This window comes from Pseudophryne corroboree, chromosome 1 (assembly GCF_028390025.1).
Source record: "Pseudophryne corroboree isolate aPseCor3 chromosome 1, aPseCor3.hap2, whole genome shotgun sequence".
NCBI lineage: Eukaryota > Metazoa > Chordata > Amphibia > Anura > Myobatrachidae > Pseudophryne > Pseudophryne corroboree.
The window spans coordinates 639,047,197-639,191,375 of NC_086444.1; the positions used below are offsets into that span (position 1 = coordinate 639,047,197).

A 144,179-nucleotide genomic window follows, 5' to 3' on the forward strand; every position below is an offset into this window, starting at 1 on the left:
TTCATTTGCTTCAACTGATGAGTCCTTTGGGATACAATGGAATCAAATTTTGGACGACTGCTCACGCAAATTGATGGAGCTTATTGTCAAAGATAGGCAAAGGAGCCTGAAGGTGATTGAGAAGGAAATTGGGGTAGTACAAGAAAAACTTTCCCCAATTCAACATCTAGAGGAATATAAAAAACTGGAGGATATAACACAACAACACCTCAATTCCGTAGAGGATGAAGTGATCAAAATTAAACAAAAAAAGTACAGAAGAGATCTTCAGGACTATAGGGAAGGCTATAGAAAGAAAACGATTAGGGGAGCCCAGGAAGTGAATCGCCCACAAACTAAACAAGGAGATAAAGAAACTAGGAATCAAAATGAGACCCGGTCGAGGGGGATGGGTAAAATGCAGTATCAACAGAGGAATTTCCGTCAAGATCAACAATATGGAAATAGAGGGAGACTATTTTCCTTCAAAAGAACGGACCATGAAAGATATGGTATTAAGCAGGATTACACCAGTCGGGAAAGACAACATACCTCTAGGGGACGAAACACAATACAATGAATGGAGGCATGGTGGAGAAGAAAGAAGGGGTTATTTTCTTAGAGACAGGACGACATCCAATCAAAGAACATATGAGGATAATCAGAAAAATATTTCCAACTATGGACAAAGGTACACAAGTTACATGGAAGGTACATGGAAGGGTATCAAAAGGGAATAAATGAAGCCAAGAGTGAAAGTATCAGAACAAAAAAAGAACTGCTCATGAACTTAGAAACCTATACCAAAGGAAGGGATGCCAAAGTAGGCAATAAAAGGAGAGATCAGGAACATGATGGCAGTGCCGATGAAAATATGGGTCGTTTTTTAGGACTGGCAGGGCTAAATACGCCCACAAAAAAAGCAGAGCGGAATTCAAACCAAAAAAGAAAATTAAGACCAAGCGAGGAAAGAGAGGAGGAGCACTTGAAAGGAGCAAGACCAAAAATAAGGAAGTAAAAACAGATGGGATTTTCAATATCAGTAGCACTACCTTAAGCAAACACCAGGAAAAAGTCTTAAGTAAAGGGCTAAAGTATGCACCTCAAAAGAATTTAAATAAATTCAATACATATATAAGTTTGCATCAATTTATACGAAAATTAACACTGAAAAAACACTTTATGAAAATGCCTATAGAAAAAATGGAAGATAACACAACCTCCATGTATGAGCATACCGCTCTTAAGAAACGATCAAAGTTCTTCCCAAGTCATCAAAAGGGTCCCTTTGTGGAGACATTCCAGCGCATGGTAGAGAAGGAGATAGAAGATCTCAGCACCAAGAATAGAAAATATAACTTGTCAAAACAGGAGAAGGAAGCACTAAAGGAATTGGAAGCTAATACCAAAATATGTATCAAACCGGCGGACAAAGGAGGCGGCCTGGTGATTATGGATAGGTCACAATATATAAAAGAAGCAAATAAAATCTTGGAAGATTCGTCCACTTATGAGATGCTATCCAAGGACCCCACAGGGGAATATAAAATAGAATTAGAACATTTGCTAAGGGAAGCACTCCATCTTGGAATCCTAAACAGAAAAGAATATGAATACATCAATCAGGAACACCCGATATTACCTGTATTTTATATCTTGCCGAAGATACATAAAGATAAGAAGAATCCGCCAGGAAGGCCAATAGTTGCCGGAATTGATTCCCTTACGAGTAATCTATCCGAGTACATTGATAAGTTTCTGCAGCCATTGGTTTCCAAACAAAAAAGCTATTTAAGGGATTCAATGGATATTCTGCAAAGTTTAGAGGACTTCGAATGGAAGGATAATTACATTTTAGTCACTTGCGACATTACTTCTTTATACAGTGTAATTGAACATGATGTAGGATGTAAATTTGTGGAAATTTTTTTATGTGAGGATAGCACCATTCATCATCGCCAGATCAACTTTATTATCGAGTCCATCAATTTCATTTTAGGCCATAATTATTTTTGGTTTGAAAACACGTACTACAGGCAAATTCTCGGAACCGCGATGGGCACGAAATTCGCGCCGGGATACGCAAATCTATTTGTAGCAGAATGGGAAAATCGGAACATCTGGAACAACAACCCCATGCGAAATAACATCAAGCTATGGAAGAGATTCATAGATGATGTTATATTAATTTGGTCAGGAACCCAAGAAGAACTGGACAATTTCATCAATTATATGAATCTTAATGAATTAAATCTCAATTTTACCGCCAACTGCAGTAAGGAAAAAGCAATCTTTTTAGATTTGGAAATCTATGTGGAAAAAAGCGCACTGAAAACTAGAACACATATTAAAGAAGTGGACAGTAACACCTACATTGAGAAAACCAGCGCTCATCATCCAAACTGGCTATGCAATATTCCGAAGGGCCAGTTCAAGAGACTTAAAAGGAATTGCTCCAAAAAAGAAGAATATAAAAAACAGGCTGACGAAATGACAAAGAGATTCATGGAAAAAGGATATGATGAAGTAGAAGTAAGATCCAATTATGAGGAAGTACTAAAAGTGGATAGAAAAACGTTATTGGCTCCGAAAAAGAAGAAGGATACAATGGAGAATGAAGTGGCGTTTATTACCCAATACAGTTCTCAATCACGTAATTTGGAAGGAATCCTGCATAAATACTGGCCAATCTTATTAAAAGATGAAAAATTAAGCAGAGTACTCCCTAAGAAACCACGGATGATATACCGCAGAGCCAAGAACATTAGATCCTCATTAGTAAAAAGCACTCTACCACCTGATGCAACAAAAGAGAAAACACAAACCTGGATGAGCGAGGGAAGAAAAAAGGGATTTCACCATTGTTTAAGATGCCAGAACTGTAAAAACTCAAAAAAGACAAGTACTAAGAGCATCCAAACCTTCTGCTCAAACGCCAATGGAAGGGAATTTAAAGTAGAAGATGAAATTACATGCGATACAAAGGGTGTTATCTACCTGCTAGAATGCCCCTGTGGGCAACAATATGTAGGCAGGACCATTAGACCTTTAAAGAGCCGAATTGCAGAACATATACGCAATATAAAAAATAATGTAGAAACACACAGTGTCCCAGTACATTTCAAGACTCATCACAATAGCAACCCTGCAGGACTGAATTTTATAGGGATAAAAAAGATTAGGAACAAGTGGAGGGGTGGTGACAAAATAACAGAAATATTTAAGGAGGAAGCAAAGTGGATCTATCAAATTGATACAATTACACCTAAGGGTCTTAATATAGATTTTGACTTGGCTGCCTTTTTATAATAAATCATAAAAAAAATAAGAAACAGCTACCAAGTTACATCCTTTTTTTTTTTTTTTCGTGTTTAGATATGTATATACACGTGTGTATATGTGCACACTTTTCCTTTTCATCCTTTTTTCTTCCTTTCTTCTTCTTCTATTTTTTCATGTCAGACTGAATGGTTTTTTTGTATAGCATTCTATATACGAGAGGTTTTTTTCTATGCCACACAAGGGTTAATAAGCAATCATGCAAATAGGATCAATTAAGGGCTCCATGTAACCTTTAAAAGATGATTGCACTTTGGAAGCAGCTATCCCTGACGAAGCCCCTAAGGGGGGAAACGCGTTGGAAGCTGCACCACTGCTCTACAGTACGGACGAGCCCAAATCTTGTACGGACCACACACGCCGGCTAGCGTCACCAGAAGCCGGAAACCGCGAAACTGGAAGCCAGAGTGGTGCGTTCCACAGCCTGCAAGCTGTGTCGAGCGACGGATCACCACGGCTCTGGGAGGCGGCGGACATCAGCGGAGGGGAACGAGGACGGCAGAGACGGGGATCCACCACACCGTGAGTGAGAGGTACATGAGCGCTGTAATCAGCTAACGTGTCACCAGGATTTATCCCTATAAAGATACTTTAAAGACTGCATGTTAAGGAAAGGTTCCCAGTGTGGATCAAGTCACTTGCACAGCAAAGTGTAAAAAGATAAGAGGCTATACCGTTAAAATATTGATATATACTGGTTTGATGAGATACAACATAAGCCTATTTGGCTAAGGATACCAGGTCCCAGGACATTTTTTGCCGTTGAGGCATTGACTTTTAATTAAATTGGTTTAACACAGAGTATTTTTATATTGGCTATATTCATTGAATGATCTAGTCATTTTTAACCATATGCTTATTAAACAATCTTTTAATTTGTGATTATTAAATGTCATATTCAGTCTGACATTAGTTTCTGTCTTCACTGTTGTCTTTCAAATGTTGCGCCAAGAATTCTGTATGTAATTAAGTAAATTGTGTTTATATGTTGATGAAGCTAAACTATTTATCTTATAACATTCACTATAAATGGGTAAGAGACTCAGTACGCAATTGGCGTGTGGGGTACCGTAAGGGTACGCACTTAGCGTAGCATACGCTCGGCCGTGATCGAGACGCACATGCGACACGCTCGCTCACAACTTGCTACGCTACTAGCGTAGCGTACGCTCGTGACCACGAGGAGAACACGAGCGGCGCAGACGCTCACGGGATGACACTCAGTAAACCTTGTATGCAACACAGTGAAAGACTGAGATTGTACTGTAAACCTGGGTTTTGTAATGTGAGCACAATGCAATGCTAATTAACCTCTATTGTATGAAAGCCTCTTGAGCGATCGAGACACTCTGAATACTCTCAGCAATGGAATAAACACACAATACCTTGCTAAGGTTCCAACACCTTTACTAACAATATATAGCTATGTAAAAGTTAAAACAGTTAACAGTTCATACACTACAGGCTAACATTAATATCTAAGCAGGCTAACTACACATAAATATACAATATCGTCACAATCTTATACAATAACAGAGAGAGAGAGAATATGGCAAATACAAACAGATTTAGAATGGTTACAGAGAATTACTTACACACACTAGGAACGAATCGCTGCGCTAGTCCTGGTTACCAGCTCCAAGTTAGTCAAGATGAAAACCGTTTGTGGAGATTGAGACTGAGCTGCTTCAGGCTGGCTTGTTCTTATATACACTACAAAGGGACCTATAATCTCATTGTTCATTGGACACAGGAATGTCTCCTCGCATCATAACAAAAGGTCATAGGTTAGTTTGAACAGGTGGGCTGTGACTATATCAAATTGCTCAGGTGGGAGGGAAACTCAGGATTTCCACCGCATGGATAATGAATCGCAAATATAGTAAATGTCCAGAAAATACTAATGGCCATAACTATACGCAGGAGCGATTAATCTTTACCTAACCAGCACCGGATTGTTCCTAATATAATGTTCTTTAGTTAGGTACCAAACACAACTGCTTAAACCCTGTCTGACCCTTCGTACCATGAAAAGAGGAATTTCTCTGTCCAGCGACCAGTTACATCAAACAAACCTACAATCATTATTAAGGGGAACATTATCTATAAAACATACTATTTGGTTTTATTATTTAACAATTGAGTCGCCCGCTAGACGCACACAAACTCTACCGTAATTGCACATACCACGCGCCAATGCGCACGGCCGTAGAAGCTCCATTACGCAGCTGCGAGTATCCGCACGCACGGGAGAGAATGTGCACGTGCAGCGGGCAAGCGCATGAGGTGAATATATGGCAACGTGCAGCATGATATTTTTCCGACTTTGACAGTCCACCCTTTGGCAGTCATCAATAACTGCCACTTCCTAAAACAGTTCAAAAGAAAAATATATGTCATAATGCAAATACAATTTTATGATTGGGTAAAGGGAGGAGAGGAGCAGGTGGGAAAAAGGTATGACCTAGTGAGATAGTAGAAGCATGTGTGTATGAATCCATGTTTGCGGGGTCATGTATCATCGTGCCGTACGTGTTTTAAATCAAGCTTCGAGGTATTGCGAAGTATACATTTGAATTCCTTCTTATCCCGTATTACGGGTCTGTGGATGGGCTGTCAAACTTTACCGAGCTCTTTTCGGCTTTTGGTTGTAACAAAATGGGGGAGCACATTTTAGTTGATGATACATGAATGGGGGGATATGTGAGTGCTGATATCTGTGCCTATATTCCCTATTGACTATGTGTGTCATTACCTGAAGGTTGTAGAAATGAAGATGATAAGCAATTATGGTAAATGCAGTCATAAACTATGTGAGTTTAATATACATTTGCAGATTGAGGTCTTGTCTGAAGTCTTGTCTCGATGTACATGTTGACTGTAGTCTCCTGATGCTTTTGCTATAAATGACGGCAAAAGTTTTTCCATTGTCCAGAAAGTTAGTCACTAAAATATTTGGGCTATCGTAAAATTTAAAGTCACTAGGGAAAATGGTGCTTGTAGCATAGTTCATCAATGGTCTGTATAAAAGAGGTTGTCAAATTCTTCTTCCAAGCGGATGTCTTTGTACCTTGGAGGAAAACAAAGGAGAAACGGGTGAAAGAAACGGACCGTGGAATCACATTTTCATCACAACATTGTCTCTATCGTTGGGTCATACATCAAATTAGTTGTTGTTAGTACAGTGTCTTCGCTCCTTTAGACTCATCACCCTGGTATTACTTTTACGCTTCGCTAAAACCCGAACGCATCTAAATATCAGGCCAACCAATATGACGACTCCCAGAATACACAAAAGAAATTTCCCTACATCCATAATAATACCTTGGGCCCATTCTCCTAAGCCCGAGAACCAATTTCGTGGGTTCAACCATGACACCCAACTGGTCAGCTCATTACCCACAGCAGCGAGTGTGAGATTGTGTTTCCTTCGAAACTCCCACTTTAATTGTAAAATGTCATCCATCTTTTGGTCTATGACCTCGGCTGGGTCCTCCGTGCTGTTTGTAATGTACGTGCAGCACTTTATTCCATATTGAGTTGCTAGGGTAACACAATACCCGCCTGTCACAGCTGTGAGGTAATTGAGAATCATCCTATGCTGAACCAGTTCTGTTTTGTAGGCTTGTAACTCTTTCCCAGTGTACCTGAATGTGTCGTCATACATTTCGGTGATATTGTCTAATAAATTTGCAAGCGCAGATATATATTTATAATTTATCACTCCTCTGGCGGTACGAGTGATATCTAACGCGAGTAGGAATTGAATCCCGGTGGATTCATGGATCAGATCAGAGGCTGAATGCTCTGTCCTCTCTATCAGGTGCCGTTTAACGACGTGCTCGTAATGAGTGTGAGTATAAGGAGCTTGGGCACTGCGGTGAATATCTTTCATTTTGTTATGGGTTACAGTCATTACTTCAGGCAGTACTTTTCCAATATAGCACAATCCCTCTGAGTTTGGGGCAAGCCACTTATACGCCTTCCTCCCGCATATGAAATATGCATCATCGGGGAGAACATATGGGACGGAGTATGACATTATCATGTTACAAATTTTCCATGTGAAATCTCCTAACCCTAATTCTCCCATCTGTTTAGTACACGTATCAGTTTGTACGATCTGTGCACAGTATCCTGGTGATACTTCTCCAACTCGCATGGTCCTACTTCCTAAGGTGTACCTATACCGGAAAAATTTCCTATGGTCGGCTACCTGGCGTATAAGTTCTGTGTCTATGGGCATTCTGTCGGGTCTGTATGAAAAGGTCATGGTTTGATTACTCCATGACACTTCCCAATTTCCCGGCTTTCGGGGATTGGAAATGTTAAAGCACACTAAGGACCTATCCAGATGATATTGGTGGAGCTTCAAACTAGGAGGACTAGAGATATTAAACCTCTTGTCCACCGGCCTCCCACCACTTAGCTCAAGTACCTCTCCTACAGTTAAAGGGAATGGTACTAGTCCTGATTTGCTATGGCCTTGAGGTACTTGAGAGCATACCCAACAATCTGTCTGATTTAACACTTTACCCACTAGGGAGTGATAGTCACTCAATGGATGCCGGTCCATGTGGACATTAAAACTGGACTGACATTTCTTGATGCACCCATCCTCAACTATACTGTCACAGTGCCTACAGATGCAGTTCTCTTTAGCTAACAATCCTTCACAATGTCTACAAATAACATGGCTGCTAGATCGTTTTCTGGTACTCGCCTTTGCTTGGTGATTGTGTTGCTATTGGAAATTTACGCCTCCGTCTCAGTCATCAGAAACCCCTTCCGGATCCTTCCTCGACCTCACTGGTACTCTCACCGAAACAGACTGCTCTGGTCAACATTATGGTCAACAGGAAAACACGGACTGCAGTCTCTTGGGGCGAGTCCATCTTACAGGAGGAGAAAGAGAAATTTGTAATGGGGGCACAAAAAAAATACTTTGAGGGAAATGAAAAAAAATGTTATGATGCTTTTGTCCTCTAGTCTTGTTGTTCTTCTTGCTCTGCTGTCATCTCAAAGGTGCTGTCTCTCAGTCCTCCAAACGAACACTCCGGTGATACAATATTCCTTCCAAATCTGCGATCTTTCTGTAAGGAGCAAAAATCTTGCATTACCATTTGTTCAACTGATGTGTGACATACCATCTTTAAAGCATGAGAACACGAGAGAGAGAAGGAGAAAAAAACAAACGAGAGAGAGAACAATTCATCACATTTTGCATTAACCAACAAAAAAAAAAACATTGTCAGATCTTCCGTTCACCATCAGGCTGTCACACCAACACATCCACTGGTGTCCTTGCGAAGTCCTCTCCCCACCAGTATTCCCACACTCCACCCTTTTGTGCCTGGCCAGGACACACCGATGTCGGTAGGTCACACTGGGGTTAGGTAGACTTCTGCAAGGACCAAATAGCTATGTGATGTTTGAGTTCTGCCAATGAACGTCAGAGATGGGGAAAAAGAAACATTTACAAATAAATTTTTACAACGTTTACCCGGCCGTTTTTGTGTTTACAAGGAACTGACCTCCCAATATCATTAACTGTAACCTCAGGCTTACTATCAGTCCTAATGATCACCTTTCCCGACTGCATATTACAGGTGCGGCCCAAACTCCTTCCTATGTGATCCCTGATTACAATTTTGTGTGTCATGACTCTGCTCATGTCTTTTGTCTAGGGGGTTTATATACCTTCTGTGGTTCTTTAAACCTACAATCTCGTGCATAATGACCTTCCTTCTGGCAATTATAACACCTTATCACCTTTGACTTACCCACAGGGATCTGAGGCCTCTTACCTCTCTGTGCATCCCTGTGCTTGCTGATGTTTTGCTCATGCCCAGCAGCGGACTTTCTTAATGCAGCCACCGAGATATTTCTCCAGTTTGGGTTGGTGGTCTGTACCCTTGTTCTCAACACTTCCTTTAAACCATTCATTAATACCTTAACCGCTACTTATCTATGCTTCACATTTGTTTTGATGTTTTCTATCCCTGTATACTTAGCCATGTCCTGCAATGCCCGATGGAAATAATTAGAAGTACTTTCCCCTTTGTTTTGTCTCATGGAGAAGATTTTGTTCCACTCGACAACGGCTGGGAAATATACTCCTAACTGTCGGTTGATCTGCTTAATACATTCCTGATTGTGTTCCTCCGTTTGAGGTACTTCTGTGTCTAATTTACAATCAGTAATGAATTTCGCAGGGTCAACACTGGAGGGCAAACATGCCCTCAGCACTGTCCGCCAACCTTTGTTGGTGGGTTCTGTGGAGTTTCCTAGTTCTTTAATGAACCTTTGACATGCAACTATATCTTTCCTAGGATCAGGAAATTCAGACATAATTGACCTCAATTCCATCCGGGACCAGGGACGGCGCATTGCACTGTCCCTGACGGGAATGGTTCCCTGAGCGTCAGTCTTCCCATTGGGGACTGTGATTACCCTGACAGGATTAAACTCAATTACATCATCTTGTTTTGGTTCTACAATATGAGGTACATTTGTTTGTGCGTGATATATAACACCGTACGTACCTGGGGACACGACCTCACCTGACCCTCCGTAAGGGGGTTTGATTACTGCCTTTACCGAATTGGTCGTGTCCACCTGGATGTCTTGTGTGATGGCTGCTGGAAAAGGTGCCGACATCGTGCTGGGCTCACTTTCTTGCTGGTAATCCTGAGGGAAGTTTAACATGGAGTGCAACTTGCACGGGTTAACAATTGTACATTTAACAGTTTTACTTTTATAATTGTTACATTTGTTACACTTATCCTTATCATCTATAATACAGTTGCTAAGTGCATTTTTATCATACACCAGTGTGCCATTCTCTGTAACCACCTTCTCTCCCGTTGCCATATTTTTCTTACCACAGTGAGAGTCAGCTGTGTAAGCTAATCCTCCTTGTATTTCACCTTCCCGTTGCCATAACTGTAAATAATCATAATGTTTGATCCGTCTCTTTGCAGATTTAATGAGACATATCCTTCTCCTTAGATTTTGCAACACCTCGGGACTAAAACTGCCTACCCGTGGGAACTTTTCCCCGTCATGCACAGTCATTCTTTCCCATTCATTGACCTTTGTGTGTGATCCATTTCGGACTTCCCGGTCTGTATCACACGTTATCCTTGCCGACTCTATTGGCCGGTTTACTAAGTCAACCCGAACCGAGGTTGATCGCCCCCTACCTGAACAACTGGCCCCCATCTTTGCAGGTGTTGCTTTCACTACCTCTGACCTTCAAATCAGGGTCTTCAGCGAACCCTTACAAAAACCAAGATGTCCGGGGTAGGCCGGCGGCGGAAGTTTACCGAGTACTCCACTCACTCGCCCACGTCGACCAATACACCCACACACTGCACTAGCGCTGGCGTACTCGACCTAGGGCCCCTGCGACCTGAACCTCTATTTACTGGAACATGTGGGTGTGATCCGAAGAGCACTTAACCCTTCCCAGTAACTATTGGTTGTTGGATAGTTCCCAAGTGACCAGCGAACCTCCCTTAAAATAAAAAATTACACAAATCACGTTAGAATGTACAAATAGCGTTTATGACCCCTCTAGCGTACGCAAATGGTACTGGGTCAAGTTACTAACTAATGCACACAATTACGTGCGGTACAATCGTTCTGCACATAAGCAACTAATCTTATGTGCGGAGCGACCAGTGGAATCGAAAATTGTGGCTGCGAATTCCTTCAGCCAGAGCTTAATGGCCTATATGGGTACCGCACCAACCCTTCCTGGTGTTGTGCTCCTTTACTCTTTATCTATAGCGGACCTCCTAGTCTGCTGTACCTAGACCTCCTGGTCTGTCTGGACCTCCTGGTCTGTGCTACAGTAGACCTCCTGGTCTGCTATACTCTAATGCTCTTTTTTTTTTAAATGTTTAACAAGGGATGCCTCCCAAGCCACCGTGCCGTCACTGACACGTATGTTCCTCACGAGAACTCGATGATTTCCTGTGGTTCAACCCCAAAAATTAGAAATTTATATATGTATACACATTCTTTCGCCTCATATACTCTTTACTTTCGTTTCTGCGCAGAAATCCCTTTCATTCAGTATCGCAGGCTAATCCCGAGGAGTTGCAACTAGAGAAGGATCTATTAGCTTAAAATTTTGGACACTGAGATTGGTTTGCGCTATTATCGCATTTGCCTCCTTATCGCCTAACTAAAACAATACTATCGTGTGATTTGTATTATGTGGGCGTACCCAGACGCTCCGTTGCGTAATATACGCTCCGTGCGTCGGCCCTTGCGTCGCGTACGCTAGTCCCGCCCTTTGTTAGAGACACGTGTACGCAAGCCAGGTATATCCACAGAAATACAATTAACACGTTTATATCAATGTAGATGATCTTTAACTGTAATCATCTACTGAACACCACACCGAACTTCCTTGTATCTTAGGCAAGCCGTGCGCGTGTTTTACAAATTACTCCTTAACGTATTAATATTACTTTTAACTACCAATAGCAACACATCTTTCTCAGCACGTTATCAATTGTGAAATGGCAAACAGGAAAGTGATATGTGAAAATACACAAATGAAAAGAAATACAGGTGTGTGCGTGCGTGCGTGCGTGTGTACGCAAAACAGAAATAAACAGTTTTAAAAGACAATAGCGTACTGTTCTTACCTTCCGGTTCCGGATTCCACCAGCACTCCTACAGCGTAGCGAAACAGACGCTTATCTAGCCAGCACTACTGTATCCCGATACGAAGGGATACTGCCTTCCCGCCCTTGCTGACAGATAAAGTCTGTGTTCGCTAGTGCGGATATGTGGAGGACGGATGAGCCGCCAATTGATGAAGCTAAACTATTTATCTTATAACATTCACTATAAATGGGTAAGAGACTCAGTACGCAATTGGCGTGTGGGGTACCGTAAGGGTACGCACTTAGCGTAGCATACGCTCGGCCGTGATCGAGACGCACATGCGACACGCTCGCTCACAACTTGCTACGCTACTAGCGTAGCGTACGCTCGTGACCACGAGGAGAACACGAGCGGCGCAGACGCTCACGGGATGACACTCAGTAAACCTTGTATGCAACACAGTGAAAGACTGAGATTGTACTGTAAACCTTGGTTTTGTAATGTGAGCACAATGCAATGCTAATTAACCTCTATTGTATGAAAGCCTCTTGAGCGATCGAGACACTCTGAATACTCTCAGCAATGGAATAAACACACAATACCTTGCTAAGGTTCCAACACCTTTACTAACAATATATAGCTATGTAAAAGTTAAAACAGTTAACAGTTCATACACTACAGGCTAACATCAATATCTAAGCAGGCTAACTACACATAAATATACAATATCGTCACAATCTTATACAATAACAGAGAGAGAGAGAATATGGCAAATACAAACAGAGATTTAGAATGGTTACAGAGAATTACTTACACACACTAGGAACGAATCGCTGCGCTAGTCCTGGTTACCAGCTCCAAGTTAGTCAAGATGAAAACCGTTTGTGGAGATTGAGACTGAGCTGCTTCAGGCTGGCTTGTTCTTATATACACTACAAAGGGACCTATAATCTCATTGTTCATTGGACACAGGAATGTCTCCTCGCATCACAACAAAAGGTCATAGGTTAGTTTGAACAGGTGGGCTGTGACTATATCAAATTGCTCAGGTGGGAGGGAAACTCAGGATTTCCACCGCATGGATAATGAATCGCAAATATAGTAAATGTCCAGAAAATACTAATGGCCATAACTATACGCAGGAGCGATTAATCTTTACCTAACCAGCACCGGATTGTTCCTAATAAAATGTTCTTTAGTTAGGTACCAAACACAACTGCTCAAACCCTGTCTGACCCTTCGTACCATGAAAAGAGGAATTTCTCTGTCCAGCGACCAGTTACATCAAACAAACCTACAATCATTATTAAGGGGAACATTATCTATAAAACATACTATTTGGTTTTATTATTTAACGATTGAGTCGCCCGCTAGACGCACACAAACTCTACCGTAATTGCACATACCACGCGCCAATGCGCACGGCCGTAGAAGCTCCATTACGCAGCTGCGAGTATCCGCACGCACGGGAGAGAATGTGCACGTGCAGCGGGCAAGCGCATGAGGTGAATATATGGCAACGTGCAGCATGATATTTTTCCGACTTTGACAATGTCATCCTTAGGTCCAATTGTGTGGTGAGGGAAAAGATTTGCTTCTGTTTGTCCATATATTTTATTATTGGCTGCCACCAAAACTGATTTTGCCTATTAGATTCAGGGGTGTCATAAGAGGGGGAGCGGCCCACACCCAGGTATCACCCGCTAAGGGGGGACAGCAAAATGCCGGTTCCTGCTCAGTGACAGGAGCTGGGTGCTGCACTGTAACAAAGTTGCCTACCCTCCCTCATTCTGCAGGAGACTCCCTGAAATAGCAGCAATCTCCCTGACTCCCTGAATAGACCAGCAATCTCCCTGATTTTACCTTACCCCCAATATATATATGTTACATTCTTGGGGAAAAGATAAATTAGAGATATATCCATTCAAATGGGATCATTACCACCAGTTCCCTGTATTGGTTATAAGGCACAATGATCCCTATGGCTACATTCATTTTAAATAAGGTTTCTCATGCCCACTTACAGTATATGTGTATACAGTATACTAACTTTGGGGCGCATTTACGTTGCGATGCAAGTCATTTTCATGGCACGCCTCTCAGATGCAGCAGTACACGTCCGCACTTATAGGTGTTAATTTCACAATCACCCTGAAATGCTTTTTCAAAAGTAGGCAAGTATGCTGTAACATTACATGCAGCACCCGGCTCCTGTCACCTTGTAGGAGCCGGCACTGCAGCCACAGAGCACCCCCTGGGGGGTAGCTGCATCCCCCGGATTGCTGAAAATGGGGATTCTAGGCCACACCCCCATCCACTAAGCCACACCCTCCAATGAGGCCACATCCCGTTTCATGTCTGCTTGCTCCAGATGTAATCAGGAGCAGTGACTCCCCTAATTACATTGACCATAAATACTGTAGTTTGAATTGGTCCTGGACCACCATTCCAAAGCACCCCTGCAAGTGTCTTGCAGCACCCCATGGTGCCACGGTACACAGTTTGAGAACCACTGTACCAAGACCTTAACGTTCCCACACCTGTACTCATTCTGCTCTCCTTCTGTAGTAACACTTCAGTATTCTCACCTTTAAAGGACCTACAATTCATTAATTCCTGCAATGCTAGAAATGGTGTCACCACTATCCAGGCTTCAACATTGTTTTAAGCATTCCTGGACCCCTAGCAACTTTTATATATCCAGTCTTTGGATTATAATTACCAATCAAAGTGGTAGTCAGCATGTACAGAAGTTTCCGAATATTTTATGCTGAGAGTTCACTTTCCTCCTATTAATGTACTAATATAATCGGCCAGGTATTCATGAAAACTCATAGGTATAAAAGATGCAGTCCATAGTACCAAATTGGAAATTGCCTTACGTTGTGTATCTGTGGTAGTAGGTAACCAGTCCTAATGTCATCTCTTATTACATGAGTTACAGTAAGAAATACATTCTTGTAACATAATCTAGCCTTAATTAATAGACTCCTGGAAATATGTACATTTTAAGTGCCTATAATGCAGTGGTTGCAGCAGGGGCCCAGTAATGGAGGGAACAGTCGCTCTGAGTTACCCCCTTTTGAAAGCAAAGCCTGGGTGGGATTGGGAGGAGACAGGGTCAAGGAAGCTAGAGTGCTGTGGGGCACAGTGATGCACTGTTCCACCCCCATTCACATATATTTGGTCTATAATATCATCTCTCTCCATGATTGTTATACCTACTTATTTCTCATGTATACAGTTGGAGGTAGTGCAGAGGAAATGTGTCATCCACATTGTATTGGCTCCACTCCCTCATATATATATATCATGCTGTTTGTTTCAAATAAACTACCTTTATTTTTCAAAATACTCTTTGATAACTAAATTATTTATTTGCACTCTCAATAAGGGAGTCCAGCTTATAACATATGGCTTATGTTTCTTTGACATTCTATTTAACATTCCATATTACCGTTAAGGGTAAAAGTAAAATACATATAGCTTTGAATTTAGTATCACCTTTTACTGACTGTTTAAAGATATATGCTAATGAGGTAGGTAATGAGTAGAAATTAATAGGGAGAACACACACTGCTAATAGTGATCTATTGTGACATCAGAGGTCTGGTCCAATGAGGTTGGCAGGCAGACATTGGAGCTATTCTAGAACACAGAGCAGACACTAGCACACACAGGTTCTGAGCACCAACGCCTGCAGTCTAATAGAAAAGAATGAAGCTGCCTCTCCCATCAGTTATGCTTCTCTGCATTGTAACAGCAGGTATTTATCTCTCCTAGGGAAGATAACGGGGTAGAGAGCATCTTAAAGGGATTGCGTGTTGAAGATTACATGTTTAACCCTATAAATTGTTACTGGTTCTGTTTTTTTTATATTTTTAACAATACAAATAGAACAACTCTGTTTCAATTTTGTCTGTTAATCTAAACTGTATAATGGGGGTAATTCCAAGTTGATCGCAGCAGGAAATTTTTTAGCAGTTGGGCAAAACCATGTGCACTGCAGGGGGGGCAGATATAACATTTGCAGAGATAGTTAGATTTGGGTGGGTTATTTTGTTTCTGTGCAGGGTAAATACTGGCTGCTTTACTTTTACACTGCAATTTAGATTGCAGATTTAACTCACCACACCCAAATCTATCTCTCTCTGCACATGTTATATCTGCCTCCCCTGCAGTGCACATGGTTTTGCCCAACTGCTAACAAAAATCCTGCTGCGATCAACTCTGAATTACCCCCAATATGTAATAACAGATAAAATGTTGTTCTTTGCCACTATAAGATCCTATCAATGATTGGTATTAGGGATTGTATTTTTGTAACTTCTGTTGCTTCAAATATATTTATGAAGGTTTTGTTTTATATGTCTAGTATCCACTATCCAGCATCACAAAATGAGGAAAAGAAAGGAAATAAATTGCTATAATATTTCTAAAGTATATACCTGTAAGATCTGGTAACAACTTGGCAGTATTAATAGAAGACATTGTATTTATACTGAATATTTAAAAGTAACCTGACTCTTGTTTACTGCTAGAACTCAAAATACAGTAATTCTCTTTTACCTTCTTACCAGTTTAAAAGGTGATAGCAAGGACTACGGGGACGGTATTTTGACCATGTCGGGATCATGACCGGATCCCATTTTTTTTTAGCTTTAATGCCATTTATAGAGCAGCATGCTAAATAATACAGTGGCTAAATACAGATTAATTAGCCACTGCATTACTACAACCATAAAAAAACAGACATGTAGCTCCAATATGAAATGGCATTTTGAAATATTCATAAATGTTTATCATTAAGTATTTTAAGTGTTTTTCTGGTTTGTGTACATATATATATATATATATATATATATATATTTGCTTACTTTCTTAACAATCAGTAAAAAGGGGGACTATTATTGCAAATGTATTTATACCGTACCTCTCATTGTTTAGAACAGTGGTTCTCCAACTCTGTCCTCAGGGGTGGTATTCATGTGACCGCCGGTCAGCTGACCGACAGTCACATGACCTCCTCCACCAGCTCGACGAGTCACTGTCCCGATGGTCGGCATGCCGACCAACCGGGGCTATTTCCACTCGTGGGTGTCCACGACACCCATAGAGTGGGAATAGAACCCGTGGCGACCGCAGGTCGCCACCGAGCCCGCAGCGTGGCGAGCGCAGCGAGCCCGCAAGGGGCTTGCTGCACTCGCCCCTCCCCGCCGTGATCCCGGCGTCGGTATGCTGCCGGGATCCCGGCGTCGGTAAGCTGACCGGCGGTCAGGAGACCGCCGGTCAGCCGTACTACACCCGTCCTCAGGACCCCACACAGTTTGCGTTTTGCGGGTCACCTAGCAGGTGCACAGGTGTATCTTACTCACTGATACATTTTAAAACATCCACAGGTGGAGCTAATTATTTCACTTCTGATTCTGTGAGGAAACCTGGGAAACATGAACTGTTTCGACCTCAAGACCAAGTTTGGGAACCTGGGGTTTAGATGGTTCTCCATGCGATATTGCCTATATGTTATTTGACTTTTCCAAGGAATTATGGTTATAGGTCTTGATAACCTATTTGTCAACAAAAAGTAGTCCCATTCATCACATCTTTGGAGAATCCAAAACATAGCAGTTGAGGCTGAGGGTTGCAGAGGGTTTAAATATATTACACCTGTATTTATAAACAATCACATTGTTTGTTTGATAGATGAGCTTTGTAATGACTTTTATAGACAGACCTCCAAATCGGGGAAAAATGCATGATTGCACTCTGCAGTAACAGAGTCTTTAAAGGGCGTAAAGAATGTTGGAGACAACATTTAAAAGTAAATGTTACATTCTTATCTACAGTATATGATGAACTTTTTTTTCTGTTGATGGTTAAATTGCTTTTGTTATTCCCCCATATCCTCTTGTTCCTCTAGGCAGGGCCGGATTAAGCCTGGGGGGGGGGGGCAGAGGCACTTAAGACGGGGGCCTGGGGGAAGGTCGCGTGTGTATATTAGTTTGTGCACACCTCCCATCTTGACCCATTCCAGGAGAGACAAAATGCTCTCTACCTGGACTTCCCTCTTAATATATGGCGTCACCTGTGTTGAACTATTTTGATCAGAAAGGTAACTCAACAGAGGTGATTGCAATCATAAATTAAGAGGGAAGTCCAGGTAGAGAGCATTTTTTCCCTCCTGTAATCCGTGGCGGATTTAGGCAACAAAGGCAGTCGCCTAGGGCCCAGCAGTTCCCAGGGGCCCTACCCAGTTCCGAAATGCCTAGTTATAAATCCGCTACTGCCTGAGCGGTAGTACCACCCACCAGCAGCGAGCGTCATCGAGCTCACCGCCACCCACCCGCCTCCGCTGGTTCTCACTGCTGAAGCACTGAATGATGCTGTGGCTGGTGTCTTCTCCTCAGTCACAACAGCCGTCGCCGCTGGTACCCCCTCCCCTCCCCCTCCCCCCCTGACGCCACACCCACGCATGATAGTATTCCAGGAAAGTGACAGGGAGTAACTCCTCGACTGCTGGAGGCTGTGGACGATCGCACCCTTCCCCCAGTGAAGGTTACATGCAGCAGGCTGGGAAAGTGGAGACGGGAGCAGCCGCAGTTCTGTCAGCACCTGGCAGCACGGTGCCTGCTAAAGAAGGACTAGATGGTAGGAGATCAGCTGCACACAGATGTCAGAAGTCGCCATGTACTCTGTGCTGCCCTAGCCTCACTTGACGGAGCCGCTGCACAGGCACTTTCAGTTTGTGAGTGCATCCTGGCTCCTCTACCCCGAATCCCCTTAAGCTGCCCTCCAGCACCCAGAGTGAATGTAATGGCAAAGACAGTTAATTATTTTCCACCATTATACAATTATGCTATACAGTACCTGGGGAGGCACTCGATATCCCGGCTGTCGGGATCCCGGCACTCTGCATACCAGCGCCGTGATACTGACAACTATTCTCCCTCTTGGGGTGTCCACGACATCCCTGGAGGGAGAATAAATAGGTTGGTGTGGGTAGTGCGCCACCGTGTCCGCAGCATGGCAAGTGCAGCGAGCACACAAGGGGCTATTTTGCGCTTGCCCCGCTGCCGGCATGCCGATGGTCGGGATCCCGGCACCCAGCCGGTATAACGTACTACACCCCAGTACCTGGCCAGTGTACCCTGCATTTATCAGTGTCATTGGTGGTACAGTTTGAAATTGCGTTCAATTGTGGGAGGGGAGCCCCAAACTGATATTTTGCTTAGGGCATCATGAGACTCTAAATCCACCTCTGCCTAGAATAGGTCATTTAGGGAGGTATGAATTGTGTATATTAACTTTAAACTAATGGTGTATATTACATTTAAACTAATAGTTTAATAATGCCTGAGTACTGCTTATAGTGCCACCTAACTGAGAGACAACTGTGTTATAACGTTTTCTTGTAGTGGAACAAAGACAACTTAAATAACCTTAAAATACACATATAAGATCTACAATTTATAATTTACACTCATTAGATAACAGGTTACACAGGACCCAAATAACCAGGTGGGGAGGAGAAGCTGTAATCCCTGGGTCACTTGCAGCTCTCTCCCCCCTCCTATCTTTTCTCTGGCCGGGAAGCTCCGCTGTAGCTCATGAAAACTGTCTGATACTCCTGTGTGTCTGCCTGCATACTGTCCTGCTCACATTCTGGCTTCCTGGTTCAGCTGCTGAACAAGAGTGAGAGCTAGTGATGTCAGTTTGGTGTGGGGGGTGGGGCTAAATCAAATTGCCTGAGGTACTAATTAAGTCACCTGTGCTCAAGCATGTATATCCTTAAAACCTAGCAGAGTTTGGGAAATTTGGCGATTAACACTTGTATTACATTTAATCAGGAAGTTTACATTGATGCTCTTTGCTCCCAGTGTTATAGATAAAATGAAAATTACGATCTGGAATTTGTATAAATTAAAAATAAATATAACCATTATACTGAAATAATACTATCTTAAACTCAAATTGAGGCAAAAATGACCAAATGTTTAAAATGTTTAAAATGTCTATTCAGTATAACCTACATTTTTTACTTTTACATACTGTATATTGTATTGTCAAGGTCATTGTTTTTTTCTTTCTTTCTCCAGCATTATGGCCAACACAACTCATTCATGGTGCAACTTTGGTGAGTATTATTTACTACTGTTTTGAGTTTAATTTACATTTTAAGCATAGGAAAACAATACTATCAGATCAACTTCACATATTTCTATATTTTCCTAATAAACCTCCTTGCCTCCTACTATCAGAGCCATGAGCCTTACATAACTAGGACACCTACCACATAGACAGCAAAGATAAAGCAGGCATTGTCTAGCTGTACATGGGGTGGGGTGTGGTATGATATGTTAAGGTCTAAACGTCGACACTGACAATGCTTTCAAAACTTTGACATTGTGAATGTGGACAGTCCCAATGTCGGCATGGCTTGGGTATGTTATCCTGGAGTCAGGATGCCGACACGGATGATCCCGACACCGGTTAAGTATTCTACCCCTCCCCGTTCCCTAACCCTCCTGGGGTAGTGGCTATGTTTAATTCCTTAAGGGGTGGCGACTATAGCTAGCCCTCGGGGGTGGGGGGTGGCTATAGTTAACCACCCATCTAGTGGCTAACCCTAACCCTGTCCCCCCCGGTGCCTAACCCTTACCCATATCACGATAATCACCTTCGGGGTGTCAGCTGTCAATGTTCCAGCGCCGGTCTCCTGAGTGGTGTCGGGATTCCGGCGTTAGTCAATGACCGCCGGTATCCTGACCACTGGGATGACGAACGCATCCGAACGGCACTGATATTTTAGCCTCAAGCTAAGCCTAACCCTAAGCCCTTACTGCATGCAGCCTAACCCTAATTGCATGTGTTGACATTCATAATGTCCACATTATGCCAGAGTGGACATTGTGTATATTGACATCCTCACTACATCACGTTTATAGAGCTGATTGCACATCAAGCCAAGTAACCCTTAAACTTTGATTAAATTGTTGCTGAATGAGTTTGTCATCAAAATGTAAAATTTTCCAATTTATTAGAACACCAGAATATACAGTTCCTATATGAAATGCTTGCCATTTATTTGAGAAACTTACTTTTAGTATACCAGTTTCATTTGTCTCTATTGCTGGCACAGTTACATCATAATAACCTTTGAAGATGCAGTGCCCAGTTAAGGTCCACATGGGAGCTAGAATTTAATAAAGGCCTACTGGGTGTGACTAGTGATGTTGAGGGTGTATATATTATATATTGCTATAAACTAGGTTATTGGGCTCGACATATGCCGGGTCACTTCAGTCCACCCCCCCCCCCCCTCCCTCATCTCTATGTCCTGCATTGTGGTTTGTGTACATGATCCGCAAACCCTGACTCATTGGCAATGCCAGTCCCTCCATAGTACCACCCATGACTCCCTGGCATTCCCAGTCCAAACACACTACCATCCCTGACTCCCTGACATTGCCAGTCCCTTCACACTATCATCCCTGACCCTACCAAGTACACAAGGATTGTAAAGAAGAGAGACAAATATTTGAAGTGATATTCATTTCGGGATTGCTGTTCCAAGAGTCTGGCAGTAGTAGTACCAGTGAGCTCAAGATTGTTATGAAGTAGAAGGGGCATTGACAGGGCACTGGTAATTATGTATGATGTGTGCCAGGGAGATAGGTATTGGTAGGTGACTGGATAACTCAGGAAATCTATAAAGGAGCTGGTGTGACTGGCAGTGAACAAGTGCTAGGGAACATTGTGTGCAGAGAATGTGCCAGGGAAGCCATGATGAAATATTACTTAGTGGCTGGTAGTGCCAGGGAAATAGATGGTTGGGATATGATACAGAACCAGGTGACTACAGGAAGTCTATATAAAATCAACATTCATTCAATGTAATACCAGAGGCCTTAATGATACATCACGTCTAGGTTTTGTCCTCTTCATCCCGAGGTTTGTATTGTCCTCTCCTGTGTATTGTCCTCTGTCCCTTCTTCCTGTTTTGAATTGCTGTTTTCCCCTGAGGCTTTGTATTATGCACCCCTTCCATGGATAGCTTACCTTCACATGCCCAAGCCCTCTAATGCTCCTCTGCTGCTCTAGGCTCTGCCACTGCAGAGTCTGTCCTAATGGCAATGTCCTCATATGATGTCCGTGCCATTACCTATGATCCGGGTGCCAGTAGCCAGGCCGCGCTACTTCAGGCACTTGGTACTACCTTACTTAAACCACTGTTATTATGTGGGCCTATTTTCAATGGGTGGTCTGGAGCTGCAACTCCACCGGCCCAATTGTTATTCCGGCACTGGTTAAGTGCATACTTTAGACACTAAGGGGGACATTTACTAAGCAGTGATAAGAGCGGAGAAGTGAGACAGTGGAGAAGTTGCCCCATAAACCAATCAGCAGCTTATAGTATGCAAATTACAGATGTTTCTACAGTGCTGATTGGTTGCCATGGGCAACTTCTCCACTGGCTCATTTCTCCGCTCTTATCACTGCTTAGTAAATGTCCCCTTAAGGGGTCTATTTACTAAGCCTTGGATGGAGATAAAGTCGCTGGAGATAAAGTACCAGCCAAACGGCTCCTAACTGCTATGCCACAGGCTGTGTTTGAAAACCGATTAGCTGGTACTTCATCTCCAGCAACTTTCTCTCCATCCAAGGCTTAGTAAATAGACCCCTAGGGCCTGATTATGAATTAGATACACAGCACTCCCAGTAAAAAAGGCCACAGCCAGAGCCGTAACTAGACTTTTTGGTGCCCTGTGCCAGAAAGAGAATTGTCCCCCTCCTCCAATAGGGACATAAGGCGCAAGCCCTTATTGGGAAGGGTATGATAAAACTGATCCCAGAGAAAGCCCATGCTATGATGCCCCTTTCCACATTATATATACAAAATTACTATGAGAATTCAAACTATATGAAACTACTTGTACTTTGTAAAACAATAATCAGCACTGCGATTAAGCTGATCTACAGTATGTAGTGTGCAGCCGCACATCCAATCCCTTGCAGCCACACACTACATGAATCTGCTCAGCTGCAATGCTGATCATTTTTTTCCCCACAAAGTACAAGGTGAGCTTCAAATAGTTAGAATTCTTTAGCTTTCTATGTAGGGGCAGATAGCACTATGAGTAGAGTGTCTGACTGCAATGCCACAGGCGATGGGTTTGAATCCCAGGTATGTCAGCATCTTGAAATGTAATAAAGGACAGTGTGACTGAATAACAAAGAGCTCTCAAGTTAAGTTCAAGAATGTTGTATATGAATTAGTGACAGAAGGAATGTGGAAAGTATACAAAGGCTGTCAGGAGATCCCGGGCTTCAAAGAGGAGGGAAGCTACAAGTGAAAGTAATTAAAACAGATAATTGACAAGTGCCGCCAACAGCGCCCCCTACTCTGCAGCGCTGTGTGCAGTGGCACACTCTGCAACACCCTAGTTGCGGCCCTGGCCACGGCAACCAGATTTACAACCTTCATGCTAATGGGAGTATCTGTATGGCTTCATGAGTACAGTAGCACAGCAGCAGCTGTAATTGTTATTATCAGCACTTACACGTGCCTCATGCTGGGCACAGACGTCGTGTCAGAAACAGGCATCCCTTCTCTGTTGGCATGTCTCAAGCTAGCATGGGGGAAGGAGGATGAGGGGGTGGTTAACATTTATTATTATTATTATTATTATTATTATTATTATTATTTGTTGATCCATTCCCTTGGAAGAAGGTAGAAGTCCACTGTCACTGTAATTACAAAAGTACATTTTATGTTTTTAAGTTAGGCTATTATCAGTTACCAATTTATCAATACATCTTTATGGTTTCATATGGGAAGGTAACACTACAACTTCCCCTTTAGCTATATTCTTTGTACGTTACTGGAAAGGTCATATGTTTAATAGTGCATATAAATTGAGAACAAATGTGACATTTGAATATAAATAGTCCATTCACTGTGTTAGTATTGTGTTCCCTGCTTCCCAATGCTGGATTTTGATTTCCTTTGTTAGACAGGGTGTACCACGTTCCCACACTGTGCTTACCCATTTCCTTATCTCTGTAGCTCTTTATATACTGCAGCTACCTGAGCGCACCAGCTGCTTTCACATCTATTGGGTTGCAAGTGTACAGTACATCCAATCTGTAATCCCAGCAGAGGTGGCATTCTTCTGGTTATGCCATCACAATCCTGCTTTCTTCTAACAGGACTTTATAAACTTTCATCTAACAAGACTTTATAAACCTGCTTGGATTGCTCTTGCTTTTGTTTTTTGTTTTTTTACAGTTACTGTAATACAATTACAACAAAGCTGTACACTAAATGAATAAGAATCTGTATAATAAGAACAACCACAGCCTAAATCTCCACAGATCGGAGATCACCTTTCCCTAAATGTTTTTCGTTAACTGTATACCATTATGGAAAATGAAACAAACTGCCATTGTATCACCTAGAAAATGCATCTGTTAGGCAAGATCTGTTTGACTTTTAGACCCACAATTGGGCTAGATGCCTCATCGCTTGGAGAGTGATAAAATGAGAGGAAAAGCTCCAGCCAATCAGCTCCTAACTGCCATGTTACAGGCCCTGTTTGAAAAAAATGACAGGAGCTTGTTAGCTGGTAGTTTATCACTTTCCATTTTATTACTCTCCACGTGATGATGCATCTAGACCTTAAGCCTTAAAAGTGATAAGGTGGGGATGAATAAAGAGTGATAAATGACCAGCCAATCATCTTCCTAACTGCCATGTTACAGGCTGTGTTTGAAAAATGACAGCAAGGGGATGGTTGGCTGGTATATCCGTCTCCACTTTATCACTTTATCACTTTATAAGGCTTTATAAGGCTTTATAAGGCTTAATACATTTGGACCTTAGGAGTAAGTGTATTATAGTGGCACGGATCTTGCAAAGAGGGAAAGGACATCAACAAGATGTCTAAACATCTTGTCTGCCGAAGCGGGTGAACGAAAGTCCCCCCCTCCGGCAATGCCCCCCTAAGCACACAGAGCATCAGCTTAGTGCTGTCGCCCTGCCCTGCTGGCTCCACTGCACATGCGTGGGATCTCACTACTCACGTGAGTCCAAGCTGTGGAGATAGGACATCGCCACCTGAAGCTGTCGAGCGAAATCGACAGCTGCAGGAGTCGAAATGGTCAGCATTGCCCCCTCATGTCAGCGTGCTATCTGGAGGATACCGAACCTTTCATACATGGGGGAGAAACAGTATCAGTGTACATAACGTATAACGTGTGCTGATACTGCTTCTCCCCCATAACGGAGGGTAATACATTTACCCCTTAATTTCTTCAGTGGGTTCAGTATGAATTACCGGCGAGCGGGATGCCAACCGTCAGTATACCGACATCGGCATCCCAGCCACCAGTATGCCGTCAGAGGGGCAAGGACTAGACAGCCCCTTGCGGGCTCACTGTGCTCGCCACGCTGCAGGCACAGTGGGTCGCTGTGCTCACCACAGGTTATATCCTCCCTCTATGGGTGTCGTGGACACTCACTGAGGGAGAATAGCCTGTGTCTCCGGTATTCCGGTGGAGGGGTTTCACCACTAGTCGGGATTCCGGCATCGGTATTGTGACCGCCGGGATCCCGACTAGTGGTATTTTAACCGCTCCCCCTTCAGTTCATTGTGAATGCTGCTGTAAGACTACACTTTACCTACAGCACATCCTCTGCTTTTCTGCCAGTGGTTGCACTGTTGCCTCTTCTACTACAGTACTCAGGATGAAATGATTAATGCTTTTAACCAGAGAATTTAGGAGTTAGGCCGTCCCGAGGCACAATGATATTGGCCGCTCCCTCCCCTTCCCAAGCACAATGATATCGGCCGTCTAACATCCAACCCTCCCCCTCCCTGTTAATAGTGCTTAATAACTTACCAGATGTACCTTTGCTCAGGTGCACGGTGCCTCTACAGCCATTCCTCCCAAGCCGCCTGTCCATCTGCCCTCCATCCGCTGCTGCTCTGATGCAGCCGCGGGAGGGGAGAATGTCCTGCTGCGCCGCTGCTCTGATGCAGTGGGGGGAATGGACGACACACTGCTGTATACACATTGCGCCAGGTGGAGCCTCTTATACACATTGCGCCAGGTAGAACTTCTTATACACATTGCGCCAGGTCACACCCATTATACACATTGCTCCAGGTCGAGCCCATTATACATATTGCGCCAGGTATCCCCTTATACACATTATATCAGGTAGCCCCTTATACACATTACACCAGGTAGCCCATTGGGGGCCTAATTCAGACCTGATTGCAGCAGCAAGATTGTTCTCTAATGGGCAAAACCATGTGCTCTGCGCAGAAGGAGTTAGATTTGGGTGGGTTATTTTGTTTCTGTGCAGGGTAAATACTGGCTGTTTTATTTTTACACTGCAATTTAGATTTCAGTTAGAACACACCCCACCCAAATCTAACTCTCTCTGCACGTTATATTTGCCCCAACTGCACTGTACATGGTTTTGCCCATTACAGAACCATCGGGTTCGGGTTTCCAGTTTGTTATTTTATTCAAGTCCGTGGATTACGTCGGATAAGAAGAGGACAGATCTACACAGGTTTGGTTGTAAGTATAATTTTTATTTGACAGGTACCTCGTGGATTCTACTTGAGAAGGGGGCCGAGGGGCTACGTGGGACAATAGGTAAGTATGTGAGTGTGTAAGTGTGCATGTATGTAAAATAAAGCTTTACTTTCACGGTGTGTGTGTTGTGTTTTTTTGGGAGTATTTTTTTGTTGTAGAACTACAAGTACCAGCGGGCCCGTTATTTCCCAACATGCTGGGACTTGTGATTCTCCAAGTACCAGCTTGCGGGGAGGCTTGCTGGGACTTGTAGTTCTACCACAAAAAAACAATACTCTTTTTTTTTTACACAAAGGCTATCAGCCCCCCATCCACCACCCAGAGATGGGGGGGGGGGGGGCCAGCCTCGGGCTTCACCCCTGGTCCTTGAGTGCCTGGAGGGGGGACCCCTTGATTTAAGGGGTACCCACTTCTCCTGAGAGCCCCGGCCAGGGGTGACTAGTTGGGGGGGTAATGCCACGACCGCAGGGACCTATATAAAAGTGTCCCCCGGCTGTGGAATTATCTCTCTGGCTAGTGGAGCCCGGTGCTGGTTTAAAAAATACGGGGGACCGATACATCTTTTGTCCCCCGTAACTTTTGAACCAGGACCGGACGCAGAGCCCGGTGCTGGTTGTATAAATATGGGGGGGACCCTACGCATTTTTCCCCCTGTATTTATACAACCAGGGCCGGCTCAAAGAGCCCGAGGCTGGTTATACATAGGAGGGGGGACCCCACACAATTTTTTTCTTTGATTTTTAACTATTTAAACACTTCTCATAATGTGCACAATGAAGCCCTGCACGGATCTCACTCCCGTAAAACACTGCCTGACAATACAAATCACATCGACATCGGAAAATACGAAAATAGAAAACTTGGCAGCTTAGTAAATTACCGAAAATGGATTCAAAAAGTTGCAGTAAAATACGTCCGATGAAAATCGAGATTAAACTCCCATCAAATCAGCCCAAACACTAATTTTAGTAAATATACTCTTATATGTGTAAGTAAACTTTAAACCAAAATTATTTGCATTTAAACTATCCAAAAAAAGTGATCAGTGTCTCCTCATCCCCACCCCAAATAAAGAACAGATCATCAATGAATCTACAGTAGAAGATGAGATCCGCACCGACTCCGTCCCCCAAGGTTCTTTCTTGGACGGCTCCTTTTTTTCTCTCTATACATCCTCTTAGGTAAGCTCATTACCTCTTTTGACTTCCAATATCATCTCCATGCTGATGATACTCAAATCTATCTTTCCGCCCCCTTCCCTCTCCCCTGCTATCCTCACTTGTGTATCCAACTGTTTCTCTGCTGTCTCTTTTTGGATGTCCCAGCGCTTTCTTAAACTTAACATGTCTAAGACTGAGCTGGTCATCATCCCTCATAGAAACATAGAATTTGAGGGCAGATAAGAACCACCTGGCCCTTCTAGTCTGCCCCTTTTTTTTATCCTTTAGGCAATTTCAACCCTGTTTGAACCTTAATTCTTTGTAAGGATATGCCTATCCCAAGCATGCTTAAATTGCTCTACAGTCTTAGCCTCTACCACTTCTGATGGGAGGCTATTCCACTTATCCACTACCCTTTCTGTGAAGTAATTTTTTTCCTCCCTCCCGCACAACCTCACCTCCCACAATTTCTTTATCTATTGATGGCACTACTACCTCCTCTAGCCCCCAAGTGCCCTCTCCTTCAAACCACACATTCAGCATCTCTCTCAAACCTGTCATTTTTATCTCAAAAATATTTCCAGGATCAGACCCTTTCTCACCCTGGAAGCCACTGAGGGGGATATATACTAAGCAGTGATAAAAGTGGAGAAAAGAGCCAGTGGAGAAGCAACCAATCAGCATTGACGTAACATTTATAATTTGCATACTTTAAACATATACAGAGCAGCTGATTGGTTGGCATGGGCAACTTCTCCACTGGCTCTTTTCTCCACTTTTATCTCTGCATAGTACATGTCCCCCTAAGACCTTTATCCACTCACTGGTCATCTCCTGACTAGACTACTGTAAACTCCTCCTGACTGGCATCTCTTTCAAATACCTCTCTCCACTCCAATCTATCCTCAATGCTGCAGCCCGACTTATCTTTCTCTCCAAATGCACTATGTCCACCTCTTCTCTCCTATAAGTCCTTCACTGGCTTCCCTTCCTTTTCAGGATCCATTTCAAGCTTCTCACACTCACTTACAATTCCCTAACCCACTTCAGCCTGTCAATGAAAGTGGTAAAAACTTCCTGAGTTTATTATCCCATTCTGAAAAAAAACTGAGATTTCCTGGCCTTTTGGTAGATCCTGCAGCGGCCGGCTTGTGTGACCCCATGGGTCACACAGCCAGCCGATGGTGTTGGAGATGATCCAACACTGCATCCTAGGACGCAGTCCAGATCAGTAATGCAGCAGGAGGCTCCTACTGCATTACATATTAGTGCTATAGCTGCTGCTTCCATGTAAGCAGCAGTGATGGCAACTCCATCCACGTCTGAATCAGGCCCCTTGCCCCTAATAGAGCTTTTAGCAGAGAATGGTCTCCAAACACCATTTTATAGTATTCACCATTTTACAGTATTCCATAACAGTGTAAGCGCTTTACATTTCTCTCCACTAAAATTATACCTGGGATTGGGGCTTAGTTTTCCACAATTTAGACTGTTTGCCCTTCTCACATTCCAATCTCCTAGCAGCCAATTCTATTGCCTGGCATTAACTTGGCCTATAATAATAAAAAAGTGAATGAAATGTACTCCTTCCCTAATTTAGCAACAGGATTTACCCAAATGTTTTCTACCTACACAAGACTGGTCGGTGCTGCCTCTCTGTTAAGTATGGAAAGTGGGAAACTTTCTGGATTTTTTTATAAACAGACAAAAAAATGAACTGGTCAAAACACAGGTAAAATCGCTCATTAATCATCCACTCCCACTAGTGGTGTGACATAGCTGATTGTTCAATTTTAACCCTCCTTTGAAAAAGTCCTGCTTAATAAATTGATGCCTTTTTCTCATTTTCTTGAAGCTGCTTTCACATTTTGCAAAATATGTATAAAATCTCCTATATATTAGACTAAATCTGTGGCTCTGTTCCTTGCCGTAATGCTGGGTGGAGCCACAGCACTGGGCGGAGGCAACGGCCTCTGCCCTGTACCACAATGCAAGAAATTATATACAAAATGCGCTTCAACACTGGATAGATAAAAAAGAAATATCTCAGACCGATTTGTTCCCAAGAAGTCGTAACGTCTCTGTTAGATTTCTTCCGGATTTTTCTCCAACATGATAGTACATACAAGGAGAAAAATAAAATGGAAAAATATCCAATATGTAGTACGTTCTTTATGAGGTAATGAGAGTCATATAGAGGGACTATAGGATATAAGGTCTCCCCTCCTTGGTGTCTTTTTGGAAATATTCAAGGGTCACCCGAAAGATGTGTCAATCATAAACGAGGGATGCTCACTTTCTTGCTTACTTCAATATACATGTGCGTACTCCTATAAAGGTATCTTTAGGGTTTTCGTAGAAAGCTTCACTCCAAATGATAATCGGTTGGTCAAACTATTTCTCCAAGTTGTGGGACATGGATAAGACCACAAAAAAAGAAGAAATCAATGTGTAGTGATTCTCTATAATAGTGAAATAATGTGTATATAGGCAAAATATATATATATGGGTCCCTTTTCCTCTGTGTAATATATTGCGTTTAGGGGATCACCGAAGAAGAGTGACGGATCGCAAACATATGATGCTCACTTTTAGGCTTACATGAGATTAGGTGAACAAATACACATAAAGGTATCTTTCAAACAATTAGACACGAAGATTTTTCAAACTTTTGCAATGACACGCTTACACGTGGGCTTACTTGAGGGATGCGATGTATATTCCCATAGCAGTTTCTTTAGGTAAACTTCCGTAGTAAATCTCCACCAAAAATTTGTTTATAATAAACAAATCGAAATTTATTCAAAAAATGTAACATAAAACATAAAAACAAGGATCACTTAGTCTAGGCAGTTGTAAACTTCCCAATAGAAGGAAAGAAACATATGCGGGCCCAAAATGTTCCTACCAGATCTACAGGGAGCCTCAAAGACACAGGTCACCAAGTTCTCACCAAACAAAAAGATGTGCCACCAACGCGTTTCGACTACTCTGGTCTTCCTCTGGTCTGCCCTGTACCAGCACATCAGTAGGGAGGCGGACACAATCAGCCACTGGACGGACGCCCCACTGCGCCCCGTCACCCAAGAGCCGGATGAAGGGGGATGAGCTGGGGATCACTACCCCGGGATCCCCTCACTTAAGGGGCCCCTCAGCCGTAGCTCTGTCCCCATTCAGGTTGCCGAGACAGGAGGGATCCACGCTGCCGGAGGCGGAGTGCGGGCTGTGCATGCGGCTTCCTCCTCTCGGACAGCACGGTCGAGCAAACTCCAGCCTCCGCTACTACCAGGAGATATGCTGCTGGCGGCTGACAATGCTAAATTCCTTTGTCGTATAAACAACCCTTATGAAGCTAAGAACACTGTACGCTGTTTATTTAAGAAATACCGTAATGATACGCTATTTGCGTAACGATCGCTCAGCCGTAGGCGAGACGCTCAAGCGTCACGTTCGCTCACGGCCCAGTGATCACAGGACACGTTATTGGTTATGTCTAGGGGAAAGATTCGCTGTAACGTAGCATACGCTAGAGACCACGAGGAGGTCACCAGCGGTGCAGACGCTCACAACACTATACCTTGATATTAAACCTTATACCGATGAAACACACAGAATACCTTAATGTGAGTACAGGGTGTAAACGCAACCTTGTGTAACCTGACTACCTACAAAGCTGTTTGAGCGTCACCGACGCTCAAGTGAACACTTAACACTATAGTAAATACACTGATACTGGTTTAGGTTTCCAAGGCCTATTTACTGTATTATGTCTAATATACTTGTAAAAGGGGATAACAGTACATATGATACACTACAATATAACAGAGACTTCCTAACCACAGAACTAAACAATGAATACAAAAAGACAATACTACACTGACCTAAATGCAATACAATACAATACTACTATGAAGTATTTAAGAGAAAAGAGGAGAGAGAGAGATATTGGCTCGCAGAAAGACAATGATTATGGAGAGAACTTACGCACAAAGGGTATGATCGCCTGCGCCTCGATATCCAGCTCCCGATTATCAGCAGATAACCGTTGATGAGAGAGTGAGAGCTGGATGTGGTCGGTCTGCCTATTTATGCCCCACACACAATGCAATCTCCTAGTCCCTACAATCCTACAGTTTATTGGACACAGGAATTCGGCCCTGTACTGTAACCAAAGGTCATAGGTTGATTCATACAGGTGGGCTGTGCTGATTTCCAACAGCTCAGGTGGGTGGGGAACTGGGTTTCCCGCCGCATACCTGAGTATGTGTAAATCATAGAAATGGACATAAACTTCTTATGTCCATAACTATTCGCACGAGCGATTAATACGCTCCAAACCAACACCGGAATATTGCTAATTAAATACTCTTCCGATGGGTACCAAACACTGCTGTATGACTCCTGTTAGACCCTTCGTGCAATACAAAGAGGGATTCCTCCGCTCAGGGACATTCTATCTAAACCAAACTTACAGAAACTATTGAGGGGAACATGATCTATAAACTACATTAATTGTGAACTTTTGTAACGAATGAGTCGCACGCTACGATCACATAAACTCTACCGTAAATGCGCATACTGCGCGTGCGAGTGCACGCTATTGCGGGTATGCGCTTCCACGGGAGAGCGTACGCACGCGCAGCACGGACCAGTGTGCGGTGCAAATATGGCAGTGTGCATTTAAGACATTTTTCTGACTTTGACAGTCCACCCTTTGGCAGTCAATAATAACTGCCACAAAATATTTAAGGAGAAAAATGTAAGTCAGGGGTTAATTGATTTCCATGGTGGGGAAAGGAAGAAGAATGGAGTAGGTGTGAAGAGGGTATGACCTAGTGAGAAAGTAGAAGCATGTGTGTATGAGTCCATGTTTGGAGGGTCATGTATCATCGTGCCGTACGTGTGGTAAATCAAGCTTCGAGGTATTGCGAAGTATACATTTGAATTCCTTCTTATCCTGTGGTACAGGTCTGTGGATGGGCTGTCAAACTCTACCGAGCTCATTTCGGCTGTGGTTGTAACACAATGGGGATGCACATTTTAGTTGATGATACATGAATTGGGGGGGGTATGTGGTTGCTGCTATCTGTGCCTGTATTCCCTATCGACTATGTGTGTTATTACCTGAGGGTTGCAGAGATGAAGATAAAGAACACTTATGGAAAATGCAATGATATTCTATGTCAGGTTAATGTACGTTCGTCGATTGAGGTCTTGATTGGTGTCGGTTGATTGGAGTCTTCTTCTTTGTGCTTTTGCTCATAAATCGTGAGTAAAGCAAACAACGTCCATGGATTTACAAAAAATGTTGGGCTAGCGTGATTTTAAAGTTCCTAGGGAAACTGGGGTACCCATGGCATTGTCCATCAAAATCTTGTATATCAGGTCGTCTGCTCTTCTTCTTTCCATCTTTCCGTTGTCGGCCCCTTGGCTCATCAAATCCTTCGTCTACGTGGGTCTTTGTACCTCGGAGGAAAACATAGAAATGGGTGAAAGACGGACCGTATACTCATTACATCATTACGTCATGGTTTCTAGCATTGGGTCATAAATCAAATCCAGGTTAATTACAGTTTCCTCACTCCTTAAGCTCATCACTTTCGTACTTTGCTTGCACCTCATCAAAGCCTGCCCGCATCTAAATATCAATCCAATAGATATAACGACACCCAAAATACATAGGAGAAACTTTCCAACATCCATTATGACTCCTTGAGCCCAGTCTCCTAAACCGGAGAACCAATTTCGCGGGTTCAACCATGACACCCAACCAGTCAGCTCATTACCTACAGCAGCAAGGGTGAGATTGTGTTTTCGACGAAATTCCCACTTCAATTGGAGAATATCGTCCATCTTTTGGTCTATGACCTCTACCGGATCCTCGGTGCTATTTGTGATATACGTGCAACACTTTATGCCGTACTGTGTTGCCAATGTAACACAATATCCGCCTGTTACTGCTGTAAGGTAATTAAGAACCATTCTATGCTGAACTAGTTCTGTTTTATAAGCTTGAAGTTCTCTTCCAGTGTATCTAAACGTGTCATCATACATTTCAGTGATATTATCTAACAAATTGGCGAGTGCGGAAATGTATCTATAATTCATCACACCTCGAGCGGTGCGAGTGAAATCTAACGCTACCAGGACCTGAATCCCGGTGGATTCATGGATAAGATCAGAGGCCGGATGCTCTAACCTTTCTGACAGTTGTCTTTTAACGAGGTGCTCGTAGTGAGTGTGAGTATAAGGAGCTTGGGCACCACGGTGTATGTCTTTCATTTTGTCATGTGTTACAGTCATCACTTCAGGCAATACTTTTCCAATATAACACAATCCTTCAGAGTTTGGGGCTAGCCACTTGTACGCCTTTCTCCCGCATATGAAATATGCGTCATCGGGGAGAACATAAGGGACGGAGAAGGACATGACCATGTTACAAACCTTCCAGGTGAAATCTCCTGACCCTAATTCTTCCATCTGTCTAATGCACGCATCAGTTTGTATGACATGTGCACAGTATCCTGGTGATACCTCTCCAACTTTAGTAATCCTATTTCCTAAGGTATATCGATACCGGAAAGATTTTCCTCTACTGACTATGTGGCGTACGAGCTCTGTATCTGTAGGCATTCTATCTGCTCTGTGTGAAAAGGTCATGGTAAGGTTGCTCCATGACACTTCCCAATTTCCCGGTTTTCTGGGATTGGAGATGTTAAAACATATGAGGGACCTATCCACATGGTATTGGTGGAGCTTCAAACTAGGAGGGCTGGAGATGTTAAACCTCCGGTCCACCGGTCTCCCACCACTTAGCTCAAGTACCTCCCCTAACGTTAAAGGAAATGGTACTAGCCCTGATTTGCTGTGACCCTGAGGTACTTGAGAGCATACCCAACAATCTGTTTGGTTCAACACGTTACCCACTAGAGAGTGATAGTCACTCAATGGATGCCGGTCCATATGGATATTAAAACTGGATTGGCATTACTTTGTTACAGAGCCTACAGATACAACTTTCTTTTTGAACTAACATTCCTTCACAGTTGTTTACAAATAACATGGTTGTTAGATCGTGCCCGGTACTCGCCTTTGCTTGGTGATTGGGTTGCTATTGGAAATTTTACACCTCCGTCTCAGTCATCAGGACCTTTCTGGATCCTTTCTCGACCTCACTGGTACTCTCACCGAAACAGACTGCTCTGGTCAACATCATGGTTAACGGGAAAAATCCATATCACAGTCTCTTGGGGCAAGTCCATCTTACAGGAGGAGAAAAGAAGAAATTTGTAAAGGGGGTATAAGATAATCAGTTTGAGGGGGAGAGAACTCGTTACGATAATAAGTTCTCTCGTTTTGTTGTTCTTCTTGTTCTGCTGTCCTCTCAAAAGGTGCTGTCTCTCAGTCTTCAAAAACGATCATTCTGGTGACGCAATATTCCTTCCTAACCGACGATCTTTCTGTAAGGAGCAAAAATCTGGCATTACCATTGGTCCACTTAGGGGTGGCATACCATCTTTAAATCATGGAAACATGAGTGAGGAGAGAGAGAAAATAAAAAACAAAAGAGATAGAGAACAATTCATGTGCATATATACATTACATAACCCGACAATAACCACCAATAAGAGAAGAGAAACAAAGCATTTTTAAACATTGTCAACATTAAGAAAACATTGTCAGACTATTTGGCTGTCGTATCTACGTGTCTAATGGTTTCCTTGAGCAGTCCCTCCCCACCAGCACTTGCATTATTCCACTGTCTGTATCTGGCCAGAATACATTGTGGTGGATAGGTCATGCTGGGGTTTGGTAGACTTCTGCAAGGACCAAGCGAATATGCAATGTTTGAATTCTTACCAATAATCGTCAGAGATGGGGATAGAGAGAGAAAGAAAAAAACATTTTTCACAAATACATTTGCAACGTTTAACCTGGTCATTCCTGTGTCTTCAGTGAATGACCTCCCAATTTATTAACCGTTACCTCAGGCTTGCCTCCATTCCTAACAATCACCTTTCCTGCCTATGTGATTCTTGATTATAATGGTGTGTGTTGTAATTTTGCTCATTTCTTGGTCTAGGGGGTCTAACTTTATGTGGGCTGTTGCAGTTGTGGGCATAATGCCCTTCTCTCCTACAATGGTAACAAATCCTGGGCTTCCTCCAAGTGTCAGTGAAATGGGGTCTTGGCTGATTTGATGCCTCCTCAAACGCTCGGATGCTCATCATCATCAATCGTTTCCCCTGTGCTTCCCTGGTTCCTTGGTTTTTATGATTATGGTGTGGTCTTTCTCGTGATCTACAATCTCTTGCAATGTGTCCCTTTCTATGACAATGGTAACAGACTACCATATCTGGATTTCTCGCAGGGGTGTGGGGCTTTTGTTGGGGTGGTCTTGTGGTTTGGGCCTGTATTTTTGCTGCCATTAACTTATCTCTTTGTGACTCTCTGTATCTGGTGATATTCTGATCCTGATTGATGACGGCCTCTCTTAGTGCAGTCACCGAGATATCTCTCCAGTTTGGGTTGGTGGTCTGTACCCTTGTTTTTAATTCATCTTTTAAACCATTCATTAATACCTTAACCGCTATTCTTCTATGTTGTGCATTTGTCTTGATGTCCGTGATCCCAGTGTTTCCAGCCATTATTTGCAGTGCTCGATTGAAATAATTAGAAACATTTTCCCTTTCGTTTTGTCTTATGGAGAAAATTTCATTCCACTTGACAGCAGCTGGGAAATATATTCCTAACTGTCGGTTAATCTGCCTAATACATTCCTGATTGTGTTCCTCCGTACAAGGTACCTCTGTGTTTAATTTACAATCAGCAATGAACTTTTCAGGGTCAACCCTGGAGGGCAAACATGCCCTCAGCACTGTCCTTGACGGGAATGATTCCCTGATCGTCAGTCTTCCCATTGGGGACTGAGATCACCCTGGCCAGATTGAGCTCAGTTCCATCATCTTGTGTTGGCCTTACAATATGGGGTACATCTGTTTGTGCGTGATATGAAACATTGTACGTACCTGTGGACACGACCTCACCTGACCCTCCGTTAGGGGGTTCGATTATTGCCTTTACCCATTTGGTCGTGTCCACCTGGATGGCTTCTGTGATGGTTGTTGGAAGAGGTGCTGACATCGTTCTGGGCTCACTGTCTTGTTTGTATTCCTGAGGGAGGTTTGACATGGGGTGCAACTGGCACAGGTTAATAGTTGTACATTCAACAGTATTACAATAATCATTGTTACATTTATTACACTTATTCTTATAATCTATATTACAGTTGCTAAGAGCGTTTTTATTGTTCCACCCTTGTGCTTTTCTCTCCGCAATCAACTCCTCTCCCGATGCCATGTCTCTCCTCTCAAGATAAGAGTCAGAAAAGTCAATAGACTCTCTTTGTAATTCACTTTCCTGTTGCCATAACTGTAAATATTCATAATGTTTATTTTGTCTCTTCGTTAGTTCAACGAGACTTATCCTCCTCCTTAAATTTTGTAACACCTCTGGACTGAAGCTACCTATTCTTGGGAACTTGTCCCTGTCTTGTACAGTCATTCTCTCCCATTCATCACAAAAAACTTCAGCGTGATTTCCATATTTCTTACACATCACATATCGTGCCGACCCGATGGATCGGTTCTCTGAATCAACCTGAACCTGGGTTGATCGCCCCCTACCTGAACAAATGGCCCCCATAATCTGCAGGCGTTGCTTATTCCTCCTTGAATATCAAGGCTTTCAGCGCACCCTTACAAACAAACCAAGATGTCCTTGGGCAGGCCGGCGGTGGTGGTTTATCAAGTACCCCACTTACTTCTCGCCCACGTTGGCCTATGCCGCAATCACTGTAAACCAGAGCTGTGGTACCCAACCCAGGGCCCCTGTGAACCTTTAGTTTACTGGAACATATGAGGGTTACCCGCAGGACACTTACTCTTTCCAGTAAAGTTGGGGTTGTTAGATAGTTCCTGAGTGACCAGCGAACTTCCCTTCCAAAAATAAAAAATTACACAAATCACGTCAGAACGTACAGATAGCGTTTGTGACCACTTTACTCTAATGGTATTAGGTCAGATTACTAACTACTGCACACAATAACGTGCGGTCCAATCGTTCAGTATACGAGCACTACTTGTCATGTACTGAAAGATCAATGGAATCTATGTTTCCGGCTGCGATTCCTTCAGCCAGAGCTTGTATGGCCTATATGGGTTCTGCACCAACACCCCAGGCGTTGTGCCACTGGACTTTTATAGCGGACCTTTTACCTTACGACCTCCTGGTCTTGTTCCTTATGACCTCCTGGTCTTGTTCCTTATGACCTGCTATACTCTAATGCTCAAATATTATTTAACCAGAGATGCCTCCCTGGCCACCGTATATGTCACTTACACGTATGTTCCTTAACGAGTACCCGACTTTCCTTTTGGTTCCACCTTTAAAATTGTATAAACTTTTGTATACAAAACACACTCACTCAACACATGTACACTTTTGTTTCTATATCTATTTCTGCGCAGAAATTGTCTTCAGGCCAAGAGTGTTACCAATTAGGAGCAGGATCTGTTAAACTAAATTTTAGATTTTCCAAAAATAGATTTGCGTTATTTACCGCGTCGCGTTATCTACCGCTGTGCGTTACTTATCGCTTTTGCGCTAATTATCGCTTTGCGCTAATTATCGCTTTGCGCTAATTCAACTTTTCGTGACTTGGGCTACGTGGGCGTAACCAGACGCTACGTTGCGTAGTGTACGCTGCGTGCGTCTGCCTTTTGGATTGCGTACGCTAGTCTTTGTTAGCGACACGTGTACGCAATGCAAAGGATCCACCGTAACACAATATATTTATTTATCAATGTAGATGATCCCTGATCATCTACCGCAATCCACACTGACTGCCTTGTTTTCCAGACAACCCGTGTGTTGTTCTATACTTTAACTATTACCTCTACTATTAAATAACAGCAAATCTCCTTTTAGCCCTTTCTATCAACTATAAAATTTGGCAAACAGGAATAGTGATATACGAAAAAATGAAATAGAAATGCAGATATATGCGTGCGTACGCAAGACAAAAGAAAAATAAACAGTTTTAAAAGACACAAGCGTTTTGTTCTTACTTCCGGTTACCGGATTCCTTCAGCACTCTTTACCTAAGCGAAGCAGACGCTTATCCCGTCAGCAACTGCGAGACAACCTCCCACCCTTTTGCTGGGGGATAACGTCTGCTGATCTACCTAGTGCAGATGTGAAAAGGACCGGACGAGCCCGCAATTGACAATGCTAAATTCCTTTGTCGTATAAACAACCCTTATGAAGCTAAGAACACTGTACGCTGTTTATTTAAGAAATACCGTAATGATACGCTATTTGCGTAACGATCGCTCAGCCGTAGGCGAGACGCTCAAGCGTCACGTTCGCTCACGGCCCAGTGATCACAGGACACGTTATTGGTTATGTCTAGGGGAAAGATTCGCTGTAACGTAGCATACGCTAGAGACCACGAGGAGGTCACCAGCGGTGCAGACGCTCACAACACTATACCTTGATATTAAACCTTATACCGATGAAACACACAGAATACCTTAATGTGAGTACAGGGTGTAAACGCAACCTTGTGTAACCTGACTACCTACAAAGCTGTTTGAGCGTCACCGACGCTCAAGTGAACACTTAACACTATAGTAAATACACTGATACTGGTTTAGGTTTCCAAGGCCTATTTACTGTATTATGTCTAATATACTTGTAAAAGGGGATAACAGTACATATGATACACTACAATATAACAGAGACTTCCTAACCACAGAACTAAACAATGAATACAAAAAGACAATACTACACTGACCTAAATGCAATACAATACAATACTACTATGAAGTATTTAAGAGAAAAGAGGAGAGAGAGAGATATTGGCTCGCAGAAAGACAATGATTATGGAGAGAACTTACGCACAAAGGGTATGATCGCCTGCGCCTCGATATCCAGCTCCCGATTATCAGCAGATAACCGTTGATGAGAGAGTGAGAGCTGGATGTGGTCGGTCTGCCTATTTATGCCCCACACACAATGCAATCTCCTAGTCCCTACAATCCTACAGTTTATTGGACACAGGAATTCGGCCCTGTACTGTAACCAAAGGTCATAGGTTGATTCATACAGGTGGGCTGTGCTGATTTCCAACAGCTCAGGTGGGTGGGGAACTGGGTTTCCCGCCGCATACCTGAGTATGTGTAAATCATAGAAATGGACATAAACTTCTTATGTCCATAACTATTCGCACGAGCGATTAATACGCTCCAAACCAACACCGGAATATTGCTAATTAAATACTCTTCCGATGGGTACCAAACACTGCTGTATGACTCCTGTTAGACCCTTCGTGCAATACAAAGAGGGATTCCTCCGCTCAGGGACATTCTATCTAAACCAAACTTACAGAAACTATTGAGGGGAACATGATCTATAAACTACATTAATTGTGAACTTTTGTAACGAATGAGTCGCACGCTACGATCACATAAACTCTACCGTAAATGCGCATACTGCGCGTGCGAGTGCACGCTATTGCGGGTATGCGCTTCCACGGGAGAGCGTACGCACGCGCAGCACGGACCAGTGTGCGGTGCAAATATGGCAGTGTGCATTTAAGACATTTTTCTGACTTTGACACGGCGAAGGCTGGAGATTGCTTGACTGTGCTGCCCGAGAGGAGGAAGCCGCATCCACACCTCGCACTCGGCCCCGGCAGCGTGGTTCCCTCCTGCCCCGGCAACCTGGTGTCCTCTCACCCTGCTGCAGCGCTCCCATTGCCTGTGTGAGCCAGGTGAGCAGCGCGTGCAGCCGGCGGGGATTTTGTACTGGTAATCGGCAGGGGGAGGGGGTGGTGGTGCTGGTGATCAGCAGGGGGGTGCTGGTGATTGCAGGGGGGTGGTGCTGGTGATCGGCAGGGGGGTTGCGCACACCTGTCTTGGGCTTAATCCGGCCATGTGTACACCCACACCCCACGCCATGGACCCCTCACATATGCAACCCCGTCACCACCTAACACAGGGGGGCCATTTGCACAACGCACGCCATTTGCACAACGCCACACCACCCACCCATCCCTGCTCACACAACACTCCCACTGCACGCACCATGCTCCGCTCCGCACACAGCTGCCAGCTCACACACACACTGCAGCCCTGTGGAAATGAGAGCCTCCTTTCCCAGCAACACACAGTCACCCAAACCCCGACTGACACCCGCACGCCACACCACGGAACCCTCCCTCCGCCAAACCCCGTCACCAGCTACCAAATCCAGCTACTGAGGAGACATACAGGCCGGGAGCCGCTGTCCGCACAACGGACCAGCACACACCATGTTAATACTGCCCATTGCTGCACATGCGATGCCGCATCACACTGCAAGCACCCCGCACCTCACTCTACCTCCGTTACGTGTATCGCCTGCAACTGCCCCTAGCCCTATGGAAGATATGTATGTTCCAAGCCACCACCAGACAACCACACGGCGGGACAAGGGACACGAGCGCACATTCCAGATTCTATACACCTAACGCAGCCAGACACTCACACACGCCCACCTTGCACTATCACCCATCCCCGTATGTGCAGCAATGCCTTTTACCCTAATCCACACTCGCATGCCCCCATCACAAGGGGGGGAACAAGTGCAGCCTCATGGTCCCAGCACAGCCCTATCACCACAACACTTTACAGCTCCAGCCAGCAGCCAGAGATAGACCATCGCCTATCAGCACACAAACAGTGCACCCTTCTCTCCCTTACACACACACACACACACACACACACTCACCCTCCACACTCCTAACAACACGCACGTACCCTCCCCTGCCCACTGCACACACAAAACACCTTCCCCATCCTTGCTACATCCCCACCCAACAACAACCCCTCCTGCCCCCATCACCCTCACACCACATAAAAAACACAACCCTCACACAGCCAACACTACAAATTACAGACAACCCCACACCCACTCAACCACCTGTCCAACACCCGCTGCACACCGCAAGCCCATCCCACAACCACAGTTACCCCATACCTGCCAGCCACCCTCAAAATACACCACCCATCCAACACACCCTGCACCACAACACAACCTTCCCCATCTGCCTAACCCAGTAACCCCCCCCCCCTTGCATGCACACACCCCAACCCCAACAAAATCCTCCACCCATCCATCCCATGTGGACCTCCTCCACCCATTGAGACTTCCAACCCCATCCCACTGCCACCCACAACCACAACTCCATCACACACTACACCTCCTGTCACCACCACCATCCCTCACCACTACCCAAAACATTTACAGTCAGCAGCCCCCCTCCACGCACTTGCGCAAGCACCACAATACACTCCTCACAGCATTTTTGCAACCCCCACAGCAAACTACATTGCCCTCCCAAACAACACTCCACCATGCACATTCCCTTCAACACCCTCCACAATCCAGGCCAACACCACCCTAAACCTATCACACACCCACCTCCTTCCCTCTACAGCCAACTCATTATCTCAAACCAACAAAACACCAGTTAGCGCACAACACTACCCGCATATCCTACAGCCACAAAGATGCAAATCGCAACTCCAACATCTACCAAACCAACACACCTCAGCCCCCAACAAACACCCTAACACCACATTCTGTTCCTTCCCACACGAAGGAACTATCCACCAACCCCTCCTCCAACAACACAATGCAAGCACCCTTCACACATCACTGCTCGCACAACATCAGTTCCCCATACTTGCAAAACCACGACCCACCAACTCCACCTTAGCAACCACTAACCCTCACAGCTATTAACACAACCCTTGCACACCCACAACTCCAACACACAACAAACCCCGCCACTACAATTCAACCAAAACACCTCACACCAACCTTCCACATCCCCCTAGCCTACTCCCCACCCCCCCACAGGCACACACCACACATCCCAATACCCTACACAACCCACCCCATGTAAACATCCCTCAGCCATGGCACCTTCGTCTACCCTCCCCCTAACCCCTACACCTCCACCAAGTGGAACACCTCCTCTCCCCTTCCCCAACCCTCACCCCTAGCCCAAAGTATACAGTCACTGGACCACATCCACCATCCAGCCTCACTCTGGTCACCCACCAACCACAGCATCTTCGGCCCAGCCAGTCGAATCCATGTACACCTTCCCACAACACACTCCGTCACCCACAGTCCCTTCACCCCCCTCCACAATGCAGCACAAAACCTCCCAAAACCTATCACATACAACATCTGCCTCTAACCGTAAAACACATACACCTCAACCCCCCCCCCCCCCCACAACTACCATCACCCCCACCCCCACCTCCACCATAAAAAAACACTCTGAAACTACTATTCTACACCTTCACATTTCTCTGGGGGTTACGGGGGCGTAGCCCCTTACGACGGAGTGAAGAGTGCCCGTAGGGCGTGATGAATCACCTAGTAAAAGGATATAAGGCAAATATGTAAGAATATAATACAGAACAAAATGCAAACATATTATGTGAAACATAAACTTGGCAATTGCATTACCTTTGTCTAGTAACACCAGTTCAACGGTTTGCCCACTAGGTGGTAATGCAGAGCTTTATATGTACGCCACTAGTATTATGCTTTACGACACAGAGCACTATCTTATTTTGAGTTCTCATTGTTTGTACATAATAGAGTTGGCAAATATTAAATGTTGAATCAAGTAAGCAAACATGTATTATTGTTATTGTTGAAGATATTTGAAATGTGTACTGCATGTCCTCACAGCTGTCTAATAGCATCTATAGGTATAGGGCAACCCACATTTGAAAGAGGTGAGCCCCTTTCAAGTGATGTGGCCCCTTAGCAAATATGATGCAGATGTACTAAGCCTGGAGAAAGGATAAAGCAGTGATAAGTAGAAGGTGATAACACACCAGCTAATCAGCTCCTAACTGTCATTTTTCAAATCCATAATGATTGGCTGGTGCGTTATGACTTTGCGCTTATCACTGCCTTATCCATTCTCCAGGTTAATACATCTTCCCCTATGTCACTTATGGACTCGGGTGTGGATCATCTACAAGCAAAAGGTCTACAGTCAATAGGTCGACACAGAAAAGGTCGACATGGTCATTAGGTTGACATGAGAAAGGTAGACATGACAAAAGGTCAACACAAAATTTGTACGTTTTTGGTGTTGTCCTGCCATCACAGCACAGGGAACCCCAATTAGTGTACTGCGACCCCTCGCATGGTGAGCAAACTTCAGGCAAGGTGCCTCACTCCGCTATTGCTACACTCGACACAGGTTACTATTCCCAGTCGTAGTCCATGTGGATGGTAAAGTATGAAAAAGTAGAAAAAAGAAAATGCATGTCGACCATATCTGGGTCGACCATTTAAACCTGTCGTCCATTTACACATCGACCTAATAACCATGTCGACCTAATGCACGTCAACCATTTGGTGTTGACATATTGACTGTCTAGCTAGGCACTGTAGATCTGTAGACTGGATAGCTATGGATTATATTGTTATATGGCATATTGTTTAGCCATCTTAAAACTATAAATGTGATTGTTTTACAAAGTTGAAGCAGTTTTAAGCCTACATTCTTAGAAGTGCCAAGCTTAGAGGCTGTGGTGATATGATTGGCAATGCCTTGATTTGCTGTGGGGCCATTATGATGTGATATGCAGTATCATTACATCCATATAACTAGGGAAGTGTGTTACTTCCAGGAGGGGTACAGCTTTTCCAGGAATCTAGGAGGACTTCCGGATGTTCAGTTTTCTGAACATGTTGGGGGAATACTCAGTAATGGTTTAAATTCCATTATTCATTTTGGTTTACATGTAAAAAATTATGAAATCTATACCAGTTTTTTATTGTGTAGAAAGCTATTAAGGCAATGCTTCTGTGACTGCATCTCTGTTTTAAAATTAATTTAATTGATGGTGGTGTGCATTAGTGATGTTGAGGGTTTGGGGAAAGTCAAGGAAGAAAAAAAATATCAAAGCCTGTATTGCTGTGTCTTCTTTTCAATGTGGAAGCACTGTATGCTTTATTGTTTGTTTTTTGTCATTGTGGCACTCTTATAATGGAACAATTTAGTTCCTATTTTTTCAATTATTTTTAACTGTATTTTGCACCAAGGGCAGCCTATAGGAGTAAAGCACACACACTCCTTGCCCTGATTTGCTATCACACTTTGATTTAATAGAATTAACAATTCATAAGACATAAGGGCCCTACACATTTGGCGGATACGGCCAATGGGTGACCCGGCGGCGGGAGGGGGGGAACAGTGACGAGGGGAGTGAAGTTTCTTCACTCCCCCCGTCACCCGGCTCCATAGCAGTTCAGGCAAATATGGACGATCTCATCCATATTGGCCTGCATGCACAGCCGACATGTCACCAGTGATGAACGAGCGCGGGGCCGCGCATCGTTGATCGCTGGTGACTCCACACTCAAAGATATGAACGGTATCTCGTTCATTAATGAACGAGATTGTTCATATCATTGAGTATTATCTGCCAGTGTGTAGGGCCTATAACCTGTGTAATTATTTTACTGCTTTATGGTTTACGCTCATTCTTCACTACTGTTTAGTTTTGTTTATGTTCATCAGTTTAGGACTCTTATATGACTCAACAGGGTATTTCCTCAAAGTGACTAGATTTGTGTTTACTCAAGAGCTCACTACACTTACGCTATTTAACAATCTTCTGTATACAGTAGCTATTATATAACATTGTCAGAATTTTCTTACTGATTGTGATGTTAACCTGTAATGCTGTTTTATAATTGTAGCAACGCAAGCGCCACTCATCAGAAATTGTTTTGTAACAATAAAAATACATTCGAAAACAATTAACCTAACTGTTGTTTAACTGTTGCACTTTTTAAATCCCCCCCCCCCCCCCCCCCTCCAGCCAAAATGTTACTTATACCAGTTACCAGGGTGTCCAAGAGATTTGAATCCTGTTTGTGGAACAGATGGAAAAACATACGCCAATGAGTGTATGTTATGTGCCTCAAACAGGTAAATAATCTTTATTTTTGTTTATCACTAAAATTATAATTATTAAAATGCTATGTGTCAAATGAAAAATACAGGATGCACTGACTCCATAAGTATAAGGGTAGTTAATAATGTGAAAACATGATGTGATTATTTGCTATTAGATTAAGAACAAATAAAGCCTAAAGACTACTAGTACTCTTTGTTAAACATTTGCAGATCAATTGGATTAATTCGTTTCATTCCTCATCTTTATTTCATTCTTTTTTTTTCTTTTTTTTTAATGAAAAGATAAAATGGAAGGGGGAGAGGGTGCAGAAAGGAAAATATTGATGGTGTAAGAGGAATTATTAAAATAAATGACACTACTCTATTGTGTTTACTCCAGGTACTTGATACTGTGACCTTGCCACTTAAATATAAAGGCGTTTATAGTTTACATGCCCTCGGGAAATTAATGTCTGATACCTCAGTTTTAATGGAGGTGATACTGAAATCAGGGACCTCACCAAACAGCTCTATTTCACATTCAATTTGGGTAGTGGTATAAAACGGTTTGTCACAGCTAGGAGGATGTCATTTGTATATACAGAAGTGTCCTCATGCACGGTGGCTACATTTGCACCCAACAGCCCCTTTCGGTGCGCCAGGTCCCAGGCAACTCAACCGTCTGAACGTCTTTTTCACCAAAATGTGTATTTTATTCACACACACACACACAAATAAAACAACTGAAGGTGACAAAACTACTTTGCTAGATTATACTGATTAGTTTGATGTACGACACTAGTACATCTGTGTGCATATGAGTTTGAATCTGTATATGAAGTGCTACAATGCAGCAGCCACCCAGCTTTTTCTCATGACAAGTTCCATTGTGCTGCATCTGCGACTTTGTATGTGTTTAACTCCTTAATTCCTGTGCACATGGCTGATGCTAGGGTGTTTGGTACCCCCTCTGCAAACTATAAATTGGAGCACTCCTATGGGATAGGCATTGAGTGACACCTTGGAGAGGCAGTAAGTGACAGGCAGTGGGTGACGCTGGGGAGAAGCAGAGGATGACAGGCAGTAGGTGACACTCGGGAGAGGTAGAGGGTGACAGGGAGATGGATTGGTTAATGAGGAGAAGAAAAGGGTGACGGAGAGATGCAGAGAGTGATGGGCAGAGGGTGACAGGAGAGAGAAGGTGACAGCAGAGAGAGGGTAAGTGGGAGAGGATGACAGGCAGTGGGAGACGAGATGGTGATGGGGAGAGGGTGACAGGCATTGGGTGACAGGAGAGAGATGGTGACGAGGAGAGGCAGTGGGAAGAGAGGCCGATGCAAACAGTGGATGGGCAGAAATGCTGTTGCAGCTAGAGGGTGGGCAAAGAGCCTGGTGCAGACAGAGGATGAACATAGAGGATGGCGCAGAGGAAGGGAAGAGAGGCTGGCACAGACAGGGGATGGGCAGAGAGGATGGCGCAGAGGAAGTTAAGAGAGGCTGGTACAGACAGAGGAAGGGCAGAGAAAGGCTGGTGCAGTTAGAGGATGGACAGAAAGGCTGGCACAAAGAAAGGGAAGAGAGACTTGTGCAGACAGAGAATGGGACAAAGGCAGAATGTTGGCATAGGCAAGAACATATAAAAAATAAGAGAACAAAAAGAACAGATAAAAATAAGAGAACAAAAAGAACAGATAAAAAATAGATGAGAGCTTACGTGTTGGAGGAGGAGGAGATGGGATCAGGAGCAGGCAGCATACTATGTGGTACTAGCTGACCCCTGCCTTCTACACCCTCCCCAGATTAATTGCACCAGAATCATGACATGGTACCTGAGCCAGTCGCCTGTTAGGAGACTTGGCGAGCCAGGCAGTCATTTCTACAGGATTCCCATAGGGCACTGGTAGCTGCAGGGCCAATTCTTGTGATGTCACATGTACAGTGGGAGTAATTCAGATCTGATCGTAGATGTGCTAAATTTAGCACATCTACGATCAGTCACACAGACATGCGGGGGGACGCCCAGCACAGGGCTAGTCCGCCCCCCATGTCTGCCCCCCCCTCCCCCACAAGGGTGCAAAAGCATTGCACTGCGGCGATGCTTTTGTACCCGCTGAGTAGCTCCCTGCCAGCGCAGCTCCTGCGCAATGGCAGCTCGCTACTCACCGCGTCCCGGGTTGCAGCGGCTGCGTGTGACGTCACGCCTCTGTTGTCCAGACCGTGCCCTGCTAACGGCGTTCTAACGACGTTGGCACACCCCCTCCCGCCCTGCGACCACCTCTGCCTGTCAATCAGTAAGAGGCGATCGCAGCCCAGAGATGCTTTTAGCATTTCACTGGGTTCCCGGGGTGTGCGTGCAGTGCAGCGATCCAGTCTGGCCCAGAGGCGTAATTAGGGTTGATGGCGCCCAGGGCAAAAAAAAAAGTTGCCCCTTGAAAACTGTTCTCCCTCATACAGAGCAAGCAAACGTTTTTATGTGCACATCTTCTATTATTTTTTATTTTTAAAAATATTTTGCAAACAAATCCAAACACATTCTCATTGCCACTCAGATCACACCATCGGCTGACCTTCCCACATCCCACTACTAATACCACACTGACCCTCCTCAAACCCCCCAAAATACCTCTTTCATTGTCCCCCAATAACTGTTTTTCTGAAAATAAGATTTCACCCCCCAACAGCTCTCTGTGGATCACATAGGTGCTTGGGGCTGGGCCGCTGTCTCCGTAGCTACTGCTGCAATCCTGCTCCACCCCCTCCTTCCCGATGGGTCTGCGCACTCAGGTCCTGTACACAGAAGGCCCATTATATCCAGGGTGGAGGGACTGATGTAGAGATTGAGTGTGTGTGTGGGGGGGGGCTGTTGTGTGCATAGCGATGCACTGTGGTCCTCCCGGCTGCCAAGCTGAACGTGCAGATCATCATTGCTCACTTTACTGGTGGGGATTTATTATTCACTTAATTTGGCTCTGTTCTCCTCTGAGGGGAGGGGAGACCTGGCTGGGGGATCGGCGCTGAAGTGCCTTGATGCTCCTGTTCTGCCTTAGCTTGCCACTGCATGTCATACAGTAGGGAGGGTGGTCTTCAGTATGCGGACTGTCGGGATCCCGGTGCACAGTATACCGGCGCCGGAATCCCGTCAGCCGGCATACCGACACTTTTTCTCCCTCGTGGGGGTCCATGACCCCCCTGGAGGGAGAATAAAATAGCGTGGTGCGCGTAGCGCGCCACTGTGCCTGCAGCGTAGCGAGGGCAGCGAGCCCGCAAGGGGCTCATTTGCGCTCGCCACGCTGTCGGTATGCCGACGGTCGGGCTCCCGGTATGCTGGTCGCCGGGAGCCCGGCCGCTGGCATACCATACTACACCCAGTAGGGAGGCCAATCTCGGGCCATTTTCTTAATCCCGGGTATCGGGATTGAAAAATGGTCAATCCCGGGATACCTGTTATTGGCTTTTCCCTGTGTGTTCACCCCCTTCGCCCTGCACCGCCCACCCTGCACACATAACTCACCATACAACAGGGGCGAGTGAGTGGGAAACACTGTTTCTCTGACGTCCTAGTGGATGCTGGGAACTCCGTAAGGACCATGGGGAATAGACGGGCTCCGCAGGAGACTGGGCACTCTAAAAGAAAGATTAGGTACTATCTGGTGTGCACTGGCTCCTCCCTCTATGCCCCTCCTTCAGACCTCAGTTAGAATCTGTGCCCAGCCAGAGCTGGGTGCTCCTAGTGGGCTCTCCTGAGCTTGCTAGAAAAGAAAGTATTTATTAGGTTTTTTTATTTTCAGTGAGATCTGCTGGCAACAGACTCACTGCTACGTGGGACTGAGGGGAGAGAAGCAAACCTACCTGCTTGCAGCTAGCTTGTGCTTTTTAGGCTACTGGACACCATTAGCTCCAGAGGGTTCGAACACAGGGCCTGACCTCGATCGTCCGTTCCCGGAGCCGTGCCGCCGTCCCCCTTGCAGAGCCAGAAGACAGAAGAGAAGCGATGAAATCAGCAGCAGAAGACTCCTGTGTTCATTAAGGTAGCGCACAGCACCGCAGCTGTGCGCCATTGCTCCCACAGCACACCACACACTCCGGTCACTGTAGGGTGCAGGGCGCTGGGGGGGGGGGGGGGGGCGCCCTGGGCAGAAATTATAATACCTTTTGGCACTTAAAATACACATAATACAGTCTGAAAACTGTATATGTGTAAAAAAAAACGCCATTAAGTTACATAAAACGCGGGACAGAAGCCCGCCGCTGAGGGGGTGGGGCCTTCTTCCTCAGCACACCAGCGCCATTTTCCCTTCACAGCTCCGCTGGAAGCAGCTCCCCAGGCTCTCCCCTGCAGTATCCTGATACGAGAAGGGTAAAAAAGAGGCGGGGGGCACATAAATTTAGGCGCAAATAAGATATTTAAGCAGCTATTGGGTAAATCACTTTTTATAGTGTAAATCCCTGTGTTATATAGCGCTGTGGTGTGTGCTGGCATACTCTCTCTCTGTCTCCCCAAAGGACTTTGTGGGGTCCTGTCCTCAGTCTGAGCATTCCCTGTGTGTGTGCGGTGTGTCGGTACGGCTGTGTCGACATGTTTGATGAGGAGGGTTACGTGGAGGCGGAGCAGGGGCAGATAAGTGTGATGTCGCCCCCGACGGGGCCGACACCTGATTGGATGGATATGTGGAAGGTCTTAACCGACAGTGTCAACTCCTTACATAAAAAGTTCGATGATGCAGCAGCCTTGGGACAGCCGGGGTCTCAGCCCGCGCCTGCCCAGGCGACTCAGAAGCCGTCAGGGGCTCATAAACGCCCGCTAGCTCAGATGGTAGACACAGATGTCGACACTAGAGATGAGCGCCTGAAATTTTTCGGGTTTTGTGTTTTGGTTTTGGGTTCGGTTCCGCGGCCGTGTTTTGGGTTCGACCGCGTTTTGGCAAAACCTCACCGAATTTTTTTTGTCGGATTCGGGTGTGTTTTGGATTCGGGTGTTTTTTTAAAAAAACACTAAAAAACAGCTTAAATCATAGAATTTGGGGGTCATTTTGATCCCATATTATTATTAACCTCAAAAACCATAATTTCCACTCATTTTCAGTCTATTCTGAATACCTCACACCTCACAATATTATTTTTAGTCCTAAAATTTGCACCAAGGTCGCTGGATGACTAAGCTAAGCGACACTAGTGGCCGACACAAACACCTGGCCCATCTAGGAGTGGCACTGCAGTGTCACGCAGGATGTCCCTTCCAAAAAACCCTCCCCAATCAGCACATGACGCAAAGAAAAAAAGAGGCGCAATGAGGTAGCTGACTGTGTGAGTAAGATAAGCGACCCTAGTGGCCGACACAAACACCGGGCCCATTTAGGAGTGGCACTGCAGTGTCACGCAGGATGTCCCTTCCAAAAAAACCTCCCCAATCAGCACATGACGCAAAGAAAAAAAGAGGCGCAATGAGGTAGCTGACTGTGTGAGTAAGATTAGCGACCCTAGTGGCCGACACAAACACCGGGCCCATTTAGGAGTGGCACTGCAGTGTCACGCAGGATGTCCCTTCCAAAAAACCCTCCCCAATCAGCACATGACGCAAAGAAAAAAAGAGGCGCAATGAGGTAGCTGACTGTGTGAGTAAGATTAGCGACCCTAGTGGCCGACACAAACACCGGGCCCATTTAGGAGTGGCACTGCAGTGTCACGCAGGATGTCCCTTCCAAAAAACCCTCCCCAATCAGCACATGACGCAAAGAAAAAAAGAGGCGCAATGAGGTAGCTGACTGTGTGAGTAAGATTAGCGACCCTAGTGGCCGACACAAACACCGGGCCCATTTAGGAGTGGCACTGCAGTGTCACGCAGGATGTCCCTTCCAAAAAACCCTCCCCAATCAGCACATGACTGTGACCGTGAACTACCGTACTGTACTGTGTCTGCTGCTAATATAGACTGGTTGATAAAGAGATGTCGTAGTATGTATGTATAAAGAAGAAATAAAAAAAAAACCACGGTTAGGTGGTATACAATTATGGACGGACTGCCGAGTGCCGACACAGAGGTAGCCACAGCCGTGAACTACCGTACTGTACTGTGTCTGCTGCTAATATAGACTGGTTGATAAAGAGATGTAGTAGTATGTATGTATAAAGAAGAAAGAAAAAAAAACCACGGGTAGGTGGTATACAATTATGGATGGACTGCCGAGTGACGACACAGAGGTAGCTACAGCCGTGAACTACCGTACTGTGTCTGCTGCGACTGGATGATAAATAATGATATAAAAAATATATATATATCACTACTGCAGCCGGACAGGTATATATATTATATAATGACGGACCTGCTGGACACTGTCTGTCAGCAGAATGAGTTTTTTATAGAATAAAAAAAAAAACACCACACAAGTGAAGTCACACGACGAGTGTTTAACTTTTTCAGGCAATCACAATATAGTATACTACTAACTATACTGGTGGTCAGTGTGGTCAGGTCACTGGTCAGTCACACTGGCAGTGGCACTCCTGCAGCAAAAGTGTGCACTGTTTAATTTTAATATAATATGTACTCCTGGCTCCTGCTATAACCTATAACTGGCACTGCAGTGCTCCCCAGTCTCCCCCACAATTATAAGCTGTGTGAGCTGAGCACAGTCAGATATATAATATATACATAGATGATGCAGCACACTGGGCTGAGCAGTGCACACAGATATGGTATGTGACTGTCTTGTACTCCTGGCTCCTGCTATAACCTATAACTGGCACTGCAGTGCTCCCCAGTCTCCCCCACAATTATAAGCTGTGTGAGCTGAGCACAGTCAGATATATAATATATACATAGATGATGCAGGCATGCAGCACACTGGGCTGAGCAGTGCACACAGATATGGTATGTGACTGAGTCACTGTGTGTACCGTTTTTTTCAGGCAGAGAACGGATATATTAAATAAAACAACTGCACTGCTGGTGGTCACTGTGGTCAGTCACTAAACTCTGCACTCTCTTCTACAGTATCAGCCTCAGGTCAATCTCTCTCTCTCTCTCCTAATCTAAATGGAGAGGACGCCAGCCACGTCCTCTCCCTATCAATCTCAATGCACGTGTGAAAATGGCGGCGACGCGCGGCTCCTTATATAGAATCCGAGTCTCGCGAGAATCCGACAGCGTCATGATGACGTTCGGGCGCGCTCGGGTTAACCGAGCAAGGCGGGAAGATCCGAGTCGCTCGGACCCGTGAAAAAAAACATGAAGTTCGTGCGGGTTCGGATTCAGAGAAACCGAACCCGCTCATCTCTAGTCGACACTGAGTCTGACTCCAGTGTAGATGAGGATGAGACAAATGTACAGTCTACAAAAGCCATCCGATGCATGATTACTGCAATGAAAGATGTATTGCACATTTCTGACATTAACCCGGTTACCACCAAGAGGGGTATTATGTTTGGGGAGAAAAAGCAGCCAGTGACTTTTCCCCCATCTGATGAATTAAATGAATTGTGTGAAGAGCGTGAAGTTCCCCTGATAAGAAACTAGTGATTTCTAAGAGGTTACTGATGGCGTACCCTTTCCCGCTAACGGATAGGTTATGTTGGGAAACATCCCCTAGGGTCGACAAGGCGCTAACACGCTTATCGTAAAGGGTGGCACTGCCGTCTCAGGATACGGCCGCCCTAAAGGAGCCTGCGGATAGAAAGCAGGAAGCTATCCTGAAGTCTGTGTATACACACTCTGGTACTCTACTGAGACCTGCTATTGCTTCAGCCTGGATGTGTAGTGCTGCAGCAGCATGGACTGATTCCCTGTCAGACAACATTGGTTCCCTCGACAGGGATACTGTTTTGCTAACCCTCGAACATATAAAAGACGTCGTCTTATATATGCGGGATGCCCAGAGGGACATTTGCCTGCTGGCATCTAGAATTAATGCAATGTCCATTTCTGCCAGGAGAGTATTATGGACTCGGCAGTGGACAGGTGATGCTGATTCTAAAAAACACATGGAGGTTTTGCCTTATAAGGGTGAGGAATTGTTTGGGGGCGGTCTCTCGGACCTCGTATCCACAGCAACTGCTGGGAAGTCGACTTTTTTACCTCCGGTTCCCTCACAGCCTAAGAAAGCACCGTATTATCAAGTGCAGTCCTTTCGGCCTTAGAAAGGCAAGCGGGTCAGAGGAGCATCCTTTCTGGCCAGAGGCAAGGGTAGAGGGAAGAAGCTGCACCAGGCAGCCAGTTCCCAGGAACAAAAATCCTCCGCTGCTTCCACTAAGTCCACCGCATGACGTTGGGGCTCCACAGGCGGAGCCAGGTGCGGTGAGGGCGCGTCTCCGAAACTTCAGCAACCAGTGGGTTCGCTCACAGGTGGATCTCTGGGCTGTACAAATTGTATCTCAGGGATACAAACTGGAGTTCGAGGCGACTCCCCCTCGCCGTTACCTCAAATCAGCCTTGCCAGCTGCTCCCAGGGAAAGGGAGGTAGTACTGGCGGCAATTCACAAGCTGTACCTCCAGCAGGTGATAATCAAGGTCCCCCTCCTTCAACAGGGAAGGGGTTACTATTCCACAATGTTTGTGGTACCGAAACCGGACGGTTCGGTGAGACCCATTCTGAATTTAAAATCCTTGAACACTTATATAAAGAAGTTCAAGTTCAAAATGGAATCGCTCAGGGCGGTTATTGCAAGCCTGGAAGAGGGGGATTTTATGGTGTCGTTGGACATCAAGGATGCTTACTTGCATGTCCCCATTTACCCACCTCACCAGGAATACCTCAGGTTTGTGGTACTTGACTGTCATTACCAATTCCAGACGTTACCGTTTGGTCTCTCCACGGCACCGAGAATATTTACCAAGGTAATGGTCGAAATGATGATACTCCTTCGGAAGAAGGGAGTTATAATTATCCCGTACTTGGACGATCTCCTCATAAAGGCGAGGTCCAGAGAGCAGTTGTTGGTCAGCGTAGCACTCTCTCAGGAAGTGTTGCAACAGCACGGCTGGATTCTGAATGTTCCAAAGTCGCAGCTGATTCCTGCGACGCGTCTGCTTTTCCTGGGCATGATTCTGGACACAGAACAGAAGAAGGTGTTTCTCCCGGTGGAGAAGGCCCAGGAATTGTCATCTCTGGTCAGGGACCTCCTGAAACCAAAACAGGTGTCGGTGCATCACTGCACGCGAGTCCTGGGAAAGATGGTGGCTTCTTACGAAGCAATTCCCTTCGGCAGGTTCCATGCAAGGATCTTTCAGTGGGATCTGTTGGACAAATGGTCCGGATCGCATCTTCAGATGCATCGGTTGATCACCCTGTCCCCAAGGGCCAGGGTGTCTCTGCTGTGGTGGCTGCAGAGTGCTCATCTTCTCGAGGGCCGCAGGTTCGGCATACAGGACTGGGTCCTGGTGACCACGGATGCAAGCCTCCGAGGATGGGGGGCAGTCACTCAGGGAAGAAACTTCCAAGGACAGTGGTCAAGTCTGGAGACTTCACTACACATAAATATACTGGAACTAAGGGCCATTTACAACGCCCTGAGTCAAGCAGAGCCCCTGCTTCAAAACCAACCAGTACTGATTCAGTCAGACAACATCACGGCGGTCGCCCATGTAAACCGCCAGGGCGGCACGAGAAGCAGGATGGCAATGGCAGAAGCCACAAGGATTCTTCGATGGGCGGAGAATCACGTGCTAGCACTGTCAGCAGTGTTCATTCCGGGAGTGGACAACTGGGAAGCAGACTTCCTCAGCAGGCACGACCTCCACCCGGGAGAGTGGGGACTTCATCAAGAAGTCTTCACACAGATTGTAAATCGCTGGGAACTGCCACGGGTGGACATGATGGCGTCCCGCCTCAACAAAAAGCTAAAAAAATATTGCGCCAGGTCAAGGGACCCTCAGGCGATAGCTGTGGACGCACTAGTGACACCGTGGGTGTACCAGTCGGTTTATGTGTTCCCTCCTCTTCCTCTCATACCCAAGGTACTGAGGATAGTAAGAAAGAGAGGAGTAAGAACTATACTCATCGTTCCGGATTGGCCAAGAAGAACTTGGTACCCAGAACTACAAGAAATTATCTCAGAGGACCCATGGCCTCTGCCTCTCAGATAGGACCTGTTACAGCAGGGGCCCTGTCTGTTCCAAGACTTACCGCGGCTGCGTTTGACGGCATGGCGGTTGAATGCCGGATCCTAACGGAAAAGGGCATTCCAGATGAAGTGATTCCTACGCTGATAAAAGCTAGGAAGGATGTGACAGCAAAGCATTATCACCGCATATGGCGGAAATATGTCGCTTGGTGTGAGGCCAGGAAGGCCCCAACAGAGGAATTCCAGCTGGGTCGATTTCTGCACTTCCTACAGTCAGGGATGACTATGGGCCTAAAATTGGGGTCCATAAAGGTCCAGATTTCGGCCCTATCTATTTTCTTTCAAAAAGAACTGGCTTCACTGCCTGAAGTTCAGACGTTTGTAAAGGGAGTGCTGCATATTCAGCCCCCTTTTGTGCCTCCAGTGGCACCTTGGGATCTTAACGTTGTGTTGGATTTCCTGAAATCACACTGGTTTGAGCCACTTAGGACCGTGGAGCTAAAGTATCTCACGTGGAAGGTGGTCATGCTGTTGGCCTTAGCTTCAGCTAGGCGTGTGTCAGAATTGGCGGCTTTGTCGTGTAAAAGCCCGTATCTGATCTTCCATATAGACAGGGCAGAATTGAGGACTCGTCCCCAATTTCTCCCAAAGGTGGTATCAGCGTTTCATTTGAACCAACCTATTGTGGTGCCTGCGGCTACTCGGGACTTGGAGGATTCCAAGTTGCTGGACGTAGTCCGGGCTTTGAAAATTTATGTTTCCAGGACGGCTGGAGTCAGGAAAACTGACTCGCTATTTATCCTGCATTCACCCAACAAGCTAGGTGCTCCTGCTTCAAAGCAAACTATTGCTCGCTGTATCTGTTGCACGATTCAGCTGGCACATTCTGCGGCTGGACTGCCGCATCCTAAATCAGTAAAAGCCCATTCCACAAGGAAGGTGGGCTCTTCTTGGGCGGCTGCCCGAGGGGTCTCGGCTTTACAGCTTTGCCGAGCTGCTACTTGGTCGGGTTCAAACACATTTGCTAAATTCTACAAGTTTGATACCCTGGCTGAGGAGGACCTTGAGTTTGCTCATTCGGTGCTGCAGAGTCATCCGCACTCTCCCGCCCGTTTGGGAGCTTTGGTATAATCCCCATGGTCCTTACGGAGTTCCCAGCATACACTAGGACGTCAGAGAAAATAAGAATTTACTCACCGGTAATTCTATTTCTCGTAGTCCGTAGTGGATGCTGGGCGCCCGTCCCAAGTGCGGACTCTCTGCAATACATGTATATAGTTATTGCTTCACTAAAGGGTTATTGTTATGAGCCATCCGTAAAAGTAGGCTCAGTTGTTGTTCATACTGTTAACTGGGTATGGTTATCACAAGTTGTACAGTGTGATTGGTGTGGCTGGTATGAGTCTTACCCTGGATTCCAAATCCTTTCCTTGTTGTGTCAGCTCTTCCGGGCACAGTTTCCCTAACTGAGGTCTGGAGGAGGGGCATAGAGGGAGGAGCCAGTGCACACCAGATAGTACCTAATCTTTCTTTTAGAGTGCCCAGTCTCCTGCGGAGCCCGTCTATTCCCCATGGTCCTTACGGAGTTCCCAGCATCCACTACGGACTACGAGAAATAGAATTACCGGTGAGTAAATTCTTATTATCTCTCTCGGCGGCTCTCAGTGGCGGCAGCGGGTGGCAGCGGATGGCGCAGTGTGACCTGTGACTGCACGTCACGCTGCGCAGGGGAGCCGGGAGGAGAGAGATGAGCAGCGTCTGAGCATCCTGGGGACGCTCAGTGGCGTAACTACTGCCCCCGCAGCCCTCGCGGTGGCTTGGGGGCGCAGGGCTGCGGGGGCGCCGCCACTGATTTAGCGCAGATTGACATGCGGACGAGCATCCGCATGTCAATCTGCTGTCTCCTCTTCCTCCTTCCCTCCGCTGCTGTAAGGAGGGACACGGAGGGCACAGCGCGCGCCTCTCCTGTGTCCCTCCTGGATCTCCGGTGGGTCTAATAAATGAAGTGCCGTTCGTGAGCTCTGATTGGCTCACGAACCGGCACTTCCTTTAACAGACCCGCCGGAGACGCAGGAGGGACACAGGAGAGGCGCGCGCTGTGCCCTCCGTGTCCCTCCATCACAAAATAGCGGGGTAGCGCGGGGGGGCGGGGGGAATTTAACTGGCACTGGGGGAGCATATTCGGCACAGGGGGAGCCCTTCGGGGGACATATGTAGCACTGAGGGGGCATATGTGGTACTGGGGGGAGTATATGTGTACCTGGCACATGGGGGGGGGCTATATTTGGCAATCGGGGCATGTGAATACCTGGCACTGTGGGGGAATATCTGGCACTGGGGGCATATGTGGCACTGGGGGGTTATATGTGTACCTGGCACATGGGGGGGGGCTATATTTGGCACTGGGGGCATGTGAGTACCTTGCACTGTGGAAGAATATCTGGCACTGGGGGCATATGTGGCACTGGGGAGGTATATGTGTATCTGGCACATGGGGGAGGGGGGGGCTATATTTGGCACTGGGGGTATGTGAGTACCTGGCACTGGGGGCATAATATGTGGCACTGGGAGCATAGCCCTAGCAACAAGCACTACACCCTAGCAACGACCATGACACCCAGTGCATGAAACCCCTAGCAACGAGCATGACACCCAGTGCATGAAACCCCTGGCAACGAGCATGACACCCTGAGCATGAAAACCCCTGGCACCGTGCATGGAACCAAGAGCATGAAACCCCTGGCAACGAGCAGGTAATTTAAAAGTAATTAGAAGCCTTACTGTAGGACTTAATGTGTAATGGGCATTACGGTGTGTGGCATAATGTATCACGGACATTGCGGTGTGTGTCATAATGTGTCACAGGCATTACGGTGTGTGGCATACTATATCACGGGCATTGTGGTATGTGGTATAATGTCTCAGGGGCATTGCAGTGTGGCATAATGTTTAACGGGCATTGCGGTGTGTGGCATAGGGTATAACGGGCATTGCGGTATGTGTCACAGGCATTACGGTGTATGGTATACTATATCACGGGCATTGTGGTATGTGGTATAATGTCTCAGGGGCATTGCAGTATGTGGCATAATGTATAATGGGCATTGCAGTGTGTGGCATATTGTATCACGGACATTGCGGTGTGTGTCATAATGTGTCAGGCATTACGGTGTGTTGTATACTATATCACGGGCATTGTGGTATGTGGTATAATGTCTCAGGGTCATTGCGGTGTGTGTCATAATGTGTCACAGGCATTGTATGTGCTATAATGTATCAGGGGCATTGCAGTGTGTAGCATAATGTATAACGGGCATTGCGATTCCTGTCATAATGTGTCACAGGCATTACGGTGTGTGGCATAATGTGTCGGGGGGCATTATGGTGTGTGCATATTGTGTCATGTGCATTATTGTGTGTGGCATAATGTCTAAGAGCCATTGCAGTATGTGGCATAATTTATACTGGGCATTACTATAAGGAGGAAGAATTTTTTGGCTTGGGGGAGAAAAATTTCTAGTTACGCCACTGGGGACGCTCAATGCTGCCCGGTTAAAAAAACAACTAAGGGCCACCTGATCCCTCAATCCCTGGGATTGGAGCTTCCAATCCTGGGATTGAATCCCGGATGTTCTTGGGCCTAAATCCCGGGATCCCGCCGATCCCGGGATTGGCTTCCCTATCATACAGTTTGACAGGCGACGCACTTGATAGCAGCAGAGTGGGTAGAGCACCTCTCCAGCCAGGCGGCACCCTGCAATGCTTACCAGGCGTACTGCATCGCGACGGCCTTGCCTGTGCAGTTAAAGTTGCAGAACAGTGCCTCTAGTACTCTGTGAGTGGTGTTTTGCTGCATCTGCAATGCAAATAAGATGCAAAATTCAAAGAAAAATTTGCCATGGTACACTACTTGGAGGAGCTCAGACATATCGGACAGCTTGTGCCATATGGCTGAAAAGCAGCGCTACAGCAGCGGGAAGTATAACTGGAGGGAGCGCTGTTCTCCCCCCCCCCCCCCCTCGCCCCGTCTCCTCCTCTCCCCCATCTCTGCTTCTGCATCACAGCCGCCGCTCACGGCAGCATCCACCCGGATCCAGCAAGCGAGGGCTTGCTTGCTGGAGCCGGGTGGATGCTGCTGTGAGTGGCGGCTGAGACATCCTCCGGTGCTGCTCTCCGTCTGCCCGTGGCTCTCCCGGTCTCTCACATCTCATCTCTCTCTCCCCATCTCCCACATCTCACTTTGACTTTTTTTAAAGTCGAATTGAGATGGTCGAAAAGGGGGCCAAACCTGTCTGTTTTGTCCCCATTTTTGACTCAAGCACGTGGATTGATAGCTATTCCGCCGATCCACGTGCTTTTCAACAAGTCGAATTCTTCGACTTGTCGAATAATTTGGGGTTAGATTGAATAGGTCGGAACCCCTTCAGACCTAAAAAAGTATTTTCGACGGACGGCAGCTTTCGACTTGAATATACCCCTATGCGTTAAAGACCTGGAAACCCTGGAAATACCTTTTCTGTGTCCTAAGCCATCAGCACAAGTGGTGCTTTAGCACTGGACACAAGGTTACATTGATTCTGCAGATATCTATGGCTTTATACCTGGGAAAGAAACCCACCTGATGAGGGTGGACCAACAATGCAATGACATATCAGAGTCTGTGATAATTGCCACAGATATTTGGATGTCTGCCCGTATTTTGGTATAACCACAATCTCTGCCCTGATAGTGACAGTATCAAATTTATAACCTTTCATAACTGCATTTAAAAAAACATCTGTCACAACACAGACAGCCACTGTGCAGAGGTGAGCTTGGGAAGAGAGCAAGCATTCAGAAAATGATGCTTATGTCTGTCATTTTCAGGACTGCAATGCGCGAGTAGATTAGAGAGGTTGGAGTGGAATTCACGGAAACACAAGGTTATTTTTTTCGACTCATAAAATCAGACACCATTAGGAATCTTTGTGAATAAGATCCTGCTGCAGCTGCTTTTGGCCCCTTGTACAGCATTGGCCTTATCTCCATTTTCATAATACCACTGTTGTATCCATTTGTTGGCACCTTAGTGGATATCATCTTGTTAGTTCACCTTTTACAGTAAGAAATTTTGTGTGATATGCAAGCACCTGTCATACTGATGGGAGTTTAAAGCTGCAATCTGAAAGTCAATCTTTGCATTGGTGTTACATTTGCTTTGCAAGTTGATCACTGGCATTTTGGCCCAATGAGCCTCACATAAAATGGGTCTGGGACTGAGGGTCGACAGCACAAAGGTCGACACACCTTAGGTCGACGCCAATTGGTCGACACACCTTAGGTCGACATGGACAAAAGGTCGACAGGAACAAGGTCGACATGGAAAAAGGTCGACATGAGTTTTTTATGTTTTTTTGGTGTCGTTTTCTTCGTAGAGTGACCGGGAACCCCAATTAGTGCACCGCTTCGCTCGCCATGCTTCGGGCATGGTGCCTTCGCTCCGCTCCCGCTTCGCTCGGCACACTTTACCGTTCCAATCGTAGTCCACGTGGATCGTTAAGTATGAAAAGGTTCAAAAAAAGAAAAAAATTGTGAAAAACGCATGTCGACCTTTTTCCATGTCGACCTTGTTCCTGTCGACATTTTGTCCATGTCGACCTTTTGTCCATGTCGACCTAAGGTGTGTCGACCAATTGGCGTCGACCTAAGGTGTGTCGACCTTTGTGCTGTCGACCTGGAGTCCGGATACCACATAAAATACCAGGTGGGAACTTGTTTCAGAAAGAAAAACTCCTCTATGTGCTTACCAATAGCAGAAACCAGCTTTGATTTCAGCAATAGAGTGTCACTTAATGTCCACCGGGATTCACACTCGTCAGGCACTACCGAGAATGCTGCATATGTGGTATCCGGACTCCAGGTCGACAGCACAAAGGTCGACACACCTTAGGTCGACGCCAATTGGTCGACACACCTTAGGTCGACATGGACAAAAGGTCGACAGGAACAAGGTCGACATGGAAAAAGGTCGACATGAGTCTTTCATGATTTTTTTCTTTTTTTGAACCTTTTCATACTTAACGATCCACGTGGACTACGATTGGAACGGTAAAGTGTGCCGATCGAAGCGGTAGCGGAGCGAAGGCACCATGCCCGAAGCATGGCGAGCGAAGCGAGCCATGCGAGGGGACGTGGTGCACTAATTGGGGTTCCCGGTCACTCTACGAAGAAAACGACACCAAAAAACCATAAAAAACTCATGTCGACCTTTTTCCATGTCGACCTTGTTCCTGTCGACCTTTTGTCCATGTCGACCTAAGGTGTGTCGACCAATTGGCGTCGACCTAAGGTGTGTCGACCTTTGTGCTGTCACCCTCAGTCCCAGACCCGCATAAACTAACCATGACACACAGAAGACCTCCGCATCCCATAAGTTATGCGCTACATCATCATTATGCAGAAGCCAATCAATAAGTCAGTTATAGGAAGGTAACTAGAGGTCTGTTCAGGATGCAGTGAAAATGCTGGCTGTCGGGATCCTTGCGTTCTGGAGACTGATGCGGGAATCACAACAGCCAGTGAAACACCGACACCCAGAATCCTGATCGCCTCCCGGTATTCCTACTCGGTTGGTCGCAGCAGCAAAATTGTTTTTTAATGGGCAAACCCATGTGCACTGCAGATGAGGCAGATATAACATGTGCAGAGAGAGTTAGATTTGGGTGGGTTATTTTGCTTCTGTGCAGGGTAAATACTGGCTGCTTTATTTTTACACTGCAATTTAGATTTCAGTTTGTACACACCACACCCAAATCTAAAGGGGGGTACTCACGGACCGATATTCTAAGCAATCTGACTAGATTGCTTAGAATATCAGTATGATCGCTCCGTGTGTAGCCCCCTCGGCGATAGCGATGCGCGGCCCCGCACATCGCTATCGCTGCTGCTAGATTGGCCTGCATGCAGGCCAATCTAGCGGGTCGCTCACTTCACCCGCTGGGTGAAGTGAGCGGCCCCCCCGTCTCCCCCCGCACGCTCAGCACAGATCGCGCTGTGCTGAGCGGCAGGAGAGATGTGTGCTGAGCGCTTCGCTCAGCACACATCTCTCCTGTATCGGCCCGTGGGTACTGGGCTTAACTCTCTCTGCACGTTATATCTGCCTCCCCTGCACTGCACATGGTTTTGTCAATTAGAGACCTATTTTGCTGCTGCTATCAGGTCTGAATTAGGCCCACAGCACCCCGAAATGGACGGAGCACGCCTGGATGTACACTGGGAGGATACAGCACAAAATATTTTTAATAAGATGTCTTTTATTTTGGGTGTACTGAGAGAACACACCTAGATGGACGGAGCAGCTGCAGTCCCTGGATGTATACTGGGATGACAAAGCATAAAATATTAATTTAAATCAAAATATATATATTATTTTTTATATCACACACTGCAGTAACAGTGTCGCACAAATGCGTAAAAAATATATATTATTATACACTGCGGTTTAGCTTCACCAACAGCGTCATTCAATACGTGTATGAGTAGAAAATAATATACTGCGGTCTAACAGGCAGTGTCACAGTACTTATGAAAAATAAAAATGTTATTGTACACTGGGCTACAGCACAAACAAAAAAAAGATATATTTTTTATAATTATAGTTTTAGCCTTTTTGTTTTTGACTTTTATTATTTTAATTTTACTCTGGGGCAGAGTCCCTGAATGGACAGACAGATCACCCTTTTCAGATACAGCAAACAGAACACCCCTTTTTCAGATACAGCAGGCAGAGAAAACACCCCTTTCAGATACAGCAGACTGAGAGAGCACCCCTTTCAGATACAGCAGACAGAGAGAGCACCCCTTTCTCAGATACAGCAGACAGAGAGAGCACCCCTTTTTTCAGATACAGCAGACAGAGAGAAGGCACCCCTTTCAGATACAGCAGAGAGAGCACCCCTTTTTCAGATACAGCAGACAGAGAGAGCACCCCTTTTTTCAGATACAGCAGATAGAGAGAGGGCACCCCTTTCAGATACAGCAGAGAGAGCACCCCTTTTTCAGATACAGCAGACAGAGAGAGGGCACCCCTTTCAGATACAGTAGAGAGAGCACCCCTTTTTCAGATACAGCAGACAGAGAGAGCACCCCTTTTTTCAGATACAGCAGACAGAGAGAGGGCACCCCTTACAGATACAGCAGAGAGAGCACCCCAGAGAGCACCCTTTTTTCAGATACAGCAGACTGAGAGCACCTCTTTCAGATACAGCAGAGAGAGCACCCCAGAGAGCACCCCTTTTTTCAGATACAGCAGACTGAGAGAGCACCCCTTTCAGATACAGCAGAGAGAGAGCACCCCAGAGAGCACCCCTTTTTTCAGATACAGCAGACTGAGAGAGCACCCCTTTCAGATACAGCAGACAGAAAGAGCATCCCTTTTTCAGATACAGCAGACAGGGAGAGCGCACCCACCCCACTCCAGACAACAGAGTACTGAGACCGACACGTCCGTCCAGTACACTCTCCACAGCCAGAGTGAAGATGGCACCAATCACCGGGACCTTACATAGAATCGAAAATCTGCGAGAATCCAACAGCGGGAAGGTAACGTTTGGCCTCGCTTTGGGATCCGAGTAAGGCGGCAAGTCCCGAGCCGGACTCAGATCCCAGTGTTCAGGGGGGTTTGGTTTTCCGAGAACCGAACCCGCTCATCTCTAGTTAAAAGGCATCCAAACATCTAATCCCCATTTACCCAATTCCCTGACTGGAACCGCTGATCTGCCAGTCAGTGGCCACCAATGATCACCAATCCACTGGGGAATATGGAAGTCCTTCATTTTAAAAACCCTGGATTTGCCAATCACGTTTTCGGTTGGGATTGGTGAATCAAAATTTCCGACCTGGCCATTGGGGTTCGGGAAATAGCAGCAATATGTATTGTTTTGGGGCCATTAGCCTTAACTGACCTCCATGTCACCTTTTGTTATTCAAAAACAAAAACACGGTGTACAAGTAAAGTAGACACTTCAGGTTCTGGATGAGTGGCATGGTCTAATTATTCCTGATTATCTATTCAGCAATGTTGGCAGGCACGCATGGACAAGAGAGAGATAAGCTTTGTGGCACTAGAATAAGCGGTAGCCAATAGATTAAGAGTAGCAGCATAGATAAGATCCTCAAAACTAACTTCAGAATGTTTACATATAGCGTAGGACAACATGTTCCTAATACCCGCATTTAAATGTTAACATAATCTCTGAGAAGTGATGTAAGACTTCTGTCAATTCATACAATGCATTCGTCCAATCTGTTTACTCTTGAATTTGAGACAAAGGGGTATATTTACTAAAGATCATTATTTAGAATCGATGAAAATCAATGTTGTGTTTCAGGAGCTAAAACATACTGTACATGTACTAACATTTAAAAGTTAATCTAAAAATCATCTATTAGTATGTGTGTGTTATAGCCCCTGAAAAGCAGGATGTAACTAGGGTGGTGTGGAAGGTGCGCGGCACCTAGCACATTTACCCTGTGGGTGCAACCAGCTGCATCCATTCTCAACCCCCTTTGTATGCGCCTTTGATCCTGCCAGTGTCTGTGTGCCGCCTGGCTTCTCTTCTGCTGGGCACACCACTACTATTGCACATTAAAGCAGGCAGCATTGCAGCTGTCGTCCTGTGTGCTCCGCTCCCTGCCCCGCATAGAGGGCTGTGCCCCCTCCATCTTCATGCGCTTGCACAAGGACACAGTCCTTGCCATCTGCTCTGAGAGGAGGTGAGGAAGGCTGTGCTGTCCTGGTCTGTGAACCCATCGTGGTGGGGCAGAGAAGCGGAACAAGCGCGGGCTGAGGAGAGAGGACGTCTGACTGCCAGTGGAGCACCTGGGAGCCGCAGGTACCTGTGGGGTGCAGCAGATTCTTGGTGAAGGACAGCTGGCAATGGAGAAGGGCAGAAGTAAATGAAGCGGCAGTGGGAAGCCCAGAGCTGGGAATGCATGCGGCTGGCATCTTAGGAGGCATGGGGGAGAGGGGAGCTGAGCGACAAAGGAAAGAGACAGGAGCTGGGTATATCAGGAGGAAAAGGGAAGCTAGGTACTGCATGTCGGGAGGGAGAGGGAAGCAGTAGCTTGGCATGTCAGGAGGGAGATGCAGATGTGCTCCAGATGGGTTCATCATGCCTTTGGTGTGGATCAGATGGCAGCTCCTGGTTGTTTATATTGAGGGCAGTTTGGGAAGTTTAGTTAGATGCCATACAGAATACAGGAGCATGGGGGCTCAGACAGACGGTCAAATAAATAGTATACTTCCCGGCTGACTAATTTTCCTCTAAATCAGGTTGCAGATTATACAGGTCCCAGCATTGGAACTAGTAGTTTTTAAAAATAATCCCATCACAAACTGATTCATTTCAGCAGCAACCACACTTGTGCAGGGTAAATCTTACTCTGGGAAGTCACATCTGCTACTGGAACCTTGTTACTGGCTCATAAAGGAATTCCACTATTTTAACTTCTCCTGGAACCATAATAACAGTTTGTGCACATTGTGTGTGTGGGGGGTCCTGTTCCTATTCCCTTTGTGGCACAGGGCACCTAATTATCTATCTACAGCGTTGCTAAATTGCAATATTGATTTAGCTCCTGATTCAGAGCTGATCGTAGATCAGCCAAATTCAGAGCTTGACTGCATGTCAAGCCCTAAGTCAGAGCTTGACCGCATGTCAAGCCCTACTCCCCCCCCCCCCCCCCACACACACACACACTTCCCCCTGCAGAGGTGCGAAAGCATCGCACTCGGCGAGTAGCTGCTGCCTGCCTATGCAGCCTAGCTACCCGCCATGGTTTGGGTCGCAGCGGCTGAGTGTAACATCACACAGCCGCAGCGGCCCGCCCCAGCAACAGTGCGGACATACCTTTTAAGGGTCTAAAGAACATAGGGCTTGATTCAGAGATGAACACTATAATGGGACTGCAAGCAGATTCCCGATTATTGGGAATCTGATGCTGCGCTAGGTCTGTTCTGCACATGTGCAGAATGGGCCTTGATTTGTTACCCATAGTTCTCCTTTTCCACTGCCTGATTGACAAGCAGCGGCATTGAGGGAGTAGGTGGGAAACGAAGGGAAGGCTGAGTTCCTAGATACAGGGAGGGGTGTGAGGTCCCACTTTTCTGGGAGGGGAGACCCAAGGGTCTGCGTGTCACCACACAGACTACCTGACCTCTCTGCCCCCACTTCTGTTGGCCAGCTGCGCAAGCTGAGGCTTACTCAGCTGTCCATCTGTGGGGAACATCGCAACCAATGGTCGCGATGTTGGATTCCAGCTTGCAACATTGGTCGCAGTGCTGGGATTGCAGCTACATGCAGGAGTCATCTCTTCTACTGAAACGTTTCCTGCATACCCTTCCTAGAGATCGGACGGCAGTTCAATGCTGCTTGCATGTGGCATTGAACTTCCGCACATCTCTGAATCAGGCTCATAATCCTGCCCTATCTCTAATCTATGTAATGTTAAAATAAAAATGTGTTTCACTTTTTCACCAAAAGGAAGTGCTATTTATCCTGGAAAAGACAATTTCTGAAATTAAGGGTCTGATTCATGTTTGTAAGTAAAGCAAAAAAGCAAGCAACTGGGAAAAACCATGTTGCACCGCAGGTGCTGAGAGATTTAGATTTGAGTGGGGTGTGTTCAAACTGAAATCTAAATTACAGTTGAAAATTAAAGCTGTCTAACATTTGTGGGCTACATGCAAAAGCAGCCAGTATTTACCCTGGACAAAAAAAATACAGGTTGAGTGTCCCTTATCCAAAATGCTTGGGACCAGAGGTATTTTGGATATCTGATTTTTCCGCATTTAGGAATAATTGCATACCATAATGAGATATCACGGTGATGGGACCTAAGTCTAAGCACAGAATGCATTTATGTTTCATATACACCTTATACACACAGCCTGAAGGTCATTTTAGCCAATATTTTTAATAACTTTGTGCATTAAACAAAGTGTGTGTACATTCACACAATTCATTTATGTTTCATATAAACCTTATACACACAGCCTGAAGGTCATTTAATACAATATGTTTAATAACTTTGTGCATTAAACAAAGTTTGTGTACATTGAGCCATCAGAAAACAAAGGTTTCACTATTTCACTCTCACTAAAAAAAGTCCATATTTCGGAATATTTGGTTATGGGATACTCAACCTGTATCAATGTATTTTCTTATTTATGAGCATATGAAACATGGGCTTGTCATGAAGGTGTTACACAGAATGAGGAGTTGAAAGATTCCTAGCAGAAATGTTATTAAGAGGAAACGTTGCCACTTAGCGGTGTTTGTAATGGCATATTACATTCAAGTGGATATTGTTTCCAATCTTGGCATTGCCTGGTAACCATGTCAATATTTGTGAGGTACTGATTCTTCATGAAGAGTCAATAAGATACTGGCACTAATGGATAACATTGTGTAACACGTTTTTTCTCCTCCACAGAGACAACGGGCTGAAAGTTCACATTAAATGGAAGGGAGAATGCTGATGTGCTGGTGTTAAATCCTGGATGTTGACCTTCTTTGCAACAGTGATCACGCTGTATAACGTTTCAATCATACAAAATAAATTGAGGTCCAACTTCCTAAAACAACAAAATGGATAAAGTGTATATACTGTATATTTACAGTTAAGTAATATATAAAGATATGGGACAGAAAGTTGAATACTGTAAACTAAGTATATAGTGGGAATATTTAGGATAATTTGCTGTGTATGGAAAAGTAAAAATAAGGAATACCATTGTCTTTGGTTTTCTAAGCAATGTCTTAACTAAAGTCATCTTTTGATTTGTGCCTTAATCAACTCAGCAGTTACACTCGTTCAAGATAAGGTAAACAAAACATATGGCCTAATTCAGAGTTGTACACTATTGCATAGCCACAAGGAAGCAGCTGTGCAATACCATACAGCTAATATGCAAATGCAGCAGGATGCGTCTGGTGCAAATAGACCCCTTCTGCCTGCTTCCATGATCCGCTGGTGCGTCTCAAGACACCCAGCTTTTTGGTCAAGTCTCACACCAAAAGTACAGCTATGTAAAAATCATTTTCTTGAAAAATGCTACGATGCATAGGTCCCCCTACTCTGTATATTGTGTTTGACCAGCAGATAACGGATTTAGAGTGTTATCTCCACCGCTGTTGTTATAGTTGCGAATGTCTTTTTATTTTCTATATTTGTAGGAACGTTTCCTTACATGTATCACCTCCAATATAAAATCTGTTTCCAGTTTAAAAATGCGTCATTTATTTTTGTATATCAATGGGCCTAAGCCTTTCAAAGCATATAACATTTGAACATATATGAAGTGAACACAAAACATATGTGTAAACAGAAATTTGGGATTTGCTATAACTATCGGTGTCATATCAGTGACATGTCAAGAAGTGAGGCTGCAAGGCAGTCCAAAAATAATATCAGGGGAGCCAGACTCTATCAACTTCACTACAGCCCCAGCGCTTGACCCAACACTGATAGTAACAACATATACATACGCTGTTGAGGTATAGGGCAGACGTGCCCAAACACTTAGCAGGCCTGTTAGCGCAGGATACACACGGTAAAAAAAAAATGCTCTTGTGTCTCTCTAGATAAATATGAAAGTTAGAAAAGACATACTGTGTGTCCACGTATTTTCCAGGTACACCCCATATATATATATACGTGGTTGAGGGGGAGGCAGTCACAATTGACTGCCTGTCGGGTTCCCGGCGGTTAGGATACCGACGCCGGAATCCCGACACCAGCTGAAATACTGGTGATCCACGCCATCACCCGAAGGGGAATAGAAACCTATGGCGACCAAAAATCACCACCAGGCCTGAAGGAATCCATTCTGAAATAATAGATGTAGTATCCAAGCAGGCTTAAAATAATGATAAAGCGCAATCAGTCAAATTGGGGGCAAGCAATAAATCAAAGTATCACAGTAGCAAAAAGTTTCCTATAAAGGTATGAGTTTGTTGATTCATATACACTTAGAACATGTTGTTGAAGTGAGGGATCTAGAGTTTCTATGTAAGGTCCCTATCTCTTTTAGAAATGAAGAACATTTCTCTCAAGGTCAGGCAGAGTGGACTGGCATTCAAAGTACATTGGGCCTAATTAAGATTTGATCGCAGCAGCAAATTTGTTAGGTAATGGGCAAAACCATGGGGTAATTCAGATCTGATCGCTGCTGTGCGTTTTCGCACAGCGCGCGATCAGATATGAACTGCGCCGGCACATCGCACGACAGGCTTCGGCGCCTAGCGACGGGATGGGATGAAAAATCCGAACGCGTGGGCGTTCGCAAAGTGATTGACAGGAAGAGGCCTTTTGTGGGTGGCAACTGACAGTTTTTTTCCATGAGTGTCCAGAAAAACACAGGCGGGATCACGCGTTTTGAGGGAGGGTGTATGACGTCAGCTCCGGCCCTGATCAACAGGAAACAATCCCAGCGGCAGTGTAAGTCCTGGGCTGCCACAGACTGAACAGATGTTTGTGCAGCTCTGCTACAAAAGCGAGTGCACACTTGCACAGACCTTAGACCCTCCCCCTGTAGGCGATGACTATCAGATCGCAGGGCAGCAAAAAACGCAGCGCAGGGATCAGATCTGAATTAGGCCCCATGTGCACTGCAGGGGGGCAGATATAATGTGCAGAGAGAGTTAGATTTGGTTGGGGTGTCTAAATTGCAGTGTAAAAATAAAGCAGCCAGTATTTACCCTACACAGAAACAATATAACCCACCCAAATCTAACTCTCTCTGCACATATTATATCTGCCTCCCCTGCAGTGCACATGTGGGGTCATTCCGAGTTGATCACTCGCTAGCTAGTTTTAGCAGCCGTGCAAATGCTATGCCGCCACCCACTGAGGAGTGTATTTTAGCTTAGCAGAAGTGCGAACGCATGTGTAGCTGAGCTCTACAAAACCAGTTTGTGCAGTTTCTGAGTAGCTCTGAACCTACTCAGCGCTTGCGATCACTTCAGCCTATTCGTGTCCGGATTTGACGTCATACACCCGCCCAGCGAACGCCCAGCCACACCCGCGTTTTTTCAGACACGCCTTCGTTTTTACAAACACTCCCTGAAAACGGTCAGTTGACACCCAGTAACGCTCCCTTCCTGTCAATCTTCTTGCGGCCGCCAGTGCGAAGGAAAACATTGCTAGAACCTGAGCACAACCACAAAGAGCTTTGTACCTGTACGTCGCGCGTGCGCATTGCGGGGCATATGCATGCGCAGAAATGCCGTTTTTTCACCTGATCGCTGTGCTGCGAAAATCGGCAGCGAACGATCAAGTCGGAATGACCCCCATGGTTTGCCCATTAGGTAACAAATTTGCTGCTGCGATCAGATCTGAATTAGGCCCATTGTACGAGTAAGAGAAAGACGTCATTGTTCAAGTCTAGGAGGGCTCCTTTTAATCCAATTGGTAAGCATCAATTTCAAGAGTAAGAAGAATATATAAAAACAGTTTGAGATTACTATGAGTGGGATACAAACCATATTCTTGAAACTGAAGACCTAACATCGCTCGTGGATCAAGTGTCAATCTAAGATTAAATGTATATTAATACCATAATACTTTATTCCAAAATGTCTTAATTTTTGGGCATTGCCAGAAATTGTGAAACAGTAACGCATTGGGGCCCTCATTCCGAGTTGATCGCTAGCTGCTTTCATTCGCAGTGCAGCGAATAGGTAAAAAAGCGGCACTCCTGCGCATGCGTATGGGGCGCAATGCGCACGCGCGTCGTACTTTCACAAAAGCTGATGCAGTTTCACACAAGGTCTAGCAACGCTTTTCATTTGGACTGCTGGCTGCAGAGTGATTGACAGGAAGTGGGTGTTTCTGGGTGGTAACTGACCGTTTTCGGGGAGTGTGTGTAAAAATGCAGGTGTGTCGGATAAAAACGCAGGAGTGGCTGGGGAAACGTAGGCGTTTGTGACGGCAAAACAGGAACTAAACAGTCTGAAGTGATCGCTAGCTAGGAGTAGCTCTCGAGCTACTCAGAAACTGCACAATCTTTTTTTGTAGCAATGCTGCGATCCTTTCGGTCGCACTTCTGCTAAGCTAAGATACACTCCCAGAGGGCGGTGGCTTAGCGTATGCACTGCTGCTAAAAGCAGCTAGCGAGCGAACAACTCGGAATGAGGGCCTGGGTGTAGTACTCTTGGGTCAACACCCAGACTCAGTTGTTACTAGTGATGTGCACCGGACATTTTTCGGGTTTTGTGTTTTGGTTTTGGATTCGGTTCCGTTCCGCGGCCGTGTTTTGGATTCGGACGCGTTTTGGCAAAACCTCCCTGAAATTTTTTTGGCGGATTCAGGTGTGTTTTGGATTCGGGTGTTTTTTTCACAAAACCCTAAAAAACAGCTTAAATCATAGAATTTGGGGGTCATTTTGATCCCATAGTATTATTAACCTCAATAACCATAATTTCCACTCATTTCCAGTCTATTCTGAACACCTCACACCTCACAATATTATTTTTAGTCCTAAAATTTGCACCGAGGTCGCTGGATGGCTAAGCTAAGCGACACAAGTGGCCGACACAAACACCTGGCCCATCTGGGAGTGGCACTGCAGTGTCAGGCAGGATGGCACTTCAAAAAAATAGTCCCCAAACAGCACATGATGCAAAGAAAAAAAGAGGCGCACCAAGGTCGCTGTGTGACTAAGCTAAGCGACACAAGTGGCCGACACAAACACCTGGCCCATCTAGGAGTGGCACTGCAGTGTCAGACAGCATGGCACTTCAAAAAAATTGTCCCCAAACAGCACATGATGCAAAGAAAAAAAGAGGCGCACCACAGGTATAGAATGTAGATGGATAGTATACTTAATGACGACACAGAGGTAGGTACAGCAGTGGCCTTCCGTACCGCTATATATAGTATACTGGTGGTCACTGTGTCAGCAAACTGCACAACTGAAATGCACCACAGGTATAGAATCTAGATGGATAGTATACTTAATGACGACACAGAGGTAGGTACAGCAGTGGCCTACTGTACCGTAATGCTATATATTATATACTGGTGGTCACTGGTCAGCACAACTCTGCACTGTACTCCTCCTATATAATATTATACTGGTGGTCCCCAGTCCCCACAATAAAGCAGCACACTGAGCACAGATATGGAGTGTTTTTCAGGCAGACAACGTATACTGGTGGTCACTGTCAGCAAAACTCTGCACTGTACTCCTGCTATATAATACAGCTGCTCCCCAGTCCCCACAATTAAGCAGTGTGAGCACAGATATATGCAGCACACTGAGCACAGATATGGAGCATTTTTTTCAGGCAGAGAACGGATAACTGGTGGTCACTGATCAGCAAAACTCTGCACTGTACTCCTCCTATATTATACAGCTGCTCCCCAGCCCTCCCCACAATTAAGCAATAATGCACAATCAAGTTCAACAATAACGGAGAGGACGCCAGCCACGTCCTCTCCCTAACATTTCCAATGCACGAGTGAAAATGGCGGCGAAGCGTGGCTGCTTATATAGAATCCGAATCTCGCGAGAATCCGACAGCGGGATGATGACGTTCGGGCGCGCTCGGGTTAACCGAGCCATACGGGAGAATCTGAGTATGGCTCGGACCTGTGTAAAAAGGGTGAAGTTCGGGGGGGTTCAGTTCCCCAGAAACCGAACCCGCTCATCACTAGTTGTTACCAATTGTTTCCTTTGACCAGGAGAAATGTAGTCACGATGCAGAAATCTCACGTGTACCTCCTGTAATTGTGAAGAATGGACAGATTTAAAAATATAAGGCAAATTGGTTAGACAGTCTTTAGTTTGTAAGGGTAAGGAGAAATCTAAGGACCATATAGAAAATATAGGAGTCAGCCATTTATTATGATATGTAGGGACAAGATCCCAATACAGGTTGAGTATCCCATATCCAAATATTCCGAAATACGGAATATTCCAAATTACGGATTTTTTTTAGTGAGAGTGAGATAGTGAAACCTTTGTTTTCTGTAGGCTCAATGTCCACAAACTTTCTTTAATACACAAAGTTATTAAAAATATTGTATTAAATGACCTTGGGGGCTGTGTGTATAAGGCAGGGGTGGGCAATTATTTCAGCTGGGGGCCGCTTAACACTTCCAGTGAGTAGTCGAGGGCCACACACAAAATATCTTGTAAATCGGGTCTGAACTGCACCGCAATGTGTAGGCGCGTCGGTCCGCAGCGACGGGATGGTACGAACAAAGCGATCGCACGGGCAATCGCAAGGTGATTGAGAGGAAGAGGACGTTTGTGGGTGGCAATTGACCGTTTTAGAGGAGTGTCCGGAAAAACGCAGGAGGGACCTGGCGTTTGGAGGGAGGGTTTCTGACGTCCGCTCCGGCCTCGATCATTGCACTGGAAGAGTAAGTCCTGGGCTGTGCAGAGACTGCACAAACTTTTGTTTGTGCAGCTCTCTGCAGATGCGATCACACCCCTGCACAGTGAATACCCCCTCCCACTGTAGGTGGCGTCTACCTGATCGCAGCAGTGCAAAAATCGCCTGCTAGCGATCAGGTCTGAATTAGGCCCATAGTTATGTATATAACAATAAAAACATAGTGTGTGTGTGTATATGTGTATATATATATATATATATATATACATATATGTAACACTATAAATACATACACCACAATATACATTAAATACGTCGTTTTTTACGGGCAAAATACAAAATGTCTAAAAAAAGTAATCCAGTAATTAAAAAAAAAAAAAAACAGTGCTGAAAACAAACAGCATCCTGTGTAATGCTGGTATTCACAGCTCCTGTCTCTCCCTGGGCACAGTTACTAGCTCCCCCCCCCCCCATCCTCCCCTGGACCCATATAGCAGTCTCTACCCCCCTCCCCGCTGGACCCATATAGCAGTCTCTATCCTCCCCTAAACCCATATAGCAGTCCCTCCCCTCCTAACCAACCCTCCCCTCCCCTCCCCTGAACCTATATAGCAGCTTTTAAAGTTAAGCATAGATGATGATCCCTTTACCTTTTTTAACAGTGGCAGATCCGCTGCCTGATCCCCGCTGCCCGCTGTGCCGCATGGAGTCGCTGCTGCTGCCCGCTCCTGCCGTGGCCCCGCCCCCCGTGCCGCCCAGCGCCTGACGTCACAGTGGAAATCCCGGTCAGCAGACCCAGTGACGTGACCGGTATTTCCTCTGCGGCGCCGCTTCTGGGAGCTAGGTAGCGCAATGACAAGCGGCTCAGCCATTCGGGCCGCTTGTCATTGCACACTGGTGTGGGACAGCGGGGCGGGGCCGCACGTTGCCCACCCCTAGTATATGGTGTATATGAAACATAAATGAATTGTGTGAATGTATACACACTTTGTTTAATGCACAAAGGTATTAAAAATATTGGCTAAAATTACCTTCAAGCTGTGTGTATAAGGTATATATGTAACATAAATGCATTCTGTGCTTAGACTTGGGTCCCATCACCATGATATCTCATTATGATATGCAATTATTCCAAAATACGGAAAAATCCGATATCTAAAAGTCTTCCGGTCCCAAGCATTTTGGATAAGGGATACTCAACCTGTATATCATTTTTGTTTTAAAAGAAATTATGGAAATTATGGCCATTAAAGAAATGAAGGGGTCGATGTCCAAAGAAGGATAATATGGGGGTGGTAGTGATTGAACATAGTGATGGATTTGGAGGTACATGTAAAACTCAGAGCGAGGCACACCATATCAAACTTCCAGTTCGCTAAAAGATAAAAAATGACCAACTGAATCAAATACATCCCCAGCGTGAGAGTTGTCTTGAGAAGGCAGGAAGCATGGATTGCCACCAAAAGAGATATATTTTAAATGTAATGGACTTCTACATAGTGCTTTATTTATAGCCCACACCCTCAATAGTCTCAGCGACAGGATCCTCAATGACAGCCTGCGAATCTGTGTTGCTGATTTCAGTGATCTCACTTAGGTGGCGCCAGTGGGCTGGATTGGTTGTTTTCCGGTGTCACACTACGTGATGACGCACAGCTGGATGATGAGATGCCAATCAGATTAACCAGTGTAGAATTGGCAAATACCTCATTACACTGGTCATAATACAGCTTCTCCATTCTTGCAGCACCACTGTGGTTGTGGTCATGAACCTTGTTATAGGTCTTTCTCAGAGCCTTTAGTCTGTTGCTGCGTCCGCGTTATGCCCTTGGATGCCAGTATCTTGGCAATGTTGTTATACACTGTGGCATCCTTGACTGTCCCAGTAATTTGTCTGTGGATCTTCTCCTCCCCTCTAAATACCATCAGCTATCTTATTTCGTCCTCCGTCCAGTGCGCCATGCTGTCTCTCTCATTAGCAATATCTGCAGCTCAACGATGACCTCAGACACTAATGCTAGTGCTCCTCCCGCTTATCCAATCAGAAAGACTCGCCTACTCAGCCAAGCAGCCAGTGCCCGCCAGCTCATCCAATCACCGCCATTTACCGCAATCTGACTCTAAAGACCCGGATCGCACCCCTTCAAACAGACAGCAAGCCGTGTCTGATCCGGGAAAACCCTATGTAGATACCCAGGATTTTTTACCCAGGTTGACCTTTCCAAACAGAAAAATGATCCGGGTCAACTCAGCTTGTGCCGGAAAATTACTGGATCTTTTTGTATGTCTGAAAGAGGTATTAGGGAATATTTGAGACTGTGTATATTTTTACAAAAAACTGTATTGCACCTGGTCTATTATGCTTTATTTAGCAAAAATAGCTTCAAGCAGGTAGTGCTAAACAATATATATATATATATATATATGTGTGTGTGTGTACCAGGAAGGCTATCAGCGCCACAAATGCAGTATCTCAAATATTAACACTAGTGTGGGAACAATGCAATAAAGTGTAACGAGAACTGCCAGAAATAACGCACTCCCTAAAATCTACCAGGGCGTCAGCTTGTTACCTCAAATATATATAGGTACTGGTATAGGTACCTAAGATAAACAATTTTGTGAACGAAAAATGAGGTAGTAAGAAGCGACCAATGGTGCCAGACAATATCAGAGCTGAGCAGTTATATGAAAGGATAAATACAAATTTATTGCAATACAAAGCGCTAAAACAATACTGGGTAAAAAAATGTACAAGCTAAAAATACTATAAAACTCATAAAAAGGCTGAAAGACATAAAAGAAAGGACATACTGCATAAAAAATATATAGATAAAAAAATCAATTAAAAAAAGATCAGAAAAAGAAAAAAAGGAGATCAAGTATCTTAACTTTTAGTGAAGGAGGTTAGATCAAGGCAGCTCCCAACGCGTTTCGTCCTATCTGGACTTCATCAAGGGGTAATTTGAAACTAGAGACAGACCATATATATATACTCATCCTGAGGGGAAGTGATGTACGCATCACTTCCTGTAATTAGTTGACACAATTAATCATCAATGTCCAAATTACAAGCAAAATGCAAAGATAGTGTAATTCCATTGATGGGAATATTAGATAATGCAAGCGTGTTTTGAAAAACCATAGTAGAACATTAATAAAACATAAATATGATACAGAGCCGCGGACTTCCTCTCCGGGCTGTGTATGTCGTCATATCCGCCCCACGTTCGGTGTCCGATTTGTCAAAGTGCGCAAGCGTGGCTCTGTGTGGCGGAACATGTTCAAAGCTGTCAGCTCGTAACTTCTATGTAGCTGGCGGGTTCATACAGTGTCCGTACTGACGTTTACTAGGACGGAATCCACCGGTGGCCATTTTCTGTTATAGCAGAGTCCTCAGTATACAATATTTGCAGCAGCTATGTTTTTGGAGTCCATATGAACTATTTGGGAAAATTCCCTGATAGTTATTTTTCGCTTGGATCTGTTTCTTTTCCCATTCATTAGTCCGCTCCATATTGAGTATTCAATATGTGAAGATAATAAAAAGTGAGTTCAGGGGTTAGAATAGCGCAATTTAGATTTATCAAATGCACTAGAAATCCTGGTACTCCTATTGGTGTATCGTTTTATATAGTACTTCAAGTTAGCAATAAATTACTACCAGGATTATAGCTATACATATATATATATATATATATATATATATATATACATGAGTACACACATACACACACATATATATATATATATATATATATATATATATATATACAAATAGACACATACATACACATATGTACTGGACAGGTCGATTTTTAATCAATGTAAAAGTATGATAATATTCATTAAGTGAAAAAAAGGGGAAAGAGATGTAAATAAAAAAGCAAAGTGAGACCGTAGTTCAAAGTATTCAAATGGGATGCAAATCCCACTACCGCATATGGTTTAAAGGCTGTTTTTTTTTTAAATTGGGAGGTAAAAGAGGACAGCAAAACAAAGTTCTATGGTAGAGTATGTATGTATGTATGTAAACACAATTACTGCAGCATTCATCCAATGCTCTTCCAACAGCTGTGTTTACAACACCCAATCTTCCAAGGAGGTCTCCCATCCTTGTACTGGCCAGGCCCAATCCTGCTTAGCTTCCAAGATCAGACGGCATTGGGCGTCCCCGGGATGGTATGATTGTAATAATAGTGTGGAATCATGGACAAGAGCCCATAAGTGTCCGCACATACAGCTGGAATAGTAGCCCAGTCCGAGTAGTTAAAATTTAATATTTAATGATATGACATAATCTATACCTTCATCCAGATGGTTTCAACGAAGGATACGAAAAAGCACCCTTCCTGTAATGTAAGCTCTTCCCTTTTACTAGCCTCACTTTTTCTTTCATTCTGAACCGGCCCTCTGTCTCCTGATTATTACAGCCATACCACGCAGGACATGCCCAATTCCAACCGATCTTGGAAGCGAAGCAGTGTTGGGCCTGACCAGTACCTGGTTGGGGGACCTCCAGGGGAGATCAGGTGCTGTAAATTGAAAAAGATTAAACAGAGACTTCCACTCCGGAATTACTCTATCTTAAGCTTCTCCCTCCTTTTGGACCTCTAAGTGCGCCCTCCCGCCACTTTGATTTATGTAAAGTCCATCTACCTTCTCTCGGCTTTCGACCAATAGATTATGTCATATCATTAAATATAAAATTTTAACTACTCGGACTGGGCTACTATTCCAGCTGTATGTGCAGGCACTTATGGGCTCTTGTCCATGATTCCACACTATTATTACAATCATACCATCCTGGGGACGCCCAATGCCATCTGATCTTGGAAGCTAAGTAGGATTGGGCCTGGCCAGTACAAGGATGGGAGACCTCCTTGGAAGATTGGATGTTGTAAATACAGCTGTTGGAAGAGCATTGGATGAATGCTGCAGTAATTGTGTCTACATACATACTCTACCATAGAACTTTGTTTTGCTGTCCTCTTTTACCTCCCAATTTAAAAAAAAACCCAGCCTTTAAACTAGAGATGAGCGGGTTCGGTTCCTCGGAATCCGAACCCGCCCGAACTTCAGGGTTTTTTACACGGGGCCGAGCAGGCTCGGATCCTCCCGCCTTGCTCGGTTAACCCGAGCGCGCCCGAACGTCATCATCACGCTGTCGGATTCTCGCGAGGCTCGGATTCTATATAAGGAGCCGCGCGTCACCGCCATTTTTCACACGTGCATTGAGATTCATAGGGAGAGGACGTGGCTGGCGTCCTCTCCGTTTATAGAGATTCGAGAAGAGAGTGAGACAGTCTCACTAGAGAGAGACACAGTAGTAATTTTGGGGAGCATTAGGAGGAGTACTACTACTACTAGTACTTGCTGAAGTGAAGTGATAGATAGTGTGACTGTATTGTATTATCTGACTTGTGGGGGAGACACTGACAGTGGGGAGCAGTTAGAGTCTGAGAGCAGGACTCAGGACTCAGGAGTACATACTACATATAACGTACAGTGCACACTTTTGCTGCCAGAGTGCCACACCAGTATAATATATATTGTGATTGTATGCTTAGGAGTACTACTTGCAAGTTGCTGATAGTGTGACCAGTGACCTGACCACCAGTTTAATAATCACCACCAGTTTAATTATATATATATATATATATATATATATATAATTGTATATAATTAATATATATATAATATTATAATTGTATACCACCTACCCGTGTTTTTTTTTTTTCTTTCTTCTTTATACATACTACTATAGTAGCTTACTGTAGCAGTCTGCGGTGCTGCTGAGCTGACAGTGTCCAGCAGGTCCGTCATCAGTCATTACATAATAAATATATATACCTGTCCGGCTGCAGTACTAGTGATATTATATATACATATATATATTGATTTCATATCATTATCATCCAGTCTATATTAGCAGCAGACACAGTACGTTAGTCCACGGCTGTAGCTACCTCTGTGTCGGCACTCGGCAGTCCATCCATAATTGTATACCACCTACCCGTGGTTTTTTTTTTTTCTTTCTTCTTGATACATACTACTATAGTAGCTTACTGTAGCAGTCTGCGGTGCTGCTGAGCTGACAGTGTCCAGCAGGTCCGTCATCAGTCATCATTACCTAATAAATATATATCTACCTGTCCGGCTGCAGTACTAGTGATATATATACATATATATATTGATTTCATATCATTATCATCCAGTCTATATTAGCAGCAGACACAGTACGTTAGTCCATGGCTGTAGCTACCTCTGTGTCGGCACTCGGCAGTCCATCCATAATTGTATACCACCTACCCGTGGTTTTTTTTTTTTCTTTCTTCTTGATACATACTACTATAGTAGCTTACTGTAGCAGTCTGCGGTGCTGCTGAGCTGACAGTGTCCAGCAGGTCCGTCATCAGTCATCATTACCTAATAAATATATATCTACCTGTCCGGCTGCAGTACTAGTGATATTATATATACATATATATATTGATTTCATATCATTATCATCCAGTCTATATTAGTTGTGCCTATTAAAATATGGAGAACAAAAATGTTGAGGTTCCAAAATTAGGGAAAGATCAAGATCCACTTCCACCTCGTGCTGAAGCTGCTGCCACTAGTCATGGCCGAGACGATGAAATGCCAGCAACGTCGTCTGCCAAGGACGATGCCCAATGTCATAGTACAGAGCATGTCAAATCCAAAACACCAAATATCAGTAAAAAAAGGACTCCAAAACCTAAAATAAAATTGTCGGAGGAGAAGCGTAAACTTGCCAATATGCCATTTACCACACGGAGTGGCAAGGAACGGCTGAGGCCCTGGCCTATGTTCATGGCTAGTGGTTCAGCTTCACATGAGGATGGAAGCACTCAGCCTCTCGCTAGAAAAATGAAAAGACTCAAGCTGGCAAAAGCAGTAGCACCGCAAAGAACTGTGCGTTCTTCGAAATCCCAAATCCACAAGGAGAGTCCGACTCCAATTGTGTCGGTTGCGATGCCTGACCTTCCCAACACTGGACGTGAAGAGCATGCGCCTTCCACCATTTGCACGCCCCCTGCAAGTGCTGGAAGGAGCACCCGCAGTCCAGTTCCTGATAGTCAGATTGAAGATGTCAGTGTTGAAGTACACCAGGATGAGGAGGATATGGGTGTTGCTGGCGCTGGGGAGAAAATTGACCAGGAGGATTCTGATGGTGAGGTGGTTTGTTTAAGTCAGGCACCCGGGGAGACACCTGTTGTCCGTGGGAGGAATATGGCCACTGACATGCCTGGTGAAAATACCAAAAAAATCAGCTCTTCGGTGTGGAAGTATTTCAACAGAAATGCGGACAACAGGTGTCAAGCCGTGTGTTGCCTTTGTCAAGCTGTAATAAGTAGGGGTAAGGACGTTAACCACCTCGGAACATCCTCCCTTATACGTCACCTGCAGCGCATTCATAATAAGTCAGTGACAAGTTCAAAAACTTTGGGTGACAGCGGAAGCAGTCCACTGACCAGTAAATCCCTTCCTCTTGTAACCAAGCTCACGCAAACCACCCCACCAACTCCCTCAGTGTCAATTTCCTCCTTCCCCAGGAATGCCAATAGTCCTGCAGGCCATGTCACTGGCAATTCTGACGATTCCTCTCCTGCCTGGGATTCCTCCGATGCATCCTTGCGTGTAACACCTACTGCTGCTGGCGCTGCTGTTGTTGCTGCTGGGAGTCGATGGTCATCCCAGAGGGGAAGTCGTAAGACCACTTTTACTACTTCCACCAAGCAATTGACTGTCCAACAGTCCTTTGCGAGGAAGATGAAATATCACAGCAGTCATCCTACTGCAAAGCGGATAACTGAGGCCTTGGCATCCTGGGTGGTGAGAAACGTGGTTCCGGTATCCATCATTACTGTAGAGCCAACTAGAGACTTGTTGGAGGTACTGTGTCCCCGGTACCAAATACCATCTAGGTTCCATTTCTCTAGGCAGGCGATACCGAAAATTTACACAGACCTCAGAAAAAGAGTCACCAGTGTCCTAAAAAATGCAGCTGTACCCAATGTCCACTTAACCACGGACATGTGGACAAGTGGAGCAGGGCAGGGTCAGGACTATATGACTGTGACAGCCCACTGGGTAGATGTATGGACTCCCGCCGCAAGAACAGCAGCGGCGGCACCAGTAGCAGCATCTCGCAAATGCCAACTCTTTCCTAGGCAGGCTACGCTTTGTATCACCGGTTTCCAGAATACGCACACAGCTGAAAACCTCTTACGGCAACTGAGGAAGATCATCGCGGAATGGCTTACCCCAATTGGACTCTCCTGTGGATTTGTGGCATCGGACAACGCCAGCAATATTGTGTGTGCATTAAATATGGGCAAATTCCAGCACGTCCCATGTTTTGCACATACCTTGAATTTGGTGGTGCAGAATTTTTTTAAAAACGACAGGGGCGTGCAAGAGATGCTGTCGGTGGCCAGAAGAATTGCGGGACACTTTCGGCGTACAGGCACCACGTACAGAAGACTGGAGCACCACCAAAAACAACTGAACCTGCCCTGCCATCATCTGAAGCAAGAAGTGGTAACGAGGTGGAATTCAACCCTCTATATGCTTCAGAGGTTGGAGGAGCAGCAAAAGGCCATTCAAGCCTATACAATTGAGCACGATATAGGAGGTGGAATGCACCTGTCTCAAGCGCAGTGGAGAATGATTTCAACGTTGTGCAAGGTTCTGCTGCCCTTTGAACTTGCCACACGTGAAGTCAGTTCAGACACTGCCAGCCTGAGTCAGGTCATTCCCCTCATCAGGCTTTTGCAGAAGAAGCTGGAGACATTGAAGGAGGAGCTAACACGGAGCGATTCCGCTAGGCATGTGGGACTTGTGGATGGAGCCCTTAATTTGCTTAACAAGGATTCACGGGTGGTCAATCTGTTGAAATCAGAGCACTACATTTTGGCCACCGTGCTCGATCCTAGATTTAAAGCCTACCTTGGATCTCTCTTTCCGGCAGACACAAGTCTGCTGGGGTTGAAAGACCTGCCCTCCCACAAGTGTGTACTCCGAAAGAGTGTTTAGTGCCGCCGCTCACCTTGTCAGCAATCGGCGTACGAGGTTACATCCAGAAAATGTGGAGAAGATGATGTTCATTAAAATGAATTATAATCAATTCCTCCGTGGAGACATTGACCAGCAGCAATTGCCTCCACAAAGTACACAGGGAGCTGAGATGGTGGATTCCAGTGGGGACGAATTGATAATCTGTGAGGAGGGGGATGTACACGGTGATATATCGGAGGATGATGATGAGGTGGACATCTTGCCTCTGTAGAGCCAGTTTGTGCAAGGAGAGATTAATTGCTTCTTTTTTGGTGGGGGTCCAAACCATCCCGTCATTTCAGTCACAGTCGTGTGGCAGACCCTGTCACTGAAATGATGGGTTGGTTAAAGTGTGCATGTCCTGTTTATACAACATAAGGGTGGGTGGGAGGGCCCAAGGACAATTCCATCTTGCACCTCTTTTTTCTTTAATTTTTCTTTGCGTCATGTGCTGTTTGTGGAGTGTTTTTTGGAAGGGCCATCCTGCGTGACACTGCAGTGCCACTCCTAGATGGGCCCGGTGTTTGTGTCGGCCACTAGGGTCGCTTATCTTACTCACACAGCTACCTCATTGCGCCTCTTTTTTTCTTTGCGTCATGTGCTGTTTGGGGAGTGTTTTTTGGAAGGGCCATCCTGCGTGACACTGCAGTGCCACTCCTAGATGGGCCCGGTGTTTGTGTCGGCCACTAGGGTCGCTTATCTTACTCACACAGCTACCTCATTGCGCCTCTTTTTTTCTTTGCGTCATGTGCTGTTTGGGGAGTGTTTTTTGGAAGGGCCATCCTGCGTGACACTGCAGTGCCACTCCTAGATGGGCCCGGTGTTTGTGTCGGCCACTAGGGTCGCTTATCTTACTCACACAGCTACCTCATTGCGCCTCTTTTTTTCTTTGCGTCATTTGCTGTTTGTGGAGTGTTTTTTGGAAGGGCCATCCTGCGTGACACTGCAGTGCCACTCCTAGATGGGCCCGGTGTTTGTGTCGGCCACTAGGGTCGCTTATCTTACTCACACAGCTACCTCATTGCGCCTCTTTTTTTCTTTGCGTCATGTGCTGTTTGGGGAGTGTTTTTTGGAAGGGCCATCCTGCGTGACACTGCAGTGCCACTCCTAGATGGGCCCGGTGTTTGTGTCGGCCACTAGGGTCGCTTATCTTACTCACACAGCTACCTCATTGCGCCTCTTTTTTTCTTTGCGTCATGTGCTGTTTGGGGAGTGTTTTTTGGAAGGGCCATCCTGCGTGACACTGCAGTGCCACTCCTAGATGGGCCCGGTGTTTGTGTCGGCCACTAGGGTCGCTTATCTTACTCACACAGCTACCTCATTGCGCCTCTTTTTTTCTTTGCGTCATGTGCTGTTTGTGGAGTGTTTTTTGGAAGGGCCATCCTGCGTGACACTGCAGTGCCACTCCTAGATGGGCCCGGTGTTTGTGTCGGCCACTAGGGTCGCTTATCTTACTCACACAGCTACCTCATTGCGCCTCTTTTTTTCTTTGCGTCATGTGCTGTTTGTGGAGTGTTTTTTGGAAGGGCCATCCTGCGTGACACTGCAGTGCCACTCCTAGATGGGCCCGGTGTTTGTGTCGGCCACTAGGGTCGCTTATCTTACTCACACAGCTACCTCATTGCGCCTCTTTTTTTCTTTGCGTCATGTGCTGTTTGGGGAGTGTTTTTTGGAAGGGCCATCCTGCGTGACACTGCAGTGCCACTCCTAGATGGGCCAGGTGTTTGTGTCGGCCACTAGGGTCGCTTAGCTTAGTCATCCAGCGACCTCGGTGCAAATTTTAGGACTAAAAATAATATTGTGAGGTGTGAGGTATTCAGAATAGACTGAAAATGAGTGGAAATTATGGTTTTTGAGGTTAATAATACTTTGGGATCAAAATGACCCCCAAATTCTATGATTTAAGCTGTTTTTTAGGTTTTTTGGAAAAAAACACCCGAATCCAAAACACACCCGAATCCGACAAAAAAAATTCGGTGAGGTTTTCCCAAAACGCGGTCGAACCCAAAACACGGCCGCGGAACCGAACCCAAAACCAAAACACAAAACCCAAAAAATTTCCGGCGCTCATCTCTACTTTAAACCATATGCGGTAGTGGGATTTGCATCCCATTTGAATACTTTGAACTACGGTCTCACTTTGCTTTTTTATTTTCATCTCTTTCCCCTTTTTTTTCACCTAATGAATATTATCATACTTTTACATTGATTAAAAATCGACTTGTCCAGTACATATGTGTATGTATGTGTCTATTTGTATATATATATATATATATATATGTGTGTGTATGTGTGTACTCGTATATATATATATATATATATGTTTATCTATAATCCTGGTAGTAATTTATTACTAACTTGAATTACTATATAAAACGATACACCAATAGAAGTACCAGGATTTCTAGTGCATTTGATAAATCTAAATTGCGCTATTCTAACCCCTGAACTCACTTTTTGTTATCTTCACATATTGAATACTCGATATGGAGCGGACTAATGAATGGGAAAAGAAACAGATCCAAGCGAAAAATAACTATCAGGGAATTTTCCCAAATAGTTCATATGGACTCCAAAAACATGGCCGCAGCAAGTATTGGATACTGAGGACTCTGCTATAACAGAAAATGGCCACCGGTGGATTCCGTCCTAGTAAACATCAGTACGGGCACTGTATGAACCCGCCAGCTACATAGAAGTTACGTGCTGACAGCTTTGAACATGTTCCGCCACACAGAGCCCACGCATGCGCACTTTGACAAATTGGACACCGGATGTGGGGCTGATATGACGACATACACAGCCCGGGCAGGAAGTCCGCGGCTCTGTATCATATTTATGTTTTATTAATGTTCTACTATGGTTTTTCAAAACACGCTTGCATTATCTAATATTCCCATCAATGGAATTACACTATCTTTGCATTTTGCTTGTCATTTGGACATTGATGATTAATTGTGTCAATTAATTACAGGTAGTGATGCGTACATCACTTCCCCTCAGGATGAGTATATATATATATATGGTCTGTCTCTAGTTTCAAATTACCCCTTGATGAAGTCCAGATAAGACGAAATGCGTTGGGTGCTGCCTTGATCTAACCTCCTTCACTAAAAGTTAAGATACTTGATCTCCTTTTTTTCTTTTTCTGATCTTTTTTTAATTGATTTTTTTATCTATATATTTTTTATGCAGTATGTCCTTTCTTTTATGTCTTTCAGCCTTTTTATGAGTTTTATAGTATTTTGAGCTTGTACATTTTTTACCCAGTATTGTTTTAGTGCTTTGTATTGCAATAAATTTGTATTTATCCTTTCATATAACTGCTCAGCTCTGATATTGTCTGGCACCATTGGTCGCTTCTTACTACCTAATTTTTCGTTCACTATATCATATATATATTAGGGAGGCCAATCCCGGGATCGGGATCGGCGGGATCCCGGGATTTGGGCCCAAAAATGCCGGGATTTGAATCCCGGGATTGGAGTCTCCAATCCCGGGATTCACGGGATTAGAGTGCGCATGCGCAGTTTTGCCGGACAGCGCTGAGCACTATAGCACAGAGCTGCCCGGCTGTCAGCGATGTAGTTACATCAGCTATGGACACACACACACACTGACCGCGCTGGCGGCATTTCAAACGTAGCGCCGGCCGCCAGCCAATCAGAGCTGGCAGACCGGCAGCCAATCAGGGAAGCGGCAGCAGCCGCGGCCCCTGATTGGCTGCCGGGCTGCCAGTTCTGACTGGCTGGCGGCCAGCGCCATGTTTGAAATGCTGCCAGCGCGGTCAGTGTGTGTGTGTGTGTCCATAGCTGGTGCCCGCGGCCCGCCCGTAAGTAGTAAGTATTATCGCTACCTACACCCACACTCTCTGCTCCTGACATCCTCCCTCTGCTCGCTACACCCACCGGCACCTTCCCTTCCTGTACCTTACATGCTCACTACACACCCACCCTCCCACTGCTCCCTACACCCACTCTCCCGCTGCTCCCTACACCCACCCTCCCGCTGCTCCCTACACCCACCCTCCTGCTGCTCCCTACACCCACTCTCCCGCTGCTCCCTACACCCACCCTCCCTTCCTGTTCCTTACATGCTCCCTACACCCACCCTCCCTTGCTCCCTACATCCACCCTGCGTTGCTGCCCTCCACATATACTTTCCCTGCTCCCTACACTGCTCCCTACACTGATCCCTACTGCAATCCCGGGATCCCGGAATTGAGCATTTTTCAATCCCGAATCCCGGGATTGAAAAAATGCCCCGGGATTTGCCTCCCTAATATATATATATATACATATATATATATATTTTTTATTATTTAGTCAAAGATATATATATATATATATATATATATATATATATATATATAAACACCACACTTTTTACCAATCAGCAAATAATGACAAGTGTCATTGCCCTCCACCACAACATTTGAGAGGTGTTTGCTCCGCTGATGCCTCTGTAATAGATCATTTTACTTCTGCAGAGAAAAATATTTTTTTTTCCAGTTTAAGAGTTTCCAAAATCTCATGCCACATGTAGTGAGGGTGTGGCTCTGAAAGTGCTGTCAAATAAAAAGTGGGAATACTTAAATATTTTGTTAAAGGGCTCACTAAGTTTTAGTTACACCCCAGACTGCTGGACTCGTGGATTTCTGTTTGCACCCCATAGGGCTGCACACAAAAATCCATGAGTCAAGGGTGAAATCAAGCTGTGAGTGGGCAAATTCAGCTGCTTTTGCTGGTGTTTCTGCACTATCACAATGGCAACTCGCCCCTTCGCTCCTAACCGAATTGCAGCCTATATGTTTTGTCTTGTAATAGATGTAAGTTTTCTAAAACCACCTTGGGGTATATTTCCTAAAAATCGTATTTGGGCCGATTTGATGGGAGTTTAAACTCGATTTTTATTGGACGTATTTTGCTGTAACTTTTTTAATCCATTTTCGGGAATTTACTAAGCTGCCGAGTTTTGGCTTTTCGTACCTTCTGATGTCGATGTGATTCGTATTGTCGGGCAGTGTTTTACGGGAGTGATTAGTAAAACACTGCTGGACATAACACAATGAAGTCCGGCCAGATCATTGAGATTCGTGCAGGGCTTCATTGTGCACATCATCTGAAGTGTTTAAACAGTTAAAAATGTAAAAAAAATTGCGTGGGGTCCCCCCTTCTATATATAACCAGCCTCGGGCTCTTTGAGCCGGTCAAGGTTGTAAAAATACAGGGGGAAAAATTGCATAGGGTCCCCCCATATTTGTACAACCAGAACTGGGCTCTGCATCCGGTCCTGGTTCAAAAATTATGGGGGTCAAAAGATGTCGGGGTCCCCCATATTTTTTAAACCAGCACCTGACTCCACTAGCCAGAGAGATAATGCCACAGCCGGGGGACACTTTTATATAGGTCCCTGCGGCTGTGGCATTACCCCCCCAACTAGTCACCCCTGTCTGGGGTTCCCTGGAGGAGTGGGTACCCCTTAAATCAAGGGGTCCCCCCTCCAGGCAATCAAGGACCAGTGGTGAAGCCCGAGGCTGTCCCCCCCATCCCTGGGCTGTGGATGGGGGGCTGATAGCCTTTGTGTAAATAAAAGAGTATTTTTTGTGGTAGAACTACAAGTCCCAGCAAGCCTCCCCCACAAGCTGGTACTTGGAGAACCACAAGTACCAGCATGCGGGGAAATAATGAGCCCGCTGGTACCTGTAGTTCTACAACAACAAAAATACCAAAAAAAACCCACAAGACACACACCGTGAAAGTAACATTTTATTCAGACACACTTACACACTCACATACTTACCTACCTCCAACGCCAAGATTCACGTCCACTTGTCCATGTAGAATCCACGGGGAACCTGTAAAAATAAAATTATACTTACAACCAATCCAGTGTAGATCTGTCCTCTTCTTATCCGACGTAATCCAGGGACTTTACTAAAATAATAAAACAAAAACCTGATCCATGCACTTAAAGCCTTTCCCCGAATGCCAGGACCCCCCGTGACTTCTGTCACTGAAGATCCCGCCAGCCAATCAGGGAGCGTCATGTCATGGCGCTCTCCTGATTGGCTGTGCGCTCCTGGCCTGTCAATCAGGATGAGTGCACTGGCTAGACTGGAGCTTAGCGCAGCTCCATTCTACCCAATGATGGGAACTTTGTGGTCTGCGGTTATCTGCGAAATTAATTGGGGTCACCTACAAGAGAGATTTTTGCTGGGTATACACCTGATTTAATCCACATCTCCATACAGTATGTCTGACCAGACATCACAACTGGGCAGGCATTTAAAATTGTCTGCCCAGTTGTGATGTCATTTTTGGCGGTTCCTGTGGCCACATTACAGATCAGCTAGCGGGTCGCCTGTACACACAGACAGATTTACCAATATATCTGCTGCCGGCTGAGCTGATATGTCTGTGAATGATGTCGTTCACAGACACATCAGCTGTACACACCCACCGATGCAGTAATAATATTATAATATAATATAATATTATTATAATATATTATTATAGTAATTATTATAATATATATTATAATAATTATTATTATAATATTATAATATAATATATATAATAATATAATATTTTGTTGGCTGTACAAATGATATATCGCATATTGTGTACCCAACCTAAAGGGTGCGGGTGACTTTAGTCTTTGGGCCTGATTTAGATTTGTAAGCATATGGGCAAAGACCATGTTGCACTGCAGGCGGGGCAGAGATACAGTGGTGTTTGAAAGTTTGTGAACCCTTCAGAATTTTCTTCTGAAATTTGACCTAAAACTACTTCAGATTTTTACACAAGTCCTTAGAGTAGATAAAGAGAACCAAATCAAGCAAATGAGACAAAAAAAATTAGACGTGCTAATTTTTATATTGAGGAAAATGGTCCAATATCACATATCTGTGAGTGGCAAAAGTATGAGAACCCTTGCTTTCAGTATCTTATATGAACCCTTGTGCAGCAATAAATGCATGTAAACATTTCCAGTAATTGTTGATTAGTCCTAAACATTGGTTTGGAGGAAATTTACCCCATTCTTCCATACAAAACACCTTCAACTCTGTTATATTGGTTGATTTCCTCCCATGAACTGCTCGCTTCACGTCCTTCCACAACATTTCAATTGGATTAAGGTCAGGAAGTTGACTTGGCTATTCCAAAACTTTTAATTTATTCTTCTTTAACCATTTTTTGGTTGAATGACTTGTGTGCTTTGGGTTGTGGTCTTGCTGCATGACCCACGTTCTCTTGAGATGCAGATCATGAACAGATGTCCTGACATTTTCCTTTAGAATATTCTGGTATACTTCAGAATTAATTGTCTCATCAATTATGGCAAGTCGTCCTTGGCCAGATACAGCAAAACAGGCCCAAACCATGATACCACCACCGCCGTGTTTCACAGATGGCATGAGGTTTTTATGTTGGACTGCAATGTTCTCCTTTCTCCAAACATAACGCTTCTCATTTAAACCAAAAAGTTCTATTTTATGCTCATCTCTCCACAAAACATTGTTCCAATAGCCTTCTGGCTTGTCCAGGTGATCTTTAGCAAACTGCAGATGGGCAGCAATGTTCTTTTTGGAGATTAGCTGTGTTTTTCTTGTAATCCTGCCATGCACGCCATTGCTATTCATGATGGTTTTAAAGGTGGACTTATGAATATTAACAGTAGCTAATATGAGAAAGGCCTTCAGTTGCTTAGAGGATATCATGGTTTCCTTTGTGACCTTGCAAACTATTAGACACCTTGCTCTTGACGTGATCTTTGTTTATCTACCACTCCTGAGGAGGGTAATAGTATTCTGGAATTGTCTCCATTTATATGCAATCTGTCTGACTGCTGATTGGTCCAAACTCTTTAGAGATGGTTTTCTAACCTTTTACAGCTTGATGAGCATCAACAACTCTTCTGAGGTCCTCAGAAATTTCCTTTGTTCGTACACTTCCACAAACATGTGTTGTCAACATCAGACTTTGAAAGATTCCTGTTCTTTTAAACAGACAGGTTGTGCACCAGGGCTGTAACTAGGTGTGTGTGGAGGGGGCACCGCACATAGCGCTGCAGGGTAGGGGGCGCAGTTGGCAGCAATTGTCAATTATTTGTTTTAATTACTGTTCACTTGCAGCTTTCCCCATTTTTAAAGCCCAGCATCTCCATGAACTCAACTTGAGAATTCTTTGTTATTCAGTCACACTGTCATTTATTACATTTCAAGATGTTGAGATACCCAGGATTCTAACCCATTGCCTGTGGCAGTCATACACTCTATTCATTGAGCTATCTGCCCTTACATAGAAAGGTAGATAATTCTAAGCTAGAGAATTCTAACTATTTGAAGCTTACCTTGTACTTTGTGAAAATAATTACCAGCATTGTGGCTGGGCAGATCTATGCAGTGTGTGGATGAAAGGTATTGGATGTGTGGCTGCACACTACATAGATCTGCTCAGATGCAATGCTGATTTTTTTTTTTTTTTTACAACGTACCCGTAGCTTCATATTCTATAGTGTTCATCATTTTGATGCAGGATCAAATAGCTCAATAAGTAGGGTGTTTGATTAGAATTCAGCAGGTTACAGGTTGGAATCCTGGGTATGGCAGCATATTGAAATAGGTTATTAATAAAGGGTATTGTAACGGTATCTGGTCTCTAGGTCGACAGGGTCTATAGGTTGACATGTTCTAGGTCAAAAGGTCGACATGAGTTTTTCACTATTTTTTCTTTTTTTGATTTTTTTTCATACTTAACGATCCACGTGGACTACGATTGGGAAAGTGAGGCACCTTGTCCGAAGCTTGCGAGCCATGCGAGGGGACACAGTGCACTAATTGGGGTTCCTGGTCACTGTACGGAGAAAACAACATAAAAAATATATAAAAAGCTCATGTCGACCTTTTGACCTGTCGACCTAGAATCCCTGTCGACCTAGTTACTGGGAACCAATACTGGTCGACCTAGACACTGTTGACCTAAGTGTGGTCGACCTTCCATACCACACCCATTGTAACTAAAAAAACGACAAGCTCTCAAGTTAAGTGCATGAATGTGGTATAAAGAGTATTTGAGTGTTAGGGGTAAATTTACTAAGATGGTAGTTCTATTTAAGATGGGATGTTGCCATGCCCCTTCCCCACGAGGCATGCGCCTTATGGTGGTCATTCCGAGTTGTACGCTCGTTGCCGTTTTTCGCAAGGGAGCGATTAGGTGGAAAATGCGCATGCGCATGGTACGCAGTAATTTAACACAAAACTTTGGAGATTTGCACAAGCTCGAGCGACGTTTTTTCTTCGCTCGAGTGATCGTAGTGTGATTGACAGGAAGTGGGTGTTTCTGGGAGGTAACTGGCCGTTTTCAGGGAGTGTGCTAAAAAACGCAGGCATGCCAGGTAAAAACGCAGGAGTGGCTGGAGAAACGGGGGAGTGGCTGGCCAAAAGAAGGGCATGTGTGTGACGTCAGAACCAGGAACTAAACGGACTGAGGTGATCGCAATCTAGGAGTAGGTCTGGAGCTACTCAGAAACTGCAAATAATTATTTAGTAGCAATTCTGCTAATCTTTCGTTCGCAATTCTGCTAAGCTAAGATACACTCCCAGAGGGCGTTGGCCTAGCGTTTGCAATGCTGCTAAAATCAGCTAGCGAGCGAACAACTCGGAATGACCACCTATGGTACTATTGGAAAAACAGGAGGGATGGGCGGGTACAAATGCTCTCTCATGCACAGGGCACAAAAAAGTCTAGTTATGGCTCTGTTGTCCACTCACACCTGATGGTCATTGTATAGATTGAAAATACCTGACTCTAATTTCACCTTCAAAATATCTGCTAAGCCTACAGGTTCACATACTTTTGCCACTCACAGATATGTGATATTGGATCATTTTCGTCAATAAAAAGTCAAGGTCAAATTTCAGCAGAAATATAGGAAATTCTGAAGGGTTCATAAACTTTCAAGCACCACTGTAGTAAAATGTGCAAAGAGATTTACATATTGGCGGGGTGTGTCCAAAGTGAAATCTAAATGTGAATGTAAAAATAAAGCTATCTAACATTTGTGTGCTACATGCAAAAGCAGCCAGTATTTATCCTGCACAGAAAAAAATATAAATGTATATGCTCCCTTTGCATGGCAACATGGTTTATTCCAGACTCAAAGTTTCTTGTTTTTTTTTTTGCTCTTCTTACAAATCTGAATCAGGCCCTCCATGTGTTAAGTATACTTAACTGACATATGAATGAAACTGACCCACATATTCAAGTGCAAAGCATACTTACCTACTTCCTGGCTGCTCTCTCCGGGAGAGAGCAGCTAGGTCGGCTCTGCAGGGGGTGGGGCATGGCAATGATAAGCAGAGGGGGCGTCACAGGGGTGGAGCGGAGGAGTTACGGAGCTGTGGTTACAGCGTCATGTTATTTAACAAGAATCGCGTCATCGACTGCCCGGACCACCCACTTTAGTCACTAAGAGGGGGGCTGGACTGGGGGGACCAGAAGAATCGGGAAACTTCTTGCATGCTCTTCCGGGGGCCGGGAGGGTCACACGATTTTCGGGAGCATCTCGGCCATTCCGGGAGAGTAGGCAAGTATGGTGCAAAAGGATATCAGTATGATATATGCTCAGCTCAAAATAAAGGTGCAACTTATGCACAGTGTGATACATTTTCTGCAAATTACATTTGTTTGTTGTGAAAACAGATTTATGTTTAACTCTAAATCAGGTTTTCTGTATACAAATTAATTTACATTCACAATTCTTAATCTTAATGATAAAAACTTGAAGGAAGCATAAATGATGCAATAAACATAAACACTGATTAGTGTGTGAGATAATTGGACATATTTTTACAATTCACTCCTTGGTAGCTTTCCAGAGCTATTTATAAACAGTTGTTCTGCTTTTATTTTTATGCAGTCTGTGCATCATTGCTGCTGAGGAAGAAAATTTAGTTATTTCCAATGACATTTACATGTTGCTATCAGTTTTGTTTGTAGAGTTGCCTATCCTATAGGTGACTGCCCTTCTAATTGGTTGCAGCTGTGTAACTATGGCGACAAAGGAAATTGTTGATATTAACCTCAACCACAGAAGTTTTTCTCTGTATTATTTGAATGTGCATTCCAGACACACCCTCAACCTCCCTCACAATTCCTTAGCTTTAGGGAGACCCAAATAACTTTGTTTATGGAGAAAATATAACTACAATACTACTGATTGTTACATAAGACAGCTTGAAGGAAGCAAGGTATGTACACACTTGTATTTCATTCATAAGACATATAGATTTCTGCTGGTGGGGGGGGGGGTGTGCAGAACTGATCTATATTTTAAGATTTTGGAAGTTCATGAGCAAACACCTACAGATGCAACATTAAGCATTTATCATGTCCAGAGTGGGGTGGGTTTGGGTGGGCCGGGGTCAGTTTGGGAGGAGAAAAAATGGTCTCCATTCGGTGCACACAGCTGCAAAGCACATTATTCACAGCAACTGTGAGCAGAGCGGGGTGTGGCCACATCGCCGCAACTGGTCACACCCCTTTTCTATCACTGTGGTTTGCTTGATTTCTCAGCTTACTAATTATGTCTGGCCCAGTACTCTTTGGGCCAAATGTAGGCCCTCATTCCGAGTTGTTCGCTCGCTAGCTGCTTTTAGCAGCATTGCACACGCTAAGCCGCCGCCCTCTGGGAGTGTATCTTAGCATAGCAGAATTGCGAACGAAAGATTAGCAGATTTGCGAATAGAAAATTCTTAGCAGTTTCTGAGTAGCTCCAGACTTACTCAGCCATTGCGATCAGTTCAGTCAGTTTCGTTCCTGGTTTGACGTCACAAACACACCCAGCGTTCGCCCAGACACTCCCCCAATTCTTCAGACACTCCCGCGTTTTTCCCAGAAACGCCAGCGTTTTTTCGCACACTCCCATAAAACAGCCAGTTTCCGCCCAGAAACACCCACTTCCTGTCAATCACACTCCGATCACCAGAACGATGAAAAATCCTCGTTATGCCGTGAGTAAAATACCTAACTTTTGAGTAAAATAACTAAGCGCATGTGCTCTGCGAACCTTGCGCATGAGCAGTAAGCGACTAATCGCAATATAGCGAAACTCGGCAACGAGCGAACAACTCGGAATGAGGGCCGTAATGCGGTGCAGTTTTGCACAAATGTGCGATTTTAGTGCTAAACTCATACATTTTGCAAAGTCGACCAATGTAATGGGATGTGGATACATGCAAAATCGCACGTTTCCTGCAGTCTAAAAATTTGCAATGGCAAAACTTGCATCCAGATGTTATGCCATTGCAAACATACAACTCTTGCAATGTAATAGGATGCGAGTTTGCAACTCACGCCTAAACATTACCAAAAAAAGACATAAAAAAAGATGTGCAGATCCCTCCCCAAAAGCATAACCAGCCTTAGGCTCTTTGTCCTAAGCGTCCTGGTTCATAAAATACAGGGGACAAAAGACGTAGTGGTCCCCCATATCTTTAAAACCAGCATCCGGCTCCACCAGCCAGGACCGGAGGACACTTTTATATAGGTCCCTGCGGCCGCAGCACCACAACCCCCAACTAGTCACCCCTGGCCGGGGTTACCTGGGGGAGCGGGGACCCATACAATAAAGGGGACCCCCTTCCAGGCACCCAAAGGCCAGGGATGAAGCCTGAGGCTGTCCCCGCCATCCATGTACTGTGGATGGCAGTCTAATAGCCATAAAAATGTAAACAAAACAAGAATTCAATATTTTCTTTTGCTGTGGAAATACAGGCCCCAGCAAGCCTCCCCCTCATGCTGGTACTTGGAGAACCACAAGTAGCAGCATGTGGGGCATTAAAGGGCCCGCTGGTACTTGTAGTTCCACAACAAAATAAATATTCAAATAAAGACACACGTGAAAGTATAATTTTATTAAAACACACACACACTTACACACTCACACATACGTACCTACATCCCACACCGCCATTCATGTCCACTTGTCCTGTAGAATCCACGGTGTACCTGTAAAAAAAATTAAATTATACTCGCCAAAAATCCGGTGTAGATTGGTCCTCTTCTTTCCAAGTAGCTATCCAGGGGTTAAAAAATTAACAAACTGAAAAAACCCGAACCACGCAACTAATGGGGATCCATGTTTACACATGGATCCCCTTTCCCCGAATGTCAGGACACCTAGTGACTCCTGTCAGTTGGGAACCTGCCAGCCAATCAGCTAGTGCCACATCATAGCGCTCTCCTGATTGGCTGTTCGCTCCTGGCCTGCCAATCAAGCGGAGAGCATAGGCTGTAATGGGGAGAGAAATCCCCATTATCGCCTATGGTGGGAACTTTGTGGTCTGCGGTAGACCGCAAAGTTAATTGAGGTCACCCACAAGAGTGACCTCAGTTACCCTCGCAGTCTACAGCAGACCGCAGTGTTCCCACCATAGGCGATAATGTGGAAGCATCCGATTAATTCTGTAAGAATCAGGTAAATTTGGGTTGTGGATATGGATTACATATGCTATCCCGGCAGACGAGATGCTGGCTGTCAATAACCCGACAGCAGCATGTACATAAGTATTCACAGCTGCCATGAAGCTCAAAATTGAGCTCAGGTGCATCCATTGATCATCCTTGAGATGTTCCTACAGCTTAATTGGAGTCCACGTGTGGTAAATTCAGTTGATTGGACATGATTTGGAAAGGCACACACCTCTCTATATAAGGTCCCACACGTGACAGTGCATGTCTGAGCACAAACCAAGCAGTCAAAGGAATTATCTGTAGACCTCCGAGACAGGATTGTCACCAGGCCAATACCATCCCTACAGCGAAGCATGGTGGTAGCAGCATCATGCTTTGGGGATGATTTTCAGCGGCAGGAACTGAGAGACTAGTCAGGATAGAGGGAAAGATGAATGCAGCAATGAACAGAGACATCCTTGATGAAAACCTGCTACAGAGCGCTCTTGATCTCAGACTGGGGCAACGGCTCATCTTTCAGCAGGACAACGACCCTAAGCACACAGCCAAGATATCAAAGGAGTGGCTTCAGGACAACTCTGGGAATGTCCTTGAGTGGCCCAGCCAGAGGCCAGACTTGAATCCGATTGAACATCTCTAGAGAGATCTGAAAATGGCTGTGCACCGGCGCTTCCCATCCAACCTGATGGAGCTTGAGAGGTGCTGCAAAGAGGAATGGGCTAAACTGCCCAAAGATAGGTGTGCCAAGCTTGTGGCATCATATTCAAAAATACTTGAGGCTGTAATTGCTGCCAAAGGTGCATCAACAAAGTATTGAGCAAAGGCTGTGAATACTGCATTTGCTGATTATGTCAAATGAATATCATGATTGAATAGTCTAGGTATGATTCGTGGAACTACACATCCCAGCAAGTTGTACTGCATTTGCTGATTATGTCAAATGAATATCATGATTGAATAGTCTAGGTATATTGAAAAAGCGAGTTTTTTTTTTTTTTTGTATGTTTTTCTCTGTGTAAAGATATAGTTGGCTGCCTTATTGGTATGTAATGTCTGTTTTTCTAAGCTAATTTATGGCCTTAGCTTAAAGGGGGATTGTATTGGGTGGAGTTTGCAATCATTGCATTTACATGGATATTGTTCCTATTTGAAGTCTAGTATACGGCTGGATAGCCATCGGCTGGTAGTGCTTTCATAGAAGTGCTGACATAAAAGTGTTATTATAAAAATAGCATTATACCTGCGTTAAACCGAAGGAAAACAGAAGGGAAACATCAACACACCAACACTGCCACAAAAGGACTGCCTTAATGCCTCAAAAGTATGTAATTCATCTTATGCATATTATCTCTTTTTAAAAACCTATGAAAAAAGGCATCCCCAATCTGCTCACTACAGTTCTCTCTTATGCAAACTTATGTATGTTTCTTGATGTAATGATTTCTTGTAAATGTCATTGCATGTGTGGGGAAGTTGCTCGGTGAAACAGTTTATTATTGCATACTGACTGGTGTTTACCTCCTTTGAACATTTACCCATTGTGGTCAGGTGTACTATATCTTTATATTTAGTAAGGTGTAGTCATGGTGTAAAGGACAGAGTATGATTACTGATTAGTAAAAGAAAACAAATACTGAGCAACATCCCCAAACAGGTAATTTCAACTTTAAACTTGACATTTATTTTGTACGCTCTGGACATGGCTACTAATAACAAATGCACAGACAAAATTCTTAAAGCTATGTCTGCAAATGCTAGGAGCTTAGGAGACAAAATTCCAAAGCTAATTGCAATAATGACAAGGGATAACCTGGATTTTGTGGCAATTACAGAGTCTTGGTGCAATGAGAATCATGACTGGGACTTAGCTATACCAGGATACAATTTATTTAGGAAAGATAGAATAGGAAGAATAGGAGGAGGGGTAGCAATGTATGTGAAAAAAAGCATAAATGCTACTTTAATACAAAATATTGTAGCCAAAACTGAGGCCCTTTGGGTCACCATAGAAACTGGGAAGAAGGACATTATTCGCATTGGGGTGATCTATAGACCACCAGGCCAGGGGCAGGATTTGGACAGGAACCTATTGTTGGACATCTCTAAAATGGCTTTTAAGGGAGAAGTCATAATCATGGGAGACTTTAATTTACCTGATGTAAATTGGGAGGGGTCTTTTGCAAGTTCAGCTACAAGTGGCAAATTTCTACATTCCTTACAGGGAGCATCTCTCAAGCAATTGGTGAGGGAGCCCACTCGCAAAGACTCAATATTAGATCTAATTCTTACAAATGGTGATAGGATATCTGATATATATGTGGGTGAGCACCTGGGATCCAGTGATCATCAAGCAGTATGGTTTAGTATAAAGACAGGATCCAACTCCTGTCACACAAAAACAAAGGTGTTGGATTTTAGAAATGCTGACTTTGCAAAAATGGGGAGATGTTTAAGTGATTCATTGGCAGACTGGAGGAACTTGGAAGGAGTGCAGGAGAGGTGGAACAAAAACTGAAAAGTGCAATACTAAGTGCAACAGACCTTTGTATCAAAATGGTTAGGAAAAACACCAGGAAATGAAAGCCAGTGTGGTTCACAAAAGAAGTATCAACTAGTGTGAAAGCAAAAAAGATGGCTTTTAGGAAATACAAACAGACTCAAAATAATAACGACAAAGAGGTGTATCTGGACAGACGGAAGGATGCTAAGAAAGTGACCAGACGTGCAAAGGCAGAAGCTGAGGAGAAAATAGCCCAGTCAGTAGATAAAGGGGGCAAAACTTTTTTTAAGTATATAAGTGAAAGGAGAAAATCAAATGGAGGAATAATAAGACTTAAGACAGAGAGTGGGCATTTGGTGGAGGGAGACAAGGCAATAGCAGATCACCTAAATAATTATTTTTGCTCAGTATTTACTACAGAAGAAGGGATGGGGCCACAGTTAAGTTGCAAGGACATTCCTAAAAATAAGGTAGATGAAAATACATTTACAGAGGAGAAGGTCCTAACAGAACTTTCAAAACTAAAAGTGGATAAATCAATGGGACCAGATGGGATACACCCAAGGATACTCAAAGAGCTAAAAGATGTGCTGGTTACACCTTTAACAGAATTATTTAACCAGTCACTAAATACAGGTGCTATTCCAGAGGACTGGAAAAGAGCAAATGTAGTTCCACTGCACAAAAGTGGAAGCAAGGAAGAAGCAAGTAACTACAGTAAGCCTTACATCAGTAGTAGGGAAAGTAATGTAAAAACTATTAAAAGAAAGAGTAGTGGAATATCTTAAATCAAACAACTTACAGGATCCAAAACAGCATGGATTTACTGGTGGGAGATCATGCCAAACAAATCTTATTGACTTTTTTGACTCTGTGATGAAAATAATAATAGATCAAGGGGGAGCTGTAGATGTAGCATATCTAGACTTTAGTAAGGCATTTGACACTGTCCCACATCGCAGACTGCTAAATAAACTTGAAAGCCTGGGGGTGGATTATAAATCAGTTAAATGGATAAGAACCTGGTTGCAGGATAGGAAACAGACAGTCGTAGTTAATGGAGTGCAATCTATGGAGGGAAATGTTATCAGTGGAGTACCCCAGGGATCTGTACTTGGTCCAGTTCTCTTTAATATCTTTGTTGGTGACATTGCAGATGGTATTGAAGGGAAGATATGCCTTTTTGCAAATGATACAAAGATATGCAACAGGGTAGACACACCGGGAGGGGTCAAACAAATGATTAATGACCTAGGTATGCTTGAGAAATGGTCAAGAACGTGGCAACTACAGTTTAATGCTAAAAAATGCAAAATCATGCACTTGGGTCTCAAAAACCCAAAGGCTAAGTATAGTATCAAGGGTACTATAATGGAAACTACTGAGAAGGAAAGATATTTAGGAGTCACTATTTCAAGTGACTTGAAGGCAGGAAAGCAATGCAACAAAGCGATGAGAAAGGCAAGTCAGATGCTTGGTTGCATAGGGAGAGGAATCAGTAGCAGGAAAAAAAGAAGTGATAATGCCACTGTATAGGTCATTGGTACGGCCCCATCTGGAATACTGTGTCCAGTTCTGGAGACCCTATCTCCAGAAGGATATAAATACATTACAGAGTGTACAAAGAAGGGCAACTAAAATGGTGCATGGCCTACATCACAAAACTTACCCGGAAAGCCTAAAAGATCTTAACATGTATAGTTTGGAGGAGAGAAGGGAAAGGGGGGACATGATAGAAACTTTCAAATATATCAAGGGTCTTAACAAAGTTCAGGAGGGAAACATTCTTCAAAGGAAAAGAAGTATTAGAACTCGAGGGCATACATTGAGACTGGAGGGGGGGAGGTTCAGGGGAAATGTAAGGAAAAATTACTTCACAGAAAGGGTAGTGGATAAGTGGAATAGCCTCCCATCAGAGGTGGTAGAGGCTAAGACTGTAGGGCAATTTAAACATGCTTGGGACAGGCATATGAATATCCTTACAAAGAATTAAGGTTAAAAAAGGGTTGAGATTGCCTAAAGGATAAAATAAAAAAGGGGCAGACTAGATGGGCCAAGTGGTTCTTATCTGCCGTCAAATTCTATGTTTCTATGTTTCTATGTACTTATGTACATGTGATTTCTCAGTTTTTTATTTTAAATTAGCAAAAATCTCAAACTTTTTTCATGTTGTCATAATGGGGTATTGAGGGAGAAAATTAATTTATTCCATTTTGGAATAAGGCTGTAACATAACAAAATGTGGAAAAAGTGAAGTGCTGTGAATACTTTCCGGATGCACTGTAAAGTGGCATATCCTCCATCCACCAGTACCAAGACACATGGGACCTCTGATATCAAGATAATTCAAAGATAATTCAAAGCAAAATCTTCGTTGTGAACACATATGAAGAAAATGAAACCAGTTTATAATAAAGCTTTAATGTTCCAGTAGTTTAAAATAAAGAACGTAAGTTAATAAAAAAAAGGCCCACAATATTATTAGTAGAGCTTGTTATCAAGGCATTCAGATATTGAGAGATTACAGTGCAGCACTACTGGAGCGAGAGGGAATTTAAAGTGGTCCTGGAAAAAAATTGTTAGAGTGGGAGGGACCAATCAAAAGTAGGTGAAGCTAACACAAAAGTAGGTAGAGTTAGCACCCCATTATCCTTAGTAGCTCACAATGGTTGGAGGAGTCCCTACAACCATAGGTGTAGGTTGTTATAGTGGAAAGTGCCAACACACTAGTAGGTGTAGGTGAAAAAGCAACTGGAGTACGGAGGTACACCTTTGTACGCAGACCGAGCACCCCAGGCAACAAAAGGAACTGGCACCGCCCCGCACACATATTTTCAGTATAATTACAGCTGTAGCACTGCTGTTGGCTTGTGAGTGACAGCTGGTCTTCCAAAGAGTACTGGCCACTCCCCATAGATACAGCCTCGGCTTCTCCGGGATCCCTACATGGATCAAAATGCCAGCGTCGGAATCCCGACTGTCTGCATCCCAAACGTAAGTATGCCGGGGGTCCTTAGGGTCAGACCATGGGGGGTAAAGATAGGTTTAGGCTGTGGGGTGGGTTAGGCACTACCGGGTATGGTTAGAGTTAGGCTGTGGGGGTGGTAGGCTATGGGGAGGGGGAGTTAAGGTTAGGCACCACTTGGGAGGGTTAGAGTTATCCTGCAGGGCAGAGGGCGGTTAGGGTCAGGCTGTGGCAAGGGAGGGTTAGCATACTTACCTTCCAAGTGTCGGGATCCTGCGTGTTGGGATGCCTCTGTCGGTGTTTTGACAGCCGGCATCCCTTACGCTGGGATCCCCATATCATCCCCAAAGCGCAGCTGGAGTCACCTCTGCACCCCATCCTCTCACCTATGATCCAGCTGTGAAAGCCCGCCAGCACCCTCAGCAGGATCACACAGTCACAAGGAAGTGCAGCACTGGCCAGACTTGGAGTGCCCTACGGATGCACCAGACAGTTGCACAGACCGCAGCTATGATAGTTCTAGGCACCCTGCTAGCCAGAAGAAAGGGTTCTGGAATCATGCTACCAACTGGCCATGGGTGGTGCCGCCCCCTCCCCCCCCAATCCGCTGATGTCATTCGCGAGTGCAATCCCGGCTAATGGGTAGATACAGCCCTGCGAAAACTCTCAGTAAACCCTAGAGCCAATCTGCTGCTGCAGCAATGAAACTCCACTTACTTCTGATTTCAGCAGGATCTAAACTTCACCAGTGTTAAGCAGGGTGCACACTAGATTACATGCTCCATGAGCGATATCATTGAACAATTTCCATTGAATTTCCCAAAGTCCCAGACAAACCATATTGTGCAAATACACGAAGTGATATTACAAATATCCAATGATATACCGTAATCGCCCGACGGAGGCTAAAGGCGGCTAATTTAAATACTGAGCAGGCATTAAAGGGTAGCTGGGCAGGAATTCAAGAGGGGATAAATAGGAGCTGCCATTTTGCTTTATTCCATTTATGCTTCAGGGCTAGTATGGTGAGGTTTATAATAGAGATGAGCGGATTCGGTTTTACTCGGATTTACTCGGTTCTCAAAACGGCATCTTATTGGCTCACGGATGTCACGTGTTTTGGATAGCCAATCAGATGCCGTTTTGAGAACAGAGTAAATCCGAGTAAAACCGAATCCGCTCATCTGTAGTTTATACTAGTGATGAGCGGGTTCGGTTCCTCGGAATCCGAACCCGCCCGAACTTCAGCTTTTTTTACACGGATCCGAGCGACTCGGATCTTCCCGCCTTGCTCGGTTAACCCGAGCGCGCCCGAACGTCATCATGACGCTGTCGGATTCTCGCGAGGCTAGGATTCTATCGCGAGACTCGGATTCTATATAAGGAGCCGCGCGTCGCGGCCATTTTACACGTGCATTGAGATTGATAGTGAGAGGACGTGGCTGGCGTCCTCTCCGTTTAGAGAAGAAATAGATAGGAGAGTGAGAGTGAGACAGTGACACTTCATTTACTGGAGCTTAGGAGGAGTACTCAGACAGAGAGTGCAGAATTTTGCTGATAGTATTAGTTAGTTATACTAGTGACAGAGTGAGACAGTGACACTTCATTTACTGGAGCTTAGGAGGAGTACTCAGACAGAGAGTGCAGAATAGTGACTGACCAGTGACCACCAGTGCAGTTTTATATTATTTAATATAATCCGTTCTCTGCCTGAAAAAACGATACACAGTGACTCAGTCACATACCATATCTGTGCTCAGCCCAGTGTGCTGCTGCATCATCTATGTATAATATCTGACTGTGCTCACACAGCTTAATTGTGGGGGAGACTGGGGAGCAGTTAGGTTATAGCAGGAGCCAGGAGTACATATTAAAATTAAACAGTGCACACTTTTTTTCTGCAGGAGTGCCACTGCCAGTGTGACTGACCAGTGACCTGAGCACCAGTATATAGTATACTATATTGTATTGTGAATGTCTGCCTGTAAAAGTTAAACACACGTCGTGTGACTTGTGTGGTGTTTTTTTATTCTATAAAATAAAAAACTCATTCTGCTGACAGACAGTGTCCAGCAGGTCCGTCATTATATAATATATACCTGTCCGGCTGCAGTAGTGATATATATATATTTTTTATATCATTATTTATCATCCAGTCGCAGCAGACACAGTACGGTAGTTCACGGCTGTAGCTACCTCTGTGTCGGCACTCGGCAGTCCATCCATAATTGTATACCACCTACCCGTGGTTTTTTTTTCCTTTCTTCTTTATACATACTACATCTCATTATCATCCAGTCTATATTAGCAGCAGACACAGTACAGTACGGTAGTCCACGGCTGTAGCTACCTCTGTGTCGGCACTCGGCAGTCCGTCCATAATTGTATACCACCTACCCGTGGTTTTTTTTTTCTTTCTTCTTTATACATACTACATCTCATTATCAACCAGTCTATATTAGCAGCAGACACAGTACGGTAGTCCACGGCTGTAGCTACCTCTGTGTCGGCACTCGGCAGTCCATCCATAATTGTATACCACCTACCCGTGTTTTTTTTTTCTTTCTTCTTTATACATACTACATCTCATTATCATCCAGTCTATATTAGCAGCAGACACAGTACAGTACGGTAGTCCACGGCTGTAGCTACCTCTGTGTCGGCACTCGGCAGTCCATCCATAATTGTATACCACCTACCCGTGGTTTTTCTTTCTTTCTTCTTTATACATACATACTACATCTCATTATCAACCAATCTATATTAGCAGCAGACACAGTACGGTAGTCCACGGCTGTAGCTACCTCTGTGTCGGCACTCGGCAGTCCGTCCATAATTGTATACCACCTACCCGTGGTTTTTTTTTCTTTCTTCTTTATACATACATACTACATCTCATTATCATCCAGTCTATATTAGCAGCAGACACAGTACAGTACGGTAGTCCACGGCTGTAGCTACCTCGGTGTCGGCACTCGGCAGTCCATCCATAATTGTATACCACCTACCCGTGGTTTTTTTTTCTTTCTTCTTTATACATACATACTACATCTCTTTATCAACCAGTCTATATTAGCAGCAGACACAGTACGGTAGTCCACGGCTGTAGCTACCTCTGTGTCGGCACTCGGCAGTCCATCCATAATTGTATACCACCTACCCGTGGTTTTTTTTTCTTTCTTCTTTATACATACATACTACATCTCTTTATCAACCAGTCTATATTAGCAGCAGACACAGTACGGTAGTCCACGGCTGTAGCTACCTCTGTGTCGGCACTCGGCAGTCCGTCCATAATTGTATACCACCTACCCGTGGTTTTTTTTTCTTTCTTCTTTATACATACATACTACATCTCTTTATCAACCAGTCTATATTAGCAGCAGACACAGTACGGTAGTCCACGGCTGTAGCTACCTCTGTGTCGGCACTCGGCAGTCCATCCATAATTGTATACCACCTACCCGTGGTTTTTTTTTCTTTCTTCTTTATACATACATACTACATCTCTTTATCAACCAGTCTATATTAGCAGCAGACACAGTACGGTAGTCCACGGCTGTAGCTACCTCTGTGTCGGCACTCGGCAGTCCGTCCATAATTGTATACCACCTACCCGTGGTTTTTTTTTCTTTCTTCTTTATACATACATACTACATCTCTTTATCAACCAGTCTATATTAGCAGCAGACACAGTACGGTAGTCCACGGCTGTAGCTACCTCTGTGTCAGCACTCGGCAGTCCATCCATAATTGTATACCACCTACCCGTGGTTTTTTTTTTCTTTCTTCTTTATACATACTACATCTCATTATCATCCAGTCTATATTAGCAGCAGACACAGTACAGTACGGTAGTCCACGGCTGTAGCTACCTCGGTGTCGGCACTCGGCAGTCCATCCATAATTGTATACCACCTACCCGTGGTTTTTTTTTCTTTCTTCTTTATACATACATACTACATCTCTTTATCAACCAGTCTATATTAGCAGCAGACACAGTACGGTAGTCCACGGCTGTAGCTACCTCTGTGTCGGCACTCGGCAGTCCGTCCATAATTGTATACCACCTACCCGTGGGTTTTTTTTCTTTCTTCTTTATACATACATACTACATCTCTTTATCAACCAGTCTATATTAGCAGCAGACACAGTACGGTAGTACACGGCTGTAGCTACCTCTGTGTCGGCACTCGGCAGTCCATCCATAATTGTATACCACCTACCCGTGTTTTTTTTTTCTTTCTTCTTTATACATACTACATCTCATTATCATCCAGTCTATATTAGCAGCAGACACAGTACAGTACGGTAGTCCACGGCTGTAGCTACCTCTGTGTCGGCACTCGGCAGTCCATCCATAATTGTATACCACCTACCCGTGGTTTTTCTTTCTTTCTTCTTTATACATACATACTACATCTCATTATCAACCAATCTATATTAGCAGCAGACACAGTACGGTAGTCCACGGCTGTAGCTACCTCTGTGTCGGCACTCGGCAGTCCGTCCATAATTGTATACCACCTACCCGTGGTTTTTTTTTCTTTCTTCTTTATACATACATACTACATCTCATTATCATCCAGTCTATATTAGCAGCAGACACAGTACAGTACGGTAGTCCACGGCTGTAGCTACCTCTGTGTCGGCACTCGGCAGTCCGTCCATAATTGTATACCACCTACCCGTGGTTTTTTTTTCTTTCTTCTTTATACATACATACTACATCTCATTATCATCCAGTCTATATTAGCAGCAGACACAGTACAGTACAATAGTCCACGGCTGTAGCTACCTCTGTGTCGGCACTCGGCAGTCCATCCATAATTGTATACTAGTATCCATCCATCTCCATTGTTTACCTGAGGTGCCTTTTAGTTGTGCCTATTAAAATATGGAGAACAAAAATGTTGAGGTTCCAAAATTAGGGAAAGATCAAGATCCACTTCCACCTCGTGCTGAAGCTGCTGCCACTAGTCATGGCCGAGACGATGAAATGCCAGCAACGTCGTCTGCCAAGGCCGATGCCCAATGGCATAGTACAGAGCATGTCACATCCAAAACACCAAATATCAGTAAAAAAAGGACTCCAAAACCTAAAATAAAATTGTCGGAGGAGAAGCGTAAACTTGCCAATATGCCATTTACCACACGGAGTGGCAAGGAACGGCTGAGGCCCTGGCCTATGTTCATGGCTAGTGGTTCAGCTTCACATGAGGATGGAGGCACTCAGCCTCTCGCTAGAAAAATGAAAAGACTCAAGCTGGCAAAAGCAGTAGCACCGCAAAGAACTGTGCGTTCTTCGAAATCCCAAATCCACAAGGAGAGTCCAATTGTGTCGGTTGCGATGCCTGACCTTCCCAACACTGGACGTGAAGAGCATGCGCCTTCCACCATTTGCACGCCCCCTGCAAGTGCTGGAAGGAGCACCCGCAGTCCAGTTCCTGATAGTCAGATTGAAGATGTCAGTGTTGAAGTACACCAGGATGAGGAGGATATGGGTGTTGCTGGCGCTGGGGAGGAAATTGACCAGGAGGATTCTGATGGTGAGGTGGTTTGTTTAAGTCAGGCACCCGGGGAGACACCTGTTGTCCGTGGGAGGAATATGGCCGTTGACATGCCTGGTGAAAATACCAAAAAAATCAGCTCTTCGGTGTGGAAGTATTTCACCAGAAATGCGGACAACATTTGTCAAGCCGTGTGTTCCCTTTGTCAAGCTGTAATAAGTAGGGGTAAGGACGTTAACCACCTCGGAACATCCTCCCTTATACGTCACCTGCAGCGCATTCATAATAAGTCAGTGACAAGTTCAAAAACTTTGGCCGACAGCGGAAGCAGTCCACTGACCAGTAAATCCCTTCCTCTTGTAACCAAGCTCACGCAAACCACCCCACCAACTCCCTCAGTGTCAATTTCCTCCTTCCCCAGGAATGCCAATAGTCCTGCAGGCCATGTCACTGGCAATTCTGACGAGTCCTCTCCTGCCTGGGATTCCTCCGATGCATCCTTGCGTGTAACGCCTACTGCTGCTGGCGCTGCTGTTGTTGCTGCTGGGAGTCGATGGTCATCCCAGAGGGGAAGTCGTAAGCCCACTTGTACTACTTCCAGTAAGCAATTGACTGTCCAACAGTCCTTTGCGAGGAAGATGAAATATCACAGCAGTCATCCTGCTGCAAAGCGGATAACTGAGGCCTTGACAACTATGTTGGTGTTAGACGTGCATCCGGTATCCGCCGTTAGTTCACAGGGAACTAGACAATTTATTGAGGCAGTGTGCCCCCGTTACCAAATACCATCTAGGTTCCACTTCTCTAGGCAGGCGATACCGAGAATGTACACGGACGTCAGAAAAAGACTCACCAGTGTCCTAAAAAATGCAGTTGTACCCAATGTCCACTTAACCACGGACATGTGGACAAGTGGAGCAGGGCAGGGTCAGGACTATATGACTGTGACAGCCCACTGGGTGGATGTATGGACTCCCGCCGCAAGAACAGCAGCGGCGGCACCAGTAGCAGCATCTCGCAAACGCCAACTCTTTCCTAGGCAGGCTACGCTTTGTATCACCGCTTTCCAGAATACGCACACAGCTGAAAACCTCTTACGGCAACTGAGGAAGATCATCGCGGAATGGCTTACCCCAATTGGACTCTCCTGTGGATTTGTGGCATCGGACAACGCCAGCAATATTGTGTGTGCATTAAATATGGGCAAATTCCAGCACGTCCCATGTTTTGCACATACCTTGAATTTGGTGGTGCAGAATTTTTTAAAAAATGACAGGGGCGTGCAAGAGATGCTGTCGGTGGCCAGAAGAATTGCGGGACACTTTCGGCGTACAGGCACCACGTACAGAAGACTGGAGCACCACCAAAAACTACTGAACCTGCCCTGCCATCATCTGAAGCAAGAAATGGTAACGAGGTGGAATTCAACCCTCTATATGCTTCAGAGGTTGGAGGAGCAGCAAAAGGCCATTCAAGCCTATACAATTGAGCACGATATAGGAGGTGGAATGCACCTGTCTCAAGTGCAGTGGAGAATGATTTCAACGTTGTGCAAGGTTCTGATGCCCTTTGAACTTGCCACACGTGAAGTCAGTTCAGACACTGCCAGCCTGAGTCAGGTCATTCCCCTCATCAGGCTTTTGCAGAAGAAGCTGGAGACATTGAAGGAGGAGCTAACACGGAGCGATTCCGCTAGGCATGTGGGACTTGTGGATGGAGCCCTTAATTCGCTTAACAAGGATTCACGGGTGGTCAATCTGTTGAAATCAGAGCACTACATTTTGGCCACCGTGCTCGATCCTAGATTTAAAACCTACCTTGGATCTCTCTTTCCGGCAGACACAAGTCTGCTGGGGTTGAAAGACCTGCTGGTGAGAAAATTGTCAAGTCAAGCGGAACGCGACCTGTCAACATCTCCTCCTTCACATTCTCCCGCAACTGGGGGTGCGAGGAAAAGGCTCAGAATTCCGAGCCCACCCGCTGGCGGTGATGCAGGGCAGTCTGGAGCGACTGCTGATGCTGACATCTGGTCCGGACTGAAGGACCTGACAACGATTACGGACATGTCGTCTACTGTCACTGCATATGATTCTCTCAACATTGAAAGAATGGTGGAGGATTATATGAGTGACCGCATCCAAGTAGGCACGTCACACAGTCCGTACTTATACTGGCAGGAAAAAGAGGCAATTTGGAGGCCCTTGCACAAACTGGCTTTATTCTACCTAAGTTGCCCTCCCACAAGTGTGTACTCCGAAAGAGTGTTTAGTGCCGCCGCTCACCTTGTCAGCAATCGGCGTACGAGGTTACATCCAGAAAATGTGGAGAAGATGATGTTCATTAAAATGAATTATAATCAATTCCTCCGCGGAGACATTGACCAGCAGCAATTGCCTCCACAAAGTACACAGGGAGCTGAGATGGTGGATTCCAGTGGGGACGAATTGATAATCTGTGAGGAGGGGGATGTACACGGTGATATATCGGAGGATGATGATGAGGTGGACATCTTGCCTCTGTAGAGCCAGTTTGTGCAAGGAGAGATTAATTGCTTCTTTTTGGGGGGGGGGGTCCAAACCAACCCGTCATATCAGTCACAGTCGTGTGGCAGACCCTGTCACTGAAATGATGGGTTGGTTAAAGTGTGCATGTCCTGTTTATACAACATAAGGGTGGGTGGGAGGGCCCAAGGACAATTCCATCTTGCACCTCTTTTTTCTTTTATTTTTCTTTGCGTCATGTGCTGTTTGGGGAGGGTTTTTTGGAAGGGCCATCCTGCGTGACACTGCAGTGCCACTCCTAGATGGGCCCGGTGTTTGTGTCGGCCACTAGGGTCGCTTATCTTACTCACACAGTCAGCTACCTCATTGCGCCTCTTTTTTTCTGTGCGTCATGTGCTGTTTGGGGAGGGTTTTTTGGAAGGGACATCCTGCGTGACACTGCAGTGCCACTCCTAGATGGGCCCGGTGTTTGTGTCGGCCACTAGGGTCGCTTATCTTACTCACACAGTCAGCTACCTCATTGCGCCTCTTTTTTTCTTTGCGTCATGTGCTGTTTGGGGAGGGTTTTTTGGAAGGGACATCCTGCGTGACACTGCAGTGCCACTCCTAGATGGGCCCGGTGTTTGTGTCGGCCACTAGGGTCGCTTATCTTACTCACACAGTCAGCTGCCTCATTGCGCCTCTTTTTTTCTTTGCGTCATGTGCTGTTTGGGGAGGGTTTTTTGGAAGGGACATCCTGCGTGACACTGCAGTGCCACTCCTAGATGGGCCCGGTGTTTGTGTCGGCCACTAGGGTCGCTTATCTTACTCACACAGTCAGCTACCTCATTGCGCCTCTTTTTTTCTTTGCGTCATGTGCTGTTTGGGGAGGGTTTTTTGGAAGGGACATCCTGCGTGACACTGCAGTGCCACTCCTAGATGGGCCCGGTGTTTGTGTCGGCCACTAGGGTCGCTTATCTTACTCACACAGCGACCTCGGTGCAAATTTTAGGACTAAAAATAATATTGTGAGGTGTGAGGTATTCAGAATAGACTGAAAATGAGTGTAAATTATGGTTTTTGAGGTTAATAATACTTTGGGATCAAAATGACCCCCAAATTCTATGATTTAAGCTGTTTTTTAGGGTTTTTTGAAAAAAACACCCGAATCCAAAACACACCCGAATCCGACAAAAAAAATTCGGTGAGGTTTTGCCAAAACGCGGTCGAACCCAAAACACGGCCGCGGAACCGAACCCAAAACCAAAACACAAAACCCAAAAAATTTCCGGCGCTCATCTCTAGTTTATACCTGCTGAATGCTGTCACATTGCTAGATTGGTCTTCTTTGTTTTTGGCTTGCCTGAACACAGTGTGTCTAATTTATCTTGTAAAGGACCCCATTCCCTATCGTGTTATGGCATATGCTAAGACTGTGGTGTTAGCTGATAGGGAGAGGGTCCAGAATAGGAGAAGGCTTTCAGAGGGGTTCTCTCACTCACATGCCACTGCCTATAGAGATTCGCGATGACTACCGCAACTTAATGAGCATGGATGATGCCACCTTCCAGGAGTTGCTGAGTCTAGAGATGTTCTACATCTGGAAGCAGGATACTAAGCTATGGAGGGCTATCCATGCTGAAGAGAGGCTGGTCACTACTCTGTGCTTCCTGGTGACTGGCAGATCCCTGCAAGACCTCAAGTTCTGCTCCCTCATCTCCCCTCAGGCTTTGGGCCTCATCATACCATAGACCTGCAAAGCTATATTCACCATCCTCAAGCAGCACTGTGTGATGCCCAATTGTTATCTGCTGTCCCCCTATTGTTAATGCTGCTGGCTACCACTGTATGCCCCCCAAGCCTTATTTGCTGAACTCTTATGGTTAATGCTACCGGCCACCACTGTATGCCCCCCAAGTATTATTTGCTGCACCCTTTTTGGTTTATGCTTTGCCCACCACTGTGTGTTCCCCAAAATGTTATTTGCTGCTCACATTATGGTATATGCTGCTGCCCACCATTGTGTATTCCCCAAAATGTTATTTGCTGCACCCTTTATGGTATATAGAAATGTGTGCCACTCAACAGTGCTGCTCACCTATATGGTGATGACCAATGTGCATTTTAAAATACAATTTATTTCCGTATACAATATTTTTTTTAAAATTATTGTTAATGGAGTTAAAGTTTAATTGCGTGTATTTTTATTTTTTATTTTTTATGCATTCTAATTCCCTTCATCCAAGGAGAAATGGCAAAGTATTGCTGAGGAGTATGAGTCACAGTGGAACTTCCCCAACTGTGCAGCTGCCATCGATGGCAAACCTGTCCGGATAACTCCACCTGCCAATACTGGATCCTTATACTTTAATTAATAGGGTTTCTTCAGCAATTTCATGATGGCCATCATCAATGCCAATTATGAGTTTTTATTTGTTGACGTTGGCAAAAACGGACGAGCCTCCGATGGTAGGTCCTTCAGGGAGACCGTATTCTATGAGAGGCTCATATCTAAAAGGCTCAGTTTACTGACTGCTGAGGAATGCAGGTACAGAATTAATTATGAGTTCATTGCCGATGACCCCTTCGCACTGCTCGAACATGTAATGAAGCTGTTTGCACAGACAGGCATGACAAAGAAGAAGCGCATTTACAACTATCAGCTATCTAGGGCACGGCGCATTTTGGAGAATGCCTTTGGAATCCTTAGTAGTCTCTTTAGGACATTCCACAGATCCATCAACCTGCTTGTGGACAAGATAGAGTGGGTGGCATAGGTGTGTGCAGGGGGGGTGCCTGGTGCGCACAGGCACCCCCTAATGTCTGGCACCCCGATCTCACATGCCTGATGCAGCGATTGCCGAGCAGGCTGAAAACTGTCCCCTCTGCGCTGCACCCTGCAGGACTGCATTACTGACCGGACGCCTGGGTTAATCAAGGGTGCCACTGCCACTGGCTTTCAAATTCCCAGCTCCACCTCCATGTACAAAAACAGTGTGATGTGATGTGATTAGATTACGTCATGCTGCTCGCACGTCCATCCGTCACACGCCCACCTCTCTCTTTCTATGCTATGCCAACGCCAGCCACTGATGAGGAGCAGCATGCAGCCAGCGTTCCTCTTAGGAAGACAAATTCAATACTGGCAGACGGCCGGCACAGCTTTGACACGTCACTCGTTTTTCCAGCAGCAGCAGTAACTAGTCTGCGACTGTCAGTGTCAGTGAGTGACTGACTTGTAAGTAAGCTGCTGCAGCTTGCAGAGAAAAAAGAGGGGGAGCCAGACCAGGCTGAGGAGGAGCACTGTAATTGCATGAGTGCCATCAGGGGTGTTTGTTTGGTGCACCCGATAACATCTGACAATGTATCTGCTTTATTAGGATTGGTACAAAGGTGGATATTTTATATGCGTTGACCATCAATAGATGGTGCTAGACACGCCCAAAAGGCGGTGCTAGACACACCCCTCCGACGGTGCACCCCCTAATAAAATGTGCTGCGCACGCCAGTGGTGGGTGGTGATGTGGTGCTGTGCCCTACATAATTTCCTGAGGCAGAAGAGCACTCCAAGGCCATCATTTACAACAATGCCAGATGACACAGACCACATTGAAGACATTGATAGGTAGACTTCTGTGTCTGTATCAGGGGCTATTGAAGTGGCTTCTGCACATGCCCAAAAAAGTCAGAGATTAAAAAAAGAAAAAGAAAATAGTAAAGTCAGGATTAGCTAACAAACTTCAATGGAGTGGGGGCAGTGACCTGGCAAGAAGACTCAATAAAATAAACAACTATTTAAAATTATGAACTTTTATACTCTGCTTTTTAAAAGAGTCCTTTTTTAAATAAAGTTTGTTTAAAATTTAAAACATCTGGGGCTAGATGTAATAGGGTGCGATTTATTAGTTGTCTAAAAAAATCGCACCAAATCGCACATTTGTAACTTGCGATTTTTTACTAATTCGCATGCAATTATTGGCGATTATTAGTAAAGGAAACATGTGATTTTGAGGTCATGTTTTTATTACTTACTCAGAAGCATGCACAGATAAGTGAAATCCGTGCATGCTTCTGTATGGAACAGTAAAGAAAGTTTTGAAAATAAAATAACAAAGTGCAGGTCCCCCCCCCAAAAGCATAACCAGCCCCGGGCTCTTTGAGCCGGTCCTGGTTTCAAAAATACAGGGAAAAAATTGACTGGGTTCCCCCGTATTTAAACAACCAGCACCGGGCTCTTGGACCTGTCCTGGTTCCAAAAATACGGGGGACAAAATAAATAGTGGTCACCCATATTTTTTAAACCAGCACAGGGCTTCACTAGCCAGTGAGGTGATGCTGCAGCCAGGGGACACAGGGAACTTTGACCAGGGGTTACTAGTTGGGGGAGTGATGCTTTGGCCGCAGGGACCTATATAAAAGTGTCCCCCAGCTTGTCAAGCATCTTACTCCTCCTATCCATCCTCTTAATCACTGTGCCTGTGAAAAATAATTTATCCTACGTTATGCCTCCCTATATTACTTTTCCATATCATGGCTCCAAATATAATTCTTTCAGCTCAGGTCGTACTGATACTTTTTACAGCAAACTTCTCCAACATATCTTGGCCCCATCTGTATATGTTCCCACATATCGTCTCCCATATTGCTTTCCACCCATCATATCCATATCCCATTGTAGTGACAAATTCTAACTTATTACTCTGCCACTGGCATGCAGCCTGTACACGTTGATGGGCAGGGGAGTGGGTAACATACATTGTGACATGCACACAATGCCCCTAGTACAGTGCCAAGTATACAGTGACCCCAGTAGGGTGCCAAGTATACAATTCCCCCAGTAGGGTGCCAAGTATACAGTGCCCTATGACAGTGCCACATGAACAATGCCCCCAGGACAGTGCCACATGAACAATGCCCCCACTACAGTGCCAAGTATACAGTGTCCCCAGGACAGTGCCACATGAACAATGCCCCCACTACAGTGCCAAGTATACAATGTCCCCAGGACAGTGCCACATGAACAATGCCCCAGTACAGTGCCAAATGAACAAGTCCCCCAGTACAGTGCCACATGAACAATGCGCCCAGTACAGTGCCACATTACAAATGCCCCCAGTACAGTGCAAAGTATACAATGCCCCCAGGATAGTGCCACATGAACAATGCCCCAGTACAGTGCCACATCAACAATGCCCATAGTACAGTGCCTCCTAGACAGTGCCCAAGTACAGTACAACATTAACAATGCTTGCGGTTCTGGCTCCGGCATGTGAGCCGCTTGTGACGGGAGCTCCGCTACCGCTGCCCGCATACCGCTATCATGCACGTTACGGCTCTTAGAAAAACACAGGCAGCTGACTATTTAGAAGCACAACGTACCCTAAAGGAGACCTTTCAAGCTTTTCAAGCTGTACGTAATGCTAAAATAAAGCTAGCCTATGCTACAGCGAAAACCCATTATGACGCCTTATTTACCAAACTGGAGGCCTCTTATTCTTTCAAGAAGGATCATAGATTCTTCAAATTTGGCAATAGAGCAGGCAAACTCCTTACTAATTTATTAAAAGGTCAGAATCTCCCGGCGGTGATTCACCCTTTGAAATTAGATGATGGTACCTATACCACCTCGAGTGAGCAGATAGCTAACGTGATGAGAGATTATTATGCCACTCTTTACTCTGATTCACCCACCGGTTCAGCAAATGGTTCCCCGTTTTAGGATGGATTACCTATCCCCCAAATGCCTCCTCACTACTCCCAATTGTTGACCGCAGCAATCTCTGTACATGAAAGTTAATATAGCTTTATCCAAACTGAAATTAGGGAAGGCAGACGGCTTTACTGCAGATTATTACAAGTTGCTTGCCCCCCCAAATCGCCCCTTTTTCTGGTAACCTTCTATAACTACATTCTGGACCATGATCTTCTGCCTTTATATATATTTTTTAAATTCAATAACATTTTATTGGGTTTTATATAATTTTACAAATTTAACAAAAAAGAAAAGACAAGAACACATCAACAGACATCTATCTGCATATAAAATGAAAAACATATCTGAGCAGTGAAGTGTAGACTCTTTCTAAGAACTAAAATCTTCATAACACTGGTGACAGAGCAACATAACATCCATTGAACACTACAACATATTAACATATTGCTGGAATGCCAGAACACAGTCACATATGCAATCGTCCATACGACGTATATAGCAATAGGACATGGATCACATAAAGAATCAATATACCATACATTACAACACATAAAAATACATAGCAATAAATAAGAAAAAATAAATATAACAGAACATGGCTGGCTACGGGCTACCCACCACACAAATTACACATGCAACACTCGTCCAAATAACACTAGGACTCTACATTATCGATTCGTTGAATAGTGAGATTTCAACCATCTTCCCCAGGCAGTAAGATACTTTTTCTCCGCATTCCTGGCTAAAAATACAAACTTCTCATGCACAATAGTTTAATTAACCAAAGAAATCCAGGACTTCAGGATCGGGGCTTCACTAGCCAGCCAAAGTCTGGCTATGCAAACCGTGGCTAGCGCACACAAGTTTGTAACATAGCGTCTACTGGGTGGATCCAAAACCTCCTCATCTATAGCCGATAGTACACACGTCATGGGCGTAAGAACAGGAGAGGGGATACCCGTTTTAACTACAGCGTACATGACCTCTTTCCAAAATGCCGTTACCATGGGACACAACCAAAGCATATGCCAAAAGTCGGCCCCCATACTGCCACACTTAGGGCATTTCGAGCTATGGGATCCTCCAATGTGCGACAGTTTCAGCGGGGTCATATATACTCTATGCAATATAAATAATTGTATTTGCTGATATCTTACGGTGGAAGTAGAAAACCGAGGGGACCCCAGAGCACCCTACCATATGTCATCTGATAATTGACCCAAATCTAACTCCCACTTAGTCTTAAGAGAAGCAAGGGGTTCCATTTGATGTGTCTGAAGTATACGGCAATATATATTAGAAACTAAATGTCCCCATCCCAATGTAATTTAAACGGAGAAGAGTCAGCAAGAGTTGGAGGATCGTTAGGGAATTGGGTAGCAATGGCATGTCTTAATTGAAAGAAACGAAAAAAGAACACAGATGGGACATTAAATTTCTGCTGAAGTTGTTGAAAGGATTTAAACATTTCACCGGTGTATAGATGTCCCAAAGAAAATACTCTCCATTTCCCCCACACCTCCTGTACTTGAAGCTGAGACAGTTCGGGTAGTCCATACCTATTGTCTAGTGGGGTATCAGGATCAACGCCCTGCCCCTGCAGTATAGAATGCGTCAATTTCCAGATAATAATAGCAGCCTGTTTTACAAGCGGCACTGTGGACATCCTGACATTCCCACAAAGAAGCAGTCGCAGTGGGGTACCACCTGGATACTCCTGCAGTATCAATTGCGAGTGTAAGGCCGAGTTATCAAGATCATTAACCCATTCCCAAAGATGTGCCAATTGCGCTGCATAATAATAAAATCGGAAATTGGGAAGAGCTAACCCATCCAAAACTTTCGTCCTGGTCAGAGTATCAAGTTTCAATCGCGCCCTTTTACTGGCCCATATCAATGATGAAAGCAAACCATCTATCTGTTTAAAAAATTTTTGAGGGATATATACAGGGGACTGCATATAGGAGTTTGGGCTGAAAAACCATGTTTACCATATTAACCCTACCCGTAATAGTTAAGGGTAATTTCCCCCAGATCCGTACTCTGTTACGAAGATAGGCTATTTGTGGCTTGATATTGAGGGAGGAAAATTTATGTGGATCATTGGACACCCAAATACCCAAGTATTTGAAAGTATCCATCCACCGTAACGGGAGAGAAACTAGAGGAGAAGTAGGGATCCCACCCCAAAGCGGGATGATAGAGGATTTATCCCAATTAATCAGAAACCCAGAGTAGCGCCCAAACACATTAATAATATCTAATATCCTGGGCATAGACTCAGCATAGTTATCCACAAATAATAAAATATCATCAGCATACAAAGCTATTCTGTCCTCCCTAGTGCCCACCTTAAGGCCATAAATCCCATAATTCGCCCGTAGAAGGCATGTAAGAGGTTCAATAGCAATAGCAAACAGGGTAGGGGACAAATGTCATCCCTGACGTGTGCCCCTAGACAATGGAAAGGATTATGACACAAAACCATTCACCGCCACTCTGGCCGAGGGGGAAGAGTACATCAATCTAACATATTTAATAAAATTGGGACCAATACCGAACCTACGCATAGTCTCCAATAAATAATCCCACTCCACGGAATCAAAGGCCTTAGCAGCATCCAATGAGACAACAATGGAGGAGGACCCCTCACGGGGAATTTGTAAATGGGCAAAAAACCGTCTAAAATTGATGGAGGTCGATTTACTGGGTATAAATCCCGCTTGATCAGGGTGTATAATATGTGTAATAATCTGGTTCAGTCTACACGCCTGGACTTTTGCTACAATTTTTATATCAGTGGGCAGAAGGGAAATAGGACGATAATAATCAACTTTCCTATGATCTTTATCAGCTTTAGGGAGAACCACAATCAATGCTTCTGCCATGGACGGGGGAAGAGAGTCCTGTTCAAAAATCAGATTAAACAACTCAAATAACCGAGGGACAAAGAAATCCAAGTGCCGCCTTTACAAATCAGACGGTATACCGTCCAGTCCCGAAGCCCTACCACTGGAAGAAGCCTTAATCGCGGCCTCAATCTCTTCCGGTGACAGAGGTGCCTCAAGAAAATCTCTCGCTTCACATGGCAAAGAGGGAAAGTGCACATTCCGTAAAAAGTTATTTAATTCCAGCGGGGTACAGTCTAATCTGTAGCTATACAATCGCCTGTAATAGAATACAAACTCTGATGCAATCTGTGGAGTCCGCATAAGAGTAGTACCATCCGAGCCTTCAAGCTCAACCACAACATTGGAAGACCTCTCACCCCGCGCCAGGCTGGCCAGATATGACCCCAGCCTATCACCAGTAGCATACAACGTATGGGAGGAAAAAAGGAGTTTATGCTGAGTCTTTTCCACCAAATAATCTTGCCATTCCTTCTGGGTCGACAACCAGGTCAATTTGGAACTATCCAAACGATCCTGTAAATACAGTGCTTCCGCAGCAACACTCTGGGCCTCTAACTCAGACTCCCGATTCTTCAAAAAGGACATCAAGTTGGACACCCTTTTAATTAAGGTTCCCTTCAAAAATGCCTTAAACGTGTCCCACAAATTAGAGAGTGTTCAACCTTGTTTAACTCAAAAAATTCTCGCCAGGCAGCCACCAATTCAGAACCCTCACCCATGTGTATTAACCAGAACGGGTTAAACTTCCATACGGCCTGGCCTCTCAGACAGTTGAGGTCTAAAGAAAATGTCAGGGGGGAGTGGTCCGAGATGCCTCTAGTCTCATACCGAATAGTGTGAACCCGGGGGACCATATCACTCGAGAGGAGGGCCAGGTCGATCCTAGAGAAAGAGGAATGAGCATGTGAGAAGCAGGAATATTGTTTTAAAGAGGGATGTCTCAATCTCCAGGGATCGACCAGGCCCAACCCCGACACAGTATCAGCGAAACCGGACCTCCCAAAATGTAGAGTAGAGGGTGTTGCAGAAAACCTATCAAGCACTAAGTTTAAAACATTATTAAAATCCCCCCAGACAAATAGTGGATATCCCCGGCGATGAGGCCATGAACCCGGCTACTTTTTTGAGGACATCGGGAGAGTAAAGAGAGGGCACAAACACAGCAAGTAAAAAGCAAAGGGACAAAGTTTATTTTACACTTACTTTTCCCAATAGTCCGTTTGTACAGACTCTAAAACAAAGGGAATGTTTTTTTTTTTAATAAGGATAGAAACTCCTCATGAAGCAGATGTGTGCATATAATGGAACGCCCATCCCACCCAGGGTCTCTTAAGGGAAAGAATCCTGCTGCCCACCAGATGAGTTTCCATAAGGCATATTATGTCAGAGGCATACTGTCTTATCTGTCTGAGTCATAAAGCCCTCTCACATTCCACGATAACACTCTAAGTCCAGCCATAGGGAACCGTATCAGTATCAAGGCCTATAGCCCGCAGCCAGCCATAACCACTACCCAAGTCCGCAATTGCAAAATACCAGTGCATGATAAGTAGAACAGCAATCCACACGCAATCAAAACCAAAATATCCACACTTAATTTTAAGGTAATCTGGAACAAAAACCCGCCCCCTACTCTGTATACTACTCCCAACCTGCAGCATTCTTTAGATCCATAAACAAGTAACAAATCCCTTAACAAGAAAAAATTGTCACACCAGTAGCTGGTGAAAACAAAACCCAAAAACACACATTAGGCTATAGTCCAGGTGGAGCCAATAATTTAATGGCACTGAGAAAAGAGAAGCTCCCAGCCACCAAACCATAGCACAATAATGAAAAACAGTCTCCCCCCAGGGCCTAGGAATATAACACATTCGGATACGACAGGACCATACCAAAAGAAAACAAATCGACATATGATAAAACAGAAAGAATTTGACATTGCTAAACGGTCATCTGGAGTAACAAATATAAAACATTAACAGCAACATAGCAAGGAGACATAGCGAAGGCATATAAGAATAACAGTGGTCATTCCGAGTTGTTCGCTCGTTAGCTGCTTTTAGCAGAGTGTATCTTAGCAGAATAGCGAACAAAAGATTAGCAGACCTGCTACTAAATATTTTCTTGCAGTTTCTGAGTAGCTCCAGACCTACTCCTAGATTGCGATCAGCTCGGTCCGTTTAGTTTGACGTCACAAACACGCCCTGCGTTCGGCCAGCCACTCCCCCATTTCTCCAGACACTCCCGCGTTTTTCCCTTACACGCCTGCGTTTTTTAGCACACTCCCGGAAAACGCTCAGTTACCACTCAGAAACGCCCCTTTTACTGTCAATCATTCACAATCAGCAGTGCGACTGAAAAGCGCAGCACGAACACCAGCAAATCTACTAAGTTTTGTGTTAAATAACTTAGCGCATGCGCTCTGCGTACCATGCGCATGCGCAGTTAGCAACAAATCGCAGCATAGCGAAAATCCGCAACGAGCAAACAACTCGGAATGACCACCAACATGAGTAAAATAAGACTTGTAGCTGGAACCTCAGAAAACGTTCATGTATCAGCAAGAGCACGTCTCACCGGAAAGCGTCTATCAAGCCACACTGAAGCCTCACGGGGAGATGCAAAGAATTTAGTTTCTCCATCAGCCACCATCCGCAACTTCTAGGGAAACAGCATGGCGTATGGTAAATTAAGCTCACGGAGTCTCCATTTAATAGGTAGAAATTGAGCCCTGTCTTTCTGCACATCCACAGCAAAGTCCGGAAAGACCGGTATTGGCGACCCATTCCATTTGAGAGGACCTTTTATGCGTGCGAGTTTCAGAACAGTGTCCCGGTCATGGAAATGGAGGAATTTGGCAAAAAAGGTGCGGGGTGTGGCACCCGGAGGCAGTGGGCGCATCGGTATCCTATGGGCTCGCTCCACAGTTAAATAAGTCCTCAGATACAATCGCTTTCCTGAGCCACTTTTCAAGAAACTCTTCAGGAGATGAACCCTCCTCTTTTTCAGGCAGGCCAATGAAGCGAATATTATTGCGCCGTAAGCATCCCTCCATATCCGTCAGTTATTTACACACCTCGGTCATCTGAGATTCCAAAGCGTCGGTTCGCCTCCCCAGTATCCTCAATAGTGGAGACACGAGTCTCAACCCTCTCTCTCACGCGCTGAAGGTCTTGATGAATAATAGAAAGATCAGCCTGCACCTGCCCAACCTTATCAGCCAGATGAGCCTCACTAGCAGTCACGGCATCCAAGACTCTTTGAAGAGCAGCGTCCGGTGGTTCAGAAGACGCAGAGCTGTTTGATGGAGACGGGGGCGAGGCCTCAGGTCACCCATCCCCTGCCCGTTGCTGTTGATAAGCAGAGTTTCTAACAAACCTCTCCAGCGTACCCACCGCAGTAGTATTCTGGCGGCCTTTCACCATTTTGGAAAACACAACGTCTCAGCACCGGACCAGGAGTATGTAGCAATGCAAGTACAGGCAAACAGGGCACAATCCGGAATCACGGAGTGTGCGGGTATAGTAAAAATAAAAAATATCACAGTAGTAGAGACACAAAAGGTGAAGGATATATATATAGATGAAAGCAAAACCTCCCGACTGCACCACTTGCTGCAGGATTAGTGGTCCAGATAACAGTAATCAATGCACAGTGGACCAAGCAGTATCCCACGGGTATTCCACACAAAATGGCCGCTGTCACTTTAAGTAAGGCACTCAGGTCTGGTCCCCACTGTATTAAATCCAGTCCAGGTATAAGGACACCGATTCCCACAGCAACCGGAGGCAGTGTTCTGGAGGCGCCCCAGTGAGCAGGAAATGATTTAGGGGGGGCAGGGGTGCAGATAATGTGTAAAGCACCCGGCCCAGGTCCGCCACACAGCCCCCACCAATACCGTATCCTGCAGCAGCAGCCTGGCCCTCCCCTTGCGCACGTGTGCCCTGGAAGGGCTGAGCAAGTGCAGTGAGGCAGAGAGCACGGGGGCGAGAAAATGGGCAGCGGGGAGGTGAAAGAGCAGACAGTGGGGTGAGGTGAAGCAGCGTGCAAAGCCTGCACCATATGCCCCGCACTGTAGAGCTCAGTCGCGGCCACCCGGTCAGCTCACCCGGCAGAGCACAGAGAGGCAGCGGAGAGACGTGGACATCCGGGGGTGAGGAGAGCGGTACAGCGGCAGCGTCCCACGTGACTCCAGCGCGCCTCAGATCTCTCAAAGCAATCGGCTGCCAGCGCAGCGGTCCCGGCCTCAGGGCAGCTCAAAGTGGGTCCAGGCAGGACACCCACCTTCAAAGTAAGTATGGTTCGCAAAACAGCCCCAGGGGGAGAAGCAGGATCTATTATCAGGATATGATAGCTGGAGAGCTACACAACGTGTGTGCTACTCCATGATTGTTGTGGTCACGTCCCCCTGCCTTTATATTTTAATTCAGCAATTCTCAAACTCCTTCTCAAACCTGGGAGAGACCTTAGCAACCCCGCCTCCTACAGGCCGATATCACTTCTCAATATTGACCACAAATTACTTACCAAAATATTGGCTGATAGATTAAAGCAGGTACTGCCGTCCGTGATACACCCTGATCAGACGGGTTTTATTATGGGGAGAAATTCTGTAGTGAACATTTGCAGGGTTTTGTCTGCTATCCATGACACACAGATTCACCAGACTCCAATTTCCAGGGTCATACTGTCACTAGATGCCGAAAAAGGCGTTCGACATGGTCCGGTGGCCCCACCTATTTGACTCGATGAGACGTTTTGGAATACCCTCCAAGTTTATATCCTTCATTAACACTTTGTATACTGCCCCCAAAGTCTCAAATTTCATGTAATGGATACTTGTAGAAACCTTTTGCTGCACAGCGAGGCATGAGACAGGGATGCCCTTGTTGCCCCTGCTGTTTGCGATGGCTCTGGAACCTCTGGTGATAGCACTAAGACAATCCCCGCTGTTCAGGGGTATCATGGTTGGTACGGTGGATCTTCGCCTGGCAACTCTTTGCTGATAATATGTTGCTGTTTTTGTCTGATCCTGTTCAATCCCTGCCAATGGTTTTTCAAATTCTATCCAGATTTGGTCAATTTTGAGGGTATAAAGTCAACATTGAGAAGTCGGAACTCATGCCCCTATCTGGGTATGTCACGTCTTTGGCCTCCAACCCCACACTACAGTCTATTAAGATTGTGCAGAATAAACTAAAATATTTAGGTGTACATATCCTCCCTCAATTATCTAAGTTGTACAGAGTTAATTTTACCCCTCTCATTATGGCCATTTCTAAACTGTTTGATAGCTGGATGCTCCTCCCCATATCCTTGTCAGGGCGGATAGCACTTATTAAATCTATTGTTTTCCCTAAAATCTCCTATTCTATGCAGATGCTCCCTGTCAAACTTACTAATACTACATAGTAACATAGTAACATAGTATCTGAGGTTGAAAAAAGACATTTGTCCATCGAGTTCAACCTATTTTTGTTCTCCTATGCATGATGACTAGTCTAAAATTTTTGACTGATACTGATGTCAGCCGTTGCATTCTATCCCTTTTTGTGGTAACAATAATGCGTGACTATGCCCCATAACCCTGGATATCCTTATCCACTAGGAATTTATCTAAACCATTCTTAAAGGTGTTGACAGATTCCACCATTACAACTCCCTCAGGCAGGGAATTCCAAACACGTATTGTCCTTACCGTGAAAAAGCCTTTACGACGTATTGTGCGGAATCTCCTCTCCTCTAACCTGAGCGAGTGTCCACGAGTCCTGTGTATTGATCTGGCCAAAAACAGGTCCCGCGCAAGTTCTGTGTATTGTCCCCTTATATATTTGTAAATGTTGATCATATCCCCTATTAGTCTCCTCTTTTCCAGTGTAAACATACCTAGTCTTTCAAGCCTTTCCTTGTATTCCCTCATCTCCATGCCCTTAATTAGTTTAGTCGCCCTCCTCTGAACCTTTTCTATCTCCAGGATATCCTTTTTGTAGTACGGTGCCCAGAATTGTACACAGTATTCAGGGTGCGGCCTCACTAGTGATTTATATAACGGGAGTATAATACTCTCGTCCCTAGCATCAATTCCCCGTTTTATGCATGCTAGTATCTTATTAGCCTTTTTTGCTGCCATCCTACTTTGGGAACTGCTGCTTAGTTTGCTATCAATGAGAACACTTAAATCTTTTTCCAGTACAGTATCCCCTAATGTTACCCCATTCAGTTTGTAAGTGTTATTTTTATTCTTGCTACCACAGTGCATTACCTTACACTTGTCTGTGTTGAAGCGCATTCCCCATTTGGCTGCCCATGCTTCTAATTTAACTAAGTCATTCTGAAGAGACTCCTCATCCTCCTCTGTATTTATAGCCTTACACAATTTGGTATCGTCTGCAAAAATAGATAACATGCTCTCTAGACCTTCTGTTAGGTCGTTAATGAAAATGTTGAACAATAGCGGTCCTAATACCAAGCCTTGTGGCACACCACTTAACACTTCAGTCCAATTTGAAAAAGATCCATTAACCACAACTCGCTGCTCTCTGTTATCTAACCAATTCTTGACCCAAGTGCATATATTGCTTCCTAGCCCTATTTCTTGTAGCTTATAGATAAGTCGCATGTGTGGTACTGTGTCGAAAGCTTTGGCAAAGTCTAAAAAGATTACATCCACGTTTTTGCCCTGATCGAGGTTTGCACTTACTGTTTGGTAAAAACCAAGTAAGTTGGTTTGACAGGATCTGTCCTTCACGAATCCATGTTGATTCCTTTAATGATTTTATTGGCTTCAAGGAACTTCTGAATACTATCCCTTAGAATACCTTCCAGAACTTTCCCCACTATAGATGTAAGACTAACTGGTCTATAGTTACCCGGTTCAGCTTTACTTCCCTTTTTGAATATAGGCACTACTTCTGCTATACGCCAGTCTTTGGGAACCATACCTGATATAACTGAATCCTTAAAGAGTAAAGGTAAAGGTATCAACATGGGTACTAAAAGATGTTTTACCAAAGCACTAACTAATGTCGATTACAGGTCATCGTTGCTACACAAGGGGAAAGATGACCCTAACGCAAAGGGAAATACTTATCTTAGTTGTATGTATGTGAACGCTAGAAGCCTTACTGGTAAAAAGGGCAAACTAGAAATACTTGCAGCAAGCAAACAGTATGATATTATAGGCATTACTGAGACTTGGTGGGACGAATCTCATGACTGCACAGTCAACCTAGAAGGCTATACACTGTTTAGGAGAGACAGGCTAAATAAAAGGGGTGGTGGGGTGTGTCTTTACGTAAAACCATTTTAAAAACCTAATATACGGGAAGATTTGCAGGAGGAGACTGTAGATACGGTCGAGACGCTGTGGTTAGAAATTGCATGTGACGAAAAGGGAATAAAAAAGTTAGTATTGGGGGTATGCTACAGCATGTATCTGACGAGGAATTGTTACTGAAGCAGATTGAAAGAGCAGCAGGAGTAGGTAACACAGTAGTGATGGGAGATTTTAACTATCCAGAGATAAACTGGAAAAAACGATTCATGTGATACTGCTAGGGGTAATAGGTTTTTAAACACACTTAATGATAACTACTTAGTTCAACTAATTAAGGACCCACCAGGAATAATGCTATCAAAAATAGCGGTTTTGCCAGTTCAGAGTGAAGCTCCATAAAAACCCTTGGGTGAATTCCATCAGGACCCGGTGACTTATTAATCCTTAAATGTTTTAATCGGTCACAGACTACCTCCTCACTTAAATAAGTACCTATCAGAGGGATATTCTCATTATTGAGATTGTGTGTCAGTCCCTGAATTGGGTCCTCTCTAGTAAATACTGTTGAAAAAAATTAATTTAGTATGTCCGCTATGTCATTATCGTTTTTGATTAAGACTCCCGACTTGTCTTTTACAGGGCCAATACTCTCCTTCTTTAATCTCTTGTGATAATGTCGATATTATCTTAAACCACAAAGCTATACCTCTAGATACACTTTTACTGTGGAGCCGCTATGGCCGCTAGACTGAATACACGTGCTACGCACGTTGTACGCTATTTGCGTACAGAGTCCCGTACGTGGTACGTACTTGGCGTACACACGCCGCACTGAGTGTACAGAGTACGCACAGCGCGCGCACACACAATTGATAACCTTTAAACCTTATTAGTAATACAATGTAATAATATGGTTACACTTTAAACCTTTATGCAGCAAAGCACTGCAAGGATGTTATACCTTAAACCTTAAGTAGCGCTGACGGTATAAAGTACCCGCAGTGCTTACACCTTATCAATACTTATAAACCTTATACAGTTAAATACGCTTTAAACCCTAGCAGGGAAATGAGGACACAACACCGATATGTAGTTGAACCACAGGGTTCTAAGGCCACAGTGGATTATTTCAAAAGGCATAACAGTACAAATCATACACTACAGGCTAACAAGATAAATCTAAAACAGAATAATGGCTACAGAAAATGTACATACGTGAGAATGTTCGCAAGCGCAACCTGGACCAGTCCTCCGCTTATCAGGTAGAAAGCGTTCAGAATCTTCTGACCGGCCAGGCAACAACGGGCTTTTTATACAGAACTTACATACACAATACAATGGTCACTGTAATCTCATTGTCCATTGGACACAGAGGTGCATCTTTACATTACAGGAGAGGTCATAGGTTGATTTGAAAAGGTGGGCGATGTCTTTCTCAACTGCTCTTGGGGGTGGTATCCTCTGGATTCCCGCCACATACATAATATACAGTAAATACAGTCTATATCTATATTCTACTTCTGCACATAACTATACGCTGGAACATGCGATCTTTCTCTAACCAATACCGGAATGTTACCCTTAAAATACCCTACAGCTGGATACTAGACATCACATTCTAACCTTAGTCTGACCCTTCCTATCATGCAAAGGCGAATCCCTTAGTCCTGGAACTGTTTAAACTGTTGATACTCGCTGATGTGGTGCAAGGGAGCTATATCTAAAATGTACACTATTTGGGTTAAATATGTAATGTTCTAATAACCCTCTATGCGCTCACAAACTCCACCGTAAATACCCATACCACGCGCAGGAACGCGGGAGCGATCATACGCAAATTGCGGATATGTGCACGCACGGCGAAGTAAGTGTACGCACAGCGGGCATGTGCATGGGGTTAGTACATGGTGTATGCATTACAATATTTTTCGACTTTGACACTTGCTATTAATGTATTTAAAGAATTTTTTGGGATTTGATTTGCTTTCCTTAGCTACTCGTTTTTCTGTTTCTACTTTAGCCGCTCTTATTTATTTTTTGCATATTTTGTTACAGTCTTTATAGCGCTGAAATGATTCTGCTCCCCCACTTTAATATCTGATACCAATCCCCCATTGTTTGTTAATACCAGGTCTAAGATTGCATTATTCCTGGTGGGTTCCTCAATTAGTTGAACTAAGTAGTTATCATTAAGTGTGTTTAAAAACCTATTACCCCTAGCAGTATCACATGAATCGTTTTTCCAGTTTATCTCTGGATAGTTAAAATCTCCCATCACTACTATGTTACCTACTCCTGCTGCTCTTTCAATCTTCTTCAGTAACAATTCCTCGTCAGATACATTAATACCAGGTGGCCTGTAGCATACCCCCAATACTAACTTTTTTATTCCCTTTTCGTCACATGCAATTTCTAGCCACAGCGTCTCGACCGTATCTACAGTCTCCTCCTGCAAATCTTCCCGTATATTAGGTTTTAAAAATGGTTTTACGTAAAGACACACCCCACCACCCCTTTTATTTAGCCTGTCTCTCCTAAACAGTGTATAGCCTTCTAGGTTGACTGTGCAGTCATGAAATTCGTCCCACCAAGTCTCAGTAATGCCTATAATATCATACTGTTTGCTTGCTGCAAGTATTTCTAGTTTGCCCTTTTTACCAGTAAGGCTTCTAGCGTTCACATACATACAACTAAGATAAGTATTACCCTTTGCGTTAGGGTCATCTTTCCCCTTGTGTAGCAACGATGACCTGTAATCAACATTAGTTAGTGCTTTGGTAAAACCTCTTTTAGTACCCATGTTGATACCTTTACCGGCTGCTCTTGCCCTCCCCCCAACTTCTCCCCCATTTCGTTTACTACCGCCATCCCCACTATTCTCACTGCATGCCCCGTAGTTTCTAGCTAAACCCTCCCCCCAGGCTCCTAGTTTAAAATCTCCTCCAACCTTCTAACCATCCTTCCCCCCAGTACTGCTGCCCCCTCCTCATGCAGGTGCAATCCATCACGACAAAAAAGATGGCGCCTGACTGAGAAGTCCGCCCAGTGTTCCAGGAACACGAACCCCTCTTTTCTGCACCAGTCTCTAAACCACACATTTACCTCCCTAATCTCCCTCTGCCTCCGTGGATTAGCGCGTGGCACGGGTAATAATTCCGAGAATATTACCTTAGATGTCCTTGCTTTAAGTTTCTTGCCTAATTCCCTATAGTCTTTCTTAAGGACATCCCACCTTCCGCTAACTTTGTCATTGGTGCCAACATGCACAAAGACCGCCGGGTCTTTCCCAGCCCCTCCCAACAATCTATCTACCCGGTCCGCGATGTGCCGAGCACCCGGGAGACAACAGACTGTACAGCGATCACGGTCCCGGTAGCAGATTGCCCTATCTGCCTTCCTGATGATAGAGACCCCTACCACCACAATCTGACTAGGTAACTCACTATCTTTTATCCCAACTGTGCCAGAGGGACCGCTCCTCTGGATGCTAGAGGAAACAGTCCCCTCCGGCACCGACATTTCCTCACTATCATCCTCCGAATCCTCGTCCAGTCGTGCAAATTTATTTGGGTTTGATAGTCCGGAGATGTCGAGCCTCCCCCTCTTTTTCTTCCTTCTAACTGTGACCCAGCTAGCTCCCTGATTTTCCTCTTCTACCAGTGACCCTTCCCGCAGCTCCTCCACCGTTCTATCTAGTTCTTGCTCGAGATTGTGAATCTCCCTCAGTCGCGTAACGGTTTGCTCTAGATCCGTTACCTGGGCTTCCAGGGCAACCGTACGCACACACCTCGTGCACACTGGGACAGTTGCTCCAGGTGTGCGTACATCTTGCACAACATGCACTGAGTGAGGTCCCCAATCACAGCCCCACCCATAGTGTTTGTGAGTTCTAACTCCCTGTTACTCTCAACAGAAAAGGAATAAAGAATAAGGAATAAAGAATAAAGAAGAAGCAAAACAATCTGGAGAAACACTCACTTATACAATAATTAAGTTGGGTTTATACTTATCTAACTTTGTGCGGTCCTTGATCCTTCGCTTTTATGCAGCCATAGCCCCTAGATCCTCCAGTTGCAGCAGTTGTAGTGGCAGCAGTTTCCGTCCCCTTCTGTCCTCTCCTCTGATGACTGCAGCAGCCGACTTCCTCGTCCCCTTGTGCAGCTCAGTAGAGGGTTCTGACCCCACAGGCAGGTTGTGGTGAAACACAATATGCAGCAGCGTCCCTGAAGATATCTAGTACACACACAAAAACACAGAAACAAAACAGAACAGAACAGGCACCCTACACACCAAAAAACTCTGCGCCTCACACACACACACACACACACACACACACACACACACACACACACACACACTCAAAAGTCACCCCCTTGCTCACACCCTAGTTGCAACCCTTCACACACACAGTAAGCTCAGCCCCTTTGTCACACTCTACTCTCGATCCTCTCTCACACACACACAATCTCAGCCCCTCAGTCACACACTACACTACACTGTGTCCCTCACTCACTTAAGATTAGACTCTCCTGATTATTTTTATTTTTTTTACTTATTATACAGAGAGCACAGAGAGCGGCAGCAGCAGCTGTTAGACTTGCTGTGCTCCTCTCTGACACCCCCTGCTATGCTCCGGCTCCCTTACCGGCTTACCCTGCAATCCGGCACTGACCTCTATCGGGCACCCCCTCTCTGGCCCGACCCGGCAGCTTCTCTCACTCACCCACACGCGCGCGATCACACGCGCGCCTGACTCCGCACTGTTACTTCCGGTTCCGGTCTCAGTGTCTCCTCCTCCTCCTCAGCGGCTCAGACCAGCGGCTCAACGTCTCCCACCAGCGGCTCAGCGGCTCACCAAACTCTCTGACATGTTTTTGAAATTTATATGGCAACAGCAAAACCTAGAATTGCACGCCAAAAACTACAAGCAAAACGTAAAGATGGTGGGTTTGGTTTACCGGATCTCCATAGCTTCTCCCATGCCATCTTTTTTTGTTATATTACTGATTGACTGCTTGATAGGGATGTTTACACGTCTTATGATCTGGACTGTGCATTGTTGACCCCATACTCTCCAGGGGCCTTACTCCACACACCGAAATTGAAGATCCCCTTGGAAATATTGAAAAATCCCTTTATTTTCGTGATACCTACCTCTCTTTGCAGAGTATAAATAAAAAACTTGGGAGAAATTCTGGATCCACTAACCTCATCCCGTTCTGGGGCAACCCACTTTTTCCCCCTGGCCTAGATAATCCAATTTATCACTGATGTGTTTGGCCCAGGTGGCCAATTATACCCTTATTCACAACTGCAGGAATATGGTTTGACCCCTCATAATTTTTATGCTTACCTTCAAATGAGACATTTCATATTACCCCTACCTGTAGCTATGTCCAATGTTCATAAAGATGATCCACTCTTGAAATTACTACATTTCTTTAAAACGCAAGTGTATAGAACTCGTTATTTGTATTTAAGACTCCTTACCACCTCTAGCAATACCTTGCTACAAATTTCTATTTCAGCATGGACATGAGATATCCCAATACTTGGTTCACCGTCCTTGCAGGAAGTCCATGCTAAAGTGGTACACAGAGCTTACATATCACAGGCTCAGAGGAAGTACTTTGTGCTGAGGAATCAAGTAAATGTCTGAAGTGTGGTAACCCCTCTGCAACGTTTATACATCATTTCTGGGACTGTCGAAAAATCAAAAGATTCTGGTGCAAATTATTGTAATTTATTGGTTCCTCCTTTGCGATATTTTTGTCTTTAGACCCTTTAGCATTACTACATGCTAATTTTACCAATTGGACTTTTACATTTGGACTTACTCACTGCCTTAATCCACTACTTACTATTATCATCACTGTTGCAAAGAAAATAATACTTAGACATTGGATTTCTCACACCTCACCAACCGTGACAGAAGTCACCACTTTATTACTCAAATTGCTCTATTTTGATAGACATTTTACCTTGCCAGATGTTGAATAAGGTGTGAAGACATTTTATCGCAAATGGGGACCATACATTGAGTCATTAGACCTATTACAACAATCTCACATTTTTAAATTGTTCGAAAATACTGAGTGGTGTTTACATAAATACCTGCTAAATAGACCTTAAATTGCACTCATTTGTGCCACATTACATGATTCTGTAGGAATGTGACCGCGGTTTGTCTCTCTGCTATAATTGCGGTGAAATGTATTACTACATGTCTTGTGTTGTTTAACAGATATCTTCTTATTATTTTATTGCACCTAACTGCATTTTCTTGGAGCTGCGTGATGTCATTTCCTCCCCCCCTCTCCCCCCTCCTCCCGACTTCCTCTCCTCGTGTTTATATTTGTTACTTTTTGTTATGCATTGAATATTGAGCTATGACAATCTGAAAACATATCAATATTGAAATATTGGTTTTATTTTGTTTTAATGTTATTCATACAATATCTGTTGGATACATCCTCGAAGTCCCAATGATGTATTGACATTTGTATCATATGACATTTGAGGCTGGCTCCTTGATCTCACGGGATGCTTGGACCCTTTTTCATACTTTTTATGCTTCTATGTCTCTTTGCCGCCAGTCTCAAAACTGTATTTCATGTTTATAGATATCGCTGTATCTTTGTTCTTTTCAGTGCTCGATAGTCTCTCTATAATTGTGGTTATTTCTGTGTTGTTTATTTTTATCCCTGTGAAAAATGAATAAATATATTTTACAAAAAAACAAACAAACAATGCCTCTAGTACAGTGCCAAATTTACAATGCCCCCTGTACAGTGCCGAGTATATAATGCCCCCAGTACAGTGCCGAGTATACAATGCCCCCAGGACAGTGCCACATGGACAATGCCCCCAGTACAGTGCCACATCAACATGCCCATAGTACAGTGCCAAGTATACAATGCCCCCAGTACAGTGGCAAGTATACAATGCCTCCTAGACAGTGACACATGAAAAATGCCCCAGTACAGTAAAACATTAACAATGCCCCTAGTACAGTGCCAAATTTACAATGCCCCCAGTACAGTGCTGAGTATACAATGCCCGCAGTACAGTGCCGAGTATACAATGCCCCCAGTACAGTGGCAAGTATATAATGCCCCCAGGACATTGCCACATAAACAATGCCCCCAGTACAGTGCCACATGAACAATGCCCCCAGTACAGTGCCTGTACACATTGGTGGTCAGTGGGTGCCAGCACTTACCGATTTGTTGAAGGGTGATGAGCTCTGTGCAGTTCAGTACCTTCTCTGCTCTGCATATACTGTGAAAAATGAAGGACAGGGAGTGTCCGGGGAGTGACTATAATGATGTTTATCATTTGTAGTTCACAGTGTACACACTGAACGATATGCACTCTGTCATTAGCGCAGTGGTATTATTGTTTTTTACATAGATGGCAACAGCTAATGAGTAAAAATATATATATAATAAAACAAATAACTGTGAGAAGCACCAATATTATTATAGAAATAGTATGTGTTTATAAAAGGTTATATGTATAGATGGTGAACTTTCATTTGTGATCTATAATGGGGTGAACACTATTTAGTGATCTTTCCAGTGACGCTAAAAGTAATATTTGTATTGAAATATATATAGAGAATTCAAAACGTGCAATATAGGACCAAATGAATAAAATACATAAAGTAGGTATTATGAATGGAATCCGTGATTCTGGTGAGATTTGTGAATATACTAGTGCCAAGTGATATTTGGTCGGTCACTAGTTTCTTGACGTCATTTGTCATTCCTTACAGTACCCGGTCTTCCCGGGTGGTCCCCCTCCCTGGTACTGACCAGGCCCAAAACACTGCTTAGCTTCCAAGGTCGGACGAGATTGGGCGTGCCAGTGTGGTTTGACTGTACACGAAAATAGACATCGTAACACCAGAGACTCGATCGCTACATAATACTCGAGACCAGGTGGCTTATTTCTTTATTCATTAATAGTGCAATAGGTGCAGTGTTAAGCAATATAACCAGAAAGGAATGGAATTGTGTGAGAGTGTGAAAGGACATAAAAGGGGTAATGAACAAGGGTTGCCGAGGGATACTGCACCTCATAAGAAGGGTGCAATCTCGTATCCTTCGTTTAGACAGCGGGTTGCAAGGTCTGTAGCTGGAATATCCAATACATTTCTCGTCTCGAGAGTTTGTTTGCAATGTCACCTCCTCTTTCTCCCAGACACACATGTTCAATTGCCTTAAACGTAAGGTCCTCTATTGTGCTGTAATGTAAAGTGTCTGGAAACTGTATGACTCTCCACCTTATTTTTGATGTTCCTTATGTGTTCCTGGATCCTCGTCTTCAAGGGTCTTTTGGTCTTGCCCACGTACTTCATTTTACAGCTGCATTCTAGTAGATATATCACGGACATGGTGTTGCAGGTCATTTATGGTGTACTCTTTTTTGTCCTCCATGTCACTGAAGGTTTTCCTGTTCCGATGTAAATATTTACATATGTTGCCTTTCCCACACTTAAATGAACCTACACATTTCAGCATTGGGGTACCCCGGGTAGATTTCTCCTTTACCATGCTGGGTGCAAGACGGTCCTTCAGGTTTCTTGATTTTTTGAAGATAAGTACTGGTTCAGGCGGTAGGATGTCCTTAAGTACTGGATCCATGAGAAGGATGTTCCAATGGTTTTTAAGAGAATTTCTTATAGTTCTTTCATGTTGACTGTAAGTAGTGATAAAGGCGACTGTGTCTTTCTTTTCATCTCTAGGTTTATATCTCAGGAGATCTCTATTCACATTTCTTGTCTTTTCCATTGCTTCATGTAGAATGGACTCTGGGTACTCTTTGTCTTCAAACCTTTTCTTGTAATCTCCAGTTGATCCTCACAGTCATTTGAGCTTGTGCAGTTCCTCTTAATCCTTGAGAACTGTGATGCAGGGATGTTGTTTTTCCACTTTTCTAAGTGGTTACTATGGTAGTGCAAATAGCTGTTCATGTCAACATCTTTAATAAAATTCTTAGTGGTGACCCCTCCATTCTCTCCAGTTAAGATCAAGTCCAAATATTCAACAGATCTATTATTGGTGGTCGAGGTGAAGGCCAAGTTCATATCATTGTTTCCAAACAACACAGGTCGCCGATACCCCTATCCCCCCATTTTTGTACCTTTCTAGCAGTACTATACCAGCATTGCATCTTTAGGGGCTGGCAGACACCTATAATAAGGTTATGTGTGTTTTTTAATATAACAGTCAGACAGCACTCTCAGCGGCTGATTATATGTTTACATTCTTTACTGAGATCCCATCCCACAAGTGGCGCTGTATTTTCTTTTTCTATACAATTGTCCTTTGGTATATTTATATAGCAGCCTATAGAGCCAAGCATCCAGCATCAAACTAGAATGTTTGGAAATAATGACCGTACAATTAAAAGAAATGATTTATGCCAAAAAATATTTAATGAAAATAAACTAGTGAATGACCCTACACCGACACGAGATCTGGACGATCTGTTCTGGGGCATAGAGAAACTTCTTATAAAAGAAGTGAAAACCTGGTGGGATGTTAAAGGCCTGGAACACTACATCACAGTGAATAGAGTACCCAGAGGTCTGAGACTCCTAAAACAACCCACATTTGGTAATATGGATACATAATTTATAGAGGAGTGGGACTCCATTTTGCATAGATGCTCCATTGATCTTATGAAACTCCTCATTAGGAAAAAGAAAGAGGTCCTGGTGGAACTAAAGGTCGAGATAAAAGCTATATTATCAATGAAAAAGTACAAAAAACTAGAACATGTTGAAGGGGAGGTCATAAAAGGGAAAGAGAAAAAAATTTTACAGGACAAAAACGATTACAATCAAGGGCATATGAAAAACTGGAGCAGGTTCAAGGCTCCAGGTCATCAGTCCAATGGAGTGGGAAGATATCACTGGAAGACGGTACCGAATAAAGGGAGAAAAACTAGGACCAATAGTGAGGACTCTCCATCAAATCCACATATAAGAACAACAAATAGGTTTTCAGCTCTACAAAGAAGAGACTCTACAGGGGCCCAGGATTTTTTATCAGTAAGAACGGGTGCACGAACAAAAGACGTGGTAAGAAGCATGGTGAGAGAGGACAGGAGACAGGCATCCCCCATGAAAAAAAAGACACCTAGAAGAAGGGGAAAACGGGCAGAAGGAGGAAGAGACCAAAAGAGAAGAAACCTGCATTAGTTGAACCACAGAACAAAGGTATTTTAAACTTGTCAAAGCATACTTTAACAGAGTCAGAGACAACACTCCTTAGCAAGGGTCTATCTTTTGCGCCCAAAGTGGTCTAAATAAGTTTGAGACTTTTATTGACTTGAACAAATTTGTAAGAAAACTAACCTTAAAGAGACATTTTTTGAGAAAAGAAGATGCCGTAATAAGCAACTATGAGGAACGATCAAAATCTGGCCTAAAACCAACATCTAAGTACTATCCACTGGAATCCAAGGGGAGTAATGTCAGCATTTTTTACGATATGGTAAAGAAAGACTTATGTAACACTGAACTAAAACCGGCTAAGGTAAAGAATATGAAAAATTGCGAATATGAAGCATTGAAAAAACTTCAGAAAAACAACAATATAGTTATTAAGCAAGCTGATAAAGGGGGGGGATTGGTTCTAATGGACCATGATATATATACCAAGGAGGCGTTAAGACTGTTGGGAGATAGGGGGCGTGGCCTAGCGGGACATGGAGTAGCAGCTCGGCGTGAGTGCTCTCCACTCCCATATCTCCGTTTAACATATCCTGAGGGGTCCCCCCGAGCCCAATTTACCTCAACTGGTGGGGGAAGGAACCAAGCAGCTGTGGAGCCATTGCGGGCCGCCAGACGGGTGCAGACTGAGGAGAATCCGGACGCAGAGTCTCCTCTTCCCTGGCCTCTCTCCTCTCCAAAGATGGCGCCGTGACTTCCGGTCCCGGTTCTCTGGCGCGGCCTCATAGTGTGCGCTGTGCTAGAGCCGCTCACATGGGGGACTGCTGCATAAGCCTGCCAGAGCCTGCGGATCGTCCTCCTGAGTTTGCCCAACGCTGCTGTGCGCTGTGACACCCGCGACCCCCCCTCTCACGGGGGAATACAGTGTTGGCCTGCACACCACTCTCCTCGCTTCCCCCAGCGCTGCTGTGAGCTGAGGCACCTGCGACTCCCCCTCTCCTCCCCTGTGCTGCCTGGGTGTTATAAAGCCTGGGGCTACCAGGGAGGCCTGTATGACATAGGGGTCGTGCTCCTTCTACCTTGGTCCCTCCTGTATGCTCCTGTAGAATTGCACTGGACTGCCATATATAGTTATCTGTGGTGCTGTGAATATATCCTTCTGCTTCCAGTGTGTGCACACACTACTATTATGAGCTATACAACCTCTGTGCTGTTGTTTGATATTCTTTGAGCTACTGATCCTGAATTACTCTAAGATATCTACAAAATGGTGAAGAATCACCATAAATCTGCTGCGGCCCGGCTTGCACAATACTCGCATACCCCTAGAGGGCGCGCGGCGGCGCCGAGGGGGCTGGGGATACCCCTCCACCAGGGTCCCCCAGTCACTCATCCTCCTCTGGTGATACCTCTGATGATGTGCTGCAAAAAGTGTTGGAGGCCCTGGCGGCTAGCGAATCCCGTCTCTCGGACAAGATAGGCCAGGTGCAGGCTGACCTGACTATAATCCATCACGATATCCAAAAGGTTAGAGAACGGGTCGGGGAAGTCGAGACATGAACATCCACGCTGGAGGATAAGATCTCTCCGCTTAGCTCCCGTGTTACTGCCATTGATGGTCAGCTGTCCGATATAAAAGGCAAGATGCTAGATATGGAAGGTAGACTGAGGAGGAATAATGTCCGCATTGTGGGGCTCCCGGAGAAGGAGGAGGGCAACGCCCCGGAGCAATTCGTTGCATCTTGGCTGAAAAATTCTTTTGGGGCTGACTCCTTTACGCCTTTCTTCACGGTTGAACATTTCAACCGTGAAGAAAGGTGTAAAGGAGTCAGCCCCAAAATAATTTTTCAGCCAAGATTCAACGAATTGCTCCGGGCCGCTGCCGCCGGGTGTGCCACCGCGCACACTTATAGCGAAATTTCTCCACTACCGAGATTGGGATGCTGTTCTATCTCTGGCACGCACCAAGGGTCCCCTGTTGTGGAATGGCTCCAAAATTTCCGTGTTTCCTGACTTTGCGCTGGAGGTGCAAAAGGACCGTGCACAATTTGTTCCGATTAAGAGACGTCTCAGGGAACTTAATCTACAGTATGCAATGCTTTTTCCTTCTAGGCTGAGGGTGGTGGCAGACTGAGAAACAAAATTCTTTGCTACACCTCGGGACGCTGCCCTGTGGCTGGATCGATGGGCCCCGGCCAGGCGGGCGCTTGCTGATGATCCATGATGTCTGATATATTCTTATGTTTAGGCTGGTATTTCTTGCTGATATCCGCGTCGCAGTATGTTACCCGGATAATACTACATTGCCTCTGCTAATGTTTATTTTTTCACATTACTGATGTTTATATTTAGGGCTCGGGGTGGGGTCTCCTCACTTTTCTTAGCTGAGGGAGGGGGACCTACGCCTTTTGTCTTTGGGTCATTCTATTCATTGCCCTTTTATGTTGGTATAGTTTGTTTTTTCTTTGTTAAAGGGGAACAGTTTATTGGGATAAGGTATGCCTCAGTTTGGGCGGGTATACAGGGAGGGGGGGCAGAACGGGAGGGATTGTATTTTGTTGTTTGTTTTCTTTTTTTCTTTTCTTGTATGTGTTGCAGACGCTATGGGTTCATTGATTTTTTCAACAGCATCTAGTCTTGGTGTTGATTGCCTGGCGGGGATACGCGGGACCTATCATATATTTTGGTTTGTCTTGACTTATGGCCTCTAATCAACTTAAATTTCTATCCTGGAATGTCCGGTGGCTGAACAATAAAGTCAAATGTTCACTAGTGCTTCGGCACTTTAAACAATATGGTGCAGATATTATTTGCCTCATGGAGACCCATCTGGTGGGGGCAAAGGTCCTGGCTCTTAAGAAACCATGGGTGGGCTGGGCTTACCACTCCACCCATACGTCGCATTCGCGGGGTGTGTCCATTCTAGTTCGAAGGTCAGTCCCGCTTGTCCTTGATCAGGTCCAATTGGACCAGTGGGGCAGATATGTTTTTCTAAAATGTCAAGTTTATTCTATGTCTTTGCTTATCCTGGCTGTTTATATACCGCCCCCTTATTCCCCGGAGGTTCTCAGAAAGGTAGCCGAGTTTATCACGTTGTATCCAAATGTTGCTATAGTTTGTTTTGGTGACTTTAATAACGTCATCGACCATGCTTTAGATAGAACTAGACGGTCCCCTGATGCTCCTGTGGTGCGCAGGAGGTACTTTGCGCTGCTGGTGGACAGTCTGGGCTTGGTCGATGCGTGGAGAGTCCGTCATCCTGGCATACATCAGTATACATGCTTTTCTCCTACCTACTTATCCTTCTCTAGGATAGATTTGGCCCTCACCTCTGAAGGCTTGCTGCCACGGGTGGTTGATGTTCAGTATGCTACTAGGGGCATATCAGATCACTCCCCGGTTATTCTCTGTCTAAACATGGGAGATGTTAGGGGGGCACGGTTTTGGAGGTTTAATTCCTTTTGGCTGACTCAGATGGGCACCGGTGCGGAGTTGGTGGAGATGTGGGAGGCCTTTTTGCTGGAAAATCAGGGCTCGGTGTCTGACACAGTTTTATGGGATGCCTTTAAGGCATATGTACGCGGCACCCTGATCAAAACAGTGGCTATCTTGAAATTTGGTTATGCCCAGGGTGAGCGTGACCTTGAGGCAGGATGTAGGAGGCTGGAGCTGCAGTATATGGCCGATGGTCTTGAAACTACGAGGGAGAGGTGGTTGCTTGCGCAGGCTGAATGGCGTGATTGCTTGGCTGATAAGGCTAAGTACCGTCTACTTTATGCTCAACACACGTAGTATGCAACGGGTGATAGGCCAGGTAGCTTTATGGCAACATTGGCGGGTGCGGACAGGGCATCTAATATGGTGCCTGCAATTTGTACCAATGATACTGTGACCCATTTTCATACGCCAGATATTGTGGGGGACTTTGATGATTACTATAGACTGATGTATAGTTCTAGGCTTACTCACACTGGGACGGAAATAGAGGTGTACTTAGCTGATATTCCATTACCCACGCTGTCCCAGGACGCTATAACGTTTTTGGACTCCCCCTTAACACTGACTGAGGTGGAATCCGCTGTTAATTCTTTTCCTGGAGGGAAGACCCCGGGTCTTGATGGAATGCCCCTGGAACTTTATAAAAAGCACTTACCTTTTCGCAGATGATATTCTACTCTGTCTGACCAACCCTGAATCCTCCCTTATCGGTCTCCACGCCATATTAGATGGGTATTCTAGAATATCATACTATAAACTGAATACATCCAAAACGGAGGCACTACCGCTCCACATCCCACCACATATCCTGGCCTTACTTAAGGATAAATACAGATATGCTTGGCAAGCGAGAACTATTAAATATTTAGGTATACATCTATCGCTTGACAGAGATCTGTATGACTGTAACTACTCACCTTTGTTTAGCGCCTTCGAAAAATTGATTAAAGAATGGTCTTTACATGAAATCTCTTGGCTGGGGCGTATCTCTGCAACTAAGATGGTACTGCTACCTATTTCGGGCCATCCCACGCAGCTTCCCTAAACCTCTTAGTGTTAGGGCTAATAAAATTCTATCACACTTCATTTGGAAGGGATCTCTAGGCAGGTTCTGTCATTGCCCAAGGGCTTTGGCGGGGTTGCTTACCCCAACTTAGATGCATATCACTCCGCCTGCCTTCTTAGTCAGGCCCGCGACTGGTATGCCACCCATTCCCCCAAACCATGGGTAGTCATTGAGAAATCCTTTTTAGGGTCGATTAGCATTACAGATCTATTTCTACTGCCGATAAATAACGTTCCGAAATGGACTGGCCCTGGAGACGCAATTAGATGTACTTTGAAGTCATGGCACTCCGTGGCTATATCTGACCCAACTATTGCATTACCGGCAGCGGATCTTTCTATCAGAACCGTTGCTTGCACTATCCCTGATCTTATATTAGACACCTGGATTGACGCTGGAGTTGTGAGATTGAAGGATCTTTTCTTGAATGATGGTTTGATTCCCTTCTCTCAGCTTCAGTCTAAGTTTGGGATATCAAAGCATGATTTTTTCAAGTACTTACAATTACAACATTGGCTCCAGTCTAATGTTGACAGGTCTGGTGGCCCCCTTCCCCTTCCTCTACCTGCTAATATGCTCTCTAGATTGTCTACCTCTGGTCATAGGGGTGGGGTATCCAGATGGTATCAGTATATTGTTCTTTTGAATAAAACCGGTAAACTCCCTGCGCAGATTAGGTGGGAGAAGGATCTGTCTATTGTACTTCAAGAGGAAGAGTGGGATACAATTTCCTCACAGTGCTTTAAGATCCCTAAATGTCTCCAGCATTCAGAAATGTTCTATAAACTATGCAATAGGGCGTACTTCACTCCGCAGAGGCTTCACCATGTCTGGCCCTCGACCTCCCGGCTATGTTGGCGAAAATGTGGTGATGTAGGTACCATTCTATATATTTTCTGGGATTGCCCAGTTTTGAGGCCTCTGTGGACGGAGGTGTTTTCTCTTTTGGGGGAAGTGGTGGGAGCGACTGTGCCACTAGATCCACTATTTGCCTTATTCCACTACTCTCCTCACGCTCTCCTCAGCTGCGACAATTATATTGTAGGTCACATTTTAATATCAGCTAAGGCGGCGATAGGCCAACTGTGGAAATCACAGTCCATACCTCACATTCAGACGGTTATTAATAATACCCATAAGCACTTCCTTTTTTAAACAGCGGGATGTGTGTACTCTTCCTCTCCTTCTTCTATCTATATGAGATGGTTTAAATGGAGCGAATTCCAGGAGAGACAGGGTCACTCTGTAATTTTTAGTGATCCCATTGATATGGCAATTCTAAACTCTCCACAATCTGATAACACCCATTCGTAACAGATGCCCCCTATCTATCTATCTACATATCTTTATGTTACAATATCTGAGTACGGTATTCCCCTGACATATGTTTTTTTTTCTTTTTCCCCTCGTGTGTCGCTGTCTTGTTATGTCTTTCTCTCTTTTCCTCTCTACTGAGCTCTCTATATTATTACTTTTATGGTTATAGTTATGACTGATAGTTAAAAGAAACTATGTACACTATTAGTGAACTGAGCCTCTGAATTCAGATGTGTTGTTTATGATCGGGCTTTATGTGTTAGCTCAATGTAGCACTCTCTTTACGATGTATGTTCGTGTACATTTATTTGTTTTTTCCTCTATATTTGGAAATTAATAAAAAAAAAATCATTATTGAAAAAAAAAAAGCATTTACCTTTTTATGGCCCTAAACTCCTTGATATATATAATAAATTATTTGCGCAGGGTAGGTTGCCTGACTCTGTGACTGAGGCCCTAATTATAGTCCTCCTTAAGCCGGATAAAGACCCAACACGGGTCGAATTTTATCGTCCGATTTCCTTGTTAACAACTGACGTTAAGATTTTAGCTAAAATACTAGCGACAAGGCTTAGCGCTGTGATTCTACAATTGATACACGAGGACCAATCAGGGTTCATGCTGGGCCAGTCCACTTTACCTAACCTACATAGACTCTATACGCATCTCCAGGCCCCTCACGAGGGGTCCTGCTCCTCAGCTATAGTTTCCCTGGATGCTGCTAAGGCGTTTGATTCTGTGGAGTGGGGCTTCTTGTGGGGGACATTGGACCGATTTGGTATTGGACCTATTTTTAAAAAGTGGGTCCAGCTGCTTTATTCTGCACCCCAGGCTAGGGTTTCTGGTAACGGCCACATATCCTCCACTTTCTCTTTACAGAGAGGGACGAGACAGGGTTGTTCGTTGTCCCCGATCCTATTTACTGTGGCCATAGAGCCTTTGGCCTGTATTGTTAGATCCTCCTCGCGGGTGGCGGGCTTCCGGTTGGGTGGCAGGACAGACAAAATTGCTCTTTATGCAGACGATATTCTATTGTTTGTATCTGATTACTTTGCCACTATGCCTCATATCTTGGAAGTAATTTACACGTTTGGGGGATTCTCTGGTTTGTCCATTAACTGGGACAAACCAAATAATAATTGAAGCGCTGTACAGCCAGATATATTTTTTATAAATTTATTATTAAATTAAAGACAAAAAACACATAAACATACAACACTAAACACACGGCCGGTGTATAAAATATTATAAAATTTGACAATTAATTAAAAAATTCATTAATACTACACACGCTAACCATTGGAGATACATCATGCAATACTCTCCATTCTTCAAAGAGCACCAAAAAACTCAGTCCTTGTTAGTTGATTAATCAGTGCACATTAATAATCAATTAATTGATCATAACTCTTTCATAGTCATCAGAAAAGACCTTGCTGGTCATCCATTAATTAGAACCTCAGTTCAAATCAAGCAGACATGCAGATCGTTAGTGAAAATTGATGTTAAACACTATCCACAGCTGTTATTCAGATGCTGCATGGATGAATAAATATTAGCCTCTGCTGAAGCTCAAAACAAGGTTGCAATTGGTTAGTGAATCAATCAGAGAGCATCTGTAGCAAAGTATATGGTCACAACTGATGCGTTTCCAAATTAGTACGTTTTAAAACATTTGTGAGTAGATAGCATGCACTCACAACTTGACACATTCCCCGTTACCACGGGTGATGGATGGACACTGGAATCTTGGTTGGCTTTTAGCGCAGTGATCACCCCCAGTGACTGCAGACTGTACTGGGAGCCGATCCCCCCTCCAGCTATAGGAATGCTGTATGACACTTTGGCTTGTCCGGGGTCCCGCCACACCAAGTCCGTTAGATTAATGTCCCAATGGTCAGAAGGTCGCAGCCGTGCATAAAGATCACGCTCTATGCGTTTCTCCGCCTCTATACTCGGCGGCTTCCTCAGGAGTAATGATGCTTATGCTCCC

General features: G+C 44.8%; 1 protein-coding gene and 4 pseudogenes across 1 annotated transcript; 3 read left to right on the forward strand and 2 right to left on the reverse strand.

Moving 5' to 3' along the window:
• The first annotated feature begins 15,570 nt into the window (after positions 1-15,570).
• SPINK2 (serine peptidase inhibitor Kazal type 2) lies at positions 15,571-68,445 on the forward strand. Its single transcript, XM_063925348.1, has 4 exons — positions 15,571-15,709; positions 20,040-20,077; positions 45,683-45,792; positions 68,290-68,445. The coding sequence occupies exons 1-4, from the start codon at positions 15,661-15,663 to the stop codon at positions 68,333-68,335; spliced, it is 243 nt and encodes an 80-aa protein (XP_063781418.1). The 5' UTR covers positions 15,571-15,660; the 3' UTR covers positions 68,336-68,445.
• A 9,830-nt stretch (positions 68,446-78,275) lies between these two features.
• Positions 78,276-78,394, reverse strand: LOC134945025 (5S ribosomal RNA; annotated as a pseudogene).
• Positions 78,395-78,623: 229 nt separating this feature from the next.
• LOC134938859 (5S ribosomal RNA) lies at positions 78,624-78,742 on the forward strand (annotated as a pseudogene).
• Positions 78,743-78,986: 244 nt separating this feature from the next.
• LOC134948794 (5S ribosomal RNA) lies at positions 78,987-79,105 on the forward strand (annotated as a pseudogene).
• A 54,785-nt stretch (positions 79,106-133,890) lies between these two features.
• On the reverse strand, positions 133,891-134,010 carry LOC134948869 (5S ribosomal RNA; annotated as a pseudogene).
• Positions 134,011-144,179: the final 10,169 nt, after the last annotated feature.

Excerpts from the sequence above, each read along its gene's own strand:
- SPINK2 (XM_063925348.1), top strand. The coding sequence starts at position 15,661 with ATGAAGCTGCCTCTCCCATCAGTTATGCTTCTCTGCATTGTAACAGCA. Across the intron at positions 20,078-45,682 it reads TCATTCATGGTGCAACTTTG|CCAAAATGTTACTTATACCA; the intron begins GTGAGTATTATT and ends CCCCCCCTCCAG. Across the intron at positions 45,793-68,289 it reads ATGTTATGTGCCTCAAACAG|AGACAACGGGCTGAAAGTTC; the intron begins GTAAATAATCTT and ends TCTCCTCCACAG.